Raw genomic sequence first — 135,472 nt, 5'->3', positions numbered from 1 at the left:
TGTTATCACAGGCAGTAATCCGGACACCTACACGGATGGAGTTAGTCACGTGATCAGGTCAACGGCAGCCTAGGCGATCCCGGGCCTGCCTCGTGGTCGTGGTACAGGATAGTCTGGTCTCAGTAGGTAGTCCCGGAATGTCCGCTGTGATTGGCAGATATCAAATAAGTCACAGTTGCCCACGAGTGGCCATTTCGAGGCCAGCTCATAGGAACCCCCGCTTCTTGCAGAGACTGGGCCGTGGGGATGCAAAGGCTCGATGCACATTCTTTACTTCTTACCAGTCTCTGGTAAGTATGGGTTGGGTAGTAAGACGAGAAAAGGCTACTCTCTACTCTACAGGCAGCAGAGCAGTATTTGAACTTAACATAAACTTCAGGTCTATGCACGCACTTAACGTTCCTCAGATCCCTTCACAGACAGACAGACAGACACGCACACAGAGTGAACGCACAAAGGCACCCGTCATCCCTACCCCCGCAGTGCGTGGGGCCGCAAGATAGGGCGAGCAACAACCCCGGTACAAAAGTACAAAATGACGACCTCCTAGCCGGAGCAGAAAAGGGCCAAGAGTTTCCTTCTCCCTGTGGCTGAAGCCAGGGAGCGAGAGGCCAGCAGTCTTCCTTTATGACCATGTTGTTTCCCCGAGGGGGGTGCACCGTTCCTGGAGGCACTGCAATACCAGGTCGATGCGCGGAGTGGACGGAGCAAGCTCCTATTCCATCTCCCAGTTCCAAAAATCCATTTAATATATTGTCCTCGGATAGAGGACGTATCAGATATTAAACTGATAAGAACAGATACTACACTTGATCTTAGCCAAAAGGCCGAGAAGCGATAACCTTGCCGCCAGCGGGCCCCGGACACCCTCGCACGCACACGGCTTTTAACTCACGGTGAGGGACGCGCGCCCGCAACCCGGCGCCCGCGCGCCCGCGGCCACGTGCGCGCCCGCGGCGCTCACCACCCGCACGCTCTGGACCGCCGCGCCCCCTCCCCTGGGGCTCTCACGCCTTTCCCGTTTGGGCTCCCATATCCGCCGGGCGAACCGGCCGCTGCAAATTTGCATGCCCCGCCCAGGCGCCCGCCCCCTCGCGCTCGCCTGCACCGCCCCCGCGCGTTGCCGCGGAAACGCGCGGGCCGCCCGGGCGCGCCTCTCCGGCCCCGCTTTCCCCCGAAAGCCCGAAGGACAGAGACGCGAGCCGCCCCTGTGCGGCTCCACTTCCCAACGTTTCTGTCTGTCCGTCCGCCTCCCCCGGCCCTCCTCTTTCTTTCCTGCCCTGGCCTGCGCTGTCCCTTCCGTCTCTCCGCGTTCGCCCCGAGCGAGGCGCGGCCGCGCCGGGAGGATTCGCGCGGGCCGCGCCCGCCCCGGACGCCCCCGCGCCCCGCCGCGCCCCGCCGCCGTGCACGGGATGAGACCAGCCGCCCAGTCTCGCTCTCTCTTTTTGGACCTTTCACGCAAAACTGCTTTGCTTAGCGCTGTGAAGAGAACACACGCCTGTGGGGGCAGGAAGGGCGCGGGGCAGGTTACCCGGGAGCCGGCAGCCGGGTGAAGGAGCCTTGGCGCCCGCGGTGGCGTCCTCAGGCTTTCACGGAGCTTGACGTGCTTCGCAGCAACCAGGTGCACGGCAGGCAGGCAGGCAGGCAGGCAGGCGGGCGGGCGGGCGGGCGGGCGGGCGGGGGGGGGGGCCGGGGGCCAGGAGGCGGGCAGGCCTCCGAGCCCCCGGCAAGTCTTCACTCTGGGCTTCTCGCGCCCCTTCTCTCTCCCGCTCCTCTGCTGTTCCTGCTTCTCCGCAGTGACGGTCTCAGTGCGCCGCCCGTGGCCCACAGACGTGAACACCGCCACGGTGTAACAGCTGCGGGTGCCCCATCAGGCGGGGCCATCCGAACGGGGGGAGGGCAGAGAAGCCTGAAACCCATTTACCCTACAAGCCACGCCCTCGGGGGTTTCTGCCACACACTCTATATACTCTATACACCGGTCAGTCGCCACAGGCCACACACCACATCCACCCCCAGGATGCACTCCCGCTTGGACGGGATGCCGTACTCTTCGGGGGTAATCGCCCAGTCCTCAGGGTTTTCTGTCTGCGGTCGCTCCAACACTCCGTTTTCGTAGCCACCAATGCCACACGCAGACCCCTGCACTCGGGCCAACCCGCTGCACAAGCACGTGGGCCGGGGATCCGTGGATACAAGCTCCACATGCGGCCTCTCCTGGGTCCCCACTTCGGCTGTGGGCTCCACCACAAGCCACAAGCCACATTCCCCACCCCTCCCCCAAGGGTGGGTTCCTCAACTCCTCACCCTTACTCAGCAGTGAGCAGGGCATCACCCACAGGTGATTTTAAGAGACTCCCTGGCCTTCTTTAGCATCATACTCGGCGGGCTTCTTAGCCGCTCAGGGCTCCCCAATCTCAGCACCAGCTTTTGCCTTTCTGTGTTGGCTTTTTCCCCCTCTGCCTAGCCGCTGGGCAGTACACAGGCTGCTTTTGGCCATCAAGGCCCACTGGCCACCCCCAGATTCCCATCTCCTGGGGTGTACAAGCCATACCATCCCCAACCCCCAGGGCCCCCAAAACCTAACATTACCCTGCCAAAGTTCCTCCACCTTCTGGCGGGATTGTCAGTCCAAGTCCATCAGTCTTTTTTCCCTTCTTCCCGAACGATTCTGCTGCCTCGGGGGTCATGGGCTGGTCCTTGCGGGCCATCTCCTCCTCCACTTGAGGTCTTGCCTCGCAGCTCCCGGACCCGGTCCACCTCCTGTGCTGCAGCATCTCTAGCTCTTCCAGCAGCTCCCGGACTCTGGTCACCACCTGCGCTGCCGGGACACGTCCAGCGCAGTCACAGGCAAACACAGTCTGCTCCTCAGTCTCTCCTGAGGTCTTCCGAGGGCTCCACACCCGTCTGCATAGGATCATCCTGTCGACTTATGCCAACTGTGGGGGCAGGAAGGGCGCGGAGCAGGTTACCTGGGAGCCGGCAGACGGGTAAAGGAGAGCCTTGGCGCCCTCGGTGGCTTCCTCAGGCTTTCATGGAGCTTGACGCGCATTGCAGCAACCAGGGGCACGGCAGGCAGGAGGCGCGCAGGCCTCCAAGCCCCCCTCCCCTCACCCCTCCACCCCCCAAGTCTTCAACTCTGTCTGGGCTTCTCCGGCTTCTTTCGCCCCTCCTTCTCTCCTGTTTCTGCTGCTCTCCACGCCCGTCTCAACGCTCCTCCCGCGGCCCACAGACGTAAACAACACAACAATGTAACAGCTGCAGGTGCCCCAGCAGGCGGGGAATCCGAGTGGTGGGAGGGCAGAAAAGTCTGAAAACCTTTTCCCCTGCAACGCCCCGCCTCTGCCGGGTGGGGTGACTCGCGGGTCCTTGGGGCGCACCCTCCTAGGAACCTGGCGGCACCGTCTGGCCAAAGGCCGCTCCGTCCCAGCCAGCGCCTCGCGTGCGTTCCAGATTCGGCTCCCGCCGAAAGCCACCCCCGGCCCGCATCGCCGCCGAGGGTGATCAGCCGCGAACACGGCTTCGTGAGGCCGCCCGCCCGGCGCGGCGAGGCGGCGAGGCTGCCCCAGCCGGGGACGAGCGCCCAGCCCGGCTCCGCGCGCGCGCCCCACCGCGCCGGGCCGGCGGCTGTCGGGTGGGCGGAGGCCCTTGGTGCCGAGCACCCGGCCGGCTGACTGGAGCCTGTGGTGACCGATAAGAACTAGGCGAATGGGGCGGCCGCCGCGCACCGACAGGGAGGGGCACCCCGTGAGGCGGCCGGTGGCGGCCGCGTGGCAGTGAAGGAGCGCGGCGGAGCGTCGCAGGCCGCGGCTGCCGTCGAGGAGCACCGCAAGCGCGCGAGAGGAGCAAGTGAAAACATTCGGCTCATCCAGACAAAAGACGACGACGACGAGGACGACGAGGAGAGGCTGCTCACCGTGGGCGTCTCGGTAACAGGTGTCAGGATTGGGGTGCGGGGGGCTTGGGAGGGGTTGTGGAGGCGAAGGCCGCAGAACCCGCCATCCCGGAAATAGGCCGCTTTGGCGCGAGGCGATCTGGAGGCCGTCGAGGGGCGCGGGGAAGGAGGGGGGCGCTCTGGCCACCCCCGGGCACACCGCGCCGGAAAGGGCGCAGCGGCCCACGACCCGCCACCCTCGTCAACCCGGAGGCTGGCGCCAGAGGACTGTCCCCATCAGACTCTGCCCACCAGCCCTTCTCTCCCGGTGTCCGCGTATATTTACTTCCCCGCAGTCCGGCTGCCCTAGAAACTCAAGGTTGAGAGTTTCCTGGTCACGTCTCTAAAAATGTCACAGGCCGGGTATGACAGCGAGCAGTGCATTGCAGCTTGGCGGGTGTTGTCCACGGACGCCTGGGAGACAGGACAGAGAACGTGGGTTTTCTGTGTTTAAATGCGTTGGTCAGTTTTAATGAATCCATTTCCCACTGTCTTTCATGTTTACTTATATAAATGATTCACAAAAAGCTTCTCCCCCCACTCCAACACTCACAGGGGTTAAGTCTCTGCCTTATCAAGCTATGGCCAGCCACTGTGACAGAAGTTCGATCCCCAGACAGGGAGCTGACCCACATGACGCAGCAGACCTCTCCTGACTCTCCCACTGACTGCTCCCCTCAGCTGTGTATTTCAGTAGATCTGCCTGTTCTGCTCACCGCCATGTCTGCTGAATCCTCTCACCCCACCCCACCCCTGCACCTCTGGCCTAAACCAGTTCTATGCAAAATAAATGTTTTTTTAAAAAAGGGTTCAGAGAGCCCAACAGGGTGAGAGTCTGGAAGCGGCGTGTGTGTGTGTGTGTGTGTGTGTGTGTGTGTGTGAGTGTGAGTGTGAGAGTGAGTGAGTGAGAGAGAGAGAGAGAGAGAGAGAGAGAGAGAGAGAGAGAGAGAAACCCTGGGCATAGGGGTGGTCGGAGGGGCAGGACTTCAGTGACTGGGTGCACAACTTGAGACAAGCAGGCTTGAGTGGCGAGGAGCCCGGAACCTGGCGGTCGGCCGCACTCACTTACCTGAGCCTGTTACCAGGAGAGGCCACCTCCATCAAAGCAGGAGCTAATGCAGTAAAAGCACCAGGCGCAGAGCGGTAACATGGGCGCTTTAGCAAAGTCCCTCAGTCTGATTTGAAAAGCGCTCCAAGGTCAAAGGCCAGGGGAGACCCGCACATGGGCTCCCACGGCAAGAGAGAGCGAGCTCTCCAGGAAGAGCTCTCCAGCCCTCCGGGCTGTGCGGGGGGCGGGGGGCTGGGCCGGGGTCCGCACACAGGACGCCCGGCAGAAAGAGTAGAGGCCGTATGAGAACTCAGGCAGCGTCTACTCCCCATCAGAGGAGAGCGCGGCAGTGAGAAGGGGCCCCCGCACCGTCCCTGCAGGGGCTGCAGTGCCAGGTCCGTGCGTGCCGTGGACGCAACAGGCTCCTCTTCCAAACTCCCTGCTCCAAAACCCCACCTGCTGTCCCGTCCTCTGCGAGGAGACACATCCGACATTAAACTGGTAAGAACAGATACACCAGGCTCGGGCGCCGGCGGCCCACCCTCCCCGCGCCGTGCTTTTCTTTTAAAGATTTAATTATTTATTTATACAAGCACTGGGTACAGTCAGAAGCGCGGGAGGGTGAGAGAATTCACCAGAGCCAGAGCGGGGAGCAGAGCAGGCAGAAGGACCAAAGTACACTGCTGAGGGGAGCAGCGGGCGGCAGGAGGGGTCTGCGCGCCATGCGGGACCCTCCCCCGGTGGCCGGGGAGCAGCCGGGGATCCAGCCGGGGCTCGAACCGGCGCTGCAGAGGCTGCGGGCAGCTTCGCAACCCAGCGCTCAACCGCTGCGCCACAGAGGAGGCCCCCGCGTCGTGCTTTTCCATCTTGAGACAGGAAGGGTCCCGGGCCGAGGCCTGGGCAGGACTCCCCAGACAAAACCCTGCTGCTCTCAAGAGGCCCCAAACCCGGAAGACTCCAGGCGGCCACACCGGCTGCCTGGGGTCGGCCCCTCGTTTTCTCATTGTCAGTCGTGCCGCACCGCACGTTTTCCTCCTCGTGCCGGGGATGCTTCGTGCGTGCGCTTGAGTAACTCAAGTTCTTGGAAGCTAAGCTGGCCCTGTAGTTCAGGTTAGGGAAGGGCTCCCGCCGGACCGGACCTTTCTCTTCTCTCCACCTGCGAGAGAGGCCGCCTGGCAGCCTCAGCGACACGCACGGTCTTTTGGCGCGAGCGCCCGGAACGGCGAAGCCCCGAGCCCGCAGGAGCAGCAGCACAGCAGGCAGCAAAGCCCGGCGGCCCGTTGAAAGAACCCGGCGGACCCTAGAGCAAGACAGAACTGAACAAGGCGGGCCACACGCCAGCAGCCGCCGAAAAGAAAAGTGCTTCTATCCTTTTGTACCCGCTTGTTCCCCGAGGGGGTGCACCGTTCCTGGAGGCACTGCAATACCAGGTCGATGCGTGGAGTGGACGGAGCAAGCTCCTATTCCATCTCCCAGTTCCAAAAATCCGTTTAATATATTGTCCTCGGATAGAGGACGTATCAGATATTAAACTGATAAGAACAGATACTACACTTGATCTTAGCCAAAAGGCCGAGAAGCGATGCCTGCCAGCCGGCCCGCCTCCTCGCCCTCCTCGTCTCGCCCACCTTCAACTCACGGTGACCCGTCGCGCCGCCCTCCGGCGCCCACCGCCCCGGCTTCCCGGGCGCGCCCGGGAGCCCCTGGACTCCAGGCCTCGCGCCCCCGCCCCACCGCCCGCCCTCGAGAGGGAACCGGCTCCGCGGCGGCGGGGCTCGGGCGCTCCCGGGCGGAACCGCGCTTTGAAATTTACATGCCCCGCCCACCCGAGGGGGCGTGGCCACGGCGCGGCGGCCCCGCCTCGCGCCCGCCCCCGAGCTCGCGGTAGGAGGGGTGCTGCAGGGGTGCTTGCAGGGGTGGCGGGGGACTGCGGCGGCTGGAGAGGGAGTTGGGAGAGGAGAGAGGCCGCGGGTCGAGGACGGGGGGCGGGGGTGGGTGGGGCGTCGAGCGCCCCTTTGCACGCCGAGAGAACATACCGGACCGGAGCTGTTTTCCTCTCCCTTCCCAACCCTCCCCCCACCCCCTACTGTGTGGTTGCTCTTCACTTCCAGGACCTTGGTTTTTGAGGCCCGGACAATCAGACCCTTCTTTCTTTCTAATGGGAATTACTTATTTCATTGCGGTAATGTTGGTTTCCAACACTGCAGGTTTAGTAGGGATGTGTGTTGATACGGCGATACGGCTTCAGGTGTTTCCACCGCACCGCACCGATAACCCTCCACCATAGATAGCCTCCCCGTCCAAGGTAAGCTGGGACAGTTGTTACCCCACTGGGATGAGACTTGCAAGTAGGGGCTTCCTGGAATGTGGGGCTTGGAGTGTTCAAACCGGCAAAGTCTTGGGCAGATGGGGAGGTGGTTACCCTGGCATCCTGCGCCCTCAGGTCTCCGGACTCCCCGCCATCACCCCCACTCTGAACACATGAGTTGCCTGTGACGTGATGTGCAGCCCTGGGCAGGTAAGAAGGGACCACGCAGCCTTCTCTTCTTGCCTGCGAGGAGAGTCCAGCCCAGGGCCAGAGCTGAGATGCCCAGCCAAATGGCCACCGGGCGGGACGGGGGAGGCCGGTGAGAGGCACCAAACGCCTGGGGCTCCACTCGCCTGTGACTCAGAAGTTCCGGGAGGGGAGCCCGGCAGCCTGTGTCCTACCTAGCAGATCCTCTTGATGATTCTGATGTCCTGTCCACTTTTGAGAACCACGGTTTGAAGGTGGTCGTCTTGCCTGCTCCTCCGGGGTCGCGAGCCAACATGGGGAGCTGGGCAGAGAACTGTCAAATGAAAACGCCCACGTCAAGCAAGGTTGCTGGGAATGCGCCCACCAGCCAGGAGCCTGGGCACAGGCCTTTATGTTTCCTTAGGAGCGAGGGCCTCCCCGCCCCCCGCCCGGTGTGTCTGTGCGCCTGACTCAGCACTTTAAAAGCAAGGTGCCAGTCTCATCACCCCCGCCCCCGAAAAGCCGGTTCCCTGGTCGTAGCTTTTGAGCAGCGCCCTCCAGTTCCTCGATTCCCTCGAGTGTTTAGGCTGCACCCCCATGTGCATGAGCAGACTTGGGTGTGCAAGGGGGAAGGTTGGGTGCTGTGAACCACTTTAAGGGCTGTGAGAACAAGGGCAACGTAGAAAATAAACGCGCCCTACAGGAGAGAGCTTCGCCCTTCGTCCCGCTGAATAAAATCAAAGCGCTTTTTCGGCTAAGAAGAGCGAGAGGACTCGCAGTAGCCACAGCAACTCGCCCCTCGGGAAACCAACCCCCCAAGCACAGCCGGAAAACAGCTTGTGTTGAGACCGAGTTCTGATTTTTCACCTGCTTGTTCCCCGAGGGGGTGCACCGTTCCTGGAGGTACTGCAATACCAGGTCGATGCGTGGAGTGGACGGAGCAAGCTCCTATTCCATCTCCCCGTTCCAAAAATCCGTTTAATATATTGTCCTCGGATAGAGGACGTATCAGATATTAAACTGATAAGAACAGATACTACACTTGATCTTAGCCAAAAGGCCGAGAAGCGATGCCTGCCAGCCGGCCCGCCTCCTTGCCCTCCTCGTCTCGCCCACCTTCAACTCACGGTGACCCGTCGCGCCGCCCTCCGGCGCCCACCGCCCCGGCTTTCCGGGAGCCCCTGGACTCCAGGCCTCGCGCCCCCGCCCCACCGCCCGCCCTCGAGAGGGAACCGGCTCCGCGGCGGCGGGGCTCGGGCGCTCCCGGGCGGAACCGCGCTTGAAATTTACATGCCCCGCCCACCCGCGGGGGCGTGGTCACGGCGCGGCGGACCCGCCTCGCGCCCGCCCCCGAGTAGCCGGGGTAGCGGGCCCCGCAGTGGCTGGGCGCGAGAAAAGGAGGCGCCCTTCCTGCTGGAGCTGAAAAGTGTTTTTCTTCTGACGTGGTTGCACCCCGCACGCGCCCAGAGACCGTGGGCGGAGGGAGCGGTGGCTGGTGGATAAACGGGCCCCGAAGCGGCGTCCCTGAGGTGGTCCCCGGGACACGAGAGGCAGCCGGATCCCTGTCCGCCGAGGTCGGGGCTGCTGCGCGGTGTTTCTGACGGTGGCGCGTCAGGCCTGGAATCCCAAGATGGGTTAGGACCTCCTGAGAAGGACGCACGGAGGTGCAGTTGGGCACGGGCGGGCGAGTGCCCCCCCGCAGGCGCCGGGCATCCCGGGCTGAGACAGCGTGTGTGCTGGAGAGCAGGTTTCTTTTCTTTTTTTAAAGACTGATTTATTTATGCATACAAGAGCTGGGGTGCAGGCCAGAGGTGGGGGTGGTGAGAGGATTCACCAGAGACAGAGTGGGGAGCAGAACAGGCGGACTGACTGAAATATACTGCTGGGGGGAGCAGCGGGCGAGGCAGGAGAGGTCTGCTGCGCCACGGGGGTAGCTCCCTGGCTGCCCGGGAATTGCACTCGTGCTGCTGTGGCTGCGGACCGTTCCATAGGTTGTATCTTAACCCCTTGCGCCACCACGGAGGCCCCTGGACCGCAGGCAGATGGCCACCGATACCCTAGACTGGAGAGCTCCCCAACTTACTGAGCGCCCGCTGGGAGCAGCCCCTGCCTGCCTTCCCTTTGTGGTCTTTCAGCAACACCAGACAGAGGGTGTTGCTCGTATCCTGTTTGACAGCTGAGGCCGCTGAGGCTGAGCTCCCCACTTCCTGAGCGCTCTTGCTCTTGCTCTTCTTCCTCCCGCAGCATTAAGGGGACTCTGAGGCCCTGGCTGATTCACAGCTTTCCTACCTGCGGATCCTTATTCCCGTCCACCCTGTGGGGAAAGTGGGTCAGGGATTTTGATGCCCGTTGAGCAGAGAAGAAAACTGAGCTTCAGACAGGACATTCCAATTAACCCTAAACTTTCGGGGGGCCGGAATTCAAGAACCTTAAGCGGGTTGCTGAGAACAGGCGTGGGGAGTTGGCCCCGCTGGCCGCACGTGAGGCGCGTGGGGACCGGTCTGCTCCCTTCTTGCACCTCAACACCCCTAGGGGCGCTGTGCCCTCATCGCAGACAAGTCTGATTCCATATTTGCAGCGGCGGAGCCCGCAGTGGGCTGCGGGGAGCGGCAAGGCTCCAGTGTCCTGGCCTCCCAGCGGCCAGGGAGTCATCCGTGCTGTGCTTACCTGACACAGTAGGAAACTTTTCCTAGAGAAGGAAAACTCAAGGTCATCCAGATATCCGGCAGCCCGAGACTTAGAGCCCAGACTTCCAGTTTGGAGCCTCTCAGACCATGATGGAGACCGGCTCCATCCATTCCCAGATGGATATTTTGCTCATATTTTAATATCCCCGATGCCAGGTGCAATTTCCCTTCCGTTCCACTTGGCTTGCTTTCTTGGGAATTCATAAAATAAAGATGCTCCTCGTAACTGAGGACATCTTAAGTTCGTGATACTATTGCTGTTTGGATGAGGTTTTGGCCTCCGTGAGCGGGTCCTTGGGTTGCCTCTCAGAAAAGTTTCGGTGGCATGAGTTTGATCCCTGGCCAGGGATCGAACCCACACGGCGCAGCAGACCTCTCCTGTCTCACCGGCTGCTCATCAGCAGTGTATTTCAGTGGATCCACCTGGTCTGTCCCCCCCACTCTGTCCACAGCGAATCCTCTCATCCCACCCCCCCACCTCTGGCCTACACCCCAACTCTTTTATGCATAAATAAAAATAAATCTTTTTTTTTAAAGAAAAGTTTCTGCAGAGTTTCCCTTTCAGCAGCACACGGCAAGTTTACCAGGAAGCAAAGACATTTGCACGGACACAGGCAGGCAAAGGTTACCTTTTATTTTATATTTTTTTAAGATTTCTTTTTTACTTATTCATACAAGAACTGGGGTACAGGCCAGAGGTGTGGGGGGGTGAGAGGATTCACCAGAGACAGAGTGGGGAGCAGATCAGGAGAATCTACTGAAATACCCTGCTGAGGAGAGCAGTAGGTGAGACAGGAGAGGTCTGCTGTGCCATGTGGGTCAGCTCCCTGACCAGGGATTGAACTGGTGCTGTAGTAGCTGCAGACAGCTTCATAGTGCTGAGACTTAACCCCTTGCACCACCAGGGAGGCCCAAATGTTACATTTTCAATGGATAGGTTTATTAGGAAATGGAGAAAGAGAGGCACCTACATAGTTACAGGCGGGCCGGAGAGGTGCAGTTTTGCCAGTGCAGAAATTGTACGGATTTGCCAGTGTTCTTTTGGGGAGGGATTCATTCTTTTGTGGAATTGTTACCTATTGTTAGATTAATCGCTTTTAGTGTGTAACTAGGTTGATTTGCAAGGATCAGTGATTCTCTACAATGGCCCTCAATCTTCATATCACCACCTCCAGCCTGCACCTCTGATACTTTCTATACAGTCTACTTGCAATAGCAATTGGCGCCCAAGAATTTTTCATTTCTATAGCTGGTTTAATGACTATGTTAATCATTTCTACTCCCACCTCCCATATCTGCTCTTCTGACACCTCCATCCTAAATTTTCTCCTCTTAGCCTCCATCACTATTGCATAAAAATGTGTTGATTGAACCCTGCACAGGACTTGCATTATTTCCCTTAATCACCACACCTTCTCTAGGATGGAGTTATTATTACCCCTAATTTGAGGGTGAGGAAATTGATCAGAGAGCTAGAGGAACTAGACTACATGTGCACACCTAATGACAAATAAAGCTATTTCATAGGACTGCTACTCACCGTATGTTGTTCCTTCTCCTGGGTCTTGAATAACAAGAAGCTTCATTTTTTTTTTAAAAAAAAAAGATTTATTTATTTATTTATTTATACAAGCACTGGGTACAGTCAGAAGCACGGGAGGGTGAGAGAATTCACCAGAGACAGAGCGGGGAACAGAACAGGCAGACTGACGAAATACACTGCTGAGGGGAGCAGCAGGCGGCAGGAGAGGTCTGTTGCGCCATGTGGGACCCTCACCAGCGGCTGGGGATTGAACCGGCACTGCAGAGGCTGCAGGCAGCTTCGCAGCCCTGTGCTCAACCACTGCGCCACCAGGGGAGGCCCAAGAAGCTTCATTTTTTAAAAAAAGGATACAAGCAGATGACAGCACAGGATGTTGTTCCCTGAGGTAAAACCCAGACTGCAGGGCTGGAGGTAGGTATAGAGTTGAACTGTATAGAGTTGGAGGGAAGTTGGCCATCAGAGGTGGGTTGGGAGAGGCAGTGTACACAGGGGAGGCTCAGAAAAGATGAGACAGGGGGAGTAGGGGAGGGCTCATTATCATCAGATTTACCCTGAAAAGTCCTTTTCTGGCAGGAGGACTGGCTCAGAGGGTTGGAGACATTTTCCCAAATTCAGCCTAGCTGACCTCCATCCCATGCATCTTCCCACCTGAACCCTGAGTTTTTTTGTTTTGCTTATTTTTTTTTGCATAGAAGAACTGGGGTGTAGGCCAAAGGTGTGGGGTTGAGAGGATTCACAAGAGACAGAGTAGGGAGCAGAACAGGTGGATTGACTGAAATACACTGCTGAGGGACCCTGGGGCGAGACAGAAGAGGTCTGCTGCGCCAGGTGGGTCAGCTCCCTGGCTGGGGATGGAACACAGGCCCTGCTAGCGCTGAGACTTAATCCCTCAGCCACAGGGAGGCCCTGTTTTGTTTTTTTTTTTTTAATGAAGGAAGAACTGCTTCCTTTCCCTCTTACTCTCTCAAAGGAAGAGGAGGATCATCATTGGCACCAGGCAGATGCAAAAGCAAGTCATAGCTCTGGCTCAGGCCCAAGAGACTGCTCTGTAGCTTCTTCGTGGTTTCCAGTGTGCTACACATTCAGAGAAACTTCTCCAGTGAGAAACTAGAAATGATCCCTGAAAGCACCTTCTTTTATGTCAGGGTATCATTTAATAAGGTTAAAAATCCCCGACTCCTTGCCCAGCAGGAGGTTTGGGCAGCTTGAATAGATCAAGTGAATTGGTTAAGTTGCTATGGGAACGGGGCCATAAGACTGGTCACCTGTGACCAGGAATGAGGAAGCAGGGCCAGGACACATTCTTGTTAAAGGACAACATCCAAGACCCAACATCCCAGCAAATAACTGGCCCAAACCAACTCTCCCAGTCATGAAAATCCTGCAAAAACAGTTTATAAAAGGGAGCCCCAAGTCCTTTATGCAGGCCTCTCCCTTTTGGCACCCTTCTGGCACCCCCCCTGCCACCCTCCGCCCCTCATCCTCCTTTGCGGGGTATTTCAAAAAATCTGCCTTTTCTGTTCTCCACTGTCTCTGGTCTCCTGTGCCTCCGGCCTAACTATGATATTTCTCCCCACTGCATTTTACTGTTCTTCCTAGGGTGGGAGAGTAAAGGGGAAAAGAGAGGAGGTGCAAATAAGAACACTTCCTCCTCTGTCCATTTCATCATAGAGAGAGTAGAATGTCTTTCTCTTCCTCTTACCGAAAGATTTTCAGAATTCATTTATAACAACATAAATGTGCTGTGGAGATAAATGTCCAATGATAAACCTCAATTTTATCTTTTTTGTTTTACCATTACAAAAGTTTATTTAACAAAAAAGTTTAGTAAGAAAATATGCATGCTGTTGGTGGGAGTGCAAACTGGCTCAACCACTGTGGAGAGCTGTGTGGAGATTTCTTGACCTACTAAAGGTAGAGTTTCCATATGATCCAGCAATTCCATTCCTAGGTATTTACCTAAAGGACACAGAAACATTAATTCCAAAGAGCACCTGCACCCCTATGTTTATAGCAGCACTGTTTACAATAGCTAAGCTTTGGAAACAGCCCAAATGCCTAAAAATAGATGACTGGATCAAGAAGATGTGGTCCATATACACCATGGAATATTACTCAGCATTCAAAAAGGATAAACACATGCAATTTGCAGCAACATGGATGGCGCTGGAAGGGATCATGCTCAGTGAAATAAGCCAGAAAGAAAAAGAAAAATACCGGATGGTCTCACTCATAGCAGGAATCTAGAAAACTTAAATAAGGGACCAGGAAAAAGAATAACTATAAGAAAGACAATATCAAAATCAACAAACAACTATGAACCAGAGATACTCTGTAGGGGGTGAGGGGCAGGGAAAGGAGGGCTTGGGGTTAAAATAAGGGGGTTGTAATTGTATGGGGAATATAAAAATAAAATTTAAATTAAAAAAAATCTAAAAAAAATTAAATAAAAAATAAGCAGGAAACACTACTCTCCCAGCTGATAGTAATTTTTAAATATACCTATTTACTCCTGATTTTAGCAGTGAGTTGCATGCTTGTCAAAATCTGCTGGATTTGAGCCTCCCTGGTGGCGCAGCAGTTGAACGCTGGGTTGCAAAGCTGCCCGCGGCCTCTGCGGCGCCGGTTCAATCCCCGGCTGCTCCCCGGCCACCGGAGGAGGGTCCCACATGGTGTGCAGACCTCTCCTGCCGCCCGCTGCTCCCCTCAGCAGTGTACTTCGGTCCTTCTGCCTGCTCTGCTCCCCGCTCTGGCTCTGGTGAATTCTCTCACCCTCCAGTACCTCTGACTGTACCCAGTGCTTGTGTCAATAAATAAATAAACAAAAAAACAAAAGAGTTCTCCTTTAAAAAAAAAAAAATCTGCTGGATTTCTTTTCAAAACATTCATTTGCCAATTGTATTTAATATTGTAATATATAATTTAATTTTCACAAATACTAATAAAAGATGAGTACAAAGAAAAAAAGAAAATGTGCATGACCCAATTTTTTTTTAAAGATTTATTTATTTATGCATACAAGAACTGGGGTGTAGGCCAGAGGTGTGGGGGGAGGTGAGAGGATCCACCAGAGGCAGAGCGGGGATCAGAACAGGCAGACTGACTGAAATACACTGCTGAGGGGAGCAGCGGGCGAGACAGGAGAGGTCTGCTGCACCATGTGGGTAGCTCCCTGGCCAGCTGGGGATCCAATTCGTGTTGCAGAGGCTGCAGCTAGCTTCACAATGCTGTGCTTAACCCCTTGCACCACCTGGGAGGCACAATGGTGTGCTTTCTTTAAATTAAAACTGTTGCTTTAAAACTGAGAATCCTGCCCTGATGATGCTCACGCAGTGCCTGACATTGACATCATCAGATGCACCAGCATCAAGATAACGGAGAAGGGCCTCCCCTGGTGGCGCAGCGTTTGAGCGCTGGGTTGCGAAGCTGCCCGCAGACTCTGCAGAGCTAGTTCGATCCCCGGCTGCCAGCAAGTGTCCCACATGGTGCGCAGACCTCTCCTGCAGTGCCTGCTGCTCCCCTCAGCAGTGTATTTCGTCACTCTGCCTGTTCTGTTCCCCATTCTGGCTCTGGTGAATTCTCTCACCCTCCCATGCTTCTGACTGTACCCAGTGCTTGTATAAATAAATAAATAAATCTTTTCAAAAAAAAAAAAAAAAAAGATAACAGAGAAGCTGATAACAAGCTCTGGGAGCTGAGTGTGACATATACCAAGAATAACAGCTATATCAGGCTGTTCTAATAAACTGATTCAACTATGACGGGCTATTCTGATGGGCTGTTTGTTTATGAGTTTTTGTCTAACTCATAAAAAGGGCAGCTGAGATGAGACAGCAGAATGGTCTTCCTATTCTCTCAGACCAGTGGCCACAGGAGAACAGTCTCTTCAGGGTGCTCTGCCCCCTCTTCTCTCAGATCAATGGCCAGAGATATGAAAAATAAAATGTGTTATAGATTCAATTCCTGTCTCTGATATTGGCTTTTTTGGTAGGGAAAGGTAGCAGAACCCAGTCCTATTCCCAGTAAGAGAATGAGGGACACCCCAGGACCCCTAAACCTGCTTACACTAAATGGGTTCTGCCATCTGCCACATAAAGACAGAGCATACTCTTAGTGCATAAGATCTTCAATAGAAAAGAACTTAATACAGTTAGTGTGAAATACAGAGAAGAGAAAAAATATAGTTAAAACAGTTTCCCCACGAAACACCCAAAGTTACCCACCCCTTTGTGGGCAAATGCCCAGCCAAACAGGGTTGACCCAAAGCAGGGCCACTAAGACCTGAAAGCTTGCCACAATTCTAAGGCAGAAGGGGCCAGGCAAGTCTGGAAGGAAAAGAGAAAAGTCAAAATACAATTCAAGAGAAAGGCTGCCATTGTCAGCCTCCCCACAGGTCTCTTACTCACATCTCTTTCAAGAGCCTCCTTCGATGTGCCCCAAGTTCCTGGTACAAATCTAAGGCCCAGACGCAAGAGTGGCTGTTGTGCAACCATCCCAGGCCTGGTAGATTCATTGTCAATTCTCCCAGATGAAAGAGAATTTTGGAGCCCTCAGTATGGTTTTACAGGCCTTTAGAGCTGAATCAGGGGGCAGACCAACCAGCAGGGAGGCAGCAACTGAGCCCACTAGCCTCAGAGTCAGGCCTCCCTGACACCAGCACTGAGGAACCCCTTTTATTCCTCAACTTCTGGCACAGGTGTCTGCATTTACATATGCACATGCCCCACTCTTTGGCTTCCCAGCCCAAATGTCCACAATTCACAAGCTCAGCACCCACGCCTCTCTGCCCCAGGCGTCCTCACCATAAGGCAACCTAGGAGGAATGCAAGACCGCAGGAGCCAGCCAAAGAGGTTAGCGACAGAAGCATGGAAAAAAGCCCAATTTTCCCTACAGCGGCTTTTTCACGTGTCTCTGCCTCCTTCAGGTCTTCTCTGTGGTCTGTCCCCAGCCCTCCCTCCCAAATCCTTTCCAGCTTCCCCTAAGCTCCACCCTTCTTCCTTAGGCAGGGCAGGGGCCCTAGAGTCTCCCCTTTTGGTAGGAATCACACTGTCACAGAAGGAACTCACATGACAGAGAGGTTCCATGAAGAGCAGGTGCTCTGTACGTAGATGTTTTCCCTGCCATATAGATATTCAGACAGAAAACTGACTTCTGATAATAACCCTAATTTTGGGTAAAGCAGTTAAGGGAGTAACAATCAAGAGTTTGCACTGGTTGTCCTCTCCCCAGCTGAAAATAATCCACATCAGGTCTTAGGGTGACCTATCCTTCACACCCCTGGCTGTTAGTGTTATAGAGCAGCCCTGAAGCTGTTACAGAGCAGCCCCGATATTGAACGGGTTCCTGGCTGTGAGTCCTCACCCACGCACTTAAAAGGGACTTATTAATACTCCACTATAGGCACACACAAAAGGTTAATAAAAGGTTTATTTACAAGGGAAAAGGAAATAAGGAAAATGTACAACTCAGGGAGAAAATAGAGAAATAAAGTCTTTAATGCGTCCTACCCGATCCGACGACCTGGAAACCCAAAGGCACTCTCAGGGCTGGCCAGACGCTGCTAGCTGGTGGAGAGCCAAAATGGGGGACCCCCCCAAAGCCCACGTGTCTGCCTTTTATATCAACCTGGCTAACCCCACCCTCAGTTCCCAGCTACCTTCCCTTTGGTGGGGATGGGATTTGGAGTTCCCAGTGTCTTTGGCTTTGGCCTGGGGTGGGGGTGGGGTCCACAAAGCCTGAATGGAATTAGCTGTAGGACAGCCTTTTCCCCCTAACAATTGGAGGAAGAAGGAGCACACCTTTTAACCAAGGAGGAAAGAGCCAGCAAGGCCCACTGCCTCACTGGGCCCTCAGCAGAGCTGGGGCCTCTCTAGTGGCCAGCCATGGCTGCGTGCCCATAGGGAGGACAGCCCTTTCCCAGCACTCCATGGGGGCATTCCAGCAACCTTCCCAGGAGAGGCTACAGATTCCTCAAATTCCTTACTACTGAGTGATCTGTCCAAGTTGCCCCAGATGGTAGGTGACACAGACCACATGGAACCTGAGGATGCTCAACTCCACAGCCCAAGCTGACTCACTATACCCGCTGCTGAAATGACAGGGGCTCAGGAAACTGTTCTCTGTTTCAGGGCCTGCTCCCTGAACACCCCGGCCTCGCCCACCGCCACCCCAGTGTTTGAGGCGGGGGCTGGGCTTGAGCCTTCTTTTTCACCTATACCCTCCCTCTGCTTCCAGGCCTGCAGCTGAATTCAGGCTCTGTTGTTTTCAGAAAGGTTGATAATCTGGGGAAAGGTGTGTAGGTGTAGAAGTTAGGTCCACAGCCTGCCCTGTTTCCGCCCCTAAAAGTTTTTCTGGGCTGCAGGAAATGGCCCCCTCCCAGCCACTCTACTAACAGGGCCGCAAGCCAGGACGGATAACTCAAGCAATCTATAGCTGAACAGTTTCACACTTAATTTTTTTTTTGAAGATTTATTTATTTATGCATAAAGAGCTGGGGTACAGGCCACAGGTATGGGGGGTGAGAGGATTCACTAGAGACAGAGTGGGGAACAGAACAGGCAGACTGACTGAAACACACTGCCGAGGGGAGCAGTGGGCAAGACAGGAGAGCTCTGCTGTGGTCAGCTCCCTGGCCACAGTGGCTGGCGATAGCTTGATAGTGCTGAGACTTTAACCCCTGCCCCACCGGGGAGGCCCTCCACTTCATCTTGTACAGTTTCTTTTCATTGATCCATCTGGTCCTGGTGTAGCCCAGTGAAGAGGGTAACAAGTAATACCCTTCTCTTTCTACAGGCAGGAAAACTGTTCTGCTCCCCACTCTGTCTCTGGTGAATCCTCTCACCTCCCACACCTCTGGCCTACACCCCAGCCCTTGTATGCACAAAGTAAATCTTTAAAAAAAAAATAAAATTTAAAACAAAAAACCCAATTGACATATTGGAAAACTTTTAAGTCTGGAATAACCTGGGCATGTGAATTACTTTTTCACTGTACAAAAACATAGAAAGTAAACTATCTCATTAATATTTTCATGTTGACTACTTTTTTTCTTTCTTTTTTTTTTTTTTTAAATAGAGGCATGTTTTATTTATTTATTTATTTATTTATTTATTTATTTATTTGTTTGTTTGTTTGTTTGTTTATACATGCACTGGGTACAGTCAGAAGCGCGGGAGGGTGAGAGAATTCACCAGAGGCAGAGCGGGGAGCAGAGCAGGCAGAAGGACCGAAGTGCACCATGTGGGACCCTCCTCTGGTGGCCGGGGAGCAGCCGGGGATCAAACCTGTGTCGCAGAGGCCGCGGGCAGCTTCGCAACCCAGCGCTCAACCGCTGCGCCACCGGGGAGGCCCATCATGTTGACTACTTTTTAGGGTCTGAAATACACTGGGGCTAAACAGGATATTTTTATTCACTGTGCTTTTACTGGTGTGGCCGGTAGCAATTTAAATATCCATGTGTCAAATTATATCCCAGACAAATTAGGTAGGATCTCCAGGGGCAGAAGGTAGACATTAGGCTTGAGCTCAGGATTTGAAATCCCCAGGATCAGGCCACATTCTAATAAGCCACTTAGCTCGGACCCCTGTCAAAGTTAGCTGATTTTGAATTTTCTTTCTTCTTGATTCAGTACAGGGAGGAGCCAGAGGACTGAGGGAAAGATAACTCCAGAGACCTTTGGGGTGAGGGCCAGAGGCAGATGTTGTAATCCCGGGAAGGTAGGAGAAAGAAACCAGAGAGAAAAGCTAGCCAACCTGTGTTGTCCCTGAAGCCCATTGGGACTCAACCCTTAAGTGGTGCCCTCTCCCTGCTCAACTGCCCCTCTCCCTGGGGAGAAAGGTGCTATTACAGATGCTCCCTCAGAGGCTTGGCAAGAACACCTCCCTCTCCCCAAGGTGGGGGGACCTGCCCAGTTGCCCTGGTAGTGGCTACATTGTGAGGTGGTTCTGATTTTAGGCAGTAGAGTTGGGGGTGAGAAGAGACAGAGGTGGTGCCGTCAGTGGTGGCCTGCTGGGCTGTGCCTGCCCCTCTGGGAGCCTCCTGCTGTCCCCATCATGGCCAGCGCTTACCACTGGGAGGCCCGGCGCAGGCAGATGGCTTTGGACCGGAGGAAGTGGTTGATGACCCAGCAGAAGCAGCAACAAGAGCAGGTGAGAGGGGCCTGCTTCATCAGGGTCCTTTCAAGGGCAGGAAGGGGAGGGGAGGAGACGCCCAGGCTGCTGTCTGTCATCTATCTGGTGACCATGGCCTTACTGAGGGTAGCAGAACACAGGGCTCTTGGATGATTTCTTGGAGAGACTGTGTATTGGGGGATGACTCAGCTTTGGTTGTTCTAGACTGAGGCCTGGTAAGGAGTGGGGGCCCAGCCTGGGAGGGTTTTTTTTTTTTAAAGATTTGTTTATTTATGCATACAAGAACTGGGGCACAGGCCAGAGGTGGGGGCAGGGTGAGAGGATTCACCAGAGACAGAGTGGGGAACAGAGCAGGCAGATTAACTGAAATACACTGCTGAGGGGAGCAGCAGGTGAGATAAGAGAGGTCTACTGTGCCATGTGGGTCAGCTCCCTGGCTGGGGATCGAACTGGTGCTCCAGTAGCTGCGAGATTACTTCATAGTGCTGAGACTTAACCCCTTGTGCCACCAGGGAGGCCCAGCCTGGGAGGTTTTAAGGCTGCACTGTCCAATAGGGTGACCACCAGCCCGTGTGGTGGTTTCAAGGACTAGTTCTTACTAGTGAGATCGAGGAACTGGATTTAAAATTTTATATACTTGGTTCTTTTAAATAAAAATTTAAAACAAGGCCCTTCCTGGTGGCACAGGGGTTAAAGTATTAGCACTGTGAAACTATCCGCAGTCACTGTGGCATGAGTTTGATTCCCGGCCAGGGAGCTGACCCACATGACCCAGCAGACCTCTCCTGTCTCCCCCGCTGCTCCCCTCAGTAGATCCACCTGTTCTGCTCCCCGCTCTGTCTCTGGTGAATCCTCTTACCTCCCACACCTCTGGCCTACACCCCAGCCCTTGTATGCACAAAGTAAATCTTTAAAAACAAATAAAATTTAAAACAACCCAATTGACATATTGGAAAACTTTTAAGTCTGGAATAACCTGGGCATGTGAATTACTTTTTCACTGTACAAAAACATAGAAAGTAAACTATCTCATTAATATTTTCATGTTGACTACTTTTTAGGTTCTGAAATACACTGGGGCTAAACAGGATATTTTTATTCACTGTACTTTTACTGGTGTGGCCAGTAGCAATTTAAATATCCATGTGTCATGCCTCATAGGTCTACCGGACAGTGAAGTTTCAAAGTGTTGGCAAGAAATGATTCTTTGTCCTCTGGCACTGTAAACTGTCTTCAGTGTGCCACTCCCGAGCTAGGAGGGAAGACTCTGTTACCTGGGCAGGGGCTGTGCCAGACTGTCAGTGAATAGTCCCCAGGTGTGTAGTGGTTGCGGGAGACACAGCCCAGGCTGCATCCAGCCCCAGCCTCTAACCAGGAACAGATCCTCGGACCACCTCTATCTCCTAAGTCAGTGCCTTGTTCCCCAAGGTGTCTCTGGCAGGTGGGCGGCTGGGTGGGGAAGGAGCAGGATGCCACTTGCCCAGGGCTTTTTGCCAGGAACAGAAGAAACTCCAAGAGGAGGATGCCAATATGAGAAAAAAGCCCATATGTTTCAGGAGTCACGGCCTCCGTCTGCACAACAGCAACCAACTTCACAGCTACCGGCACGGTCACAGCCCCCAGCACAGTCACAGCCCCCAGCACAGCCCACCCAACAAAATGCCCAAGGCCCACTGCCTCAGTATACCTTCAAGCATGTTCTGCAGGATTCCCAAAGACCAGGTACCCCACTTGGCTCAGAAGAGACCCAACCAACTGAAGGGCAAGCCAACTACCTTAATGACAGAGTGCAAGAAGCAAGGAGAATCCCTCCAGGACTGGGTAAGCCAGATTTCTGGGGGTGGGAAGCAGTCGAGGAGACAGCAGCTTGCTCCCCCTAAGCCCAGGTCCAGAATCCACAGCTGTCACCCACCCTCTCTGACTCTTGCCAGTACCTCAGCCTTTGCTTGGGGGTCTCTCCCTCTGGGTGGGTTTGTGCTAACCCAGGGCTGCAAAAAAGTCAGTCAGCTCTGCAGAGGGTGACTGAGATGGTGTCACCTCCCTCCAGGGTGAGGGTGAAAGGGTGGGCTCGGAGTTGTAGGCTTATCAATAGATACTTTGCCCCATAGGTCTGGAACAGGGAGTCACAGGGAAGCTTCTTAGTGGAGAATTTTCCAGGTAGGCTCAGTCTGTGCCATTGGCCCAGGAGGGGGCTGCTGCTCGTCCCACAGTCGCAGCACAGAGACCAGCCCAGCGGTGTTTCATCCTAGAAATTGTTGGAGGAGTAACACGTGTTGTTTCCTCAGCAGGTTTCAGGAACACGCACCAGTCTAGCCCAGACAGACATACCAGGTACCCGCGACTCACGGTGAGATGGTGTGGATGGCAGAGACTGCGGCTGTGTGAGAGCACGTGCTAGTGGGGGTGTCGGAGACGCTTCCCGGGCTGGGGTGGGCCGCAGTTCTTTCAGTCACTTCTGGATGGCCCATTCCTTCCTTCCTTGTTCCCCATAACAATGTCTAGGTCAGGCCTGCTCACTAAGCATTAGTGGAGGGGTGCACAATCTTGGAAAGAGGGGTCAAGAGCCAAAGCAGCAAAATAAAGGGGTGTTTGAAGTGCCAGTTGGGGTTAAGGCAAATGGACAGGAGGAGAGCAAGACCCGAAGCCAGAGGCTGAAGGTCTCTCAGGCTCGCTGCTCCCCGGTTTATTTTCATCTCTGAGCCTCATCAGCGCCATCAATGAGTGAGACTCCTATCTCCTCAACAGCAGTGTCATGAGGACTGAAGGTGGCTGGTGAAAGTCCTGGAAATCACCAAAGCTCAGGCAGCGAGCGCCTGGCTCATGGCAGGCCAGGAAAGCAGGAGGGAGAGTCTGAAAGACACGACACACAACGGTAGGAACTTTGGAGAGGTTTCTGACAGGTGCAAAGGATGAGAGGCCCTAAGTTGGCCCTTAGAGGAGCCCCAGGCCGCTTTCACTTTAATTCCTCTGACCTTGGAGGGTTTAAGACAGTGTTCCCACAGACCGGAAACTGCTGACTAATCTGTTTCTGCCTTTGGTCTCTTCCTTCTCTCAGTCCACGAATTACATACAGCAGTGGTGACGCAGAGAGCCCAAGACCACTGGCAGTCAGCAGAATCCAACACGCCACCACGCCTTCTCCCCACCCAGGAACATCTCCACCCCCAGGCCACTGCTCTGAGCCATTCTAGAAGAGGGTAGTAGGGAATAAACTGTGATTCCTTCGTGGAGAGAATGAGAAACTGGTGGGCTTCATGAACCTGGGATGAGGGGAAGGGGGCAGCAGCACCAGTAAAGGGGATGGAGAGGGTGGGAGAAGAAAGCAGGTGAGTTCATGCTTCCCCAGGCAAAGTCAATGGGAGAAGTTGGCCTTGGGACCCCCCACTCCTGGCACCCCCAGGTCTGCTGCTCCACTGCTGACCCTTGTTTAATAATGCTAGGCCCTAGAACTGTTGCTGGACTCAGTCCCTCTCCCCTCCCCAGTGCTTACTGACACAGGTGGGAAGGGGCATCATGCCAGAGGAGGCCTGGGACCTCCCCACATCCATGGCAACAATATTGGCCTGGACCAGAACAGGCACCAGAAAGGGGGGCAGGGTGGAAATAGCTGAGAGGAAAAGGGGGTTATAGCCTCAGGCACAGGGCACCTGACTCCCTGGGAAGGTGCAGACAAGATCAACAGGCCTCTCCTTTCTTGGGTCTCAGCCTCTTCATTGAGCAGAGACCGCCAAGAGGCTCCAAATCTTCCTTACCATTTCCTGACACTGGGGTCCCCCAGGCCAGCCCCTCTTTCACTCTGGACTGCCAAGGGTCTGGTCCTTTCACTATAGCACACAAGATTTGGCCTTGCTGAGGGAGACCCTCACAGCAGGGGCTTCCTGAGTTGAGCAACTGGTGGAGGTTACTTTTGGGGGGGGGGGGGGAGGTCATAATATTGGAAGGGGTCTTAAGAGATACACAAAGAAGCCAGAAAAGCAGGACAAGAGAGGCCTCCCTGGTGGCACAAGGGGTTAAGACACAACCTATGAAGCTAACCGCAGCCTCTGCAGCACGAGTTTGATCCCCGGCCAGGGAGCTACCCACATGGCTCAGCAGACCTCTCCTGATTCGCCCAGTGCTCCCCTCAGCAGTGTATTTCGGTCAATCTGCCTGTTCTGTTCCCCACACTGTCTCTAGTGAATCCTCATACCGCCCCCGCACCTCTGGCCTGCACCCCCATTCTTGTATGCATAAATAAATCTTTAAAAAAAAAAGCAGGACAAGGGCCTGGGAAAAATCTTGATGCCCACTTAGACACTAAGAAATAGGCTGTGAGGGTCTCCCTGGTGGTGCAGGGGTTAAAGACTCAGCTATCAATCCCTGGCCAGGGAGCTAACCCACATGGTGCAGCAGACCTCTCCTGTCTCACCCACTGCTTGCCCCAGCAGTGAATTTCAGTAGATCTGCCTATTCAGCTCCCCACTCTGTCTCTGGTGAATCCTCTTACAAACCCCGCCCCCCACCTTTGGCCTACATCCCAGTTCTTGTAGGCATAAATAAATCTTTAGGAAAAAATAGACTGTGATCTAGGAAGTGCTGGCCAGCTCCCTCCCCACTCAAAGGAGGCACTTTTTTTTTTTTTTGTTACACATAGTTTATTGTATACAGGACTTGGGGCCTACACTCAGCAGAAACTCCAGCCTGGCCTCTGTGCTCTTGCCAGTACCTCTTAGTTCCTGTTATCTAGGCATGAATGCCTTCCTGCCTCTCTTTCCCTAGCCAGCTAATCACTGGCTTGTCACCATTTCCACACTCCATCCATCCTCTTCAAATTCAGCTTTCCCTGCCACCTAAGCTCATCTTTGTACCTGACTGATTCAAACCACAGTCACCTTTAGTAGGCAAATGTTGTTTCCTGCTTGGCTAAGCAAAATCTCCTCTGCCTGGAGCCCAAAAGGGAAGCTGGGTGTATGTGGGGCTTAGCTTCATCTGGGTGGCAGCAAAGAAGAAAATGTCTAGACCATCACTACTTACACGCTCCTCCCCACTGCCAATGTCCAGAGGCCTCTGATGCAGAGGTGGCCCTGGGGCTAAGTTAGGGATGCAGGAGAGTCCAGTGTTTTGGCTGGATACTGAAGCTTCCTCTTGGCAGGTTTCCATGGCAGACTTGACAATGCCCATCACATTCCTAGGGCTGTGGGCTTACCCCAGCCAGATGCCCTTCAAAATGCTGACTGTCTCTCTTTGAGATGCAGGCCCCCGGTGCCTCCCTCCACTCCCCCACTACTTTGGCTCTTGCTGGGAAGAGAATAATAAAACTATTTTATGGAGAAGACAGGTTCTAGCTGGAGGACATGTCTGTTTTCCTAGGAACTGGGGCAGTCTAATTAGAAAGGATGCAGAGCCCAAATGTCTTGGCCAATCCTGCTGATGGGGTCAGGCGGGTGACAAGTTCCCAGGAGAGGAGCAGGTACTCACCATCACTTGGTCATACAACTAAGCAGGGAGGCACTGGAGAGCATCTCTGGGACCCCTAAGAGTCCCTAAAGACGGCCCAGCATAGCCCCCATCATTGGGAAAGTGAGCCATGTTTTAAAAGCCCGTGGTGGCGCAAGGGGTTAAGTCTTAGCACTATCAGGCTATTACCAGCCACTGAGGCATGAGTTCAATCCCTGCCCAAGGAGGTGACCCACATGGCACAGCAGACCTCTCCTGTCTCGCCCGTTGCTCCCTTCAGCAGTGTATTTTAGTAGATCTGCCTGTTCTGCTCCCTACTCTGTCTCTGGTGAATCTTCTCACCCCCAGCCCCACACCTCTGGCCTATACCCCAGCTCTTGTATGCATAAAAAAATAAAATAAATCTTAAAAAAAAAAAGTCAAAAGTAAGGCTTTTGACTCCAGATTCAGGTAGGAGGAAGGGAGCCCTGGAAGAGCTGGGTGACCAAGGAGCTCAGCAGAGAAAGTTCCAGGTGCTACCTGGGACTCGAGGCAGCTCCCAGTAAATAACAGGCCAGACTTTCTTCACGGCAGACCCAGGGGGAGACAGGACGCAGGCTCCAACAAGAATCAGACCTTTGGGGAACCAGAGGATGTTGAGTGTGTGGGTGCGAGGATGCGTGTGAAGTGAGCTTCTACAGAACAAGCTTCCTGCGCTTAGGAAGTGCGGTGAGGGCGAGATAAAGAAGGTCTTTTCCTTTGGCAAAGTCACTATTATCCTTTCTTGGTCACAAAACGTGGGAGACATGGACCAGGCTGGCAGGTGCCTGGAGTGCGGGGACAGCAGACAGGTCAAAGGTGAGAAGCCAGTGAGTGGGGCAGTGACTTGTTTTCCCTGCAGTCCAAATATTCACTACTCTGGAAGGTCTTCTGCTCTGACTCGTGCAGGTAGGAGTAGGTCAGGGTGCCCCTGGAGAGGAAGCAGTCTTGGTTGCTGTGTCCGGAAGAGGAAGCTCTGCTATCTGAGAAGAGCTGACCCCCTCCCACCTCCCTTTATTCTGCCTCCCACTGTGTCAAGGCACCGGGGACAGCCACCCACCTGTGTCCCAGACGCTATGACTGTCATACCAATAGCTTATAAGCAAGGTGGGACCTAGAGAAGGGGCTGCACCTGCTATTCCTAAGAGCCCACAGAGATTCCTGGGCTCAGCCTAGATGACTCTCATCCCATGAGGTACAGCCAACATGAGACTAGGGAGGGGATTTAAGGGCTATGAACCCCTACTTACTGGATTTGTAAAAGCACATGGTGGACTTTGATCTTCAGTGACTTACAGATTTTACTGAGAGAGAGAGAAAACACATTTCACACCAGATAGCCCATTAGAAGTCTTTGGGGAGAGAGTAGATCCCAGCCCCCTTGCCTCTGGGCTCCTTTACATCCAGGGCCCCCACATGCCACTCCCACCCTTTCCCTCTCCCTCTAAGGTAAGCATGCCACCCTTGTGCAATATCACTCCTCTACCCTTACCCCTCTCTGGCCTGGCACAGACACAGTGGAGCACAGGTGAAAACAAGACATTGTTCCTCAGAGATTCTGGCTAAAGAGTCGAAGGTCACATATTGTTAGGATTGACCGAATACCAGCCTGTTTTTCATTCTAATCTAGGTCCAGACAGGCGGAGTCTGGGGACCCTGAACCCTTGCACAATGCAGTCTTGGTGCTGGTAGTGCTGGCCAAATACTGACTGCAGGGTTCACTAAGCAATCAGGCAATCTGCTGGAGATTAAAACCAGTCTTCCAACCCAGGAAAGAGGCTCAGGGAGAAGAGATCAAGGGGTACTCACTACATGCTTTCATCCTGGATCGTGTTGGGTACTGCATAAAGCATCTGTCAACCAAACAGGCAGGGGGTAAGCCCTGACCCCAGCTGCCCTCTAACCCCACCAAACATATCGCACACCTGTGGGCAGGGCAGGCCAGGGAGAGTCACCTGTTCACTGGTCAAAGGGCTGATGTGTAGGAGGCTGCTCTTGGAGAGCTGCCCCACCACGTGGGACAGGTGCAGGGCCTCAAGGGTCAGGTTGGTCACGGTGATGGGGTAGTAGTTGTTATTGGAGATGTTCAAGATACTCTAGAGATGAGGACAAGAGAAGGAAGGGATGAGGGTGGCCATTCTTAGAAAGGACTCTAACAGGGCCTCCCTGGTGATACAGGGATTAAAGTCTCAGCGCTATCAAGCTATCACCAGCCACTGTGGCCTGAGTTCAATCCCCAGCCAGAGAGCTGACCCACATGGCACAGCAGACCTCTCCTGTCTTGGCTGCTGCTCCCCTCAGCAGTGTATTTCAGTGGATCCACCTGCTCTGCTCCCCTCTGTCTCTAGTGAATCCTCTCAACTCTGCACCTCTGGCCTACCCCCCAGTTCTTGTATGCATAAATAAATCTAAAAAAAAAAAAAAAAGAAAAAAGGAGTCCAACAGTGACAACCCCCTCCCCCAGCCCCCCAGTCTAACAGCTCTAAGTCCAATACGGGCCAGTGTCAGGAGCCCTTCAGAGGCTTAGCAGTGAGGGTCACCCTTATTAAGACATCAAGCTGGCTCAGAGCTAGTCTGAGTGCATGGTTTCTCTCTGTTGAATCCTGCTCCCCACATCCTCTGATTTTCCTCTATGGTTCTAATTCTGACCCCTGTCTTACACAATCTGTCATGGGCCTCAGGGTTGCCCTTCTCCCCCAACCCACCAGGTTTCTGACACCCTCTGGGTGTCATAAGATCCCTGGCTACCCATCCCATGGTTGCAACACTGGATAAAGGCTATCAAGGAGTGTGGTTGAAGATGGGACTCAGGCCTAGTAGCACCCACCCACCGTTACATTGAGGTAGATATTAGCCTCGTCAAAGGCCACTGTGGAGGAGTTGACGCCTGCAGGGTGCACAGTGATGGACCGAGGAAACAGGAAAAAGCCGAGGAGGGAGGTGGTCACCAGGCAGATAAGCACTGCTAGGAACACGGAGAGCTTCCTGTAGAAAAGGACCCAGGCAACAGGAGTAAGTCTGAAGATGAAGGAAACTTGAAGGGGTGTGTGTGTGTTCACACACTCCTCTCCAAACATAAGGCTCTTCTGCATCCACCTTGCAACTGAGTGTCTGGCTCCCCACATGTGGAGGGCCAGCCCGGGCTCAGATGTGGCCCAGAGCTGATAGGAGCGCAGAACTGGGAGGCAGTTAGACTTGCTTCCATTCCCAATTCTCTGTTCCCGCTGACCCAGGATCTCTGAGCAACCCCACTTCACTTCTCTAAACTTCAGTTTCCTTGTCTGTGAAATGGAGATAAACTATATCCATCTCACAGCATTTGTTATAGGCTAACACACTAATCTTAGGTCTTGGCACATAGCAAAAGTTCAATAAATGCTGGCTGTTATCACTGGAAGAGAAGAAATCCACAAGAATTGAGAGCTATGAACTTTGATATTCAGAACAGGACATCACCCGTTCATCTAATTCAAAACTGAAATACGCATTAATGAGACAGCACCTTGTTAGCATCTTATGAGGAGCACTGCCAGATTCAGGTTCTTGTATAGTGGTAGTTGTGGGGGGACTGGTGGTGGCCTCCAGAACAAAGCTGAGGGCGTTGGAAAGGGTGAGCAATTCATGTCAAGTGGACCCAAATGACAAATAGGGTCACCTCTTCCACAACCCCTTAGCCCCAGTGAAACTCAGGACTGCCTCTAGTTTGGAAGTGTCTCAGAACAGGGAGTGGCTTTTTTCCCTTCTCTCCCCAGAAGAGAACAAGCAGGTCTGAACTGCCACAGCAAGGGAAGCTCTCTTAGGAAAAATAACTTCCCTGAATCAATTGCATCCAGGGCTATCCTCCCAGAAGGCCTTATAGAGTCAAGAGGTCCTCTGTTTTTATTTTTATTTATCTATCTATTTATTTATTTATTTATTTTAAAGAGGCATGTTTTATTTATTTATTTGTTTGTTTGTTTAGACATGCACTGGGTACAGTCAGAAGCGCGGGAGGGTGAGAGAATTCACCAGAGCCAGAGCGGGGAGCAGAGCAGGCAGAAAGACCAAAGTACACTGCTGAGGGGAGCAGCGGGCGGCAGGAGAGGTCTGCGCGCCATGTGGGACCCTCCTCCTGTGGCCGGGGAGCTGCCGGGGATTGAACTGGTGCCACGGAGGCTGCGGGCAGCTTCGCAACCCAGCGCTCAACCGCTGCACCACTGAGGAGGCCCTCCTCTGTTTTTAAAAGGGAGTCATGGGCCTCCCTTCATGGTGCAGGTAGTTGAGCACAGTGCTGTGAAGCCATCTGCAGTCTCTGCAGTGCCGGTTCAATCCTGGGCTGCCAGCGAGAATCCCACATGGAGCGGCAGACCTCTCCTGTCTTGCCCGCTGCTCCCCTCAGCAGTGTGTTTCGGTCAGTCTGCCTGTTCTGTTCCCTGCTCTGTCTCTGGTGAATCCTCTCACCTTCCTGCGCATCTGGCCTGTACCCTGGTTTGTTTTTTTTTTTTAAAGATTTATTTATTTATACAAGCACCGGATACAGTCAGAAGCACAGGAGGGTGAGAGAATTCACCAGAGCCAGAGCAGGGAACAGAACAGGCAGACTGACGAAATACACTGCTGAGGGGAGCAGCAGGCACAGCAGGAGAGGTTTGTCGTGCCATGTGGGACCCTCGCCAGGGCCGGGGATGGAACCGGCGCTGCAGAGGCTGTGGGCAGCTTTGCAGCCCAGCGCTCAACTGTTGCGCCACCAGGGGAGGCACTGTACCCTGGTTCTTGTATGCGTGAATAAATAAATCTTTAAAAAAAAAAAGGGAGTCATGCTTCTTAGAAGCAGTGATGTGTGGGGAAGGGTGCCAGGGGCCTCAGGTGTTATTTGCTGTGCCCCAGGCTGCTTAAACCAGGAGAGTCTTTGGAAACAGGAAGCTAGCACATTTGAGCACACTGAGGCTCAGGCTGCTGAGGGGAGACCAGTAGAGAAAAATGGGGGTAGGTGGGTTGCGGAATGGGGAAGACAAAGAGGAACAGCTCTCAAGGGTGACAGCCTGCACAGCTGGAGCAGGAAGAGGAGCTTACGTGTGCCTGGGCTTCAGCCTCTGGTCCCCATAGGGAATGAGGAACACCAGCTGCTTCTCTAGCTCTGTAGAGAGAAAGTGGGTAAGAGCGAGGGCCAAGACATATCCATGACACACATTTCCCACCACCCAGAATCACCCCTCCCCTCCACAGAGAGGGGACACAGCAGGACTGGAGCACAGGGCTGTGCTACTGAAGTTGGCAGTTCAGCTTTGCCATTTCTAGAGTGGAAATGAGATTTTCATTGATAGTTGTGAAAATCAGGCCTCCCTGGTGGCACAAGGGGTAAAGATGCAACCTATGAAGATGTCCACAGCCTCTGCAGCGCGAGTTCAATTCCCCAGCTGGCCAGGGAACAACTTACATGGCGCCGCAGACCTCTCCTAACTCACCCGCTGCTCCCCTCAGCAGTGTATTTCAGTCAATCTGCCGGTTCTGTTCCCCACTCTGTCTCTGATGAATCCTCTCACCCCTCACACTTCTGGTCTGTACCCCAGCTCTTGTATGCATAAATAAACAAATCTTTATAAAAAAATAGTTGTGAAAATCTCCGCAAGTCATCTCTGCAAGATGCCCAGTTTTTTTTGAGAGGTCATTTGTAACTTCCCAAATTTTTTTTTATATCTGAAAGGGCAGGTTTGGGCCTCCCTGGTGGCGCAGCTGGTTGAGCGCCGCACTGTGAAGCTGTCCGTAGTCTCTGCAGCATGGGTTCGATTCCCGACTGGCCAGGGAGAAACCCACATGGCGTGGCAGACCTCTCCGGTCTCGCCCACTGCTCCCCTCAGCAGTGTATTTCGGTCACTCTGCCTGTTCTGTTCCCCGCTCTGTCTCTGGTGGATCCTCTCACCCTCCCGCACTTCTGACCTATACTCCAGTTCTTGCATAAATAAATAAATCTTTTGAAAAAAAAAGGGCAGGTTTATTATAAAAAAGGGAGAGAAGAATAAAGGACACTTGCATAGTCACAAGCTGGCAGAAAGAGCTGCCCCCAAAGGGATGTTTGCTAAAAGAGAGGCCTGCATGGTCACAGGTGGGCAGCCTTGGGAGGAATCTGCCTCTGCCCCTTTGCAAAGGGAGGTCAGTGAAGCACTTGCATAGTCACAGGGGCAGGAGAGCTGCTGCAAGGGAAGATGGGGAAGAGAAACACCTACATAGGCACAGGCAGGCAGAAGGACTGGGCCAACTTCCTGAATCTTTTTTTTAAAAAAAGATTTATTTATTTATGCATGCAAGAGCTGGGGTATAGGCCAGAGGTGCGAGGGTGTTTGTGTATGTGTGATTCACCAGAGTGGGGAGCGGACCAGGCAGTTCTACTGAAATACACTGCTGAGGGGAGCAGCAGGGGAGACAGGAGAGGTCTGCCACACCATGTGGGTCAGCTCCCTGGCCAGGGACTGAATTCCTGCTGCAGTGGCTATGGATTGCTTCCTAGTGCTGAGATTTAACCCCTTGCACCACCAGGGAGGCCCAACTTCCTCAATCTTGAGGTGGTGTTGCCAAGGGAACAGAGTAGCTGGAAAGCCCCTGGGGTAGTAGGGGTTCTCCTAAGCAAGCCTGGGAGACTTAGCATGGCCTTGGCCTGCCTGAAACTGGAAGACCCAGCTCCATTCAAGGAGACGCAGAGGGGCCTGGTCAGCAGATTATCAAGAGCTTTTCCTGGATTCCAGGCTATTTCCAGAATCTTTGATCACTCACCTTGAGGGATCTTCCCAGTTCCCTGGCAGGTGGGACAAGTCACAAAGCTGGCACTAGTAGCCCCTTCACAAGGCACACAGGAACAAGAGGACTTCCTACTACTGATGCTGTGGTAGTTGGCAACCTTGCGGTGAATGGCTGGACCAGGGGGCAGGATCAACTTGTTCTCAACTTCCCCAGAGCCCATTGTTCAGAGGGGTTTTTCACTAATGAGAAAAGAACAAAAAGTTCCATGGTTTTATGTTTTTAAGATTGGCAAGGAGCTCCATCACAACTGCCACAAGCTCAAACCTCAGGAAGCTGGGGTAGGGAAGAGCGAAGTGTCAGGACTCTTAAGAGCAGAAAGTTCCTTGCACTTTAATGCCTTTCATTATCTTGGGACAGCCCAACCTGCCTACAAGAGGGGAAACAGCAAAACAATTCATTCCACTTCGAGGAACTTCCAGAAGCGAATGGCAGAGCACATATTTTTTTTCCGGGAAAGTTGCTGAATTGTCATTCAGGAACTTGAGGAAATTCAATGGTGGTGGTGGGGAGGGGAAGAGTCCCAAGTCCTTTATCCTCAGTCACGAGATGACCTTGGAGGTCTCCAGAGCTCCTGCGTGTAAATGACTGAGGTCTCCCAGCCTGGCTGTGAAAGGAAAGCTTCCATCCCCCAGCTGGGGAAGGTGCTGGTTTAAGAGGATGGTGGTGATTCTTTGAAACAAGAGAAAGAGGCTAGCCCGGTACAGGTGTGGCCAAGTACCCTAAACTAGTCCTGAAAGGGAAGTGTGGTGAACCTCTTCCTTACTGCTTTGAGGGGTGGAGGGTAGTAAAGGAATGTTTGGGGAGGTGTGGCAATGTTATGGTCTGTTCTTCATTAGGAAAGATGGAGGCTAAAAATCCAGATTCTCTCCAAAAGAGTGAACGCAGAATGAGGTGGGCAAGGTGAGCGGTACTCTCACCTCCCTGGGAGCCTCACCTGTTTAAAGTCTGGGATCCGAGGCTCCTCTCAGCTGCAAAAGGCGGCGGTTTCCTGCAGCAGTAGGGGCTGCTCTGGCAACCCGCCCCTTCAGCAGAGCCCTGTAGGAGCTAATGCACCGCATAGCAGGGAGCGGAGAGCAGGGAACCCTGGGTGCCAAGTAGTTTCGCATCCCAATCCCCCGCTCCACTAAGGGTCAGGAGGTAGGCGCGGACTGAGAGGCTGGATTGAAGATTTCAAGTCCCACCAGACACCCCCAGAGGCCGTTAGTCGAATTTAGTACCCGCGAGTGCCTGTGAGCCGCGCTAGAAGGAACAAGTGCTTTCCAAAGGGAAAGAGGGAGATGAGAGTCCGGGGAATGTCTTACCTGGGCGATCGCAGCGACAAAAACGGTTGCAGGAGAGATAGGAAGCGCGGGAGCCGGGGGCCGGCCCCAAGCTTTGACGCCGGGCCCCTCGAAGCCCCGGCCCCGCCCCTTCCCGGGGCCCGCCCCGGCCCCGCCCCTTCCCGGGGCCCGCCCCCTCCCGACACAGGCCGGAGACGACGCTGCTTCCGCAAGGACCAAGCTGTCCAGGTAGCAGTTTCAAAGAACCTTTATTTCACCATTCTTTAAGTGGTTATGTACAAGGGCACGGGACCAACGACCGGACCCAAAGGATCTTCCTTGGACCCCTACAATACAACTCAGACAGGTCCATTGGAAATCAACCCAATTAATTACACACACCCTGCTGCTCAGCCTCTACCCAGAAGCCCAGACAAAAACCTTTTAAATAATGAACAGCCTGGTTGGCTTGCAGTCTGAATCCTGGCTTACTTAATAGTATTCAAGCGTTATACTGTAAATAAACATCATTATGGCTAATGATTAATTAAAATCACCATTTATTATAAATACCAACCAGGTTAAATAGTACTATTTTACTATTCTTTCCCCTTTGGGCTGGGGGTCAAATTCTTGTTTTTCTGGAAGTCATTCTCATGAATAAAATCTTGAGCGTATTTTATTACCTCTTCCTTATAAGTTGTACCCAAGACTCCCTTCAAGAAACCCAATGCAGCCCTGACCCTCTGGAAGCAAGCTTTTTCCCACTCATTCACTTCTTGTAACCTATTCAGGTTTGGCTAAACACTAGCCTCTTCTTCCTGTTCTGAGCTCTGTGGTGCTCCAGACCTTTGAACAAATTTCAAACATTCAAGAAGTCATCAGAATTTCTTATGCCTCACACACACTCATTTACCCACCCTCAAACTACTGAGATTAAGGTAAGAGCCTGCCTTTCACTTTCACTTGTTTCTGTTCCTCCCACTCTACTGTAAATAAGACCTGCCCTTAACATTAACAAAAAAAAAGTAACTGTTAAATATCCTTTTCTCTTAAATAAAGGATTTTCTCTCCTTTTCTATAGGATTAACAAAATATTTCATACTACCTACTTAGATTTCTCCCCCTTAAATAAAAGAAAAATATGCAAAATGACACTGGACACTGCTCAGTAAGTGCCGGTGGGCACATTTCCCAGCCTCCCTTCATTGAAGTGCACAGACCCAGAAAGTGGATGTTCTTAAATACATCAGTGGGGTTCTCAGAAAACTATGGTGGGGATTACTAAATCTTGCAGGACTTTCTCCTTGGAAAGGAAGAGTAGACCAATCCTCTCACGCTCTGGGTGTCACTTCAATACCAGCCAGTATGAGGCTTAGGGGATAGGTTACAGAAATGAGAATTACTTTTAAAAATGACACCTAAGGTTAATTTCTTTTAAAAACTGACAATTAACAGATATCCCCATAAAAACATCCACATTAATCAAAGAAAAATACTCAATTTCAATACAAGCAGAAAGAAAAACGGTTCTACAGTTCAAGTTATACTCTTCAATGCACTAAAACGGAGAAAAATTTTATCCAAATCAATGGAAAAACTTCCTACTATTCATCCAATGTCTAAAGTGAAAATTTAAGTTCTGGTCTTTGATTTGCTCCAAAAACACTGATGCAGGCATTGTCTTGATAATTCAATGATGGGTTCTATATAGATTCATCAGGTTAAAAAATAATCAAGGGCTTCTACCCCACACCCCACCGACAGAATAAAGATCATCTGTGAGCAGCAGGCAAAGTTATTTAATACAAGGTCACTCCTCAGTAGCGGTGGCTGTACCAGTCGTTGTTGCTGATGTGGAGGAGCTCTGTCACCACGTGAATGATGTTGTAATTGTGCTTCTTCAGCAGTCTCAGGTTCAGCTGCCTATCACAAAACCCCATTTCAAAGAGATGGGCCATCAAGGCTGCTGTCTTTTCTTCAGAAACTATTGGCTGTTGAGAGTCAAGAAGCACAGAACATTTTCTGTACATATATATATACACACACACACACACACACACACATATATATATATTTTTTTAACATTTATTTATGAGTAGAACTGGGGTGTAGGCCACAGGTACCTGCAGGGGGTGAGAGGATTCACCAGAGACAGAGTGGGGAGCCAAACAGGCAGATCTACTGAAATACTCTGGTGAGGGGAGCAGCGGGCGAGACAGGTCTGCTGCCCCATATGTGGGTTAGCTCCCTGGCTGGGGATCCACTCAAGCCATAGAGGTGATAATGCTGAGACATAACCCCTAGGCCACCAGGGAGGCTCTGTATAATTTTTAATTATAGTTAAACTATACTCACAACACTAGACAATTAGATGCATGGGTGTGGCACCCCTGCCCCCTGGTTCTGAGGGGGTAAGAAAGACTGCCTTTTTTTAAAAAAAAAAAAAGATTTAGTTATACAAGAATTGGGGTACAGGCCAGAGGCATGGGAGGGTGAGAGAATTCACCAGAGACAGAGAGGGGAGCAGAACAGGCAGACGGACCGAAAACACTGCTGAGGGGAACTGCAGGCAAGACAGGAGAGGTCTGCCGCACCATGTGGGTATCTCCCTGGCTGGCCGAGAATCAAATCCATGCTGCACAGGCTGCGGACAGCTTCACAGCGCTGTGCTCAACCCGCTGCACCACCGGGGAGGCCTGTAAAGCCCTGCTTTGAATTAGGCTGTTTGTACCAGAAAGAGAAGAGAAATTAAATTCTGAGCAGTCTTCTGGGCTTTTTTTTTTTTTTTTTTTAAGATACGATCCAGGTAAGAGCTAAATTCATTTACTTCCCCTTTAGGGCCAAGTCCTGTGGTGGATGCCTACCTTCTTAAATCCTCCTCACACTTAGAATACCCCAACTCTTACAATATACTTACCAACTATGTTGACGTCAATACCCTTATTTATGAAAACAGAGATACAGAATGCCAATTTGGCAGAGTGGTTGATTATGATGAGAAAGTACATAAATGTACTGAGCAGTCTCTGGCACTTCCCTCCATGCTCAACTCTATTGTTCTTTTCTTTCTTTTTCATATAAATTATCCTCCTTTCCGGGCTAATCCTTCCAAATGTACTTTCCTTTGTATCTTGCCACCTCTCACCATCCTAGAAATCGTCCTCTTGATTATCCCGCCATCTAGATCACTAACCTGTACTGGCTTGCCCACCTTGTCTCGCCCATCTATAAAGTCTACCATTGTCTTACGTATCCGAGTTTGCACTTTTTTCACCAGCTACTGAAGTAGGGCATACACGCTCTTAAATTCCTCACCATTCACACACACTTCTCTGTAGCATCTGACACTGTCATCATAGGCAACCCCCTCATGAAAACTCCCTTCCCCAAACTCCAGCACAGAATTCTCCTAGTTTTATTCCTAGTTTCCTAGTTGCTAGGTGGGCCCCTCCTTTCTGTGACCCTTAAAGGCCGCTTCTTTCCTTATTCATCTTCTAGAATTATCGGGTTAGGCTCTTGCTCTAACCTGTTCACTCACTGTCATATTTTATCTCCAGCTCAAATCTCCCCTATGTTCCAGATGTACATACACAGCTACACTCTGGATAACTACCTGGATGTAGCTCAAACTCCACACTCCCTCAAATGGACCGCATTTTCTCCTCTTAACCCAAGTTACCCTTCTTCCTGCATATCATCTCGTAAAGAGTGGTATTATTAACTGCGTAAGCCAGAAACTTGAGGTTTATCCTTGACTTCGTTCTAGCTATTTTATTATGGTTTCCAAGTTCTGCCACTTCTATCTCTTTATTATCTCTCCTTTCTTTCTCACTTACACATGGATTCTACAATGGATTCCTTTACTGCCTCTACGAGCTTCTATCCAGTAACAGAATGATCTCATAAAGCACAAGCCTGATCATATTATTTACCTCAAACCTTTTTTTCTATTTTTGCACAGAAGAACTGGGGTGTAAGCCAGAGGTGCGGGGGGTGAGAGGATTCACCAGAGACAGAGTGGGGAACAAAATAACCTGAGAATATCAGAGCAGTATCTGTCCCTCTGCTGTAAATTTCTTTCTAACTCATTTGTTCCCAGAATCTTTGGATAGGAACCAGTATCTTATTTATCTTATACATAGTAGATCCTCTAAAAACTTCAGGTCCCTTTTCTTTTCTCCCCTATGTAATGTGGCCGAAGTCATACAGCCAGAAGGTGGCAGAGTTGTGTATACCCAAAGACTACATCCAAAGTCTATGCTCTTTCTACAATGTTACACTACTCTCTAATGTGGACAGAAACCATCATTTTCATTGGTGGCTTGGTTTTGGTTCAGAAAAATAAAATACACACTGACCTGTGCAGTGATTGGTGGCCCAGCAAACAGGGCCTTGTATGCAGAGGTGGCGACAGACAAAGCCCCCTTCACCAGTCCTCCAGCAATGCTGTTCCCATGATGGTGCTGCCTGTAGAGGAAAACCAAATTATCTCCCCAAACACACACACACCATCATCTTACAAGACAATTTGGGCTCTAACCCTTGAAAGAAAATAAGATTCCCTTAAGGAAAAAAAAATTAGATGTAAAAAGAGAATGTGACTGTTTTCTTTTCAGTTTCATAATTACAGACCTTGGTTTCATGTAGGGCCCAGCTCTACTGCTACAAGATATGGGCACTGCAGAAAACACGCTATCTGATGAGCAAGCCACAGCTTTCAGTCTAGCTGAAAATGAATATTGGCAATCTGCTTGCTGATCATCTCAGAGTAAACACCTCCCAAAAGAAATTTGATTGTCTGAATGCTGCAGAGAAGGGCCCACCTTGACACTGCTCTGGGGTGATCAGGAGCAGAGAGGCAGGCATGTCTAAGAGGCACACCAGGTGTGACCTTTCTGCCTTCTCCTCTACACTGAGGTGAGTCGAATTTGAGGGCACTTATTTCTGGTCTGGAATGTGAACACTCAAACATTAACTTTAGCTCTTGGTGCAGTGTTGCTCACAGTCTTGGGAGATGTAAGGGCAAGGAGGAATGATGGCTCCCCTCTTCTGCTCTCAGATGGCACGTGCTCTGAGAGGTTCTTTTAAGCAGAAGCAATATTAGGATATCCACCTGCTTCTGAAGAAGAGGCTGCACAACGTCCAGTTACCTTGAGTGGTCATAGCTCTTCTGTCTGCTGTTTACAAGTCCTGATGAGCCTCTGGGCTCTAAAAACAAAAGAGCTATTGGTTAGAAGCAGCATCCATACACACCTAGTGTTTCCTAAGCCACAGCAAGGCCACTTTAAGGCAGTTGGCAATCTGACCACAGTCTTTATGTATTTAAAGGTGTTTGGGAAATTTTGCAGGTGGTTTTATTGATAAGGAACAACTGTCCAAAATATAATGCAAGATATCAGAAAAATTAGTTCTATATCCTATTACACTGGTTCATTAGTTCTTAAGCACTTTTTAGGTTTTTTTTAGAGAAGGGTGGGAAATAACTTTGAGGGTCTTACAACTTCAAGATAAGAGTCTCACTTTGTAGATAAGGAAACAGACCTATTTGCTGACCTGTTGTAAGGTCACACAGTAAGGAAAGGTGGAGCTGGGGCTAGAATCTAGACAGGTTTGGCTACCGGTTCTTTCCACTATAGCACAATGCCTATCTCTTTGAGATCTCATTTAATAAATGCCAAGCTAGAGAACAGAAAAAAAGGAGTGTAAGGGAGGAATACAGGAAGAGGTAAAAGGGTAAGCTTCTAAAAACTGCCAAGAAGGGCCTCCCTAGTGGCACAGTGGGTTGAGTGCAGCGCTGTGAAGCTGTCCACGGTCTTTGCAGCACGGGTTCGATTCCCAGCCAGCAGGGAGAATCCCACATAGAGTGGCAGACCTCTCCTGTCATGCCCGCTGCTCCCTTCATCAGTGTATTTCAGTCATCTTCTTGTTCTGCTCCCCGCTCTGTCTCTGGTGAATCCTCTGACCCTCCCGCGCCTTTGGTCTGTACCCCAGCTCTTGTATAATAATAAAATCTTCAAACCCCCCCCCCCCCCAAAAAAAAAAAACCCTGCCAAGGATCTTGAACACGGAGTGCCTAGGTATACCTAATTTCCACTAGAAAGGGACACAGAAAAAGAGATGAAGCTCAGGCTGGTTATTACCTCCTCTGATCTGATCAGGGACGGAAGAAACTTCTGGTATGGTAACTGGTAAGTCCACTCCTGGGGAACCATGATGCTGTGCACAAGGAGGACTCCTTTCAGAAAGACACAATATTGACAATTAGTTGAAAAAGCCCCTCTGGGTGATGTGGAGAAACAGTGAACACTGCACAGCTGTGCCACGTTCTCCACAGAAGCGTTGTTCCAGACCACATGTCTCAATTTAGGGATCAGGTGAGAAGTGCTGGTGTTATGATGTTCCTCTTCAGACCCAAGTCAGGTTGGAAAGACCGCCTTCAGTCTAGTCTCTTCCCCCCAACAATAAGAGGTCTATAAAGGGCTATGTCTACATCCCTGGAGAATGATTTATACTCAAGACGCCATAATTTTCTATACAATGAGAAAGCGAAGACAGAGATTCAATAGAAAATTAAAAGTAATTTCTAAGTACTTTTCAGTACAGGCAGACCTTGAAGATACTGCAGGTTCCATTTCTGAGCACTGCAATCAAGTTACTATTGCAATAAGCAAGAGATGTGAACTTTGTTTTCTCAGTGCCTGTTAACTTACGTTTATACTATACCAAGTCTATTAAATGTGCAATAGCGTTGTCTAAAAAGTACTTATCTTGAGGCCTCCCTGGTGGCACAGTGGGTTGAGCGCCGCGCTGTGAAGCTGTCCGCAGACTCTGCAGCACGGGCTCGATTCCCGGCCGGCCAGGGAGAAACCCACATGGCGTGGCTGACCTCTCCTGTCTCGCCCGCTGCTCCCCTCAGCAGTGGACTTCAGTCCATCTGCCTGTTCTGCTCCCTGCTCTGTCTCTGGTGAATTCTCTTATCTTCCCGTGCCTCTGACCTGTATCCCAGTTCTTGTATAAATAAATAAATTTTTTTTTAAAAAAAGTACATATCTTAATAAAAAATACTTTATTGCTAAAAAACTGCTAACTATCACCTGTTGGAAAAATGTACTGACTTGCTTGGTGTAGGGTTGCTACAAATCTATAATTTATGAAAGGCATAGTATCTGCAAAGCACAATAAACGTGGTATACCTGTGTATCTGTTTCCATTATACCCCCTAGCTATACTGTGTTTAGGTTAATATGAGCTGCCTTTGCCCATGACTCAATAAGACAGGCAAGGAAGATCTGGGGATGTTTATGCTTAAAAACAACAATCAGAACATAAGTAAACAGACTATACTTAGATAATTAAGGCTATCTAAAATAAGTATTTCCTTAAATCCAGAATCCATGAATACTGGGAAGTACAATTTTATTCATTCATCTAAATTCAGACTTTACTATGGGGAAACAGTAAAAAACCAAGTTTTTTGCTGACAAAAAACCAAGTTTTGAGATCAAGATGTTCCTCTCACTCTTTAGTCCACTTCTGAAGAATAGCCCAGCTGAGGGGGGTATAGATGGTACCTGAGCAGCCGTGGTGGAGGCCCTACCACCTCTGGGGTTAGGGGCACTATGTCCAGAGTCTGTGAAGTCATGAGGATGTCATTGATGCTGTGCCTCTCTGCTTGGTTTTCCCTTCCAGGGGTTCTCGCCTCAGATTCGACCGGTTCTTGCCCAGCCTCAACCCTGGGCTCGCCCTCAGCTCCTCGCTCCAGGCCTGGCTGGGAGAGTGCAGAGCTATACATGGAGTCCCCCAGGGGGCGGCTGGTGTCAAAACACTCTGGCAAGATGATGATGTAATCCTCAGAAGAAGCAGAGGACTGACTCTGGACTTCATCTCTGAGCTCATCTTCCTCCTCCGTGATGGCTTCTTCTTCAGCAATGTGGACAATCTCCTCCCTCTCATCTTCAAGTGGTCCCTCTTCAGGCAAGGAAAATTTCACTACAGGATGAAAGAAACCAGTTTTAAGGTATAAGCCAAAAGTGGCCCCTGGTGCCACCCTTAGTTTGGAGGACTTCTGGGTCATGAACTAGAACTATGAAAGCCAGAGAGGAGGGAAGAACCAGAGAAAAGGAATGCTCCTGGAACCACAGTCATGCCATATGCTAAGGTGGAAGTCCATGCAAAAAGGATGGAACTAAGTGCACAAATAAAAACAAGGCACATAGAAACATCCAGATTTTGAGAATCTTAAAACAAGGAGGCCCCATCCCTTCTCCTCTTCAGGCAATGGGAATATACTCAGATAGGGTTCAAATCAAAACTGATATGCTAGCTACCTGTGCTGTAAAAAGGGAAAATGTTAGGTGTGAGAACTTGTACGACTGTAGCCTACTTTTCTCTTTACAAAGAAATGCGTAGTCACGGTAGGAAACTGGCAAAATGTCGATGAAGAGAAGAAAAGGAAATTTAAATTGTACTCAAATCCTATCAGAGATAACTAATGTGAACATTTTGGTGTAAATCCTTCGACTCTTTTGTTATGCATTTACACGTAAGTATAAAAAGTATATGTATATTTCTAACAAGAGAAACAAACCTTATTTAAAGGTACAGGTCAAATTTCATTATAATAAATATAGATTTTTCTATATTTTAAAACATTAAAATTTGAATTCTTTTGACAGTTCTTGAAATACATAGGACTGGTTATACTTTTTTGATATCCAGAAATTTATAACAGAATTTAACCCTGAGAAACTTCATTTGGTACTCCTGCTTGTGCCCACTATTTCCTTGATTAGTCCATGGAGAAAGCAGACAATGCAGCTACCAATGAGGGTCTCTGCTGAGGGCCTCTGTCAACTTACAGGAAGAGTCCTTACTGCCGACTCCAGAGAGGACAACTGGCTGCTGTTCCTCTGTGGCGTGCAGCTGTAATTCTGCCCCTGAGAAAAGTGCAGAATGAGTTACGGTGGTTGCTTTGCTCCTGAAGCTATAATTAAAACGGTCAGGTAGTATATATAGAATCTAAAGAAACTACATGACCAGAATTCTAATAAAGATCGCCCCACTTCTACTCTCAGTGAGAAGAGCACTTCTACCTACTTAGGTCTGACAATCACAATGCAGGGATCACGCCATAAGGAGGGGGCGATGAGGGACACTCACTGTGCAAGGACTTCTGTCTGCAAGGTGGGTTGTGATCAGGGGCAGCATCCAAGGTAAGGGATCGGATTACAGTCTCACACACAAACTGGGTCCCACTCAGGTCATCTTCTTCCTCTGCTGAAGCACTGTTCTCAGCTCTCCTCTTTACTGGCCCTGTGGAATCTGAGAGAGAGAGAGACAAACCATGTCTGCACGTGGTAGTTAAGGGTCAAGGAACTATCTCCAATCATGTATCCATATTGATAGAATGCCAAGGAATAACTGCTCTCTGTGTCATGTGAAGGTGAAGGAACTTCAAAAAAATAAGATGCTACAGAAAATTCATTCATAGGCTAAGGTCCGGTGAGTGTGGGTACATATGGAAAACAGGGTGTGGAATGGAAGAGGAAGATGCAAATACTTTACAAATATTTAATCTCTTACCAGGAAGTGCTTTAAATCCTGCCCCTTCACTCTCTTCCTGTATCTGCCCCAAGCCTGGCTTCTCTATTAAAGGACTGTCATGTGGCAGAGGAGACATGCAGGGAGTCATATCTGGAGAAAGAAGATAGGAGAACCATCAACCAAGAAAAAGCATCACATCATCAAATGTCTGAAGCAGCAGTGCACAGACTTCTTGCCTCCCATAGGGCTAACATTACTACAGGTATGCTTCACAGCCTGTTGTAATAAAGGAGTTCTCTAGACCACCAGGTATGCAAGTGTCTTAATTCATGCAGGAGGGAGGGATCATAGAAACTGTTTGGCCTGAGAGACCATGGCCAAGACACAGAACCACAAATGCAAAGGAAAAAAGGGAGACAATCATCTACAGAGAGTGGAGAGCGTTCCTTTATGGCGGGGAAGTATCATACAAACTTCTACCATTGCCTATGAAAGACAAGAGAGAAAAGAAGGAAAATGGACCCCTGGATGCAATTTTAATATACCATGTGGGAGAGATCCTTACCATTTACTTCCTCAGAATAAAATACTAGCAGAGTTTAGGCTGCAGCATTTTTTTTTTTTAAGATTTATTTATTTATGCATACAAGAGCTGGGGCACAGGCCAGACATGGGGGTGGGGTTGACTAGAGACAGAGTGGGGAACAGAACAGGTAGACTGACTGAAATACACTAATAAGGGGAGCAGCAGGCGTGACAGGAGAGGTCTGCCTTGCCATGTGGGATTCTCCCTGGCCAGCCGGGGATCAAACTCGTGCTGCAGATTGATTCACAGTGAGGTGCCCAATCTCTTGCACCACCAGGGAGGCCCTAGGTTGCAGCATTTTTGTGCTTGTTAATGAACAAGGTAGACTGAGTGACATTCTTACCCACAGGGGTGTTGTGGGGCACTCTCTCCAACTCCTGGACAATGTTTATATCTAATAGCTCAAAGGACAGCAGGTCCTGGAAAAAAGATGGTTGTGTTAGGTTGCTTGCCATGCACAAGGACTCTTAGCTATATTTTGTCTTGAGGAAACTTGCAAGTCACTGAACTCTATATCATCCTGGATTTAACTGTTCAAATTCATACCTCACCTCAGTCAAGTAAAAACAGGAGAGTTAAATGGGTACTAGATGTTCAAATAACAAAATAGCAGGAAAAAGAGAAGATATGAAGTGTAAAGATATACCAAACAGGCTGAAATGCAGAGGTATTTAGAAGGAAGTTGTGGGTAAGCATGAGACTGGGCTCCTAATTCAAAGAGGAAACATTTAGTTAGGGAAGTGGCTTCTTTAGGTGACCCTGCATTCAATGCATCTAGCTGGATCAAATGGCATGTTTCTTACTTCCTTCGCACCCACCTGTGGCTAGCTATACCACCTTCTCTACAACAAGGTAAAAATATCTCGCTCCAATGTTCCCTGGCCCTTGCCCCTCAAGCCCTGAATCTTCCACCTGGGCAGTCAGAAGGTCCACGGATGGAATGTAGAGCTCCCTCTCACTGGCAGTATTTTTTGTCTTGGGTGGGATGCAGGTTCCTGTCCCTTCTGTCTGCTCAGTTGCTTCACCAAGTTGAATTTCTTCTTTAGCCAGAAGAAATGTTTCCTATAGAGACAAAACTCAAGATAAATTTGAGGCCCTCAACAGAATTCAAAAGGCAAGGTGACAACTGCCTCTCTAAAAACAAAACCAAAATATTGTTGGGCACTGCTATTGTTTGAAAACTCTCTGTAATGACAACTTAGATTAACCATGGTAATAATAATCAAACCAAGAACATTAATAATAGGTAACTAAATTTTAAGCAGTCAACACTAAAAATGTACCCCATTAAAATAGGGACATTGGGCCTCCCCGGTGGCGCAGCGGTTGAGCGCTGGGTTGCGAAGCTGCCCGCGGCCTCCGCAGCGCCGGTTCGATCCCCGGCTGCCCCCCGGCCACCACAGGAGGGTCCCACATGGTGCGCGGACCTCTCCTGCCGCCCGCTGCTCCCCTCATCAGTGTACTTCGGTCCTTCTGCCTGCTCTGCTCCCCGCTCTGGCTCTGGTGAATTCTCGCACCCTCCTGCCCTTCTGACTATACCCAGTGCATGCATAAACAAACAAACAAATAAACAAATAAATAAATAATAAACATGCCTCTATTTAAAAAAAAAATAAAAAAATAAAATAGGGACATTGCCTTACACACACACAAACAAACACCCACCCACCCCCTCAGGGCAAGGCTTCATTCCAATTTCAGGAATGTACACAAGGGATATTCAGGAGATATGAATGTTAAGGAGCTTAGTCACAGTTCAGCAGTTCCACAGGCTAGACCAGGGAGCCTGCTCTCCCGCATGCAGCAAACGCTGGCTAGGAACCATTACTAAGAGACACAAAAGCACTGAGGGATGCCTGCACCAAGATCCTGAACACAGGCAAAGTCCCCCGAGAACTAGGCACAGTATCAGCAGGCCATGTATGTGCTAGGGGAGGGGCTGAAGTTAGTCTTTCAATGTTTTTCGAAGAATGACCAGCCATGAGTGGGCTCTTTGTTTTAGTCATCCTTTCCCATGCTCACCTCTTGCTGGCAGGTGAGGTCATCTTTACTTGAGCTGATCACACCTTTTTCTATTTCATCAGGACTCTCAGTGGAGGAGAAAGGATCCACGATGATACTGCACCAGACCCGAGGCCCAAACTGCTGGCCCTTGTGAGAAAGACGCCAATGGGAAGTGTACGTTCCCTCCAAGGTTGGGGCGATGAACTCCACAGACACAACTCCCACATGGCCAGCCTTCACGCAGGGAACTAAAACATCCTTTTCTGTAGATGCCAAAGTCAAGTTTCCCCACATGAACTTGAGCTGAAAAGCAGTTACAAGAGAAAAGACTGTCAGCTGAGAACTTTACCATTTCAAATCACTTTATTTTCCCATTCTGGGGAAAAAATACCTTTGTGTCTGCACTCCACTTTACATTTCCTGTATTTTTCATTCTCCAGTGTTTGATAAACTTGGTTCCTGGCTGAAGGTGAGTCCCATCAGGCAAATTCTCATCCACAAATGCTGCACTGAGGGTTGGCATAACTGGGGTACAGGGCTGCAAAGGGAGTCTGAACAGAAATTCAGATATTTAGTCACTTCCTGTTGGGTGTGATGGCTTCTGAGTACCCATCACTATGTTCTAACAGGTTGACTATGACTATTGAGGATGTATTGATGTATCTGCCTTAAAAATAAAACAAAAAACTATCAGAAAACAGTTCTAACTCTTGAACTAAAAAGCTATGGAGAGGATAACTAAGAGGATCCATAAATTAAAATACATAGTCAGGCCCTTAAAACATTAGCTCCTTATGCTTTAAATCTAGATGACCTCTGGTGAATAGAGGGTATGCCAACCTACTTTTGAATTTTATTACTTCTATCTTTCTGAAGAAAGCAATAGAGCAAGTGACAAAAACAACCACCAAATCCTTTAAGAAAGCAAAGATCAGAGAATGGGGAGTGTTAAGGGCTTGGGTGTTAGGGGCTGCCAGTAAAAAAGAAAGAACCTGGTTGAAGTTCTAGTCATAAGAGAGCTGCACCTAAAGTCTTGGCTCCCACCCTGGCCTGGGCTTACATCAATGTGTTAGACTGCAGTAGGCTCTCTGGTCGGCCCAAAGGAGACTTGGGGCTCTGAAGTCCATGAATTGAATTCCACAGATGAATCTTCCTGTGGAGTTTCAGCTGCTTCTTAAGTTCCTTGACCTCTGCTTTACGCTGTTTCTTCTCAGCTCGAAGTCTTTGCTTTTCTGCTTTAAGGAAGTTCTTATCAACCTGTTTCTGGAGCCTGTGGAATGGTAAACGAAAGCCTTAAAAAACAAATATCACAAGTAAATCTTTTTTTTTAAAAAAGATTTATTTATTTATTACAAGAACTGGGGTACAGGCCAGAGGCACAGGAGGTTGAGAGAATTCACCAGAGACAGAGTGGGTAGCAGAATAGGTGGATCTACTGAAATACACTGCTGAGGGGAGCAGCAGGCGATATAGGAGAGGTCAGGTGGGTATCTCCCTGGCCAGCTGGGAATCGGACCCGCGCTACAACTTGCGCTACAACTTGAAGTTGCGGGACAACTTCACGGTGCTGTGCTCAACCCGCTGTGCCACCGGGGAGGCCCACAAATAAATCTTAAGGCTATTCTGAGACATAGGTAGCCTCCTTCAATGTCAGCTTCTAGTACAGTTTATTCTTTCTGTAGTTTTCATTTCCATTTCATTAGCTTTGGATAATTGCCCACATCATTGCCTATCAACTAGAAATGAGCAGGAATTAAAGAGACTATTTGTAGTTCTCTGATTCACAGAACTTGGCAATAACCAAGCAACTAATCAGAGAACTAGTATCCCATGTATAAATGGTTTTTTACCTGGCTTGTTCCAGAGCAGCAGGAAGACGAGGAGAAGAGAACTTTGAGTTAGAGAATGGTTCAGAGGAACCCACAACAGGTCTCCGCAACTTCAGCAGGACATGGTTGGAGTCATGGGCATATGGGCCTGATTCACAATCTTCACAGATATTGTAGGACGGGCACAGGCTGTGGGGAAAAGAATGGCATAATGGGAAGTACGTGAAGCAGAGGAATATGGGACCAGACTTCCATATTTGTTCTATTACCAGCTAGGTGGTAACCTGCACATGTCACTCAACCACACCATATCTTGACTGTCCTCATTAGTAACATGAAGAGAACACGCAATCTCTTGGGTTGTCAGAAAAAGTCATGACACATTTTTGCTTGAAAAACAAAAAATACATCATGACTTTTCTGACAACACAACATTTCAAAGGACAACCTACAGGAGTAAGCAAGATATGAAAGTATTTGGAACAACAGAGATAGCCCTTGGTGATCTAATTTTGTTTTAATGAAAAGAATTTTGCATGGCTCTGTTAATCCAAATGTGATCTGAGCACTTACCTTCTTCACATGGGCAAAGAGTAGCCAATACTTTCAATCCAGAACAGCTATGACCAATACAGAGTATAGACAATTTTCCTTTACAAACTCAGAATACCAGGAAGGCCACTGCTCTAAGGTCCATCAGGAGATCTTCGCTCCCAAATTACCACTCACCTGCACTGGTAGCGCACACCAATGATCCTCCTTTGGCAGTTGCTGCAAGCAATATGCCAGTTGAACTGGTTTTCTGGCAAGAACAGTGTTTCCTCTGAAATAGGCATTGAGACGTCTGAGGGACAGGAACCCAAGGATGGGTTCTGGAGGACAAGCTTCTCATGTAATTTCTGTTCAAGCTTTTCAACCGTTTCTTTAACCACTTGCTCTCGGAACTAGAATACAGAGGAGAAGGTGGGGAAAAACCTTCAGTTCCAATATTGGAAAAAGGCATAAAGATATCAAATAGACCTGAAACTTCATCATATCTGGCATTACGTAACAACAGCTAATAGCTAACCAAAAGGACAAAAACTTAACAAAAGAAGGTCTATTTCTTTCACAGCTGAAGTTCAAAGTAAATACTAAGAAATCCTTTTGATGAGTACATTTCTAACAATCCTTCTCAAGCATATAGATTTGTCCCTCTCCCTTACATTTTTAGAATTAAACTCCTCCTTCCTCTGGCCCCTCATTGCAAATGTTAGGGCTTTCTTAACAGGAACCACTGTGGTTTGGAAATTATTAGTTACCATTCTTCATTCACCTGCACTAGAAGCAGGAGTCATCTGGGTTCAGCTTTCTAGTTCTTCCACATTCCACCTGCATCAACATGGCTGCAAAACCCAAGCCAGAAAGAATACTTACTGTCTCCAAGTAGCTTGTGAACCAGTCTGGAGGCTTGTCCTGCGGCTGGTCTGCATCATATGGGGCATGTGGAAACGGCTGCAAGAAAACACACTCTGAGATCTTGGAAGCTACTCTTTATTTTCATTTAAAATCATTTTAGGGCCTCCCTGGTGGTACAAGGGGTTAAGACACAACCTATGAAGCTGTCTGCAGCCTCTGCAGCATGAGTTCCATCCCCCCGCCGGCCAGGGAGCAACGCACACGGCGCAGAAGACCTCTCCTGACTCGCCCGCTGCTCCCCTGCTGTTCCCCTCAGTGGTGTACATCTGTCAACCTGCCTGTTCTGTTCCCCACTCTGTCTCTGGTGAATCCTCTCACCCCCACACCTTTGGCCTGTACCCCAGCTTTTGTATGCATAAATAAATAAATCTTTAAAAAAATAAATAAAATTATTTTACCGAACTATAAGATTTGGGGGTTGCTTTTGTCAAATAATAAAAACATGGTTCTTTTTTAAAAGCCAGAGTACGAAAGGGTATATAAGACAATGAATTATCTGTCCCCTTACTTACTCCCTTCTCCAGAAGTAACCACTGTACCAGTTTCAAAGGTCAGAGGTAAAAAGAGGGTCATGATAACTCCCAAATCTTTGATGAATAAGTCAAATCTTGAAAGAAAGACAGTGAGGAACAAGGTTGGAAAAAACTGTGGAGAGCAGCCCATTCCTTTCATACCTGTGCTGCAGGCTCCTCTGGGGTCTTCATATCTGATCCTAAGACTCTCACCAATGAAGAATAATGGGCAAGTGTCTTCTTCCCTGCCCTCAAAACTGGTCGTTTTTCTGCTACAACTGGGGGTGGGGCTTCATCAACAACATGGTAACCTTCATGGACTTGCATCTGCAGTTGGTTTCCTTGTTTAACCGCCATCTGAGAGCATATGTTATTAAATAAAAACATATTATATGATTCTCCTTTCCCAAATGGAATTTCAAAACACCTATACGTGACTGTGTGAATTACATTGGAAAGTATCAGGATTTGTGTTTGTTTTGTTAAATCAAATGACGCACACCATTTTAATACTCAGCCTGCTAGGAATGGTTGTGTTATTAAAAACACAAAAGTAGGGTCTCCCCTGGTGGTGCAGTGGTTGAGCGCTGGGCTGCGAAACTGCCCGCAGCCTCTACAGCGCTGTTTCCAGCCCCAGCCACTGGCAAGGGTCCCACAAGGCGCGCAGACCTCTCCTACCGCGGCCGCTGCTCCCCTCAGCAGTGTATTTCGTCGGTCTGCCTGTGCTGTTCCCTGCTCTGGTGAATTCTCTCACCCTCCCGCGCTTCTGATTGTACCCAGTGCTTGTATAAATAAATAAATATTAAAAAAAAAACCCAAAACAGTAAAAACACAAAAGTAGGTGTCATTTATTTGCCCCTCTAAATTTTTTCTTAATCACTGTAACATTGTATCATAACATTATATAAAGTTTTAGGTATGCATCATTATCAACAATAAGCTTACCACAAAAGTAGATTTTTGGTGTAGCAAATTATTAGTGAGATGTTTTCACTAACTGGGTTTACCACTTTTCTGTTAAACCATTTTTCATATACAATGCTATTCATGGATTCTAATCTCACATTCAAAAAAAGTTAACCCCAGACAAACAGAACTCAAGAAACTCAAAGTATGTCATCTAATTAATAATTCTTTTTCCACTAAGAATAGTATTTTGGTAAATGGCCCCATATGTTTGACGAGTGTCTTCTAAATAATCCTAGTTTGAAAACTGTACTTCAAGAAGCATTTGGGGTTCCAGGAAAGTAATCCAGTGTCCAAGAAGAGATTGGAGGATAAGATTATGGTCTAGCCTGCCCACTACCACCCAGAACTGTACTTTAATCTACTCTGATACATTAGGCTTCTTATGATTCCATTTAAAAATGGCACTCTGTGGCAAAACTTTTTATTTATTTATTTATTTATTTATTTATTTATTTATTTATTTATTTATTTATGCATACAACAGCGGTGGTACAGCCAGAGGTGTGGGGGTGAGAGGATTCACCAGAGATAGAGTGGGGAACAGAACAGGCAGACTGAAATACACTGCTGAGGGGAGCAGCAGGTGAGTCAGGAGAGGTCTGCTGCGCCATGTGGGTATCTCCCTGGCTGGGGATCAAACTCATGCTGCAGTGGCTACAGATAGCTTCATAGTGCTGCGTCTTAACCCCTTGTGCCACCAGGGAGGCCCTTGTGGCAAAAAGTTTTAAGAACTATTATCCGGGCCTCCCTGGTGGCACAAGGGGTTAAGACACAGCACTATGAAGCTATCCGCAACCACTGCAGCATGAGTTTGATCCCCAGCCAGGGAGGTGACCTACATGATCAGCAGATCTCTCCTGTCTTACCTACTGCTCCCCTCAGCAGTGTATTTTAGTCAATCCACCTGTTCTGCTCCTCACTCTGTCTCTGGTGAATCCTTTCACCCACCACACCTCTGGCCTATACCCCAGTTCTTGTATGCATAAATAATCTTTAAAGAAATAAATAAAAACTATTATCCTCTATCAGTGATCTATTTTTTAATTGGTTTACATCCTTGTTAATATTCTGTCAGCACAGGATGTCTTTCCTCAGTGTGGTATAGCAAAATTTTTCTTAAAGGGCCATGTGATAAATATTTCAGGCTTCCAGGACATCATTTCTGTCATAACTATTCAACACTGCCACTGAGGCATAACGCAGTCACAAACAATACATAAAATGATGGGTACGACTGTATTCCAATAAACATTTACAGAAATATATGATCAGTCCACTGGCTATCATTTGTTGACTTCTATCCCAGACTATAAGCCACCAAGAAGCTTTTTATAAAATGTCTGGTAGAGTCTGTGGGAAAAACTGCTCAAGAAATAATTATAGGGGGCCTTCCTGGTGGTGCAGGGGTTAAAGACACAGCACTATCAAGCTATTGGCAGCCACTGAGGCCTGAGTTTCATCCCCAGCCAAGGAGCTGATTCACATGGCACAGTAGACCTCTCCTGTCTCGCCCACTGCTCAGTAGATCCTCCTGTTCTGCTCTCCATTCTGTCTCTGGTGAATCCTCTCACCCCCTGCAACTCTGGCCTACACCCCAATTCTTGCATGCATGCATAAATAAAAAAAGAAATAATTATAATGAAATGTGCCAAAATATAAATATGGGATCTTAGGTACACATAACATTATATATAGTACTATATAATACAGTGTGGTATAGTTCTATATATATATATATATATTTTTTAAAGATTTATTTATTTATTTATTTATACTAGCACTGGGTACAGTCAGAAGCGCGGGAGGGTGAGAGAATTCACCAGAGCGGGGAGCAGAGCAGGCAGAAGGACCGAAGTACACTGCTGAGGGGAGCAGCGGGCGGCAGGAGAGGTCTGCGCACCATGTGGGACCCTCCTCCGGTGGCTGGGGAGCAGCCAGGGATCGAACCAGCGCTGCAGAGGCTGCGGGCAGCTTCGCAACCCAGCGCTCAACCGCTGCGCCACCAGGGAGGCCCAGTTCTACATATTTTTTAAAAAAGTATAAAATGTCTTGCTTCCTAAGGCAAGATAGGCTATTTATACAGTCTCCTGAATATCAAGCTTTCCTACTGAGTAGGTAAACATAGTGGCTATGGGAAAGACCTTACAGGACTTTTCTAATAAAATCATTATAGCTTCTGAGAAAAGGGAAAGAAAGGCCAGGACGAACTGGGCAATGGTAAAGGGATGTGAGTATACAGCATGTTAGAAAAGCTTAGAGGTGGGGATGGGCAGGTAAAATGGATCTATTGTGGAGTGATGGATGGAAATCAGACTTTTGATGGTGATATGGTATACAGAGATGTGGATACAATGCTGCTTTCACCTTAAACTTAAATTATTAAACAATGTTACTCATTAAAAAAAAAAAAGGTGAAGGAAACAGGTATACCATACGAAAACAGGGAGAGAGGGAAATTATGGAAAATAAATTACTTTTTAACCAAGAAAAACCAACGGAAGGCCTAAATGTTCAAATCCAAGATACTAGCTAGAAATTAAGGATTTCTGACTAAAAACTAGGGAGACATTGGCTAAATTTTTCAAATAAGTTGGCACTCAGAAAAGCGACTTTAACCAGAAATAGAAAAGGATAGATCAGGCTCCCAATTAAAAAGAAAAACCTTGTCTTTCCTTCCCTACATCCAACATGATTGTGGAAAAATAGCTCAATCTTGGAATAGAAGTTCATAAGGGATAGTCAAACTTTAAAGAAAAACTTAATCACAAAGGTGGTCATGAAGGGACAGTGTGGCCTCAAGGAATGCTCCACTGTATCATGACAAAAGATTGCTTGTAAAGGGGTGGTAAGGATTACCACCTGGTGGTACAAGGGGTTATGTCTCAGCACTATGAAGTTCTCGGCAGCCACTGCAGCATGAGTTCAATCCCTGGCCAGGGAGCTAACCCACATGGTGCAGCAGACCTCTCCTGTCTTACCAGCTGCGCCCCTCAGCAGTGTATTTCAGTAGATCTACCTGTTCTGCTCCCCACTCTGTTTCTGGTGAATCCTTTCACCTCCCACCTCTGGCCTATACCCCAGCTCTTGTATGCATAAATAAGTAAAATAAATCTTAAAAAAAAAAAAAAGATTGTAACAGGATGGATTATACTTTATGTTCCCTTCCCCCCACTATACTGTACATCCTATATGGAACTAGGTGAAGGTAGGAGATGAAAATTGTGAAACAGGGGCCTCCCCTGGTGGTGCAGGTGGTTGAGTGCAGCGCTGTGAAGCTGTCCACAGCCTCTGCACGATGGGTTCGATCCCAGCCGACCGGCAAGAATCCCACATGGCGCAGCAGACCTCTCCTGTCGCGCCCACTGCTCCCCTCAGCAGTGTAGTTCAGTAGATCTGCCTGTTCTGCTCCCCACTCTGTCTCTGGTGAATCCTCTCACCCTCCCGTGCCTCTGGCCTATACCCCAGTTCTTGTATGCATGAATAAATAAATCTTCAAAGAAAAGAAAATTGTGAAACAGAATTGTGAAACAGAGCCTGGAAGTCTAGAGCCAGAAGGTGTGGACTGAACCCCTGTGCCACTACTTTCAAGCTTTTGTATCTTTAGGAAAGTTAATTAACCTCTCTTTGTCTCAGTTTCCTCATGAGTAATAGAGAGATGATGATAATATAACTAGTAAATAGTAGTTAGTTTGACATTGTAACTGCGTGACAAAAACTTTAAAGTTTCACTCCAGAAAATTCTTTGGATTTCAAATGCTAGGACACTGGCACCAAGACTAGCAACTAGACGGAATGATAGCTGGAAAGAACATTATATTTGAAATTGGCTTCTGGTTTCTAAAAAATACATTTTGCTGTATTCCATGGCTAATGGATTTCTGGCTCAAGTTTTAGTCAATAAATAGCTTTAACAATTCTTCAAAAATAAGGTGAAATAACCATTACCTTAAGCGCTTCTTCATACTCTCCTAAAAGGAAAAAAAAAACAAAACATATACTATGATATTTCTTCACCAAAGCACAAATTATTTTTTTTTAAGATTACTTTTTAGAATTTTTAGTTCACAATCCTTAGACACAAAGCTACTTACTACCTTTTTACTGGCAAACTCCCTTCTCATCTCATTCCCACCTTCTCTGCGATTCCAGCCTTCTAGTTACAAAATGTCAACCCAGCTCCCTCACATTTGGCTGAGTGAAGCTCAGGACACTAGGGAATTCAGGGACAGTGTTAATACTATCATTTCAGTTGGTTAAAATAAGCTCTTGGGGGCTAGTTTGGGATACTAATCTTCAAATATAACATTGCTCCTGTGGGAAAAGGTCCTCTAAGCTCTGAATAATCAATCATCTTATAAATAGCAACTGGAATACCACTTGTTTGGACTAGTACGTGCAGTGTAACTTTATTGTATACCAAATTCTATTACTCTAAAATGAATATTGTTGCAAGGCTTGAGTGGAATGGAAATGGAAATATCAATGCCCATAAGCTAATAGGATTTCCTCAGGGACTCACCTTGGCTATTGATGGAAACCTGTAAAAGGAAAAAAGGAACAGTGAATTGTAAATCTCTTATCAATTGAGACTAACCATACTAAACCTAAAAATGTCTCATGAGTTAGGTTACTTTAACAGTGACATCATTGGAACAATGTCACCTAGGTAATGGAATAATTACCATAGCAACAGAGACTATCTTTCAGTAGCTATAAAATTTTGACAGATGGGAGATAATGATTTGTAGATTTAAAGCAGGACATAAATGTAACATACCTTAGTGGCCAAAGTCATAGTATTGCCTTAAAAACTGCTATGTTTTCGTAACAATTAAACTGAATGTAAGATGTACATAATGCTATTTACTTCCACAGTTAATTTTACTTTGGACCTAAAAGGTATTCCATGCTTTTGAACAACTAGGATTAGCTTGTTAAAAAGAACATGAATATTAGTGTGTTTAAAAATAAAATTTTAATAGAGGAATAAAAAGACTATAACTGAAAAATGATTTTTCTTATTAGACTGACCAATTATGCGTCTGCAGTTTTCACAGTCATACCTGTATTTGATGAAAAATTCTGTTAAAATATATGACCCTTCACTTTTGACCTTATAATTACAAGCTTTAATTGATTTAAATCTTGGGTGTGTTTGTGTCTGTAGATATCTATGTTTTCCTCTCCTTTACAGTTAAACAAAGTGAACTCAGTGTACTTTTTGAGGAGAGTTACACTGTTTTCATGTTCAGTTTTAGTTTGTCACCTAATTAAAGGGGAGGCAGATCAAAAGGCCATTAGGTATTTGATTCTTCTACCCAAAAAAAAAAAAAAAAAAAAAAAAAAAAAAAAAAAACCTCAAAATGTCAACAATCAACTTAGTTTCTCGGTCTTAATTCACTTATCTCTTGATTTATGATGTTGTTTTCAATCTGACAAATTATTCTGGGTTTTAGACTTTAGATTCCAGCCTTTGGTATAACCATTCTATCCATCCCTTGAGCAAAAAAGTGAAAGCTGCTAAAAATTTGAAACCAACAGGCATTGTAAAATAATAATATTCATACATCATGTTTTTTTGTAAAAACTATCTCCTAGGTGTAATGGCAAGTTGTGTAATATATACCAAGAACAAAATACATGAAGTGGTTAACTGCATTAAGACTATTAATCAGGGAATGACTTCCATGTTAGCTTTGGCCATTGCCTAAAACACCACAATTAATGGGTCCATTACCAGTTTTCACAAAACGAGGTGATGCCCCAGAAGCTGTCATTTCCCTGGCCAAGTTTGTAGCTCATTATCAGAGGGGTTCAGCTTTTCCAGTATGATGAACTAGTTGTGAATAATAAAGAACCGTATTGCTTAATCATATGCCCGCCTTCACTTCAGGTACATTAATAGGAAGCATAATATAGTAGTTAGGAGTCTGGGGTCTAGAAACAGAGGGTGTGGACTGAACCCCTGTGCCACGATTTTCAAGCTTTGTGCCTTTAGGAAAGTTACTTAACTTCTTTTTGTCTCAGTTTCCTCATGGGTCATAGAGCGATGATGATAATATATCTGGTACATAGTACTGTTAGTCTGACATTGTAACCACTTGATAAAGGTTTGTCATTATTACTTTTATTATTCTACATTAAATGGCAGCTTGTGCTACAGAACTTAACATAACTCAACATTTCCTCTTAAATGTTGCTATTCTATTTCTCAATTCTATCTCGTTGCCACAAATCGGCTTAGAATATGCAATTATCAAATACATTTAAACCACCAAAAAAAGAGACAAACACTATTCTGATTTTTTGAGCTCCACCATTACTCTTTGAGAAGTAAGATCCTTATTTTGGATACCTAATGATGGATACCAAAATATACTTTACCTCTTCATTTTCCTCATCCAGGTATTTTATCTGAATAGTGTTCAGATCAAATGAAACTTTTACCTGCAAATGAAATGTATATATTCTATGATCAAGATATCACATGGGAGATTGTAAGAGACACCCACATGTCATAAAAGAAAGGATGGATACATTTCACAATATAAAAATTAAACTTTTCACATAGGGAAAAAAACATGAACAAAATCAAAAGACAAAACGAATACACTGGGAATATTATTTGCAACTCAAAACAGACAAAGGGTCAATTGTTCTTTGCAACACACAAAGAACAACCGTAAAACTAATAAACATCCATGGAAAAATGGACAAAATGTACAGTAAACTCACAGAAGCAGAAGTCAGCATGACCAGCAAATACACGAAATGATGTTCAAGTATAATGCAGTCAAATTATGCAAACTGAAGCAATGAGCTGGCATCTCCAAGGAATGACTAAAAAATCTTAAAGCTGTACCACCCTATGTCATCAAAAATTCAGGATACTGTCACAGATTTCTGTGAAGTGTTACAATTATTCTGCAAAGCACCTGGTACTATCTATTAAAATTTTAAATCACATGCCATATGACTTCTTAATTTCACTTTTTTTTTCTTCCCCCCCCTCCCTTAATTTCACTTTTGGAAACTATCCTATAGAAAAGTTCAACAGTAATATACACAAAGATATCTCCTGTAGTTTATTTTATAGTTGCAGAAAGAAGGGAAAAAAACTATAAACAATCTTTCCATTATGGATGATTAAATTATGGCATAATAATGCCAATAATAATGGGGACTACCTACAGTTTTAAAAAGAATAAGTCTTGATCCTTACCTATTCATTGAGAACTGTCTGTAACATAAATACTTAAATACCTATAACGTAATACCACAACACAACATAACACGCTGTTTTGCTGTTGGGTTGAAAAAAAAGAAAGCTGCAGAATGTTTACAGTATGATCTTAAAGTGGTATCTGTATGAATATGGGAAATGTGGTTGAATACACATGTGGATATTAACATTCATTACCCCGAGGAGGAGGGAATAATCGACAAAAGGGGGGAGTGAAAGGATAATTTTTTTAAACATATGTTTGGGTAGTTTTACTTCTTTTAATGGGCATGTGAATTTAGAATTTAAAATTCACTATATAGAAAAAAGGCATGCAGCCAGCTCATTTAACTACTAGGAAATGAGATAACTGTGTTTGATTTTTCAGCTCACTTGAAAAACAAGATTCAACTTTCAGATAACCACCTGTCTATGTCAGTAAAAAGATGAATTTGCTAGAAGAAAGAGGACTAGATCAGAGCATCTTTTTCTTTTTTTTATATTTAAAGAGCAGGTTTATTAGAAAAGGGACAGAAGAGTAAAAGACACTTGCATAGACACAAGTGGGCAGAAAGAGCTGCCCCGAAAGGGACAGGTTTGCTGAGAGAGGCCTGTATGGTTGCAGGCAGGCGGCATAGAGGACAGCGGCCTTCACTGAGGGAGGTCAGTGAAGAGAAGTCCCAGAATGGTGCAGGTCACAGGCAGGCAGGAAGCTGCTGCCCTGCAGGAGAGAGTAGGTGAAAGGAAGCACCTGCATAGTCACAGATGGGCAGACGGAGTGCTGCGGATCAGATCATCTTTTGAGGTCTTTCCACTATTTCTTTTCCCTTTTAGTTACAATCACACATACCAGGTAAAAGAAGGTTTTTACCAAAGGGTTTGTTAAATAAACAGTTATACTGGAAGTGTAAACATTCACCACAGCAAACCAAACAAAAACAGAAGAGTACAAAGGGCAAACCAAGAGGAGAAAGAATTAACAACAAAAAGGACAAGGCAGCTGCTGTCTAAACACCTATGTGAGTTTTTTCTGCTCAACTCACATATTCAATGTCTGACCTAGCAATAAAAGAAAGGCATTGCCTCTTGCAAAACACAACTCACATCCGTGGTGGTTTACAAACCACAGTAACAGATCTGCTCTCAGCTAAAAGAACATTTCTCTGGGGCCTGGCTGGGGTGAGGCCCATACCACTTCATTGTAACAGGCTTTCTAAGTTCTACTTCACTTAAAAAAAATTATTTACCTTTCCTTTCCAAATGCTTTAAAAGGAATTTGTTCCCTTTATTGGGGTATATCTTCTATGAACCCCTGTCAAAAACAATTTTCCAAATGGCCCAATATGGTAAATATGACAGGCTTCACAATTATGAAACCACACTGCTAAAAATAACTACCTTTGGAAAAACTATCTATACTTAAAGAATGAAGAAACAACAAAGTAACACTCACCATAGCTTCAACATCAGCCCAAGTTGTAATTTCTGGATCGGAAACCAGAAAGCTTTGAGTTTTATTTTTACAGTAACCTGTGGTTCCATGCTGTGGGACTAGAATTGATTGGGTGGGTGAGATACAGTAACCTTTGGTCACATTTAGAGTAACCTGTGGTTCCATACTGTGGGGCTAGAGTTGAGAGGGTGGATAAGAGAGAAAATATGTTAGAAAGCGTTCCATAAATTGCACAAACATTCATTCAACAAACACTTGTGAAGACTTAATATAGGCTAGGCTTGGGGGAACACAGCAGAGAAGACAATGCCCTTGTCTTATGCTATTTATAAATTAGTGGGTGGTTTAAAACAAGTCTCACCTTTAAACAGAATTGTTTTTAAGAAAGACATTAGTGGTAAAACAATGCAATAAAGAATTATACTTTAAGACATAAAAATTATTCTCAGATTGTTAGGAACTTCCACACGGAAATAATTATTTGCTGACAGTATGTCAATTTTGGCTGCACCCACACAATCACCTAACATTTGCAAAATCCTTAAGGATTTTATGGAATTTTCTAATGACTGCCAAATTAAACAGATACCCACTGAATACCTGCTAGAAGCAGGATACCAAGCTGAAAGTGACATTCTATGTTTTTCTTGGAAAAGCAGCCTTTTCCTAAATTGAGCAATCCAGATTCTCTATTAGATCAATGTAAAAAAGCCAGGGGCCAGAACACTAGCCAAGAAACTACACTGAGTATTTTTTCCTTTTATGGAGAATTTCACATACAGAAAAGTGGAGCAATGAACACCTAACTTCCAAAGATCAAGTCAAGGCTACTTTCATTTCACCTATACCCTTGCTCCCCCACGAACCTCCTCCACACCACAGAATGTAGTCAACTAATGTTTTAACCAAACTACAGTAATGTAATTTAAAAACTACTTACTTTGGGAAAATTTAAAAGTCTATAAAAGAGCGATTAATCAGCCCTTATGGACTCACTGCTGGCTCCCACATTTATTATCAATCCAGGACTAATTCTGTTATGGCAATACCCTTTCCCTAATGGGTTTTCTTTAGAGACAGAGACTATATCATGCACTAAATGACTGAGTACCTCTAAATGATAAAATTTTAAAATATTAAAGATTCTGTTTACTTATGAGTTCTTAAGTTGAACTGGCTTTTACGATTTTATGAAAAGATGTTTAAATTAAACATAAGTCATAATGAAAAACAACTTTTAAACATATTCATCAACAAATCTTTACTAAGCATCTACAAAAAGCCAGATTCTCCAAGCATAGGAAATAGGAAATGAACAACATAGTTCTACGAGGCACTAAGGGCTGAGAAGAGTTGGGTTCCAGATACAGTCTGGCACATTAACAGCCCTGAGGGGTTAAGTCACTTAACCCCTTCACTTCAGAGACTTAATCTGTAAAATAGGTCTAATATCTCTGCTTTGTTTACCTTAATGTTACCAAAAGAATCAAACAAAAATGTGTGTGCAAGTTCTTTAAAAACATTACTCAAATATAAAACTTATAAACCAGTCTTTAGAACCTAAGGTGTTTTCCACATTACAATGCACTTCCCAGTGAAACAACACAACTAAGACTGTCTTAAAATTATTCCCCATTTTTTTTCCACCTGGAGCTAAGCTCATCACCAAGATAATACCAGTCTCTATCATCAATCCTACTCACATTGAGTATCCATTCATAAGGAATGTAATTCTTGGGGTCCTTGCAAGTAGTTAAGAATTCCCCCTCAACTTGCCAAAATCTTGGCTAAAAAATGAGGTAAATGATAGTGATTGTATCAGTCTGCCAGAAGCGGATATTCTGAAGCATACTCTCCTTTTCAACTTCTGAGAAACATACTTCCACACTTCCTAGAGTCCAGAAGGAAATTTTATCTTCCTCCCTTTTTCTCAAATTACACAATTGAAAATTAGTTTAGATACTCTGGGGCTCATCCAGCTCAGCCGCCCTTGAGGAGAAAACAGGAAGTGGAATTCTAGTTAAGCTGGACCATATCCAGGTCTTCATAAAGAACTGCCTATCTCTGGCTTACATGTGAAAACTCTTTCAGCAAGGGCGTTAAGTCTTGAACTTGTGGAAATAACAATGCTATGATTAGCCCCATCTGTCCCTGGAGATTTAAAGCCAGGAATATCAGGTAGATGGGTCCCAGGCTTTCAACCATCATAACTAGCATTATTCTAAATTCATGCCACTGACCTTTACTTGGCACAAGTCAGCTTTTCCTGTGCCTATTTTTTTTAGGATATCACAACTACCATTAATGAAGCCGACCTGAGAAGCTGAGATTTGATCATTTTCTCTACAAGAGGCCTGTACAGGCTATGTAGGCTTTAGAACTTGTGACTCGAAAGCTGCTTGACAAAAAGGGAAAACGATGCCTTTCCAACATCAGACGTCCCTCACCAAGGAGACTTCTTTAAGAGGGTCCCCAAAAGCGAGGGAGAAGTGGTGAGGGTGACTTGTAGGAAGTAATTTGTTTTTCTTTAAGACTTCATCCTAATTTTCCAATTATCATTTCTCAGCAGTCCACGTCCGCAAGACAGTGTTACCATCCCCTGAGGAGGATTCTCGTTTTCTTTGCCTAGCCTCTTTTGTGCCGGGGAGTCTCGGCCTTCCACCAGCAGAAGCCGGGCATTCTGAACCACTGACCCTCAATCCCTCCGGAGGTATCCACTCCCTTGGCCCCTCAGATCATGAACAGTCTCTCATCAAGTCACAGAGATCGGCTGCCCCCAGACTCGGAAAAAGTCGCCCCTCTTCTTTGCAGGGCTCCTCCCGTGAACTTCCCTAAGCCCTCTTAGTGCGACGTGACCTCAACCCAAGGTAAACGCAACTGTTCCTTACCAGTTTCCCGCCCCCGGGGGGCGCCTGCCGGAGGCCAGTGCAAGGACTGTCCGCTGCCAGATCTGCTGCTATCCCTGCGGGGTGAATCTAACATGGCGGATAGAGACAGGGCCTAGTCCCGTTTCTCTAAGTTTCTGACAAGGTGATTGGCCTTCAGCACTTGTCCCTCAAAACTACTACCCTACTGATTGGCCGAAGATGAGTTGGCGGGGGCGGGGCAGGAGCAGCCGGAACGGCACAACAATAACAAACACAGGGGGAGAGGGGCGGCGCTGCCTGTGCGCAGCCGTGGGCCGGAGCCGAGTTCTCCCTCCCAGGTAAACCTGGCGAGGCCTGCGTTCCCTTAGGTCATTGACTCGAGAAGACTACTTGCCTGAGACTGGCGAGGCTGGATGGGAATTGTAGTCTTCCTGGGACTTGTAAATTCCTTAATCTATTTTTCGCTCTCAAGATACGAAAACGCAGCACTCCAATCCATATCTGTTGACGTGTATAAACGCACGTAGCTCTTCCATTTATCAACGGGGTTGCGTGAGAATCGTGCCTGCTTCCGGCGTCGGAAGCTCCACTCCATAAGACTACAGTTTCCAGGGATCACTGTGGCGAAGGCCTTTCGATCCGCAATGCATGCTGGAAATGGTAGTTCCCCCCCCCCACTACCTTTTTATTTACCTAAACTGCAGACTTCCATTACGGCGGAAAGGGTGAGGAGACGGGGCCTCTACTTGCGACAGTTATAGGCACTGTCTTGCGCTCATATTCGGGCCTCAGTGGCATTCTGACCCTAGTTCAGCAATCACTATGACGTAATAGGCCGCAACGGAAGCGTAGAGGTGAAGGGGCGGACAGCTCATGGAAGGCGCGTGAGAATTCTTTCTCTTCCGTCTCTTTTGATTACGTAAGAGAGGACAGAATGGCTGACCAATCGGAAGCTCCGAGAGTCTCTCGGCTCCTTAGGCCCCGCCCCTAGGAAACGTGTTTTGATCTCATTTTCTGAGAGGCTCTAGCTCAGCGGCGGAATGGTTTCCGTGGAGACAGAAAAGCGCGGGAATTACAGAAAAATTGAAATTGCGATTGCGCGCCCTGAACTCTCAGAGGCTTTCTGGATCGAGGATCTTCTAGAGGATCTTTTCAGAAAACTGGGCCCCTGGCTCTTGGAAGCCTAGGCGATCTGCTCTGGGTAAAAGTGAGAGCGCTCTGGGGCAGGAAAAGGGGCCCAAGAGGTAGGTGCTCCGAGGGGCAGGCGGGAAGCAGGTGTGGAGAAAATGGGGGAGAGCACGATGGGCGTTTATCTGAAAGGGTGGGCAGAGGGTTGGAACCTGAGAAGCTTAAGACGTTGAGTCGAGAAAATCGTAGGGAATGGGGGTGTCCTCTAGTGGGTCGCGGGGAGGGGCACCGTGTGTCTGAAGGGCGTCCTGATGATAGGAACTGGAATGTGTTTTGAGGGAGACACTCTAGTACAAAAACACGGTTTGGTATATGTAAGAGGGGACTCTAAGGACGATAATGGGGCCTGAATTTTTCAGGCAAGACAGGATTTTGTGGGAGGGATAATCCTTAAGTAATTAATTCAAAGGCCTTACTGAGAAAGGACTAGAGGGAAAGGGAGAGGGACATCTTTTAGCCCCAGATGCTGCTGAGAGGGATGTGTCTAGGATCAGTGCAGGTCAGTGGGAAACGCTGGGGAAAGATAGGCATGGGGCACAATTGTTTGATGTTGGTTTTGTTTTGGTTGTTGATTTTAAGAACAAAAAACAGCCAGGATGGTTGGAGAAATCTGAGATTCCTGCCACACACTCATCCAATCAACCCACTGTGGCTTTAAGAAAAAGACCAAAAGGAAGGGGTTGGAGGCTATTTGTGGAAAGTAGAGAAACCAAATGGTCTTAATTACAAAAAAAAGACAACTTTTGTAATTTTTAAAATTAAGGCTTTGGCATTAGTTCTATGGTTGGTATAATTTTTAAAGTACTGTGATCTTAAATTTCTCTTATTTAAAAAGGACACTTAAAATCTGTGTGTAAAGTTCATTGGAACAGGAAGAAATGGATTTATCTACAGATCGAATTGAAGAAGTACAAAATGTTCTTAATGCTATGCAGAAAATTTTAGAGTGTCCAATCTGGTAAGTCAACTGAAGAGTTCATTAGCAGTTCTTCCTTATATAATTATTTTCTAGGCAAATGAATGGAATTGACCTTACATAGTAAGGAAAAAGTTATAATGTCTATTAAGATTAACATTGGCGGGCCTCCCCGGTGGCACAGCGGTTGAGCGCGGGGTTGCTAAGCTGCCAGCAACCTCTGCAGTGCCAGTTCAATCCCCGGCTGCTCCCCGGCCACCGGAGGAGGGTCCCACATGGTGCGCAGGCCTCTCCTGCCGCCCGCTGCTCCCCTCAGCAGTATACTTCGGTCCTTCCTGCTCTGCTCCCGGCTCTGGCTCTCTCACCCTCCCGACTTCTGACTTACCCAGTGCTTGTATAAATAAGTAAATAATAAATAAATCTTTAAAAAAAAAAGATTAACATTGGCTATTAAAAATAATGTTTAGCCATAAAAAAAGAATGAAATGTTGCCGTTTAAAGCATCATGGATGGAACTTAAGGGCATTATGCTAAGGGAATTAAATCAGAATCTTTAAAAATAAAAAAGGCAAAAAGCACACTCAGATACAGACAGATTTGTGCCTGGAGGAAGGGTGAAATGGGTCAAAAAAGTACAAACTTCTAGTTACAAAATAAATCAATCATGGGGATAGAATGTATAGCAAAGTGACTAGTTAATATACTGTATTACTCTAAAACTAGCTTGATTACTTAAAATGGACATAGTTAATAATGGTAAAATAAGATCCTGAATGATTGGTGTTTGTGAGTGGGTATATCTTCAAACCTTTGGCTGAAACTAGCCCTATATGTTTAAATAAGAGTGTGGCAAGTCTTCAAAACCTTTAGCAAATCTTTGGCTTTTTGAGTGAGCCTTTGTTTTTCTTCACCTACAAAATAAAAGGGGATGAGAATATTCAAGATGCAAAAAAATTGAGGTGTAATAGACATAGAGTGAAATGCAGTGTACAAGTGTACACTATAGTGTACGAGTGAGTGAGTTTTGACAGGCATATATTAATATATCTGCATAAGGCAGTTTTAAAGATACAGCATATTTCCATCACCCTAGAAAGTTCTCTTGTATCCAGGAATTCTTTTTTTTTTTTTTAACAAATATTTATTTATTTATTAAAGATTTATTTTTATTTATTTACACAAGCACAGTCAGAAGCGTGGGAGGGTGAGAGAATTCACCAGAGCCAGAGCAGGGAACAGAACAGGCAGACTGATGAAACACATTGCTGAGGGGAGCAGCGGGTGCGGCCGGGGATCCGACTGGCACTGCAGAGGCTGCGGGCAGCTCCGCAGCCCAGTGCTCAACCGCTGTGCCACCAGGGGAGGCCCTAGAACTGTATTTCAATGTAAGTTTCTTGTATAATTATATTTTTTGTGTACTTTATTTTTTTTAATTGATTTATTTATGCATACAAGAGCTGGGGTACAGGCCAGAGATACTGGGGGGTGAGAGGACCCACCAGAGACAGAGTGGGGAACAGAACAGGCAGACTGACTGAAATACACTGCTGAGGGGAACAGTGGGTGAGACAGGAGAGGTCTGCTGCGCCATGTGGGTTGCTCCCTGGTGGGCCAGGGATCAAACTTTGTGTGCAGAGGCTGCGGATTGCTTCATAGTGCGGTGCTTAACCCCTTGCGCCACCAGGGAAGCCCTTTTGTGCACTTTAAACACTTTACACTAAGATGAATTTGACTAGTTCCTCAAGGGGGTCCATAACACAACAAAGGCTATAAACCCTATACAGTCACTAGATGATCTTTGTGGTAACTAAATACAAAATAAATTAAAAACTCTACTTCATAATCTATTGATGAAAAACCAGCAAGGAAATTCAGAAGAATTACTGCTTACCTTCTCCTAGCTTACTCTCTTTACTCTGGTCATTCGAGCCTCTTGAATGTTCTTAAGTCATGTGACTTATTCTGTCTCTGAGTTTTTATGCTTATTGTTCCCTCTGGCCGGGAATGTTCTTCCCCTGATAATTGCATGGCTCACAAACCGTTCTTGAAATTTCCCCTTTCAAAGAAGTATTTCCAGATAACTTTATTTAAGATGGTAACATCCTGGGCCTCCCCGGTGGCACAGCGGTTGAGTGCTGGGTTGTGAAGCTGCCCGCAGCCTCTGCAGCGACGGTTCGATCCCTGGCCATTGGGGAGGGTCCCACATGGTGTGCAGACCTCTCCTGCCACCCGCTGCTCCCCTCAGCAGTGTACTTTGATCCTTCTGCCTGTTCTGCTCTCCGCTCTGGCTCTGGTGAAGTCTTTCACCCTCCCTGCGCTTCTGACTGTACCCAGTGCTTGTATAAATAAATAAATAAATAAATCTTTAAAAAAAAAAAAAAAAAAAAAAAGATGGTAACATCCCCAACAGTCTTAAGTATCCCTGTTCTCTGTGTCCTCTTTCTCCATAACTCATTACTGACACTCTTTATCCTTTTTTTTTTAAGCCCACGCAGAATATGAACACAAGAGCACAAGTATTTATTTTGTTTCTTTCATTTCCTCAGTGATTAGAACAGTACCTGGGACATAGTAGCTACTCAATTATAGGCAATCATTTATTGAAGGTACTAAATAATAAATTTGGTTTTTAATGGGTTAGTGGCTTTTAATATGGTGATGGTTAGTTGTGGGCAATACTCAATAAATGGAAAAGCTGGGCCTCCCTGGTGGCTCAAGGGGTTAAGCACCGCACTATGAAGCAATCCGCAGCCTCTACAGCATAAGTTCTATTCCCAGCCCGCCAGGGAGCAACCCACATGGTATAACAGACCTCTCCTGTCTTGCCTGCTGCTCCCCTCAGCAGTGTATTTCAGTCAGTCTGCCTGTTCTGTTCCCCACTCTGTCTCTGGTGAATCCTGTCACCCCCCCATCTCTGGCCTGTACCCCAGCTCTTGTATGCATGGTTAAATAAATCTTTAAAAAAAATAAATGGAAAAGCTGCACCTATTGCCCCTTACCTTTACAGGAGAGTAAATTCAAATAAATTTTTCTTTATGCTTCATGAAAGTTGTTTTTCATATTTGGAGTGAATTAAATAAGATTAAAGAAAATGCAAGTGTGTTTTCAGAGAGTTATAAGATTTATAAGTAACCCTCTTCTCCCTTGCCCCTCAACATTTCAGCTAAACAAAAACAAGAGCTAAATAAGATTTACAGCTTAATTTATAGAACAGAGCCAGAGAAGCAGGAAATGACAGTGTGGAAAAATAATTGTTTTTGAAAAAAGCACAAAACTTACTCATAATAATTACTAAGAGAGATCAAAAAGTCCTCAACAATATGGCATTTGGGCCCATTTATTTTACATTTCCATGGGACTCAGTCATAAAAATGTAATGTTCTTTCTCAATCTGGCAAATTAAACAATCCATTAAAACACTCAGATACATAAAAATTAAAGATGCAGGAATGAAGTTAATTTTCGTTTTCAGTCAACTGTTGTGTATTTTCAAGCTCCTTATTTTTTTAGTGTCTTCTGTTAGATGGACTTTGGTTTTTAAACTATAATTGCTCATGCTAGGCCTTGTTAAACCTTAAACTCATATCAGCCATTGGAGAATAGGAATCATACCTACTTCACTTCTTTTTTTAAGCAGTGTAATTTGCAGTTTTTTTTTTTTTTTTTAAAGATTTATTTATCCATGCATACAAGAGCTGGGGTACAGGCCAGAGGTGTGTGTGGGGGGTGGTAAGAGGATTCACCAGAGACAGAGTGGGGAACAGAACAGGCAGATTGAAGTACGCTGCTGAGGGGAGCAGTGGGCAAGTCAGGAGAGGTCTGCTGCACCATGTGGATTGCTTCCTGGCTGGCTGGAAATCGAACTTGTGCTGTAGTGGTTGCAGATTGCTTTATAGGTTGCATCTTAACCCTTGCGCCACCAGGGAGGCCCCTGAAGTTATGTTTTATTTTAATTTTATTTTTTAAAGATTTATTTATTTATTTATTTATTTATTTATACAAGCACTGGGTACAGTCAGAAGCATGGGAGGGTGAGAGAATTCACAGAGCAAGAGCAGGGAACAGAACAGGCAGACTGATGAAATACACAGCTGAGGGGAGCAGTAGGCGTGGCAGGAGAGATCTGTCTCGCCATGTGGGACCCTCGCTGGCAGCTGGGGATCGAACCAGCGCTGCAGAGGCCACGGGCAGCTTCGCACCCCAGCGCTCAACTGCTGCGCCACCGGGGAGGCCCTGAAGTTATGCTTTAATAAATGATCCCTGATGATGACCGCAAACAGTGTTGCTTATGGTAGCTTTTAGATTGCTCCAGGTAAATTCTTTCTGCTGCCCTCTGAGTCACCATTGGCATTTCCCCCTGGTATTTGGTAGTTCTTTCTAATTTTTTACTTGTCACTATGTAAAATTTTGACTTTCAGAAGAATTTGCTAAAATATTTGTCCCTGGGGCCTCCTTTGTGGCACAAGGGGTTAAGCACAGCGCTATGAAGCTATCCAGGCCTCTGCAGTATGAGTTCGATGCCCAGCCAGTCAGGGAGATACCCACATGGTGCAGCAGACCTCTCCTGTCTTTCCCGCTGCTCCCCTCAGCAGTGTATTTCAGTAGATCTGCCTGTTCTAATACCCACTCTATTTCTGGTGAATCCTTTCACCCCCTGCACTGCTGACCTACACCCCAGTTCTTCTATGCAAAAATAAATAAATAAATAAAATAACGTGTCCTAGTAGATGGACAAATCCAGCTTTTTTCCCCAATCACTTATCCATATTGGAAACTCAAAATACAAATATGCAGTAAGTCTCAAATCTTGCCTAGTTTGTAAAGTGTGTAAAATATTTGAAACTATTTCTTAGTAAACATTTACTCTCATCAGCATCCAGAAAAGAAACATTTAAATTTCTTTTCATTTCCAACTCCTTTTCAAGCTCTTCCTTGGATAGTTGTTACCTTTTTACATATTAAGAGTTTTTATCTGTTCAAAGTTTGTGTTTGCAGTATGTTTGTAAAACTTGGCTTATAATTACCACACTGAAATATAATTATTTCAGAATTGAGTCATTGGTGAGAACGAAAGCCATCTGGTATCATCGCTAAATCCAATTTCTCTTTTATTGAGAATCTCTTTGATATATAGCTTATCTCAGGAATAGTGATTTAGTAACAAATCAGAGTTCTCTTTGTCAGGTTGTTTTTCTTTTTTAAATCACATTTGGTGCTGATAATACTACTAAGATAGGTACAAGTCACCTAAGGTGAGCATTTTCCCAAGGAGCATTTAATTTTATTCTCACAAAGAACTGAAGAACTGGTAGGGGGGATAGATGACAGAGAGGAAAACTGAGGTTCAGGTGGAGTACTTGGCCTGAGATTGCTCTGCTAATAAAGAGAGAGAGACACAGAGAGAGAACAGGTATTAGAAATGCAGCCTTCAGGCTCATTCTAGTGCTTTTCTTTTCATTGCCCCATGATGCGTCAGAAACCCCATGATTACAAGAGTTGTGTTACCAATCCCTTCACAAGAAGTCTATTGTCCCCCAGATTTTCTTGTGATCCTATTCTAAAATGTTAAACATTTAATGAAAAGAACCACATTCCAGGTTACCTGTTCTTTGATGTCCTGCCTGAACTTTACCTAAAACCAGTTTCTAAAGCTCTTGTCCAGAATAAAAGCTATAGGTTCTCACCTGCTCAGGTTCTCAGCTACTTCTCTGACCTCTTTTACTACTATTGCTCCCCTTGGTCATTCCATTCCAGCACCTTGGCCTTCTTGATATTCTCCAAAAAGCAAAATTGTTCCCTCTGCTAGAATGTTCACCCAATTGTCAAAAATCTTGTTTCCTCACATTATTCAGCTGTTCTCCTATGTTATCTTCTCAGAGGTCTTCTCAGAGACCTTCCCTGACCACCCTGTGGTCAATTATGTATCACAACTAGAATATAAATTCTATAAGGGCAGGCTTTATTTTGCTTACACCTGTATTTTCATCTCTCAAGACAGTGCTTACATGTAGCAGGTGCTCAGCAAGTCCTTGTTATATTAGTATGTGAGTTAATCTCAGAGGACCTTGAGATTTTTATAGTTAGGTAAGGATGAGAATTTGGTGATGTATTTTCTTATCTTAAAATTTTAATACTTATCTAGATTTATTTATTTTCCAAATTTTCTTTAGTGAATATTTATTACATTATTTTTATAAAGTAATCAAACCAAACATGGTGCACCTCCTGAAGTGATATAAAAGTATATAGTGTTGGGCCTCCCTGGTGGCGCAAGGAGTTAAGCACCGCACTATGAAGCAATCTGCAGCCTCTGCAGCATGAGTTCGATCCCCAGCCAGCCAGGGAGCAACCCACATGGCGCAGCAGACCTCGCCTATCTCGCCAGCTGCTCCCCTCAGCAGTGCTTTCAGTCCTTCTACCTGTTCTGCTTCCCATTCTGTCTCTGGTGAATCCTCTCACCCTCCCACATCTCTGGTCTGTACTCTTTTTTAAATAATAAATAGTAAATCTAAATAATAAATAATAAATCTTTTATAAATAATAAATCTAGATAAATATTTTTTAAAAAGCAACAACAAAAAAAATGTTCTCAAATAGGGCCTCCCTGGTGGCACAAGGAGGGTTAAGCGCAGTACTGTGAAGCTATCTGCAGCCTCTGCAGCCCTCCCCTGCAAGCCAGGAAGCTACCCACAAGGCGCAGCAGACCTCTCCTGACTCTCCCGCTGCTCCCCTCAGCAGTGTATTTCAGTCTGCCTGCCTTTTCTGTTCCCCGCTATCTCTGGCGAATCCTCTCACCCCACACCCCCGCCCCGTATCTCTGGCCTGTAACCAGCTCTTGTATGCATAAATAAATAAATCTTTAAAAAAAATAAAGATGTTCTCAAATAAAGAATAACTAATATGACAGCTGGGATTAGCTATAAAATAATCTGGGCTTTGGGTGGGTGAAACAAGATTGGCTAATGAGTTAAAAATTCTTGAAACTGGGTGATAGTTCATGGAGTTCATTTTATTATTATGTGTATAAATGCTTAAAATTTTTCATATTAAGAAAATTAAAATAAAAAGGCCATCATACACAAAAGAAGTGGTGTGGGGAATCCACAAGAAATTTCTGTTTTTGTGAAATTTATTTTTATTTATTTTTTTATAAAGCTGATTTTTTTTTTTAATAGAAGCATGTTTTATTTATTTTTTGTTTTTTGTTTATACATGCACTGGGTACAGTCAGAAGCACGGGAGGGTGAGAGAATTCACAGAGCCAGAGCGGGAGCAGAGCGGGAGCAGAGCAGGCAGAAGGAACAAAGTACACTGCTGAGGGCAGCAGCGGACAGCAGGAGAGGTCTGTGCGCCATGTGGGGCCACCGCCATGTGGGACCCTCCTCTGGTGGCCGGGGAGCAGCCGGGGATCAAACCGGCGCCGCAGAGGTGCGGGCAGCTTCGCAACCCAGCGCTCAACCGCTGCGCCACCGGGGAGGCCCTGTTTTTGTGAAATTTAAACTCTAGTTAAGGGCCTTCCCCGATGGCACAGTGGTTGAGCGCTGTGTTGCAAAGCTGCCCACAGCCTCTGCAGCGCCAGTTCGATCCCCGGCTGCTCCCAGGCCACCGGAGGAGGGTCCCACATGGCGCACAGACCTCTCCTGCTGTCCGCTGCTGCCCTCAGCAGTGTACTTCGGTCCTTCTGCCTGCTCTGCTCCCGCTCTGGCTCTGTGAATTCTCTCACCCTCCCGTGCTTCTGACTGTACCCAGTGCTATATAAATAAATAAACAAATAAATCTTTAAAATAAATAAATAAATAAACTCTAGTTAAAACATAGGATATACATCTGCAGTGACAGTTCAAAAACCTATCAGTGAATACTAATTAATGTGAAGTAGTTATCGGCTTATCTTTTAAATGCTAATGATAGTATGCAGTGTTGGAAAGATTAATATATTCAGCTTCTCTGTCTGGAAATTCAGTGAAGGTAAGGGTCATATTCTCTGTTGTATTTTTAGTTCCAAGCACAGCAGATTTTTAATAAATGTTGATTGAATGAATTTACAGCCTTACCTTGACTCAGATATAGAAACTTAAATTTGAACCTCTTTGCTAAGGTGTATTTATTTTTAAATAAATTATTGAGCCTCATTTATGTTCTTTTTTTTTCTCTCTCTTTCTAGTCTGGAGTTAATCAAAGAGCCTGTTTCCACAAAATGTGATCACATATTTTGCAAGTAAGTGTGAATGTTTTCGTTATTATTTTTATTTCATTTTTTTTAAAGACCTGGGATAGCAAGGCAATTTTTTTTTTAAAGATTTATTTATTTATTTATACAAGCACTGGGTACAATCAGAAGTGCGGGAGGGTGAGAGAATTCACCAGAGCCAGAGCGGGAGCAGAGCAGGCAGAAGGACCGAAGTACACTGCTGAGGGGAGCAGCGGGCTGCAGGAGAGGTCTGCGCGCCATGCGGGACCCTCCTCCGGTGGCCGGGGAGCAGCCGGGGATTGAACCGGCACTGCAGAGGCTGTGGGCAGCTTCGCAACCCAGCGCTCAACCGCTGCGCCACCAGGGAGGCCTTATTTTTTTTAAAAGATATTATTTTTATTCATTCATGCATATAAGAGCTGTGGTGTAGGCCACAGGTGTGGGGAGGTGAAAGGATTCACTGGAGAGCAGAACAGGCAGTTCTACCAAAATACATTGCTGAGGGCAGCAGTGGGTGAAACAGGAGAGGTCTGCTGTACCGTGTGGGTTAGCTCCCTGGCTGAGGATCAAACCCATGCCCCATACCCCATGTTGCAGTGGCTGGCAATAGCTTGATAGTGCTAAGACTTTAACCCTGCACCACCAGGGAGACCCAAGTTTGAGTGTTTTATGTGATTCAGTTAGCTTTTATGCTTGTCCATCATAACACAGTAGACACTTAGCTTTATAGAAATTTTAGCTTTCTCAATTAAGTAAAAAAGAAAATTCCAACTCTTTCATTCTACCTCGAAGAGTACATAGAAAGTCATTGTATTTTGAATATAGCCATAGTTACTGGTAAAATATTGGCATGTTTGTCTAGTGGAATGTGAAGTCACTTTAAACAGCTGTTTGTTTTTTGTATCCATTGGTAAAGGCAGATTGCAAGCAATTGTGAAATAAGTAAATTGTTTATAAATTTCCCAGTTTCTTTTTGTTCATTTCTGCATATCCTTCTGAAGTCCAGTATTTATCTGCGTCATACTCCTTGTGAAGATAGAAAAGGATCTGATCAGTTTCTACTTAGACTGACAATAAATTCTACTGATGATTCAAGTTATATTTACATATTTAAGGATATTACCCTTTGAAACACAAATTGTGTTTCTTTTTTTAAATTAATTAATTAATTTATTTATTATACAAGCACTGGGTACAGTCAGAAGCGCAGGAGGGTGAGAGAATTCACCAGAGCCAGAGCGGGGAGCAGAGCAGGCAGAAGGACCGAAGTACACTGCTGAGGGGAGCAGCGGGTAGCAGGAGAGGTCTGCGCGCCATGTGGGACCCTCCTCCGGTGGCCGGGGAGCAGCCAGGGATCGAACCGGTGCAGCAGAGGCTGCGGGCAGCTTTGCAACCCAGTGCTCAACCGCTGCGCCACCGGGGAGGCCCCAAAATTGTTTCTTGATAAAAGAACTTCAGAAAAAGTAGGGTTAGATAATCTAGTGGAGCAAGGGGATTTTCTCTTTTCCCTCATGTTAAGCTGTGATTGAGACATGCCCTGAACGATAACTAATTTATTCTTATATCTTTTCTTTTTATTTTTTTTATTTATTTATTTATTTATTTTTTTATAGAGGCATGCTTTATTTATTTGTTTGCTGGTTTGTTTGTTTGTTTTTGTTTTTATACATGCACTGGGTACAGTCAGAAGTGCGGGAGGGTGAGAGAATTCACCAGAGCCAGAGCGGGGAGCAGAGCAGGCAGAAGGACCGAAGTACACTGCTGAGGGGAGCAGCGGGCGGCAGGAGAGGTCTGCACGCCATGTGGGACCCTCCTCCGGTGGCCGGGGAGCAGCCGGGGATCGAACCGGCGCTGCAGAGGCCGCGGGCAGCTTCGCAACCCAGCGCTCAACCGTTGCGTCACCGGGGAGGCCCTATCTTTTCTTTTTAATTTAAAAAATAAGCATGTCTCTAGTGATGCTATTATTAGCACATAAGGGGCATATAATGCATAGTACATTGCCTTCTCACCCTAAATCCTTGCCCCCACTTTCTACCCTGGAAACCAAAATAATGATCAATTTCTTACGTATTCTTTCAGGAATAATTATATTCAAGACTTCCTAACTTGGTATTCATGAATGGTTTTTGTTTGAATTTCCAAAATTATGTTCAGTTATAAGCCATGGGTGTGTTACTTTCCTGGGAAGATATTCCAACATTTCTTCAGATCTTAAGATGTTTTCATAAGTTACAAAATGTGAAGCAGGGCCTCCCCAGTGGCGCAGCGGTTGAGGGCTGGGTTGCGAAGCTGCCTGCAGCCTCTGCAGCGCCTGTTCGATTCCCGGCTGCTCCCCGGCCTCCGGAGGAGGGTCCCACATGGCGCGCAGACCTCTCCTGCCGCCTGCTGCTCCCCTCAGCAGTGTACTTCGGTCCTTCTGCCTGCTCTGCTCCCCGCGCTGGCTCTCGTGAGTTCTCTCACCCTCCCGCGCTTCTGACTGTACCCAGTGCATGTATAAATAAATAAATAAATCTTTAAAAAAAAAATGTGAAGCACTCTGCTGCATTAAGGATAGTGAAGGCTGGAGAAAGCTGACGGAAACTTGTTCCCTTGAGTGATGTCCTGTATCATAACTTGGCCAGCTGGCTGGCCCCTTCCTCTGAAGTCTACCTTAGTCTTCCCATTCTTCTATCCTTGTAAGAATACAGAAGCCCATTCCCACTGTCTTTCCCGTGTTGCTCCATTGACCTAGATCTGTTTCCATACTCAGCCCTTGCAATACAGCTTTATCTCTGCTTTGAGAATTTTTAGTTTTGTTGCCTCTAGAGAAAAGCTCAAACTCTGTCGTGTAGGATCAGTTTTTTTCACAGATAGACACTTCATTACAGGTAGCTGAAGATTAACCTTTTTAAAAAAAAAATATATATATATTTATTTATTTATTTATACAAGCACTGGGTTTAGTCAGAGGAGCGGGAGGGTGAGAGAATTCACCAGAGCCAGAGCGGGGAGCAGAGCAGGCAGAAGGACCGAAGTACACTGCTGAGGGGAGCAGCGGGCGGCAGGAGAGGTCTGCGCGCCATGTGGGACCCTCCTTCTGTGGCCGGGGAACAGCCGGGGATCGAACCGGTGCTGCAGAGGCTGTGGGCAGCTTCGCAACCCAGCGCTCAACCGCTGGGCTACCGGGGAGGCCCGAAGATTAACCTTTTAATGCTGGGACTTTCACTGTTTTCATGGTGAGAATCTTTCTGAAATGTACTTTCTGCTTTCCTACCTTTTTAAGTAATAAGGACATACTGTTATAGTGTGTAAAGAAGAGATTAAATTATGACCATTCATCACTTTGAGGGTTTGTGAAAGAAAAAAAATCACATGCAGAGGAAATAATATGAACAAAAGTGGGATGAAAAGAAAGTAGGCAATGTCCATGAAAAAGAAATTAACGTTGCCTATCTATATAGAAATGATATTAGAAGGGGAAGGAGCTCTCAGAGGGGAGATGACATTTGTAAAAGAGAGAAGATCCAGGGGGAGGCAGAAGGGATTGAAAATAGAAAACGGGGCCTCCCCGGTGGCGCAGTGGTTGAGCGCTGGGTTGCCAAGCTGTCCGCAGCCTCTGCAGAGCCTGTTCGATCCCCGGCTGCTCCCCGGCCACCGGGGGAAGGTCCCACATGGCGCACAGACCTCTCTTGTCTCGCCCGCTGCTCCCCTCAGCAGTGTACTTTGGTCCTTCTGCCTGTTCTGTTCCCCACTCGGGCTCTGGTGAGTTCTCTCACCCTCCTGCGCTTCTGACTGTACCCAGTGCTTGTATAAATAAATAAATAAATAAATCTTAAAAAAAAATAAAAAGAACAATGTTATAAAAAAAAAAAAGAAAATAGAAAACGGCTGCAAGAAAACAGAGAGCTCTTACTCATGAATAGTAAAGTAGGGAAAAGAGTAATTCTACAGAAAGCTTTTGAGGTGGGGGGAGGGGGCCTCCCTTGTAGCCTAGTGATTAAATCTCAGTGCTATCACCATTATGGTCTGAGTTCGATCCCGGGGCAGGGAGGTAATCCTGTTTCAGCTGCTGCTCCCCTTAGTGTATTTCAGTAAATCCTCCTGTTTTGCTCCTCACTCTGTCTCTGGTGAGTTTTCTCACCGCCATCCCCACTCTGGCCTATACCCCAGTTCTTCTATGCAAAAAAAAAAAAAGAGAAAGGTTTTGAGGTGGGATGGGGAAAGTGGAATCATTTGAACTCAGTGGAGATAGAGGTGAAAATATCTTCGCTTAGTCCATTTCTACTGAATTGAGAGGATTAGAGTTGAATTAGAGGAATAGAGGGAGAAAGACTTTTAACTCCTAATGTGGAGATTATAAGCAGGAACTAGCCATATTTTAAATTATGTTTTGAATGATATAGTAGAATTAAAAGTTAGTATAACACCCAGGTGATTGGTGAACTTTTTCCATGAGATCTCTTCTGTAATACTTTTATAATTGCTAAGGATAAATCAGCTTTATTGAGTGGGATAACTTACAGTTCTAAAATCTTTTATGAAATATGCAAAAAAGATAATAGCACTAGTCTGGGAAAAAATTACTTAGGCCACCTATACTTTAGTTTACATTTTCTAGACAACAAATGAAATGTGTAATACTTTTTGTGAGCTCTAAAGCCACAATGTCCAAAGAGATATAACATGAGCCATAAATTTAACTTGAATTTTCTTGACCTTTTGTTTGGTTTCTCTCTATTCCACATATAAGTGAGACCATCTGGTATTTATCTTTTTTCTTCTTACTAATTTCAGCTCGCATAATCCCTTCTAGCTTCATCCATGTTGCTGCAAATGACATGAGTTTGTCTTTTTTGATTGTTGAGTAATATTCCATTGTATAAATATACCATAACTTTTTGATCCATTCATCATTAGCTTTGAAATAACATATGTCTGTTTGTGTACAAGTTATGTATGGACTTATATTTTCATTTCTCTTGGGGAAACCTAGTAGTAGAATTGCTTGTTTAACATTTTGAGGATCTGCGTAATACTGTTTTCCAAAGTTGCTGCATCATTTTATTATTTTCACCAACAATGAATGAGAATTTGAATTTCTACACTTCTCCACCACTTCTTATCTGTCATTTGGATTATGGTCATCCTAATCCGTGTAAAGTGGCATCTCTATGTGACTTTAACTTGCATTCCTTATTGACTTATAATATCAAGCATCTTTTCATATCCTTGCCCACTTTTAAATTGTGTTATAGCTCTGTTTATAAAGAGTTATTCATATATTCTGGATACAAGTCTCATCAGGTACATGATTTGCAAATGTTTTCTCTTATTCTGTACATTGTTCTTTCCTTTCTTCGTGGTATTATTTGTTTTTTTTTTTTTTTTTAAAGATTTACTTATTTATTTATACAAGCACTGGGTACAGTCAGAGGCGCGGGAGGGTGAGAGAATTCACCAGAGGCAGAGCAGGGACCAGAGCAGGCAGAAGGACCGAAATACACTGCTGAAGGGAGCAGCGGGCGGCAGGAGAGGTCTGCGCGCCATGTGGGACCCTCCTCCGGTAGCTGGGGAGCAGCCGGGGATCGAACCGGCACTGCAGAGGCTGCGGGCAGCTTCGCAACCCAACGCTCAACCACTGCGCCACCGGGGAGGCCCTCTTCGTGGTATTATTTGTAACACAAACTTTTTTTTTTTTAAGATTTATTTATTTATTTATTTATTTATTTATTTATTTATTTATTTATTTATACAAGCACTGGATACAGTCAGAAGTGCGGGAGGGTGAGAGAATTCACCAGAGTCAGAGTGGGGAACCGAACAGGCAGATTGATGAAATACACTGCTGAGGGGAGCAGCAAGAGAGGTCTGCGCGCCATGTGGGACCCTCGCCCTGCGACCAGGGATTGAACTGGCGCTGCAGAGGCTGCAGGCAGCTTCGCAAACCAGCGCTCAACCACTGCGCCACCGGGGAGGCTGTGTAGCACAAAGTTTTTACGTTTTTGTAGTCCATTGTATCTACTTTTTTCCTTTGGTTGCTTATGTAAAAATTTTAGTTTTTATATAAAAAAAACACTGCTTAACCCAAGGTCACAAAGATTTATCATTTTAGTTTTTATATTTAGTTCAGTGATCCATTTTAAGTTAATTTTTCTCTGTTGTATGAATTAGGAGTCAGCTTCACTTTTTGGCATGTAGATATCTAGTTGTCCAGGACCATTTATTGATGGGACTACTGTTTTTTCCATTTGATTGTCTTAGTGCTATTGTTGAAAAACAATCATATATGTTATATGGTTTTATTTTCTGTACACTTGAATCTGTTTTGTCAATGCATATGTCTGTCCTTATGGTGGTACCACATTGTCCTGATTATCGTAACTTTGTTGTGAAAATATGGTTTTTAAACTAATTATAATCATTTTACTTGAATTACTTAACATTTTTATCTGATTGTGCAGCATGGAATAATTATAAATCTATCATTAAATATGTGATATTAACTTTTTAGTAAGTTTTATTTGACCATAACAGTAAGCCATATGTATGTAGGTCGCATTTTTGTAGCTCATTGCTTATGTAGTTTGGATTTCTGCTTATGCAGCATCTAAAAACAATTAAAGAGGGCCGTTGGTTTAAATGGCATTTAGATTAAAGAGCCATCTCGTAAATGGCTCCTAAGGGCAGTTGTGTTATTATCGTTTCATGCCTATTTGCGTTTTGAATAGTCTCACTTAAAAAAATTTTTTTTGAAATTTTCTTTTCATTCTTTATAATTTATAGATTTTGTATGCTGAAACTTCTCAACCAGAAGAAAGGGCCTTCACAGTGTCCCCTGTGTAAGAATGATATAACCAAAAGGTATATAATTTAGATAGTGATGGGAGGGTAGAAGCAACAACAACAGGAAAAAGTAGAAATTACTTAACAACATAGCTGGTGTCCTCTTCAAGCTATTCATCAGCAGAAACTAACTGACAGTAAATTATTTCTAAAGTAATTTTCCTGAAAGTTATATGGTATGTCTACCTTATATAGGCATTTGCAATTAATTGCCTTTCTGTAATGCTTCTGAATGATGCAAGAACTTAGTATTATCTAAAGTAGACCTGTACCACCCAACTGTCATGGTCTCTTGGCCTTGCTTTTATTTATTTTCTTTCTTTTTTTTTTTTAAAAGATTTATTTATTTATGCATACAAGAGCTGGGGTACAGGCCAGAGATGCGGGTGTGAGAAGATTCACCAGAGACAGAGTGGGGAACAGAACAGGCAGACTGACCTAAGTACACTGCTGAGGGTAGCAATGGGCGTGTCAGGAGGGGTCTGCTGCATAATATGGATTGCTCCCTGGCCAGCCAGGAATAGAACTTGTGCTGCAGAGGTTGTGGATTGCTTCATAGTGCTTTGCTTAACCCCTTGCGCCACCAGAGAAGTCCCCTTGCTTTTATTTCTTGCCTGCATTTATTTCTAAATTATTTATACACATACACACACACACTCTTTTTTTTTTTTTTAATAGAGGCATGTTTTTATTTATTTGTTTGTTTGTTTGTTTGTTTATACATGCACTGGGTACAGTCAGAAGCGCGGGAGGGTGAGAGAATTCACCAGAGCCAGAGCGGGGAGCAGAGCAGGCAGAAGGACCAAAGTACACTGCTGAGGGGAGCAGTGGGCGGCAGGAGAGGTCTGCGCGCCATGTGGGACCCTCCTCCGGTGGCCGGGGAGCAGCCGGGGATCGAACCGGCACCGCAGAGGCCGTGGACAGCTTCGCAACCCAGCGCTCAACCGCTGCGCCGCCGGGGGAGGCCCACACACACACACACACACACACACACTCTTACATATTGTGCATCCCTCCTGTCAGTATATATAAGTTCTGACTTTGTGTCAGACACTATTTTTCCAATATTTGGTACTTAATAGACCCTCAAGTATTTAAAGGAATAAATGAATAATACTCTCCTGTAGAGTAAAGATAATGAATTTTCTTTCTTTCTTTCTTTTTTAAGATTTATTTATTTATGCATACAAGAGCTGGGGTACAGGCCAGAGGTGGCGGTGTGTGGGTGAGAGGATTCACCAGAGACAGAGTGGGGAACAGAACAGGCAGATCAACCGAAGTACACTGCTGAGGGGAGCAGCGTGCTAGTCAGGAGAACACTGCTGCGCCATGTGGGTAGCTCCTTGGCCGGGGATTGTACTCATGCTGCAGAGGCTGCAGATAGCTTCATAGGTTGCATCTTTTTTTTTTTTTTTTCCCTTAAGAACAATTATTTCTGCAAAGATATACAATTAAATAATAGTGGTTTCTTTGCAAAAAATCACTTGAATAAAATGGATGGTAGTAGTTTGGTTTTAGTATATGTTGCATCTTAACCCCTTGCACTACCAGGGAGGCCCAAGATAGTGAATTTTCTATGCAGTGGATTTATAGCTATTATAGATTCAGAGTACTCATATTTTAGAGAGTTGTAGACTTTTGGTTGGCTGAATAGCAAAAAGAAAAATTGTAAAAACAATCAATACTGCCACATAGTTTATTCTGGGGTCAGTATGTTTTAATTATATGTGTAATATTTCTCCATAGCCCTGTTCTTTGAATATAGTTTTTCTACTGTTGCTACATCTTATTTTTAATCTGTTTACATGTGTCTTTAATTTAGTGTCCTTAAAAAGTTGATAATCACTTGCTGTGTCTGTCTCAATTTAATTTCAGAAGCCTACAAGAAAGTACAAGATTTAGTCAACTTGTTGAAGAGCTATTAAAAATCATTCATGCTTTTGAACTTGACACAGGATTGCAGTGTAAGTACTACATAGCCCCAGAGACCAATGCTAAGTGGCTGTTCATTAAAATTCAGGAAGGTTACGTGATTATTTCCTATATTAATAGATGATAAGACCTTTTGGTCTATGTTAATTTTAGCTCTTTTGTCTGTATTCTGTTTTTCTTTTCTTTCTTTATTTTTTTTTTTATAGAGGCATGTTATTTATTTATTTGTTTGTTTGTTTGTTTGTTTTGTTTATACATGCACTGGGTACAGTCAGAAGCGCGGGAGGGTGAGAGAATTCACCAGAGCCAGAGCGGGGTGCAGAGCAGGCAGAAGGACCGAAGCACACTGCTGAGGGGAGCAGCGGGCGGCAGGAGAGGTCTGCGCGCCATGTGGGACCCTCCTCCGGTGCCCGGGGAGCAGCCGGGGATCGAACCGGCGTCGCAGAGGCCGCGGGCAGCTTCGCAACCCAGCGCTCAACCGCTGCGCCACCGGGGAGGCCCTTTTTCTTTATTTTTTTTTAAGATTTATTTATTTATGCATACAAGAACTGGGGTACAGGCCAGAGGTGTGGGGGTGAGAGGATTCACCAGAGACAGAGTGAGAAACAAAACAGGCAGATCTACTGAAATACACTGCTGAGGGGAGCAGCAGGAAAGACAGGAGAGGTCTGCTGTGCCATGTGGGTAGGATTGAACTTTTGCTGCAGAGGCTGTGGACAGCTTCGCAGGCTGAGTCTTAACCCCTTAAGGAAGGCCCATGTATTCTGTTTTTAAAATCACTCCCACTGTGCATCCTAAGATGCACATTATCTACATTTTAACATCTCCAAAATTGGGAGCAATTTACCGTTGATACTTTGTCATTTAATTTAGTGTGCTTGCTTTCCTGATGTACAGAAAGTAATAAGGCACCTTACATTGTTAGTATCTTAGATTCGGTGAAATATGGCTTTAATGAGCACATTTGTTAGTACTGAGGTAGAAAAAATGTAGAATAAATTTGAAGATCTGTGTATTTGTTTTCTAGGATAGAATTTCCAAAGTTGATTGTTAAAAATTATAGGCAGCTTTAATACATTTTCTTTTTTTCAAAGATTTATTTATTTAATTAATTAATTTATTTATACAAGCACTGGGTACAGTCAGAAGTGCAGGAGGGTGAGAGAATTCACCAGAGCCAGCGCGGGGAGCAGAGCAGGCAGAAGGATTGAAGTACACTGTTGAGGGGAGCAGCCGGCGGCAGGAGAGGTCTGCGCGCCATGTGTGACCCTCCTCCTGTGGCCGAGTAGCAGCAGGGGATCGACCGGGTGCTACAGAGGCTGTGGGCAGCTTCGCAACCCAGCGCTCAACCGCTGCGCCACCGGGGAGGCCTAATACATTTTCTTAATACAATAAAGAGCATACATGGGATTTCTCTTGGCTGTTTGATTATGATTAATACATTTTTTCCCTAACTGCAAAGATAAAGTTTTCTTTTATAATTCACAGTTGCAAACAGTTATAACTTTTCAAAAAAAGAAAATAATTCTCCCGAACATCTGAAGGAGGAAGTTTCTATCATCCAAAGTTTGGGCTACCGAAATCGTGCCAAAAGACTTAGACAGAATGAACCTGAAAATTCTACCTTGGTAAAGCCATTTTTGTTTATTCTACTAATACCTTTTTATTAAGCATTGTGAATTAGTGAATGTGCTAGATGCTCATGGATTAAAAGTCATTAAACAAGTTAAGATGGTAAATTAAGTGATGGGACAAGTGTTCTAATGCATAAGAGTTAGAGATATTGAGAGACAGTCCTAGTGTGGGCAAGGGGTGCGTCACAGCCCTCTCCCTCCCTGGCCATTTTAGTGCTATATCCATTCATTGCTTATGTAAAATAGCCACAGGGTCACTGGTGGTTTTAAACTTGCTGATTTTTAAAATAATTGGTAATTATCCAGGCAGAAGGAAGTATCTTCTATTTTATTTCCTCTGAAAAGTTGCCAGAGGAAAAAAACAACAGTTTTTAACATTTCAGAATCACTTCAACTTAAAAGCTGAAGAAAGGCAATGATTTGCTTTGTTGTTACTTCTATGTATATGAATAATGGAGAGCTTAAAAAATAATAACTCATATGGTACCAGTATTCATTTCTCAGGAGATTTTGAAGGACTCAAAATGAAGGAAGCCTTCCTCAGAGTGATGTTGGGTTTTTAAATATTTTCTGTACTGTATTTCTTGGGAATGCTGGGTTTTTATTATTTTCATTTATCCTTTTTTAAAATTTATTTTATCTTAGTTGCCAACCTTATCAGATGTGATTGGAAATGTGCACTAATTGAATCTCATTCCCTTTATATACTATAATGTGTTATCTTCAAAATAGATTTTTTTTAATACTTTCAGAAAAATTGCACACAAAGTTTTGTAAACAGGAATTCTACAAAAATTTAAAACCCAGAGAGGGAAACCACGCATAACTCATACATTCAAACCACACATTACTCATACATTTTGATGTATAGATGACACTTTTCCTGGTGTCGTAAGTTTTAACTAATTGACTGTGGTCTATTTGTTTTATCCTCGTTCTTGAGTTTCTCTTCAAGGAAAAAAAAAGCACAGAACTAGTCAGCAATTAGTTGATCATTCTTTACTGTACTGCTTAGCAGGAATCCAGTCTTAGTGTACAACTCTCTGACCTTGGAATTGTGAGATCTCTGAGGACAAAGCAGCAGATACAGCCTCAGAAAAAGTCTGTCTACATTGAATTGGGTAAGAGTGTCCACTTTTCTTTACAATAGCCAAGATAAGGAAACAACACAAAATCCCCAAAATAGATGAATGGATCCAAAAGTTGTGGTATATTTATACAATGGAATATTAACGATCAAAAAAGACAAATTCATGCCATTTGCGGCAACATGGATGGAGCTGGAAGAATTGTGCTAGCTGAAATTAGTCAGAAGGAAAAAGATAAATACTGATGGTCTCACTTATATATGGGGTATAGAGAAACCAAACAAAAAGTCAAGAAAAAGTCAAAATTGGCAAGCTGACCATAGAACTGAGGCATACAGCAAAATACGGTATAGTAGGGGTAGGAAAACAGAGGAGAGATGAACACAAGGGAATACAGTGATGGTTCTCAGATGATGTAGTGGCAGGAAAACTAGGGGAACTACAATGATGTAAGAAAAAAAATTAATTAATAAAAAAGATGTATGATTTTCTAAGTTTAGATTAATAGCTGCCAAATTCTTTGTCTTGCAGTTTTATCCAAAACCAGTCATAATTTATAAATAAGGTAGGGAATATTGGGAAGTGAAAACAAAATAATTTTACTAGCCTTGTGGGGTGTTGTAAATAATGTGATAGATGTAGCTCTCACCCTGAAGAAGCATGCTTTTTAAAGAGCAAAATAAAAGCTATTTGGTTTTAAGTATGTGTAAATATACTTTGAAAAATGGAGAGTTGTAATAAGAAAAAACATGATGGGTTGTTTACAGCATTTAGAGGGATCTAAAGTAAACTCTACGAGACTAGAAAGACTTCCAAGAAATGCTGAGCTCAGTTAAACAGGTCTCCAATTTAATTGTCTTGCCTTTTAGAATATATTTATAGTTAGAGTGACTCTTAATGATGATGTATTTTACCATCATACTTAGCAGATTTTCTTGAAATTCCTTGTGTTTCTTTCCCTCAATTAAGATCAGAAGTTTCCAGACAATGTTGTGTCATAAAAGTAATCAAAACACTGTAATAGTTAATATTTTGAAGTGTTTTATTGGTATAACTCATTTATTTTTTTTTTTTTTTTTTTTTTTTTTTTATAGAGGCATGCTTTATTTATTTGTTTGCTGGTTTGTTTGTTTGTTTTGTTTATACATGCACTGGGTACAGTCAGAAGCACGGGAGGGTGAGAGAATTCACCAGAGCCAGAGCGGGGAGCAGAGCAGGCAGAAGGACCGAAGTACACTGCTGAGGGGAGCAGCGGGCGGCAGGAGAGGTCTGCACGCCATGTGGGACCCTCCTCTGGTGGCCGGGGAGCAGCCGGGGATCGAACCGGCGCCGCAGAGGCCGCGCGCAGTTTCGCAACCCAGCGCTCAACCGCTGCGCCACCGGGGAGGCCCTGGTATAACTCATTTAAGATGCATAAAAACTTCTGAGGTTGTTACTATTATTATACTTTTTACAGATGAGGAAATTAAGGCATAGAGAAATTAAGAAATTTTGCCAAGGTTGTAAAGCTTGTAAGTTCAGAGCAATGAGTCAAACCTAAGAAGTCTGGTGTCAGAGCCTGTACTGAAACCTGCATTTCTCTGTCGCGCTCATATTTGTCAGTATGTCTGCCATATATATGGGTACTCAATAAATATTTCTTGAATGAATATCTGTTTAGCAGCAAGTACAACTCTTGCAATAAAAGTCCTGTTTACTAATTTGTTATTGGGGGAATTTTTTAGGATCTGATTCTTCTGAAGATACAGTTAATAAAGCAAGTTACTGCAGGTGAGTTAAAAAGAGACTTTATCTATGAAGCTGGCCTTGTTGTGTTTAGATATTATTAAGAATTGGTATTGCTTTAGGTTAGAGTCATGCCATTGGAATCGTCCTTGAAGATCATCTACTTTAACCTCACTTATGGCGAAGAAAATAACCTTTTGGTTGTTTGATTTCTTAGTATTGTCTGAAAGTTTAATATAACAACTCTACACAGACTTGCTTGCAGTAGGTTCTCTGGCTTAGTTCCTCGTGTTCAGTAGTATTGACATAGTGATAAATTGTGATTGGTGAAAATATCAGAGGACTCCATGTTCAACTCTCCTTTGTTCCTTAATTCCATATAGCCCTCAGACTTTGCCTGTGTATATTAAACAGTAACCATTAGGAGTTATTTTTTTAAAGGTTTATTTATTTATACATATAATAGCTGGGGTACAGGCCAGAGATGCAGGGGTGAGAGGATTCACCAGAGACAGAGTAGGGAATAGAACAGGCAGATTGACCAAAGTACACTGCTAAGGGGAACAGCGGGCGAGTCAGGAGAGGTCTGCTGTGCCATGTGGGTTGCTCCCTGGCCGGCTGGGGGATCAAACTCCTGCTGCAGAGGCTGCGGATTGCTTCATAGTGCAGTGTTTAACCTCTTGTGCCACCAGAGAGGCCCAGGAGTTATTTCTTGACCCTAGAAAAGATCTCTGATGACTTGTCTGAACTATGATGGTTTCATTCCCAATCACATTTTGTTTTCAAGCAACTTTTCCCTAAACTCTCTTTTGGGAGGAAATGGGTATTAGCCTGAAAAGAATCACAGAAGGCAGTGTGACCTCTAGGTATATTCTTTGCCTTCTATTGGAATGTCTGCTCCATCCCAATATACCCTTTGTTTAGATAGCTTTTGCTCCTACCTTCTCATTAAACTATGCTTTTAAATTTTGTTGTTTATTTCTTACTATCTTTTGACTAATATTTGGCTGTCATTTAAATATTGACTCATTTGCATGGCCATGAAACAATGTTCTACACTACTTCTCTAATTTCCATGACCGTCAGTCTTTGATCATTCCATTTTGACTAGACACTAGTGAAAGAAAGAACAGATTTCAAAAAGTGAATCAGATGAGTCAACCTGCTGAAACTCCACCTAGAGGAACTAACATACTTGATGTTACTCATTTGATAGTTCTGTAAGCATGATTGGTGCGACTCACTAAGGCTTCTGTCTTTTCCCTATAGTATGGGAGACCACGAATTGTCACAAATTACCCCTCAAGGAGCCAGGGTGGAAGCCAGTGTGAATTCTGCAAAAAAGGGTAATGGCAAGTCTTCCCAAATTAACGGACACTGAAGAGAGCATGGGTACATGCAGCACTGTAATCACTTTATTGTGAAGGCCATTTGGGACATTTATAATTTACGTCTCTTGGCAGAATTAGCATATTGTTCAATCTGATATTTAAATGATACTAGATGGGTGTGATTATAATAGTTTCCTATGTAATTTGTTGTTGCCTTTTAATTGTGAATGTGTTTGCATACTGATTTGTAAGTATAGGGACTATGAATCTGAAGATAGAACAGAGCACTGTATATCTTATGCCCAATCTGCTTTTTTTTTTTTTTTAAAGATTTATTTATTTATGCATACATGAACTGGGGTACAAGCCAGAGATGTGGAGGGTGAGAGGATTCACCAGAGACAGAGTGGGAAACAGAACAGGCAGACTGACTGAAATACACTGCTGAGGGGAGCAGCGGGCGAGGCAGGAGAGGTCTGCTGCTCCATGTGGGTTGCTCCCTGGCCGGCCAGGGATCTAACTCGTGCTGCAGAGGCTCCAGATTGCTTCATAGTGCGGTGCTTAACCCCTTGCGCCACCAGGGAGGCCCCCAATCTGCTTTTAATTCACTGTTTAGGGGCCAGGGAAATTGGAGGTGTGGTTTATAAAAAGGGAGAATTCCAAAATTATGATTTCAGTGTGAAGATAGACTAGAGAAATTGTAATTAAGTGAAAGAGTATGTGCTACATCATTAGTATATTTGTACTTTATGAGGTTAGTTTCACTAAAAGTTTCACTAAAAGTTGATTCATTTCCACCCCCAAGTTGTATTCATATCTTTTCATGGTAATTCAGTTTTCAAACACCTTATTTTTGTTTACTTTCAGGTGCTTGTGAGTTTTCTGAGAAGGATTTAACCAATATCGAACATCATCAATCCAGTAATAAAGATTTCACCACCACTGAGAGGCATGCAACTGAGAAGCATCCAGAAAAGTATCAGGGTATTTCTGTTTCAAACTTGCATGCAAAACCATGTGGCACAAATACTCATGCCAGCTTATTACAACATGAGAACAGCAGTTTATTACTCACTGAAGACAGAATGAATGTAGAAAAGGCTGAATTCTGTAACAAAAGCAAACAGCCTGACTTAGCAAGGAGCCAACAGAACAGATGGGCTGAAAGTAAAGAAACATGTAATGATAGGCAGACTCCCAGCACAGAGAAAAGGGTAGGCCTGACTGCTGATCCCACGTGTGGGAGAAAAGAACCGAATAAGCAGAATCCTCCATGCTCTGACAGCCCCAGAAATTCCCAAGGTGTTGCCTGGATAACACTGAACAGTAGCATTCAGAAAGTTAATGAGTGGTTTTCCAGAGGTGATGAAATGTTAACTTCTGATGACTCATGTGATGGGGGGTCCGAATCCAATGTTGAAATGACTGGTGCAGTAGAAGTTCCAAATGCAGTGGATGGATTTTCTGGTTCTTCAGAGAAAATAGACTTAATGGCCAGTGATCCTCCTGCTTTAATGTGCAAAAGTGAAAGAGTATACACTAAACCAGTAGAAAGTAATATTGAAGATAAGATATTTGGGAAAACCTATCGGAGGAAAACAAGCCTCCCCAATTTGAGCCATGTGACTGAAGGTTTAATTAGAGCGACGTCTGCCACAGAACCTCAGATAGCTCAAGAGCGTCCCTTCACAAATAAATTAAAACGTAAAAGGAGAACTACACCAGGCTTTTGTCCTGAGGATTTTATCAAGAAAGTAGATTTGGTAGTTGTTCAGAACACTCCTGAAAAGATAAGTGAGAGACCTGACCAAATGGATCAGAATGGCCAAGTGGTGGGTATTACTTATAATGCTCATGGGAATGAAACAAAACGTGATTATGCTCAAAAAGAGAAAAGTGCTAAGCTGACCAACTCACCAGAAAAAGAATCTTTCAGCATTAAAGCTGAACCCATAAGTAGCAGTATAAGCAATATGGAACTAGAATTAAATAGCCATACTTCAAAAGCACCTAAGAAGAACCGGCTGAGAAGGAAATCCTCTACAAAGCATATTCATGCACTCGAACTAGTGGTCAAAAGAAATCCAAGCCCTCCTAATCATACAGAACTACAAATTGATAGCTGTTCTAGCAATGAAGAGATGAAGGGAAAAAATTCCAGCCAAATGCCAGTAAGACACATCAAAAGGCTTCAACTTATGGAAGAGAAAGACCCTGCAACTGGAGCCAAGAGTAACAAGCCAAAAGAACAAATTAAAAGATTTGCCAGTGACACTTTGCCAGAACTAAATTCAACAAACATACCTGGTTTTCTTAGCAATAGTTCAAGTTCTAATAAACCTGAAGAGTTTTCCACTCCTAGCCTTCAAAGAGAAGAACTAGAAGAGAACCTCAGAACAAATCAAGTGTCTGATAGTACCAAAGATCTGCTATTTAGTGGACAAAGAAGTTTGCAAACTGAAAGATCTGAAGAGAGTACCAATATTTCATTGGTACCTGAGACTGATTTTGGCAGTCAGGATAGTATCTCACTACTGGAAACTGATATCCTAGGGAAGGCAAAAAAAGCACCAAATCAGTGCTCAAGTCTGTGTACAACAATTGAAAATGCCAAGGAATTTATTCATAGTTGTTCTAAAGATACTAGAAATGATGCACAGGGTTATAAGGATCCACTGAGATACGAAGTTAGCCATACTCAGGAGACAAGCATAGAAATAGAAGAGAATGAACTTGATACGCAGTATTTACAGACCACCTTCAAAGTTTCAAAGCGTCAATCATTTGCTCTGTCTTCAAATCCAGGGAATTCAGAAAAGAAATATCCCCCAGACTCTACCCCTTCCAGGCCCTTAAGGAGACAAAATCCAAAATTCGCTCTGGAATGTGAACTGAAAGAAGAAAATCAGGGAAAGAAAGAGTCTGAAACCGAGCATGTGCAGGCAGTACATACATTTGCAGACTTTACTTTGGCTTATCAGAAAGATAAGCCATGTGATTCTGCCAAATGTAGCGTAAAAGGAGTCTCTAGGCTTTGTCAGTCATCTCAGTTCAAAGGCAATGAAACAGAAATCATTATTGCAAATAAACATTTAATTTTACAAAACCCATATCTTATACCACCACTTTCTCCCGTTAGGTCATCTGTTAAAGCTACATATAAGAAAAACCTGACAGAGGAAAAGTTTGAGGAACATTCATGGTCACCCAAAAGAGCAACAGGAAATGGGAGTGTCATTCAAAGTACAGTGAGCATGGTTAGCCAAAATAACAATAGAGAAAACACTTTTAAAGAAGTAAGCTCAAGTAGTATTAATGAAGTAGGTTCCAGTACTAATGAAGCTGGCTCTAGTGTTAATGAAGTAGGTTCCAGTGGTGAAAATATTCAAGCTGAACTAGGTAGAAGCAGAGGACCTAAGTTAAATGCCATGCTAAGATCAGGTCTTATGCAACCTGAAGTCTATAAGCAAAGTCTTCCTATAAGTACTTGTAAACATCCTGAAACTGAAAGACAAGAAGATGAAGGCATAGTTCAGGTTGTTAATACAGATTTCTCTCCATGTCTGATTTCAGATGACCTAGAACAACCTATAGAAAATAGTCATGCTTCTCAGGTTTGTTCTGAGACGCCTGAGGACCTGTTAAATGACAAAATAAAGGAAAATGATAACAGCTTTGCTGACAGTGGCATTAAGGAAAGATCTGCTGTTTTTAGCAAAAGTTTCCAGAAAGAATTCAGAAGCCCTAGCCTTTTAGACCATACATGTTTGGCTCAGGACCATGGAAGAGGGAAATTGGAGTCCCCAGAAGAGGATATGTCTAGTGAGGATGAAGAGCTTCCCTGCTTCCAACACTTAGTATTTGGTAATGTAGCCAATATACCTTCTCAGTCTCCCAGAGATCCTGCCACAGGGGGTTTATCTACAAAAACAGAAGAGAGCCTAATGTCATTGAAGAATACTCATGGCAGTAACCAAGTTACATTGGCAAAGGCATCCCAGAAACATCACCTTAATGAAGAAGGAAAATTTTCCAGTAGCTTATTTTCTTCACAGTGCAGTGTATTAGAAGACTTGAATGCTAATACAAGCTCTCTGGATCCTTTCTCAATGTTTGATCCTCCCTCCAAACAATCGAGGCATCAGTCTGAAAATGAAGAAGTTCTGAGTGATAGGGAGTTGGCTTCAGATGATGATGAAAGGGAAACTGACCTGGAAGAAGATAATTACCAAGAAGAGCAGAGTATGGATTCAAACTTAGGTATTGCCATCAGGTTTTTGTGTTTGTCCCAGTCTAGTCTATAGAAATTTGCTAAATGTTTAATGCCTTTTGGGGAGCATATTCTATGAGTTTCCAATATGATTAAAGTAACTGCTTCCTTTGCTTCTAGATGGAGTAAAAGTACTGAATTGTAAACCTTGGAAGTAGGATACAGATTACATAGATGGAAGCTAAAAGGTTACAGTATTTTGGGCCTCCCTGGTGATTCAGGGGTTAAAGTCTCAGCGCTGTCAAGCTATCCCAGCCACTGTGGCATGAATTCCATCGCCACCAGGGAGCTAACCCACATGGTGCAGCAGACTTCTCATCTCTCCTGTCTTGCCTGCTGCTCCCCTCAGCAGTGTATTTCACTGTTCACCTGTAATGCTCCCCACTATATGTCTCTGGTGAATCTTTTCACCCACTCCTGCACTTCTGGCGTAGACCCCAGTTCTTGTATGCATAAATAATAAAATAAATATTTTTTTTAAAAGTTACAGTATTTCAAGATCTTTCTGTATTGAGACTAGTAAGTCCTGTTCCACTGGTGTCTACCAATTCTGACTGAATGACTAGTTCTCTTCAGTCTCATATATACATTAATTCATCAAAGTGTAACCACTGGGGCCAAACACAAAATTAACTAAAGCTTTAAACATGTTTCTCCTAAGGTGCTTATCCTTGAAAGTCCTTTGCCAGCAGGAATATCTTCTCTGTTAGAATGAGATTTAATGTGCTGATTGGTAGTGGACTTGCTTCTGATTTTTGTTAGGATTTCTCAGAGGAAGTCTGAGTGTCCCAATACAAGGAATGTAATCATATTTGCTCTGTTTTTACATCTGAATCTCTTATCATTTAAGGTGAAGCAGCATCTGTGTATGTGAATGAAACAAGTCTCTCTGAAGATGGTTCAAGACTGTCCTCTCAGAGCGATATTTTAACCACTCAGGTAAAAATCTTGCATAACTGTGTGCACGGTGCTCTCTGCATTCAGTAGTGTGCACTGAAATTCTTTTTTTGTTTTTTAAGATTTATTTTTATTTATGCATACAAGAGCTGGGGTACAGGCCAGAGGTGCAGACAGAGCGGGGAACAGAACAGGCAGATTGACCGAAGTACACTGCTGAGGGAGCTGCGGGCAAGTCAGGAGAGGTCTACTTCGCCATCTGGGTTGCTCCCTGGCCACCCAGGGATCGAACTTGTGCTGCAGTGGCTGCAGATTGCTTCATAGATTGTGTCTTAACCCCTTGCACCACCAGGGAGGCCCTGCACTAACATTCTTACATTCACTTAGATCATCTCTAGAGTTGGTGTAACTGTTGTCTGTGGTACTTTGTCTCCTCAAATTATTGGATTGTAAGCTTCCTGATGGAACTCATGCTACTTTTTATTTCATATACACAAGCTAACTCACTGCAGAACACTGAATACTAAATTTAATAAATAAGTTAAACCTTCAGAAGTCTCTTGCCCTAAAGCAAAAACATGTATGAAAACACTTCTGTATCAAAGAGCGGGGTCTGTTTATTCTCAGTACCAAATTAGAGTCTGCAAGTTTCTTTTCTTATCTGAGATTTTCTAGCCTTTCACTCTTTTGTGGATTTTTTTTCCTTTTTTAATCCAGTAGTTGTTTGTTCTTTAGTGTTTATGTCATCTTTTCTCTGAGTGAGAAAAAAGAAAGTACACAGTTTTACTTCTTGTATCTGGTGGTCAAGGCCAATATTTTGTTACTTACGAAGGAAGTAATAGCTTTGTCACTTGTACAATGTTTGGTAAAGTGAATATTTTGAATGGTTTCCTAGAAAAATTATCACAGCATTTCAAAATTTGCATCTTCTTCACAAAACCTGGCTCTGTCTGCTAATTTTTATTTTGTAATGTGGCACCAAAATTTTCCAAGTCTCATAGAATTCAGGCTCATCTCAGCTTATTTTTTCAGACTAGCACACAATAATTGCTAGTGGTAAAACTGGTAGACGTTCTTTAGCTGGCTGGTGACTCTAGGCAATTTGATTACCTTCTCTGAACTTAAGTATGCATTCTTAAAATGAAGGTATTTGAACTGTATTTTAAATCTTTATTTTTAATGTCTAATACTTTACATTATTATAAATTACAAAATTGTATTAAGTTGCATATTTTTTTTTTAAAGATTTATTTTTATTTATTTATACAAGCACTGGGTACAGTCAGAAGCACGGGAGGGTGAGAGAATTCACCAGAGCCAGAGCGGGGAGCAGAGCAGGCAGAAGGACCGAAGTACACTGCTGAGGGGAGCAGCGGGCGGCAGGAGAAGTCTGTGCGCCATGTGGGACCCTCCTCCGGTGGCCGGGGAGCAGCCAGGGATCGAACCTGCGCTTCAGAGGCTGCGGGCAGCTTTGCAACCCAGCGCTCAACCGCTGCGCCACCGGGGAGGCCCTTAAGTTGCATATTTTATAAAATATATTTATTTCACCTGCCATGCTCTAATAAGTTAGTCTTGTTACGAAGACAATCATTTTGTCATTGCTTCTTTTTCTCATTTAAACTTTAAATATGCCTTTAGCTGCCAGCAAGTGAGTGACAATTTTTTTTTTAATTTCCTGGAGTTCCAGAATAGTTAAATCTGAGAAAAGTCAAATAGTGTTGTTACATTACATGCATACATCATTGAAGACTTAGAAAATACAAATGAACAGAAGCCATTTGTGTATCAAGTTTGAAAACATTACGTGAATCAGACACCAAAAGACAGATACTGTGTGAACTAGTGAAGGGGTCATCTTTTTGATAGTAGGAGAGTATTTTTGGTGGAGACTTATAAAGTAGGCATTCAAACTGGCCTTGAAAGATGAGAAGAATTAGGCCTCCCCTGGTGGCGCAGCAGTTGAGCGCTGGGCTGCGAAGGTGCCTGCAGCCACCGTGAGGGTCCCACATGGCGCGCAGACCTCTCCTGCCGCGTCCACTACTCCCCTCAGCAGTGTATCTCATCTGTCTGCCTGCTCTGCTCCCCGCTCTGGCTCTGGTGAATTCTCTCACCCTCCCGCACTTCTGACTGTACCCAGTGCTTGTATAAATAAATAAATAAATATTTTTAAAAAAAAAAGAAAGAAAGATGAGAAGAATTTTTCCAGGTAGAGGAGAAAGGAGACAGCAATTGAGGCAGACACAGAGGCATGAAATGCCCAGAAAGTACAAAGTTGTCCTGGGTGGTGTGTGAAAGGTCTTTTTAATGTTCTGTTTAGGAATTTGGACTTTATCTTGAGGGACATAGTAATAATTATATAGTGTTCAGATAGCACTGACTTATTTTTCAAGTAGTCTTGTACCTTATAGAGGAAAGATGATAAATGTGGCTTTTAGGGAATTTCCACAATAATATTAAAATATTAAAAGTAGAGATCAGAGTTAGCATAGTGGGAATAGAAGAGTAGGGCAAATTTGAGAATCACTTAAGAATTAGAATGAGGGCCTCCCTGGTGGCGCAGCAGTTGAGCACTGGGTTGCGAAGCTGCCCGCAGCCTCTGCAGAGCGGGTTCAGTCCTCAGCTGCCGGGCGAGGATCCCACACGGCGCGCAGACCTCTCCTGCCGCCCACTGCTCCACTCAGCGGTGTACTTCAGTCCTTCTGCCTGTTCTGCTCCCTGCTTTAGCTCTGGTGAATTCTCTCACCCTCCCGCGCTTCTGACTGTACCCAGTTCTTGTATAAGTAAATAAATAAAAAAACAAACAAAAACCCACAAAAACTATTAAAAAAAAAAAGAATTAGAACGAAGGGGCCTCCCCAGTGGATCAGTGTGTTGAGTACAGCACTGTAAAGCTATCTGCAGCCTCTGCAGCGCGGGTTCAATTTCCGGCCAGCCAGGGAGATTCCCAGATGGTGCGGCAGACCTCTCCTGTTGCGCCCGCTGCTCCCCTCAGCAGTGCTTTCGGCCTGTCTGCCTGTCCTGCTCCCTGCTCTGTCTCTGGTGAATCCTCTCACCCTCCTGCGCTTCTGGCCTGTACCCCAGCTATTGTATAAATAAAAAATAAATCTAAAAAAAAAAAAAAAAAGAATTAGAATGAAGACTTAGAAACTAATTTGGTTTTGATCTCCCAAATGTATTTGACCACTTGCCTATAGGAGAATTTGTCTACATTATAAGGTAACTCCTTTGAGAAAACCCAAAGGAAATTTACCTAACTACAATCCCCGTTACTATTTTTTTTCTCACTACTAACCTACTTAAGGTAGTAACAGCTTCTGAAGTTTATCTGTTATCTGTGTGTGGTTCATTCCGGATTTACTGAGGCCAGCCCTTGACTCAAGCTTGATCAGTGATGAAACTACTCACAAGCACCACGTGGTGGCAATGGCGCTGCTGCAGACATTGTCAGTGAAACAGTCTCAGGGTAGCAGTGAAAGCCTTTGTGAAGCTGGGAATACATTTTCTGATCATAAAACCTCCTGAAAACTATGAACTCAGTGTAGCAGGAGAAAGTAGATGGCTTGTTTTCAGTAGAGGGCAAAATCATTTTCAAGGCTTAAGAAGAAACAGAGGGTGAAACAATCTGTTTGTCCCTGGGGTTTGCTCATGGCCATTGATGTATATTTAGAAATGTATATTTAGGGGCCTCCCTGGTGGTGCAGCGGTTGAGCGCTGGGTTGCGAAGCCGCCCGCAGCTTCTGCAGCGCCGGTTCGATCCCCGGCTGCTCCCCGGCCACCGGAGGAGGGTCCCGGCATGGCGCGCAGACCTCTCCTGCCGCCCGCTGCTCCCCTCAGCAGTGTACTTCGGTCCTTCTGCCTGCTCTGCTCCCGGCTCTGGCTCTGGCGAATTCTCTCACCCTCCCGTGCTTCTGACTGTACACAGTGCTTGTATAAATAAATAAATAAAAACAAATCTTTAAAAAAAAAAAAAGAAATGTATATTTAGAAATCTCCTTACTTACCAAATTCTTTGCTTACCAAAAATCTTAGACTTAGCAGATATCTTCATGAAATGGAGTAATAAACATCAGGTGACCCATAAACAAGAAGAGCTCATTATCTTGAATCGAAAACAGTAACTGCCCTTACAGGGTTTTCTCCAGGAATTTTCTATTGGATTCTTCCCTCTGGCAGGTCCTCCTCTATAATGAGCTCCAGGTACCCTGTCCCATTCTAGAATACAGCATTATGAGGACTCTACTCCCAGCAGTAGGACACCATGGCAAGTAATAGATGGTCAACAAATGTTTGTTGAATGAACCAATATATACGTTAATGAATTAGCTCTGTGCTCTACCTGCTAGAAACTAAAAGTTCGGAGGATCCCAAGCCAGTAATCAAAGCAGGATTACTGACTGTGTTGTTCTATAACACCATAGGAAGGAGACATTCTTAACATTACCTCATTCTAAAAATCACACATTTTTGTATGACTAATCCAAATCTCTTAAAAGAGTACCACTATACCAAATCTTTGGAGACACAGCCTGTGTAAAATGTTACCAAAATCGTGCTAATTTTAAATACCAAAAGTACTTAAGTACCTTGATTCTTTTTTCACTTCCTAGCTTTATTAAAACCAAAATCAAAGGGCTGTCACAATACAGCAAGTCTATTTGGGAGAGTTTAAGGATTTTTCCTCCTCCTAACTTCATTCTAAAATAATTTCATGGGCATTTATTGCATGAATATGGTTGGATTAAAAGGTGATCAACCAGAACTCATAATTCCATAGTAGGTGATTTCAGTTCCCATGCAAAAATTAATTGGTGTGACATATTCTTCCTCTGTAACTTTCTTGGTATCACTTCTTGTTTTTGTAGCAGAGGGATACCATGCAGGATAACCTGATAAAGCTCCAGCAGGAAATGGCTGAACTGGAAGCTGTGTTGGAGCAGCATGGGAGTCAGCCTTCTACCAGCTCCCCATCCCTCACAGCCGACTCTTGTGCCCCTGAGGACCTGCTAAATCTGGAACAAAACACAGCAGAGAAAGGTTTGTAATATTGGCCAAACTTAAGCAAAATTCTTCCCTTTGCCAAGCCTCTATTTCCTTCTGAAAAGTGTGGACCAAGCTTCAACACTTTATGATCTTTGCTTAGCATGTATTTACTGAGTCACTTGTGGATAATTTTAGAGCCTTGGTTTGAGTCCCAGCTCACAAATAATATACCATTCAGAAAGACCCAAGATAGTCATTCAGTGTCATTGTCTGACTGAGTCATCCGCAATGAGGAGATGTTACGGGGAGCCCATAAGAAGCTGAAAAAGCCAAATGGGGTGGGGGATTGGGAATAGTTTACTCCATAATTTTAGAAAGCTTATAAAAAACCACTCAGACATATTCCTTATAACACTGGTATCACAAAGCTTCTTCGATGTAATTACTGATTTATAGGGAGAGGTGTTCTACAATTCAGGAACTGTGCTTCGATACACAGAAAAATCAATTTTGAAGGTGCTTTAACATAATATAATAGTTATCAACAAGGCCATATGGAGAGAAGGGGAACTTGTCAGAGGGAACTTGCTATAAGAAGTGAGCTTTGATTTGAGGAATAACATGGCTTAAATAAAGGAAAGTGAGGTGAGATTTTGAGTTTTTAATTGGAAAGGGCCTTATGATATACAACACAATAGGCAGGTTTTTAAATAGTGGCAAATACTTAGACACCGAAACAAGAGGCTAGACACAGGCATGGGTTCCAGAATGGCAGGTGATGCTTAGGAATAAGCAGGTGTGGTAAGTCCTGCCAATGTCCTTCACTATGATCAGTGATACCCAAATAACTTAGTGTTAAAACCCCTTCCATGTCACTCTCTGCCCGAGTCCTCCAGAGGGCCTGAGGGCCTTCCTTTGAGTTTTCCTAAGAACCCATGTCTTAATTATTCAGTGTGGTGACCTTGGCCCCAGAACATGCCTTCCAGTATTTTTATCTTCAGGAGAAACAGTAGTTCCTTCATTGGGGAATGGAGATATTAAACACAAAGATGAGACAGCAAATTTACACGGCTGTTCACAGCCTCTAAAGTGCGGGTTCGATCCCAGCCAGCCACGCCGGGGAGATACCCACATGGTGTGGCAGATCTCTCCTATCTCACCCGCTGCTTCCCTCAGCAGTGTATTTCAGTCAGTCTGCTTGTTCTGCTACCCACTCTGTCTCTGGTGAATCCTCTCACCCTCCCGCATATCTGGCCTGTACCCTGGTTCTTGTATGTATAAAAAAATAAATATTTTTTTAAAAAAGAATATAACATTAATTTTTAAAAAAATTTTTTTTGAAAATAAAATTTCAATGGAATATAATATATTAAAAACCCCTGATAAGGGAATGTTTTAAAGGGTCCTGCCTTACTTACTGTTCTAGTATTTGGCCTCTGGGTCTCTGGAGTTATGAAATATAGATTAAGAAAAAAAAAAGACTGGTAATGTTTTGCACTGAGGTTTTTAGGCTGTTATTGACTTCTAATTTAGATTAATTTATTTTCTTCATAGCTTGAGCCCCATTATAATGGAAAAGCAACTCATAGGCTGAATGTTGGGTGTGGAGATAGAATAACTGGTTTTGGTGCTTGTGTCTTCCTCCCTTTTTTCCCCTTTAAATCCTTTCCAATTGTTTATCTCCAGGATGACTCCTTACTGACTGCGTATTACTTCTCATCAATGATCACCCTATATTTGGGGGGAGTTGATACCTCTATTAAAAAGTTGTATATGCCCAGCTGAAAGAAAAACCTGATTCATGGTTAAATTCTCTTTACTTTCAGCAGCTTATAGCTCCAGGCAGAATACTTGTGTTCCTAGAAACTTACAGATCCAGAAAAGATGAGCATAAAGGAAATTATAAATAATGCATTTGAGGATTAACTCAGGAAATCAATGATTATTTTCCCCAGGCTTCCCAGTGTGTCCCCCCCCCCCCCAAGAAGAAAGGCAGTTTAATTAATATAGTCTGTTGCTTACAATTTTCTGCTTCCCTTTATGAATTTTCACTTTTGTAATAAAAGCTCAAAAATCGTAATCATCAATGACTTTCTAATGGGTACAAGGCATTTATAATATTTCAAATATTTGTCCTTGCTTTTTAAATATTTCTGCCTTTAAGCCACTTTGTAGAAAACAGTGGCACGATAATGCTTTTGGAGGAATTAATAAATAAAAAGGATGTACTAACATGCCAGAACTTTGCCCTGGGTCTGTTTTGTGTCTTTTCCCTTCTCATGCCATTTTTTTTTTTTTAATTTTTTTTTATAGAGGCATGTTTTATTTATTTATTTATTTTATTTGTTTGTTTATACATGCACTGGGTACAGTCAGAAGCTTGGGAGGGTGAGAGAATTCACCAGAGCCAGAGCGGGGAGCAGAAGTACACTGCTAAGGGGAGCAGCGGGCGGCAGGAGAGGTCTGCGTGCCATGTGGGACCCTCCTCTGGAGGCCGGGGAGCAGCCGGGGATTGAACCGGCGCCGCAGAGGCCGCGGGCAGCTTCGCAACCCAGTGCTCAACTGCTGCGCCACCGGGGAGGCCCTTCTCATGCCATTTTTATCATTAGTTCAGTGTGTTACTCCAAGGCCCCTTATCAGTCAACACCTTGGTTTTTTGGTGTTTTTTTTAAATAATTGAAAATATAAAGCAAAATGTCACCTGTTTTTTCCTTTCTCATCTGATGCATCCTTGTTTCCCTACACATGCAAAAGCTCAAACCCCCATCCTTTATAGTCTTTATTGTGGAAGTGATGGGATGGAAAATGATATATGCTTTATGGTTTCCACTACTTTCTCTTTCCTATTATCTAAGGGTATTTAAGTATAATTTAGTTTGCTGTAGAGATAAAAATTCATTTTCTATCCTTGTTTCCTTATCATTCAGGGCCAAAAAATATAAATATATGTTTTTTTCAACCTTGTCTCAGCTGGGTACCTCTTTATCCAGACTTAAAGTGTTCACTACTAATTTATTGTCACTACTAATTTTTTAGTTACTAGTTCCATTTGGTGCTGCATCACCTGTTTATAAAATTCTTTCTGATATACTTATTTAAAAACCAATTTGGGGCCTCCCCGGTGGCGCAGCTGTTGAGCGCTGGGTTGCGAAGCTGCCCGCGGCCTCGGCGGCGCCGGTTCGATCCCCGGCTGCTCCCCGGCCACCGGAGGAGGGTCCCACATGGCGCGCAGACCTCTCCTGCCGCCCGCTGCTCCCCTCAGCAGTGTGCTTCGGTCCTTCTGCCTGCTCTGCTCCCCGCTCTGGCTCTGGTGAATTCTCTCGCCCTTCTGACTGTACCCAGTGCTTGTATAAATAAATAAATAAATAAATAAATAAATAAATAAATAAATCTTTAAAAAAAAAAAAAAACCAATTTGATTGTCGCAGATTGCTGCTTTTGAAAAAAATCGATATCCTCTCTTGAACTATCACCATCAGGACAAAGCAATAAAGTAGATATCTTTGTTTTCTCTTTCCATTTAAAGCAGTATTAACCTTAGAGAAAAGTAGTGAATATCCTATGAGCCAGAATCCAGAGAGCCTTTCTGCCAACAAGTTTCAAGTATCCTTGGATAAAGAACCAGAAATAGAAAGGTAAGAAGTAATAAATATCAAGTTGTGGCATCTAAGTTATACCTTCACTTACATTGAAATCTTATGTTAAATTTTTCCCACCATACTTTCTCTAGTTTTTTGTTACAACCATTTGTAACCTCTCTTTGCCCAAAGACCATCTATAAGCTTTTAGGACTTATACTACAACATGAAAAATGTACAGTAGATCTGTCCCTTCTAAACGTGGGGGTAAAATATAGAACTAAAACCTAAACAATCCTGAAGGCTTATGGTCCACTTCTCCGATACAGCACTTGCTCTAATTGAAGTTTTTGCCTTTCTAGAAAAAATTTAGCTGTTGATTTGCCTCAGGAAATATTCAAAATGTCTTTCAGGGATATTTGTTCAGATCACTATTGAGTAATATAGCGTAGCACTTCATATTTTCAAAAATATTTTACCTACTTTCTCATTTGACCTTTACATTCTGTGAAGGTTAAAGAACAACTCCTGGCCTATTATATTTGATAGTTCAGGAAAGAGCCACAGAGCCATTGGAGTCACACATCTCACTACTCTAGGAAGGAAAAGGAAGTCATGGAGTTCCTGTGCCTTCCTGGGAATAGTGACCTGTTATCAATAATCTAATTACACTGTCTTTTCCAAACCTATTGGGCTGTCTGAAGAAGCTGGGGTACTGCACTATGTCTATGACAGAATGAAAAGATCCGGCCTCCACAGGCACTAAACCCAGGTTTAGAGGGTTTCATCGCCATGCTTTAATCAACTGAACTAACCACCCGCTTAATATTCAGACTAAATATTCCTGCTCCTACTCCCCCTGCCCAGTGTAACCTATAGAGACTTCTGTTAAAGAGCCTGCACATTGATTGGACTTCCTCTATTAGACTATTTGAGAGCAGCAATTCAGGTTTTGCTCATCTTTAATCCACAGGACCTAGCTCTTTAGTGCCTGACTCATACTAAACACCCAATAATTGTTTTAATTAATTAGCTCATCTCTGAGGTCCTTTAAATCTGTCGATGAGTATCTCATTCAGCAAAGTCCTGTACACCTGGACAAACAGAGGAATTACTTGCTGTATATTACGTTTTTCTAACTATATTTTATAGCTGGCTTTTTTAAAATAAAATGACATTAAACATTGAAAAAGCAGGAGGTAGAGGGCCTCCCCTGGTGGCACAGCAGTTGAGCGCTGGACTGCGAAGCTGCCCGCAGCCTCTGCAGCGCCGGTTCGATCCCCGGCCACCAGCAAGGGTCCCACATGGCGCGACAGACCTCTCCTGCTGCACCCGCTGCTCCCCTCAGCGGTGTGTTTCATCGGTCTGCCTGTTCTGTTCCCCGCTCTGGCTCTGGTGAATTCTCTCGCCCTCCTGTGCTTCTGACTGTATCCAGTACAAATAAATAAATAAATCTTTTAAAAAAAGGAAAAAAAGAAAAAAAAAAGAAAAAGCAGGAGGTAGAAATGATTCTATAAATTTTGCTAAAAGTGGAAAGAAAGAATGAATATAAAGATGTCAAAATTAATCAATTTTCTTTTTCCATGAGAGATCTGGTTCTAATGCCTCCATTTGGATGCAGATGCAGTAGTGAATAGAATTTGAATGAGTGGCAGGAGATAATTTGGTGAAAATTGCTGACATGCTTTTAAACATCTAGGAGATATACTGCCTCGGACCAGACCCTAAGGGGAGATGTCGTACGTTAGCCCTGACAAGTTGGCAGACAGTATAAAGCCAGACTTCTAAGGCGTCACTTGGGTTCCTTTTTGCTAATCATTCCTGACCTCCTATAGTGAGCTGTTTTAGCCAGGCTTTGGCTGACCAGGAAGTATGATGAGCCAAGCTGTGATGATGGTTTTCTCCTCTCACCCTTCTTTCTAGGTCTTCCCCTTCTCAGTATGTGCGCAGCCCCTCAAGAATTCTTCAGAGCAGGCATTGCCCATCTCAAAAGGAAGTCACTAACATTGATGTGGAGGAGCAACCACTGACAAAGTCTGAGGGCCAAGATTTAAGGGAGCAGTCTAATTTGCCAAGACAAGATCTAGGTAATATTTCATCTGCTGTGGTGGAGGAAGCACTTTTATACTACTCCGAATTCTATCTAAAGAGATCCTAGTTAATCACCTTTCTGATGTACAAGTTTTATGAATGCATCTGATATGCTTAAGCCTATTTTAGAAAAATCGCTTGAATGTTAATCTAAGTTTACTTGAAAATTATTGCAGCTGTTAATCTATATTGGTTTAGCTCTAACAGTTTTGAAGATGAAAAAAAATCTCTGTGCTCTGAATATTTTAATTCAACTGTTAGGGGTCCTAGAATTCAGTTTTAGAACGTGCCCGTTATTGAGAAATGAGGTCAATCTCTGAAGCATTTTATGAATTAATGAGTATAAAATGCCTTATAAGTCACTTTAAACAACTGGTGTGTTTTATGGCTTGTAAACCAAAGTTTTAATCAGTAAAAGTTTTAATGTTCTTTTTTTTTTTTTTAATAGAGGCATGTTTATTTATTTATTTATGTTTGTTTGTTTTTGTTTATACATGCACTGGGTACAGTCAGAAGCGCGGGAGGGCGAGAGAATTCACCAGAGCCAGAGCGGGGAGCAGAGCAGGCAGAAGGACCGAAGTACACTGCTGAGGGGAGCAGCAGGCGGCAGGAGAGGTCTGCGCGCCATGCGGGACCCGCCTCCGGTGGCCGGGGAGCAGCCGGGGATCGAACTGGCGCCGCAGAGGCCGCGGGCAGGTTCGCAACCCAGCGCTCAACCGCTGCGCCACTGGGGAGGCCCTATCAGTAAAAGTTTTAAATTAATCCTCAAAAACACATTATCATAAGAGGTGCTCTGACATCTCAGTATGGTATTTGGCCATGTTTAATAGGATCATTTTTGGAATCTCATACATTCTCTTTAGCTATGCTTACTTCCTGAAAGAGTGACATTTTTTGAAACTGTTCAGGGATGGTCTCCTATTTTTGATTTGGTAAATGAAAAAACAATAATGTTATCACATATGAAGAAAGAAAAATCAAATATTTTGTCTTATTTTTCTTTTTCTTTATTTATTTATGCATAAATAAATAAATTTGAGGTTTGAGGAGTGAGAGGATTCACCAGAGACAGAGTTGGGAGCAGAACAGTTGGATCTACTGAAATACACTGCTGAGGGGAGCAGTGGGTGAGACAGAAGAGAGAGGTCTGCTGAGCCTTGTGGGTTAGCTACCTGGCCACAGTGGCTGGTGCTGAGACTTTAACCCCTGAGCCACCAGGGAGGCCTCTTGTCTCTTTTCAACTTTTGTTTCCTTCCTTCCAAGAGTACCTTATGTTCATTGCCAAACAGTTGGAGAAATTAGGTCACATTAAACTACCTGCAGACTTGTCTTGAGAAATAAAATATTGCTATATTTCTTTGGTCAGTTAACTTATTTTGGTCAGTTAACTTTTTCTTTGGTCAGTGAACTTTTATTTTTATTTTTTTATTTTTTAAGATTGATTGATTGATTTATACAAGCATTGGGTACAGTCAGAGGCATAGGAGGGTGAGAGAATTCACCAGAGCCCTAGCAGAGAGTAGAACAGGCAGAGTGACGAAGTACACTGCTGAGGGGAGCAGTAGGCGGCAGGAGAGGTCTGCGCACTATGTGGGACCCTCGCCCGCGGGCTGGGGATCAAATCGGCGCTGCAGAGGCTGTGGGTCGCTTCACAACCCAGCGCTCAACCACTGCGCCACCGGGGAGGCCCTAAACTTTTATTTTTAAAATTAAGATTCATGACAAGTACTATTCCTTAGGTAACTTTATTAGGAGTATTTATCACTTTTTTTTTTTAAGATTTATTTATTTATACATACTAGAGCTGGGGTACAGGCCAGAGATGGGGGTGGTGAGTGGATCCACCAGAGAGAGTGGGGAACAGAATCGGCAGACTGACTGAAAAACACTGCTGAGGGGAGCAGCAGGCAAGACAAGAGAGATCTGTTGTACCTGTGGGTTTCTCCCTGGCCGGCTGGGGATTGAATTCATGCTTCAGAGGGTGCGGATTGCTAGGTAGTGCAGTGCTTAACTCCTTTGCGGCACCAGGGAGGTCTTTATCACTTATTTTAAATTTAAAAAATTTCTAATTCTTAAAAAGCATAGCATAAAGTTTACCATATTAACCATTTTTAAGTGTACACTTGAGTGACGTTAAGTATATTCTCTTTGTTGTGCAACAGACTTCTAGAACTTTTTCATCCTGCAAAACTGAAACTCTCTACCCATTGAACAACTCCCCATTTTCTCCTTCCAGCCATCCTCTGGCAAGCACCATTCTCCTTTCTGTTTCTAAGAGTTTGAGTGGAATCATACAGTATTTGTCTTGTTTGTGACTGACTTCTTTTACTTCGCACAGTGTCCCCAAGATTCATCAATGTTTGTAGCATGCAATGAGATTCTCTGCCTTTTTTTTTTTTAAAGGTTTTCAGCTTTTTAAAACCATTGTAATGTATATGCCAGTTTCCTTATCCATTCATCTATTGATAGACATCTGGGTTTCTTCCAATTCTTGGTTATCAAGAAGAATGTTGAATGAACACGGTGTATACACTTCTCCATTTTATTGTTAAGTAAATGTTTATGTCCAGTGTCTAGTGAATGAGGAGTACCCCATTCAAATGGAGATGCCTTGATTTTTTAAATTTCTGACACTTAGCCTGTTACTACTTTTATAAACAGTGTTTCTTTTTTCTTTCTTTTTTTTTTTTTTTTTTTTTTTGTGGGACCCTCCGCTGGCAGCCGGGGAATGAACCAGTGTTGCAGAGGCTGCCTCTGCAGCCCAGTGCTCAACCGCTGAGCCACCAGGGAAGGCCCTTATAAACAGTGTTTAAATGAACATTTCTATGACTAAACTTTTACATACATTTTTTACTTCCTTGGGATACATTTCTAAAACTAGAATCACTGACAGAAAGTGTGAACACATGTTAAGACTTTTGCAACATAATTCCAAGATGTCCTTTACAAAAGTTAAGCCACATTGCATTTCACCAGTGTGTTAATGTACCCATTTTTCTCTTAACCTAATTTGATCTGTCTTTCTAATTCTTAGCAGGGACTGGAAGTTGTAATTCAAGATTCATTGTCATGCAGATTAAACTTCTTCTCCCATTCCTTTCAGAGGGAACCCCTCACCTAGAATCTGGAACCAGCCTCTTCTCCAATGACCCTGAATCTGAGCTCTCTGAAGACAGAGCCTCAGCGCCAGCTCATGTTTGTAGCCTGCCAGCTTCAACTTTTACCTTAAAATTGCCCCCATTTCAAGGTGCAGAATTTGCCAAGAGTCAAGCTGTTGCTCATATTCCTAACACTGCTGGGTATAATGCAAGGGAAGAAAGAATAAGCCTGGAGAAACACAGAGTCAACGAAAGAATATCTATGGTGGCATCAGGCTTGACCCCAAAAGAATTTGTGAGTGTATCCACATATATCTCCCTGATAACCGAGACTTCATGTAGAGTTGTTTTTTTTTTTTTAAGATTTATTTATTTATGCATACAAGAGCTGGGGTACAAGCCAGAGATGTGGAAGGTGAGAGGATTCAACAGAAACAGAGTGGGGAACAGAACAGGCAGATTTACCGAAGTACACTGCTGAGGGGAGCAGTAGGCGAGACAGGAGAGGTCTGCTGTGCCATGTGGGTTTCTCCTTGGCTGGCCAGGGATTGAATTCATGCTGCAGAGGCTGCGGAGACTTCATAGTGCAGTGCTTAACCCCTTGTGCCACCAGGGAGGCCCCTCTATTACTAATTTCTGAAAAATTGAACCTATATGAAGCTATATCATGGGTTATTTTGTGTATGTTTGTAATTATTAAATATGAGCAGAAAGGTCATAGTTTGGGGTATATAGAGAGAGCTTTTTAAATTTCAGTTTTTAATTTTTTTTAATCTAAAACAAGTAGGTGTGGCTCTGCTTACCACAGGGTATCTTTTCCCCACAAATGAATAAATTTATCAACTTGATGAACTAATTCAAACTGAGTACAAGCACACTGCCAAATAGTGACCTTTCTCTAGTGTGTGCCTTTCTTCTAGCTTGTAATGGTTATTCAGTAGCCTGCCCTGTCATTTCTGCCCTATAACACTCCCCTCGCTGTTAGCATTTCACATCTCTTTGGACCCCTTGTGCCAAAAACAGTAATATTTCACATTGTGGAAAAATGCCCATGAAAATATTAAGAGCACTAAAACCTTGTTTCTTCTTCAGCTGAGTGTAGATTTCAGACATTCTAGGAAATTTATTTCCCCTATAATTAATCAAATTGGTACTACTTCAAATAAAAGTTAAGTGAATATTTCTTTAAAACCTTAATTAGATCACAGACCAGAGTATAAAATGGAGTCAATATGGGTACATTTATTATACAATGAAAATTGACCCAGGCATTCATAAGTATCTTTCTTAATAGGTCCTTCTTGGGATCAGAACCATTTTTTATCTTAACTTCTATTAGAATAGAAGGTAGCAGCTTAGCATAACATTCTCTGTGGCCAGATGTGTCCCACTACTAAAAAGACAAAGTAAAATGTGTCTACACTAGTAAATACAGTGAATAAGTTTTCATCAGTATGCTGGAATTCTCATCTCATAACCACCTGCCCGGACCAGCTATTCTGAAAATTATGCCTGTCACAGTTTATATTTGCTTGATCGTTTGCCTACATACCTGAGATTCCCTTTTACTCATTGAAAATTAGCCTTTCTACTCCTTTGTTTTGTGAATTCAGCTTTTCAGGAAGGCTGAAATGATCTAATCTTTCTTGGCCATGGGCAATTCTGAGCTACAGATTAGACTGTAAGTGGCTTGGGTACATGTTGTCTTTAAACAAACAAAGAGGAAAACTTTTCAGCTCTATTCAGACTTGCTGAAGTGTGGTAAATTTATTATGAAAGCTGCTGACTGTATTACACATGATTAATTCTGAAGCCCATATTAAGATGATCTTTTCAGCAGTTGCTCTTCTAACTGAATACTGTTTCAGGGCTGGGATTTCAGCAATTAATCAGTTCAGAATTGCTAATGATCCTGGCAGAGGGCAGCAAGCAGCAAAAGGGGGAAGATGTCATTAGCTTCTCTAGCCTGGCTTTTTCAGTGCCCTGTGGCAGTATGGAGTGAGGCAAAATGAAAGATGGCCTGATCTCAGTTGCAATACTGTGCAGCACAGACATTTTGGCATGGGTAGCAATAGCTGGTAAATAGTACCCTTAGTAAACAAAGTTATTTACCAAACAATAACTGCTAATTATGTCAACTGTGTCCGTAATACATTTGATTCATTTACTGCCTATTGATTTTTATTTGGCTGATAATTTTTAAGATTTATATATTTATGCATACAAGAGCTGGGGTACAGGCCAGAGGCATGGGGGGTGGGAGGATCAACCAGAGGTAGAGTAGGGAACAGAAAAGACAGACAGACCAAAATACACTGCTGAGGGGAGCAGCAGGCGAGAAAGGAGAGGTCTGCTGCGCCCTGTGGGTTGCTCTCTGGCCGGGGATGGAACTCATGCTGCAGTGGCTGTGGATTGCCTCATAGGTTGCATTTTAACACCTTGTGCCACCAGGGAGGCCCTTGGCTGATAATTTCTAGAAGGCTCTAGATTTATTTTAGGAAGAATAAGTTCTTCCAGTCTTTCTTCTTAAGAGAAATTGATAGTTTCTGCACTGACTTTTTTTTTTAAAGATTTATTTTTATTTATTTTATTTATTTATTTATTTATACAAGCACTGGGTAGTCAGAAGCGCGGGAGGGCGAGAGAATTCACCAGAGCCAGAGCAGGGAGCAGAGCAGGCAGAAGGACCGAAGTACACTGCTGAGGGGAGCAGCAGGCGGCAGGAGAGGTCTGTGCGCCATGCGGGACCCTCCTCCGGTGGCCGGGGAGCAGCCGGGGATCAAACTGGCTCTGCAGAGGTTGTGGGCAGCTTCGCAACCCAGCGCTCAACCGCTGCGCCACCGGGGAGGCCCTGCACTGACCTTTTAAAAGCATCTTGACTTGAAGGTTTTGTAATGGTCAGAAGATTGAATTTTGGCTTTAAGCTATGTATCTATAGCCTAACTTTCTGTACAGGCTAGTTATCTCTCAATTAGGGAATCAAATGATACCTGCTAGCAAAGGGAAAATTGGTATTATTTTGAATCCTTGTTTGTAATTCCACGTCTGCTAGTATGGACTATTTTAGAATCTCTGATTGGTTCATAATTTTTATTAAACTATTTATATCAAGGTTTTGGGTATATTAGAATAAAAAGGATGTACATTTCCTGAGAAAAATTGGGACTCAAAGCTAGGATAACTGATGCTCTAAGCTTTCTACTATAGGTCACTTATTATAATGATAATATTTTATTTGATTTCAGATGCTTGTGCACAAGTTTGCCAGAAAACACCACATCACTTTAACTAATACAGTTACTGAAGAGACTACTCATGTCATTATGAAAACAGGTATTCCAAGAATCTTTATAAAATGTTACACCTCTTGTACTGGCCATATAAAGGAATGGGAGTATTTGTTAAGCATATTATGGATAATAATATTCTAATAGTCAATCAATTACTACTTTTTGAAAGAAAAATAATAGTTTAACTTCCTGACCACCTTTTGTTTGGGTTAAGATTTGGAAAGTGGGTAAACCAGAACAATGAACCTCTTCTACTGCACCCTGCTGGACTACACTGTAAAGGACTTTCTGGTGAGGCAGAGCCAAGTCTTGAAGTAGCAAGTGAGGCCAAAGTGGGCGTAGGGCAGAAGCAAGTCTTCGCTCAGAATTTGGATGGTTGGAAACCTCAGCTCCATGTCTACTCTGTGCCCTAGTGCCACTCAAACTTCAAGACAGAGCTAAAGTATGGTTGAGTTTTTCAGGAAACAAGTACAGTATCAGCACTCAGCATAGTATGTGGGAAAGGAAAATTCATTTGTTTAACACCTTCCCCTTCTTAAATTTTACTTACGACTTGCATAATTATGGTGGCCTTGGGAGTTTTAGTTGACTATAAGCAAAATCTGAGTAAACATTTCTAGACTGCTAAAAAAAAACAACTTTGTCTGAAATAGGCTTATAGGCTTATTAATACAAGCAAAATGTTTGGAGCAAGCAAAATAAAGATCCTGATACCCACCACCTCCCCACTCTATTCTTTGTGGAGTGACTGCCTGAAAGATATGTGATCTCTTTTGAGGACCATGTGCCCTTTTTTTAATTTTAATTCATTTATTCATTTTAAAGTCTTCTGGGTTTTTTTATTTTATTTTATATATTTTTTGCATCATTTTTCATTTTTGCACAATGTATGCATTTTCATCTTGGTTATATTCCCCATATAATTCCCTCCCCCCTTATTTTGACCCTAATCCCACCTCCCCTTCTCCCCCCGCCCCGTAGCATGTCTCTGGTTTATAGTTGCTTGTTGATTTTGATTTTTACTTTATTATAATTAGTCTTTTTCCTGGTCCCTTATTTAGGTTTTCTAAATTCTTGTTATGAGTGAGACCATCCGGTATTTTTCTTTTTCTTTCTGGCTTATTTCGCTGAGCATGATCCCTTCCGGCTCCATCCATGTTGCTGCAAATTGCATGAGTTTATCTTCTTTGCTTGCTGAGTAATGTTCCATTGTGTATATGTACCACATCTTCTTGATCTAGTCGTCTATTTTTGGGCATTTGGGTTGTTTCCATAGCTTAGCTATTGTAAATAGTACTGCTATAAGCATAGGGGTGCAGGTGCCCTTTTGACTTAATGATTCTGTATCCTTTGGGTAAATACCTAGGAGTGGAATTGCTGGATCATATGGAAGCTCCATCTTTAGCAGGTTGAGGAATCTCCACACACCTTTCCATAATGGTTGGACCAGTTTGCACTCCCACCAGCAGTGTAGGAGAGTTCCTTTTTCTCCATATCCTCGCCAACATTTGTTGTAGCTAGTTTTTTTAATGTGTCATTCTCACTGGTGTAAGATGGTATCTCATTATAGTTTTGATTTGCATTTCCCTGATTACAAGTGATGCTGAACATTTTTTCATATACCTGTTGGCCATTTACATTTACTCTTTGGAGAAGTTCCTTTTTAAGGTGGTCACTGACATACTAGGATGTGTATCTAGAGGTAGATGAGGATGGAGAAAAGGAATTCAATATAATGTCATTTGATGAACAGACTTAAGAGAACAAGATCAACCTCTTCAACTATCTGAAGATAGTTGTTACCTGGAAGAGGAGTTAGACTCACTGGTGGGCTCCAGAAAGCAAAGACCAATGAGTACACAGAGATGCCCATTGAAGCTCAACCATTCTACCCCACATTCCCCTCCTTCCCCAACAAGTTGCCCAGCCCTCTGTGCTCTGCTCAGTAGCAAGCTTCCCAGCTAGTCCAGTGCTTCTGGGTGAAGACTTTTTTTTTCAATTCTTAGTTTTGTTTTTAAAGATTTATTTCCTTTTATACAAGAACTGGGGTACAGGTCAGAGGTGTGGGAGGGTGAGAGGACTCACCAGAACAGGCAGACAGACCAAAATACACTGCTGAGGGGAGCAGCGGGTGAGAAAGGAGAGCGTTGTCGTGCCATGTGGGTATCTCCCTGGCCAGCCAGGAATTGAACCTGCGCTGCAGAGGCTGGGGACAGCTTCACAGCATTGCGCTCAACCCACTGCGCCACCAGGGAGGCCCTGGATGAAGGTTTTAACAGACTTCACCAACATGCTCAAATGGAACACACCATGGAAACAATGATATTCATGTTTCACAAATTTGCTGGGGTAAAAGCTACTTAAAGGAGGACCCGAGAGGACTCATGGAAAGAGTTCCCTGGATATTTTGAAAGTCAAAAAGGCCTTCTGGCCATGGACAAAATAATGAAGGCCCTGAACTAGTGCTAAGATGGCAAAGTGAGCTTCCAGAACTTCTTTTCACTAATTTCTGGGCTCACTATCACCTGCAATTCGTATTTTGTGATACATAAGAAGCAGAGGGAAGAAGTAGGCAGCAATGAACAATAACTCCTGCCCCAGTAAGAGTTCTCCCTTAAGGAATCCGCCTTCTGTCTACCCCTGTATAAGGATTTCATGAGCAGATTGGATCCTTAGATTGCAAATCAAATCTAACCCCCATTTGACCAGAAGAGAAAGAAGTATCAATTCAAGCCAGTTAAGCGTGATTTTTTTAAAAGATTTATTTATTTATGCATATGAGAGCTGGGGGTGCAGGCCAGAGGTGCGGGGTGGTGAGAGGATTCACCAGAGACAGAGCGGGGAGCAGAACAGGCAGACTGACTGAAAAACACTGCTGAGGGAAGCAGCGGGCGAGACAGGAGATGTCCGCTTTGCCACGTGGGCTGCTCGCTGGCCGGCCGGGGATCGAACTGCAGAGGCTGCGGATTGCTTCATAGTGCTGTGCTTAACCCCTTGAGCCACCAGGGAGGCCTGATTTTTTTTTTTATATTGCTTACTGCCTCTTGCCCTCAAACAAATTTCCTTTAAAAAAAAAAAAAAAAACTTTAAAAAAAAAAAAACCTTTTTCAACAAAATGAACTTGGGAAATAAAGCAGTCCACTCCAGGATGTTTGTTCATGTAGCTGTAGCTGCTTAAACTGAAGGTGTCGACTCCTTGGCCAGCACATTGTGTTAAAGCCTCCAAGGTCTCAGGTCTCTAATCTTTAAAGTACGAAAGACTCAGAGTAATGTGCACAGGTACCAGCTGCCAGAAGAAGTACCTTGAGGGCCTCCCGGGTGGCGCAGCGGTTGAGCGCTGGGTTGCGAAGCTGCCCGCAGCCTCTGAAGCGCAGGTTCGTTCCCCAGCTGCTCCCCGGCCACCGAAGGAGGGTCCCACATGGCGCGCAGACCTCTCCTGCCGCCCGCTGTTCCCCTCAGCAGTGTACTTCGGTCCTTCTGCCTGCTCTGCTCCCCGCTCTGGCTCTGTTGAATTCTCTCACCCTCCCGCACCTCTGACTGTACCCAGTGCTTGCATAAATAAATAAATAAATAAATCTTTAAAAAAAAAGAAGTACCTTGAACTCAGTGCTAGTTTGGAGATGAATGTCATTAAAGCTTAAACTATCTTAATGGATCAAAGTTGTTGAAAGGTGAAAAGAAAACTTTAAAAATGAAAATTAAATCTAAAGTGGTTCAGTCACTAAACTCAAAGACAATACATTTGCAACTTCTTTTTTAAAAAGATTTATTTATTTATGCATACAAAAACTGGGGTACAGGCCAGAGGTGTGGGGGTGAGAGGATTCACCAGCGACAGAATGGGGAACAGAACAGGCAGACTGAAATACACTGCTGAGGGGAGCAGTGAGCGAGTCAGGAGAGGTCTGCTGTGCCATGTGGGTGGCTCCCTGGCCGGGGATCGAACTCGTGCTGCAGTGGCTGCGAATAGCTTCATAGGTTGCATCTTAACCCCTTGTGCCACCAGGGAGGCCCTATATATGCTACTTTTGAAATAAAAATGAGGTAAGTTTTCTGAGTTTAAAGCATATTATTAAATCGACTATTGAAACAGTTAAAGAGCCTTAAGAATTGTGAAGACAGAGGATTTTTAATATTTTGTGAAAATTCTGTGAGGGAGAATGACTTGCTACTACTGGCAGGTAACCTACTGTGTTTAGGATTCAGTTAAATACATCTGTCCTATTCAAAACTAAGTGTTCTTTCCTAGTTCTTCAAGGGGGCCCTTGAAACACTAGGAAATAAGTGATTCTTCTGCTGCAGCTTTGTGCAATTCTTGTATAGAAAAGAGAAAAGTTATAAAAATACTCTAGGTTCCTGTCCCTTTCAGGGGAATTAGGAGGTTTGGATTCCCCAGCTAGAAGAACTAGGGGTGAAAATTTGTCACTCAATTGACATTTCAGATTTAGGATTTTTAGCAATACTGTTTTCTTTCTTTTTTAAAAAAAAAAAATTATTTATTTATTTATTTATTTAAACAAGAACCGGGGTATAGGCCAGATGTGCGGGAGGGTGAGAGGATTCACCAGAGACAGAGTGGGGAGCAGAACAGGTGGATCCACTGAAATCCACTGTGAGGGGAGCAGCGGGCGAGTCAGGAGAGGTCTGCTGTGCCATGTGGGTTGCTCCCTGGCCAGGGGATCAAACTCATGCTGCAGTGGCTGTGAATAGCTTTATAGGTTGCATCTTAACCCCTGCGCCACCAGGGAGGCCCCACAATATTGTTTTCTTTTAGTTTCACATTCTGCCATCCATTTTAGTAGCTCTTCCTTGTCCACCTGTGTCAGTACTTCTGCCAGTGTGTCAGTACTTCTGCCAATGGGTAGTTCCTTGAACATGATGTTGGGGATCTTCAGCTAGCCTTGGCATCTAGAAGATGGGGCAGGCATTTCCTCTGGTCTTAACTTCACATCAGCCTTTCCTAGGCTCCAGACCTGCTGGTTATAATTGGGGTGCTTCCAGACTCTGATTTTATTATGAGGGGTGGTGGAATCATCAGTCCAGGTTGATCTCAAGTCCCATATGAGCTGAGGCTCCTTGGCTTCTTATGGCAGCACCTCATTTTGTTTTCTGCTTCTACTAATCCTTCAAATGTCTTTTTGCTTGGTTTTTTTCCTGCAGATGCTGAGTTTGTATGTGAACGGACACTGAAATACTTTCTGGGAATTGCAGGAGGAAAATGGGTAGTTAGCTATTTCTGTAAGTATAATATTATTTCTCCCCTCCTCCCTTTAACACCTCAGAATTGCATTTTTACACCTAACATTTTAACACCTAAGGTTTTTGCTAATGCTGAATCTGAATTACCAAAAGGTTTTTAATGGTAACACTAAACTAGCTTTATCTTTAATGCATATCTCTTTGTTCAGATAAGCTAGCTATGTTGGGGAAATGGATTTCTTTTTATAACTAATAGGACCTAATCTGTTCCTGGCAATGTTATCATATGAACTAAGGATTTATTTGATAGTATGCAGAAATCCGTGTGCAGCAGGAACTTTTATAATGCTTAAATTAAGCATCAACTGTGCTCTAGAAGGAAGTCTCTGCTACAAACCTTAATAAGGAGCTGTGACTTTATGGAGACGACCTCTCCTCAGTGTTCTTCCTCCCCTGCTCTTCTGAATCACTGAACCATCAGAAGAGCATGCTAGTGAGCTCCGTGTGACCTGACTCTCTTTTCTGTGATCTCTTTAGGGGTGGTCCAGTCTATTAAGGAAAGAAAGATCCTCGATGAGGTAGGTATTTGCTGTTACAAACTAATGAGAAAGACCTGGTGCCATTGATTCACATTGTCACTGAAATATTTTTCTGTTGCCTTTTTTGCATCACTTTCCACAGATTTTCTTTGATGATGGGGATGATCAAATGTTATGCTGGGGGGTAGGGAGAGGGTGAAAAAAAAAAGTTATGCAGAGCAAACCAGAAATTATGTTCTCACTCATTCGTTCTAAGTTTCAGTAGAAACAGTCCTCTCCTCAGAGAAAAGAAAGGGCATTTATAAAGCCAAAAGAAAAGATCCATAAGCATTAGAAACAGGCCCACCTAACTCTTCCATGCATGTACATTTGTTGAAAACTGCTTGTTTGCTGTTGTTAAAGAAAAATCCTGTACACTAATATGCAAATATCTGTTTAGAAATCAGATTCCTTCGAAGGGATATTCCTCTTTATGATACTGAGAACAGTGAGAGGTAAATAAGCTAGAGTGTGGGAGGAGGTTAATTTTAGAACAGAGCCATCTAAAAGCTACTGGTGACAACAGATCAGGCAAAATAAAATTAGCAAAAGCAGTTTTAAACTATTATGCACTACTGAGTATATTCATAACTAATTAAATGGCATTTTTCTTGGTTTGGAGAGCCCTACTATGTGCTGGGCACCAGGAATATAGTAATAAACAAAACAGGTTCCTGCACTGGTGGGGATCATGTTCTATCAAGGGAAGAGACACAATAAATGAAAATGCATTTAAGATAGCAATAAAGGGCATCCTTGGTGGTGCAAGGGATTAAGCACCACACTATGGAGCAATCCACAGCCTCTGCGGCACGAGTTCGATCCCCGGCCAGCCAGAGAGAAACCCACATGGCGAAGCAGACCTCTTCTGTCTCACCCACTACTTCCCTCGGCAGTGTATTTCAGTCAGTCTGCCTATTCTGCTTTCCACTTTGTCTCTGGTGAATCCTCTCACTGCCTCCCCCCCACTACCCCACGTCTCTGGACTGTACCCCAGCTCTTGTATGCATAAATAAATAAATCTTAAAAAAAAAAAAAGAAGATAGCAATAAAGGGCCTCCCTGATGGCACAGGGGTGAAAGTCTCAGCACTATCAAGCTATCACCAGCCACTGCAGCGTGAGTTCAGTCCCCACCCACATATGGTGCAGCAGACCTCTCCTGTCTCACCTGCTGCTCCCCTCAACAGTGTATTTCTGTAGATCTGCCCTTTCTGCTCCGCACCTCTGGCCCACACACCCCAGTTCTTATATGCATAAATAAATAAATAAAAATAAATAAATAAAATAAAAATAAATCTTAAAAAAAAGATAACAATAAATACTTTGAGGAAACACATAGAACAGATTAGCAATTAACTGAGGACAGGGTTCACTCTTTTTTTTTTTTTTTTTTTTTGAATATTTTTATTTATTTATTTATTTGTTTGTTTTGTTTATACATGCACTGGGTACAGTCAGAAGCGCGGGAGGGTGAGAGAATTCACCAGAGCCAGAGCGGGGAGCAGAGCAGGCAGAAGGACCGAAGTACACTGCTGAGGGGAGCAGCGGGCGGCAGGAGAGGTCTGCGCGCCATGTGGGACCCTCCTCTGGTGGCCAGGGAGCAGCCGGGGATCGAACCAGCGCCGCAGAGGCTGCGGGCAGCTTCGCAACCCAGCGCTCAACCGCTGCGCCACCGGGGAGGCCCCAGGGTTCACTCTTTAGACCGTATGGCTAAGACCAAGGAAAGCTTTCTCAATAAAGCTTGAGCTGAGACCTAAAAGACAAGAGAGAATATAATCTTAAAAAATGTAGGGTAAAGTGTTTTAGACAGTGGAACGGCAAGCATAAAGGTCTTGAGGCAGGAATAAGTTTGATTTATTAAAGAAAGACCAGCGTAGCTGAAGAATAGTAATGAGTAAATTACATATAGGGAAACGTTAGACAAAGGGTAGAAGGTCACAGACAAGGACCAAAAAATAGGTAAAATCCCCCAAATATGGATTTTATTTGAAGGCTAATTGGAGGCATGGTGATAGTAAGAAAAAGTTGGTTTGAGGGCTGTTCGGAGGGCCTCCCTTGTGGCTCAGGGGTTAAGTCACATCATTATCAAGCTATTGCTGCACTGCAGCACAAGTTCAATCCCCAGCCGGCCAGGGAGCAACCCACATGGCGCAGCAGACCTCTCCTGTCTCCCCTGCTGCTCCCTTCAGCAGTGTATTTCAGTAGATATGCCTGTTCTGCTCCCCACTCTCTAGTGAATCCTTTCACCCTCTACACCTCTGGCCTAGACCCCTGTTCTTATATGTATAAATAAATAAATAAAATAAATCTTTAAAAAGGGCTGTTTGGAGATAGGATTTACTAATGAGTTAAATTTGGAGGATGAGGTAAAGAGAAGAATTGAGGGTTTTGCCCCGAACAATGGGTGGATATTAGTAATATTAAATTAGGTGAGAAAGGTGTAGAATAACAAAGGGAAGGGTAGGAAGCAGGAGTAAAATCAAGAGCTTTTTCAATTTGTGAATTTGGGATCTGGGAAACAGTCGAGGATAACAAGCAGGGATACAATCAGGACTATAAATTTGAGGGTCATCTTCAAATACATGACATTTATCACCGCTCTCACCAAAGAGATTAGGAAATGTTAAGTGTTCTTTCCCCTAATAACAGCCTGTTGTTATACTCATGCCTTTATTTTTCTTCGTAATACTCTTGGCACCAGCTGTAGTCTTCCCTACAATTTGAGTTTCAATCAAAATTATTTCTAAGCGTTCCTACCCAGATTTCTCAAAAGTCTTTAACCTCCTGAAACCCATTATTCTTTATTCTCTTGTCCTTGACCAACCAAAATAGTGATAATGAAAAACCTCTAACTTACTTCAGTGTATTAAATGTATATTTTATCATTTTCATTTCATTAGCTATAAACCTTTCAGTGGAAATCTGAGAAACCCATATTTCTTTAAATGGTAATACACAATTGATTTAAGAGATCGGGAATTCTCCAGTTATCTTTATAACAGCACAGTATTAGCAGTTTAATCTAAATGCTAAGTGAATGTTTTGAGAAGAGATACATGTTGAAAATTAAAATACATTAAGTCCCAGTGAGGTGAAAAGCCAATTGTTAATTTCTGCCCACAAAGATTTGCTTCAGTGAATTGATTTCAACAGCTAAGATGCTGGTCATTTCAGCTGGTGGGAGAGTCAGAACTCAGCCTGGCAATCCTGAAGTCCTTCAGTACTACATAACTGCTGTGCCTCTGTTGAAGGAAGTGGCTCTTTCTCTGAGTCTCTGGTTTGGTTTTGGTTCTTCCAGCATAATTTTGAAGTCAGAGGAGATGTTGTCAATGGCAGAAACCACCAAGGTCCAAAGAGAAGCAGAGAATCCCAAGATGAAAAGGTACAGCCTCCCTCGGCTTTGTTGACCCCTCTGTGTTGCATCCCCCTTTGCGAACATGGTCCTGTTCATCTTGTAAGGGGCATCACACATCGTTGCTAGAGCACACATGAGGTGCTTTCATGTGTCTTCTTTTTTAGTTCTCCCAGCCCAGCAAGGTGTGACATTATCTCCATTTTAGGAATGAGGGAACTTCAAGGTATAGAGAATCTATGTAATACTGATCCCAGCCTGGCATCCAAATCTCAGCTGATCATTGGCAGAGCTGGGATTTGAAACAGATGTGAAACAATCTTTGCTCTTTATACCTCACTATGACGATTTTTTCTAAAGCAGTGTAAGTGTATGAAGGGGGTGTCCTATGGATACATGGAAGAGAAAAGGATTAATAGTAACAATTAGCAATTTTATAGCAGCCCTATGAGGCATGTACTATAATTATGTCTATTTTATAGATGAGAAAATTAAGGCTCAGAGAAGTTGAGCCTACGCTCACATAGCTGGTTGTGAATGCAAAACTGGAAGTTGAACCCAGGCAGTCTAGTTTCAGTATCTGAGCTCTGAACAAAAATGTCATAGTTTTTTTGGAAGTTAGAGAAAATTTCACAGAGGAGAAGAATTACTCTAGCAGCTTTGCAAATGAAGGATTAGAGGCCAGGAAGATTCAGTGACTTTCCCCTGATCACACTATAGCAGATGATAGAACCAAAAACTGTGTTTTCTGAGGGAGAAGTTGAAGCAAGACTTCATACCTGCATGTCAGGCCTGAGCCGGCTGCTTTCTGACGTCACTGATTGAGTACTTGTTTTCCTTGTCTGCATTTCTTTTTCAAGTGTGTACCCCTGGGCATTTCAGAACATCCCCATGCAGAGCTCCTTCTGCCTCTTTACAGAACTTCAGAACCAAAAAGGTGATTTTCTAAGGAAAACTACTTTTGGGACTTGATCACAAATCAAGTCCAGGAACGCAGAAACCTCGGGGTCAGCCTGCCCTCTCCCACTGAGCATGGCAAGTGTAACTTCCAGAAGCTAAGAAAGCTGCTGGATCTATGTCTACTTCTGCTTTCACCCCAGGGGAGCTCCTTGTGCACCAGCCATTTGCTTTTATTCCACTGTCTACAAGACAGAATTAGTGCCGGATTCTTCACTTCTTCAGAGGAAATTCCAGTACTATAGGGTTCTTTCCCTGCATTTGGGGTGGCAGTGATGGCAAGGGACTGGTCAAAGTAATGACATTCTGAAAGTCATTAATGTCTCCATAGTATTCCTGTGAAAGAGAAATGTCTTTGTAGAGGTGAAAGCTCAAATTTCTTATCTTGTGACATGACATCCTCATCGATGTGTGTCAGTCTGGATACAAAAATTTCTAATTTTTGTTCTTCTCACAACAACATTTGATTCCAATTGACTGCCTGGAGGGAACTTGTAGCATTATGAGGATCTAGGTGCTGTCAGCAGGTTGGGGACGCAGTTACTCATACAGGTAGTTAGAATAGCACAGATGGGGGCTGTCACTTAAAACAGAAACAGACTTGACTTGTCCTGCTTTCCTTTTGTGTTCCTCTGCTATAGTTGAAATGGAAGGGGAACGGAGTCATTTCCTTAAGGGCCATCATATGTTCTTAGCTTCCTGATTTTTTTCTCACTCTCTTACTTGAACAAAATGAGTTCTAAGGCCTGGAAATTTTGTTTTCAGTGGAATTAATAGGGTAAAAAGAAGGAGGGTCAAAAGAATATGAGTTCTCAAGTGTATATCCCAATGAGAAATATCCAGCCACTGGCACACATTTAGATTTCTTCTTTTAAGTGATACCCAAGTCCTTTCCTAACAACCCATGCCAATGCTGGTGGAAGAATTTGCCTAACACAGTAGCTACCAGCCATGTGGGGCTGTTTAAATTTTAGATAACTAAAATTAAATAAAATAGGAAGTTTAGTACTTCACCCACCCTAACCAACTCTCAAGTGTCCAGTAGCTACATGTGACTATCTTATTAATGCAAATATAGAAAATGCCATCATCATACAAAGTTCTTTTGGACAGAGCTGTCAAGCACTGTAAGGGGAAGAGGCCCCTACAGGCACAGTGTGATTTGTGTCTCCCAGAAACCAGGCAGTCAGTCAGCAGAACCAGGCTACACTTCTAGATTAAAATCTATTTAGGGCCTCCCTGGTGGTGCAAGGGGTTAAGCACCACATTATGAAGCAATCCACAGCCACTGCAGCACGAGTTCATTCCCTGGCCAGGGAGCTACCCACATGGCGCAGCAGACCTCTCCTGACTCGCCCACTGCTTCCCACAGCAGTGTATTTCAGTCAGTCTGCCTGTTCTGTTCCCCACTCTGTCTCTGGTGGATCCTCTCACCCCTCACATCTCCTGCCTGTACTCCAGCTCTTGTATGCATAAATAAATAAATAAATATTTTTCAAAAAATCTATTTAGGTTGCCTGAAGGAACAGTGGCCATTCTCAGAGTAGTGGGGAGCCAGGAACAGATATTTGGGGACCAGAGGAAAGAGGAAAAAAGGAGCATGTAAACACAGACCTCCCTGCCAATTAGGGTCATGGTTCATATTGATTAACCTAGTCTGGATAAACATCAAATGTCAACTAATACTTGTAACTGGAATTTCTTGCCATCCAAGCCTTTTATCAAACATAAAGAGGGACCAGTTTCTTCTTACCTCTTAACAAGTGAAGTCACCTGTAAAAGTCATCAGGGAGGAGACCAGTCTCATTGGTGCCAAAGTGTGATGCTCAGCACTTGCATGACAAAAACAACAATAAAGTAGATCAACTCTGTGTACATATCCCCAAAAAGTCTTCTAAACTTCATCAAAGTTCTCTGGAAAGTAGCAGCAGAAATCATCAGATGGGGGCCTCCCTAGTGCTCTAGGGGTGAAGTCTCAACGCTATCACTGCTGTGGCATGTGTTCGATCCCCAGCCAGGGAGCTGACCCACATGGTGTAGCAGACCTCTCCTGTCTCCTTGCTGTTCCTCTCAACAGCATATTTCAGTCATTCTGACTGTTCTGCTCCCCATTCTGTCTCTGGTGAGTCTTCTCATACCCTGCACCTCTAGCCTACACCCCAGTTCTTCTACGCAAAAAGAAAAAGAAAGAAATCATCAGTTGGTTAAGAAAAAGGATAGTTCGGGCCTCCCTGGTGGTGCAAGGGGTTAAGCACCACATTATAAAGCCATCCACAACCTCTGCAACATAAGTTCCATACCTGGCCGGCCAGGGAGAAACCCATATGGCACAGCAGACCTCTCCTGTCTTGCCCACTGCTCCCCTCAGTAGTATATTTCAGTCAGTCTGCCTGTTCTATTCCCCGCTCTGTCTCTGGTGAGTTCTCTCACCCCCCGCATTTCTGGCCTGTACCCCAGCTCTTGTATGCATAAATAAATAAATCTTAAAAAAAAAAAAAGGGCCTCCTCTGGTGGCGCAGTGGTTGAGCGCTGGCTTGCGAAGCTGCCCGCAGCCTCTGCAGCGCCGGTTCGATCCCCGGCCGCCGGGCGAGGGTCCCGAATGGCGCGCAGACCTCTCCTGCTGCCCGCTGCTCCCCTCAGCAGTGTACTTCGTCAGTCTGCCTGTTCTGTTCCCTGCTCTGTCTTCAGTGAATTCTCTTACCCCCCCGTGCTTCTGACTGTACCCAGTGCTTGTATAAATAAATCTTTAAAAAAAAAAGAAAAGGAAAGTTCATTTCTGAGAGTCTCTTTATGTTGTCTTTCGTGACCCCCCTTACTATCTTATAACTAATGCTCCTTCCCCCACCCCACCCCTGTCATCCTCCAGATCTTCAGGGGCCTCGAACTCTGTTGCTATGGACCCTTCACCAACATGCCCACAGGTAAGAAACGGGGAGAACTGTGCTCACTAGCACTCGCCTGTGCCTTATATAGTGGGGTGTGAGAGGTCTCTTTATGGGGTTCCCTAGGTTGGTGAGATGTTTTAAAGATATTTTAGTTCCCTACACCCATCAGACAGAATTGCTCGTAGATATTACCTTACGGCCCAGAGAAGCCTGCACCTGTTCTGAAGAGCAAGAGAAGAGTGGTTAGGATCTAGCACACAGGCTGTTCGGTACTCAGCCTGGGTTGGGCTGCTTTTCCACTTCTTTGATCAAAGGGGGAAATAATAAATTGGGAGAGATCTTTTGGGTTTATAAAAGTCAAGAAAGTTCTGCTCTTCCTAAGCCATCTTCACTGGATACAAAGGAGAAGAAAGCACAGCCCCTGCGTACACCCTGTGGGTCTGGGGGCCCACACAGGCCCAGAGCAGGGGAAGACTCCTGATGAATATTTTCTAATTAAATTTGACACTGAATGTGATAATATGTTTAGGAGTGCTATGGGACTCAGCTCTGGAATTGTGCAACTCTGGGGGCCTCGTGTGTGTATAGCCTCTAAAACAAAGGCTACCAACATTTGCCTTATATGCCCACTTCTGCCCCAGGGACTCAGGTCTTACTCCTCAGAAAGAGTAAGACCCAGCTAGGCATTTGTTCAGGGATAGATGGGTGGCAGCAAGAGAACCTGGAAAAATAATTTTGCTTCTGTCTTCTTTATTGGTTATTGATTGGGTTTTTATGAAATTTCCACATGGCACTCAAGAATTTGTCAGTGTTTTTTTACTTTGATAAAAGTACTTTTTTTTTAACTTTGATATATGACCTCAGTTCACTCAAACAGGGAACAGCTCAGCAACTCCCAGAAATGGACTGGGCATAGAAACTACCCTGTTGGTAGTTCTGTTGATTTTTCAGGGGCAAGTGGGACATCTCTGTGATTTCTTCTGCTGTTTCTTCCCCTGAGTGTGTGGACTCCAGCTAAGGAGGTAGCCTTTGCCCACCAGTGTGCTGACTCCCCTGTCCAGAATAACATGGTTTTGGGGGTTTTTTTGAGTGAATAAATTATCTTCTCTTGACATTTACAATAATTTCCACCAAGGATGGCTGTGATTATCAATTACCAACACAGAGTTAGGTAGGGAGTGGGGGAGACAGGCATTTTTCACAATATCTTAGCCAAAGACTTGGCAAATTAATTGAAACTAGGTCTTGCCTTTTTTTTTTTCTTTTTTTAAAGATTCATTTTTATTTATGCATGCATGCAAGAACTACGGTGTAAGCCAGAGGTGCAGGTGGAGAGAGGACTCACCAGCGAAAGAATGGGGAGCAGAACAGGCAGATATACTGAAATACACTGCTGAGGGTAGCAGTGAGCAAGACAGGAGAGGTCTGCTGCACCATATGGGCTAGCTCCCTGGCCGGGGATTGAATTCATGCCGAGGTGGCTGGTGATAGCTTAATAGTGCTGAGACTTTAACCACTGTGCCACCAGGGAGGCCCTATTTTTTTTTTCTTTCAAAAGTATTTTATTTGCAAGACTATCAAACTTTATCAACCAAGTGGCCTTATAGAGACTATAACCAGAGTAGGTAACATATCAAAAGAAAATTGACTTGAATCCATACTCCTAGTATAGATCTTCATTTAAGACCCTTCTGTTCCTTTTGTAGCAGAGAGACTTCTCCCACTGATAAATCTTGCTGTTAGCTTTCATCCATATGAGTCTGGGGTAGAGGGCGCAGGTTAAGGGTGCAGATTACTGTGGTGATTTTAAGTCTACATTCCCTATTTAGATCAACTGGAATGGATGGTACGTCTCTGTGGGGCTTCTGTGGTGAAGGAGCCTTCGTCATTCACCCTTGGTGAGGTAAGCCCTTGCTGCCTGTCAGAGGGGGAGTACACATTATCTGTCCTGTGATTAAGCGAGGGTGACACCTATCAGTCTCTCCGAACCACCCCCACCCCTAGTGTAGGCTTAGAAACCTGTCTTTACCCCCAACCTTCTCTGACCACTTACCTGTGCCAGAAGACTCCATCTGTACTGGATAAGCAAGGAGTTCGGTGTTTCACTACTGAGGGCTTTTTGCCATGTACCTTTCCCCTTTCCTTTCTGTGACTAAGTCCAGAATAGTTTGCTTCAGCAAGCCATCAAGAAATGATGAAGCGTTTGAAAAGAAATGTTTGAAAAGTCCTGTCCTTTTTTTTTTTTAAAGATTTATTTATTTATGCATACAAGAGCTGGATATAGGCCAGAAGTGTAGGGTGGTGAGAGGATTCACCAGAGACAAAAGTGGGGAGCAGAATAGGCAAATCTACTGAAATACACTACTGAGGGAGCAGCATGTGAGATAGGAGAGGTCTGCTGCACCATATGTGATCAGCTACCTGGCTGGGGATCAAACTCAGGCCATAGTGGTGATAGCACTGAGACAATCCTAGGCCACGGGGGAGGCCCCCATATTGTGCTTTTAAATTCTGTTTTCTTCCGGGGATGTAGGGCACTCACCCAATTGTGGTCGTGCAGCCAGATGCCTGGACAGAGGACAATGGCTTCCATGGTAAGATACCTGTGTGCCTGTGCCTGGGGTTCTGCTAGATGTGTTTACCACAGGTTACCCAGTGTTTGATTAACACAGTTTTCAGTACAGTCTGGGTGATCAATAAATATCTGATGAGTGAATGAGTGAACGGATTGCTAAAGTGTTCTTTTGAAACTATTGTTTGCTTTGTGTTGTGAAAGCAATGCATAAACCATTTCAGTGGTGGGGCAGGGGGAGTAAATATGAATGTTTATCAAATAAAATACAAATGAGTACAAAAACTATACAATAATTCCAGTAATCCCACCACTTGGAGATGATAAAATTTTCTAGTTGTCTCTGTGTTTATATGCACACATCTATTTTATACAAATGTGATCATGTTCATTATACTGTTTTGCTTTTTTGTTTAAGGTATTGTAAACATTTTCCATCTCATTACATTGCAGTGCTGTTTTGCTCTCTCTGGTGACTTTCCCTTTAACATTGGAGCTCAGGTTTAATAAAGTTACCGGAGACTGTAGGCTGTCACCAGCAGTCAGTCCTCAAGACTAAGTCTGGCCCTATGTCCTGAAGCAGTGCTTAAGATCAACAGTTTGCTCCTATCTGAACCTTAAGAATTCATCCAGCAGGTCCTCGGGGTAGATTGATTAGAGTCTGGTCTGGGAATTATGTGAACTGACACTAATCTCCGCTTGTATTCTCTGTCCCCAGCAATTGGTCAGATGTGTGAAGCACCTGTGGTGACCCGAGAGTGGGTATTAGACAGCGTAGCCCTCTACCAGTGCCAGGAGCTGGACACCTACCTGATACCCCAGATCCCCCCAAGCTGCTGATTCTAGCCAACCATACACATAGGGCCAGTCTCCACAGGATTCCAAGAAATGAATTTAAGTAATGGCCTTTTTCCAGGCCTTGGGCATTCCTCTTCAATCTTTTCACAGTCCCAGTTACTAAATATTTTATGCACATCAGCCTGAAAAGAACTTCTGGCTATGCAAGGGTCCCTTAAAGATTTTCTGCTTCAAGTCACCCTTTGAAAATCTGTCATGAGTACAAAATTGTGGTAATTTTTCACCTGAAAAGAATTTAAAACTATTTAAACCCCACCAATTGAGCAAGGTGCTGATTCATTATTTATCAGTGCTATCTCTTGTGCTGGGGCTGTTGGCTTAGAGCAAGAGGCACAGAGTAGCTAGCCTTAGGAGAATAGCTAGTTTCTCTGAATTTGTTTCTCTAAAAACCCTGTGTTCAAAGGCCAAGAGTTTGACCCTTTGATGGAAGGCAAGCACTTGGGCATCTGTTATTATGTGACTTAGAACAGTCCTTGGGCAGCTCTCAATGTTGAACTGAAGCATTGGGGAGGGAATTCAGAGGCAGGGAATGGATATAAATATGAAACTTCAGGGTAAGTCAGAGGAGAAGAGGAGTCATGCTGATTCTGATCTCCAAAAGTCAGGGCTGTATTGCTAAAGAATTTCTTAGCACTGATGTATTATAAAACAGCAGAGTCTTTTCAAGAGCTGGTGTCCAAAGAGAATCTTCTAATTCCCCAGTAGTAATAAATAAAATGTTTATTGTTGTAGCTCTGATATATGTAACCCATTCCTCTTGAAATATAAGTTATCTGATATGAATATTTCATGTCTGTAAAGTGACGGATCCCACCAGGAAAGGAGCTGTTACTTTCCTTGAGGTAATTTTTTTCCCTTTACTCCCTATTGCTGAACTGTACAGCTTCATAAATAATTTTGTTTGCTGAAGGAAGAAAAAGTGTTTTTCATAAACTCATTATCCAGAACTGTTTATAACTGTTGGAAGGACTAGGTGGCCTCCCTTGGCCCCCCAGTTTGTGAGGGCAATGCAGACTTGATTGTATTAAATATGTTTTCTAAATGTTATACTGTTATACTGTTTACCTGCAAATAAACTTGGTAGTATACACCTCTGCAGCTGACTGTTCTTAAGGTTTACTCCTGCAGACTTTCTCAGAGCCTTTCCATTGTACTTCATTCTTTTCATCTATAAAATGGGGGTAATAATAGTACCTACTAGTTTATTGAGGGAACTTAATACTGACTGCTTTGGGTTTCTTTTTTTTTTTAAGATTTATTTATTTATGCATACAAGAACTGGGGTACAGGCCAGAGGTGTGGGGAGTGAAAGGACTCACCAGAGACAGAGTGGGGAGCAGAACAGGCGGACTGACAGAAATACACTGCTGAGGAGAGCAGCGGGCGAGTCAGAGGAGGTCTGCTACGCCATGTGGGTAACCTCCCTTGCTGAGGTTCGAACTTGTGCTGCAGTGGCTGTGGATAGCTTCATAGTGCTGCTTCCTAACCCCTTGCACCACCAGGGAGACCCTGCACTGGTTTTCTATTGCTGCCTTAAGAAATGGTCACAACTCTAGTGGCTTAAAATAACACCCATTTATCATCATATAGTTCTGTAACTCAGAAGCCCAAGTTGGCCCAACTGGTTTCTTTGTTTCCAGTTTCACAAAGCCCAAATCAAGGTGTTGGCCTAGCTGTATTGCTTTTTTTTTTCCTTTTTTTTTTAAGATTTTATTTTTTATACAAACACTGGGGTACAGGCCAGAGGCACGGGAGGGTGAGAGAATTCACCAGAGACAGAGCAGGGGGCAGAACAGGTAGAAGGACCGAAGTACACTGCTGAGGGGAGCAGCGGGTGAGGCAGGAGAGGTCTGCCCCCCATGTGGGAATCTCCCTGGCTGGCCGGGAATCAAACCGGCACTGCAGAGGCTTCGGGCAGCTTCACAGCGCTGTGCTCAACCAGCTGCGCCACCAAGGAGGCCCTGTATTCCTTTTTAGAAGATGGATAGAGGGCCTCCCTGGTGGCGCAGTGGTTGAGCGCTGGGTTGAGAAGCTGCACGCAGCCTCTGCGGTGCCGGTTCGATCCCCGGCTGCTCCCCGGCCACCGGAGGAGGGTCCCACATGGCGCGCAGACCTCTCCTGCCGCCCACTGCTCCCCTCAGCAGTGTACTTCGGTCCTTCTGCCTGCTCTGCTCCCCGTTCTGGCTCTGGTGAATTCTCTCACCCTCCCGCACTTCTGACTGTACCCAGTGCATGTATAAACAAAAACAAACAAACAAACAAATAAATAAAACATGCCTCTATAAAAAAAAAAAAATTTAAAAAAAAAAAAAAGAAGAAGAAGATGGATAGGCTCATGATGCCCAAGCTCCCTCTTCAAAGCCAGCAATGGCTGGTCAAGTCTCACATTTGGAATCTGACTTCTGTCTCATATCTCCTACTTGCATCTCTAACTCCAGCCAGAGGAGTTTTTCTTTTTTTTTTTTTTTTAGATTTACTTATTTATGCATACAAGAAATGGGGTACAGGCCAGAGGTGTGGTGGGTGAGAGGATTCACCAGAGACAGAGCAGGGAACAGAACAGGCAGATCTACTGAAATACACTGCTGAGAGGAGCAGCCAGTGTGTCAGGAGAGGTCTGCTGCGCCATGTGGGCAGCTCCCTGGCCGGGGATCGAACGCATGCTGCAGTGGCTGCGGACAGCTTCATAGGTTGCGTCTTAACCCCTTGTGCCACGAGGGAGGCCCTAGAGGAGTTTCTGTTTTCACGACTCAGGTGATTCACCAGGTCATCCTGGGTGATAGTCTTATCTTAAGGTCCCTAACCTTTTTTTTTTTTTTTTTTTATAAGGCTTGGAATTTTTTTTTTTTTTAAGATTTATTTATTCATTTACACAAGAACTGGGGTACAGGCCAGATGTGCAAGAGAGTGAGAGGATTCAACAGAGACAGAGTGGGGAACAGAACAGGCAGACTGACGAAATAACACTGCTGAGGGGAGCAGCGGGTGAGACAGGAGAGGTCTGCTGCACCATGTGGGACCCTCACCGGCCAGCCGGGATCAAACTCACGCTGCAGAGGCTGTGGACAGCTTCACAGATCGGCGCTCAACCACCTGAGCCACCAGGGAGGCCCAAGGTCCCTAACCTTTATTACAGCTGCAGAATACCTTCACGGCAGTACCAAGATAAGTGTTTGCTTGAATAACCAGGGGACAGAAACCTAGGGAGGGCTTGTTTAGAATTCTAACAACCGTTCCTATTTAACATGCCTGATCCACAGGTTATAGTTGGTATCACCACTTCTGCACATTCTTCAGAAATTGGAATCCTCTTTGAGGTGAAGAGAATGAGATTCTCACATAATTCAATACTGCCATATTTGTGAGAAGGGTGAGTGGGTGAAGGAAAGGTAGAGAAAATGGAACTGACTGCTATTATTCCACTTTTATCTCATAGTCATCATCATAACCCTGTGGATATTTGTCATTTGAAAAACGAGTACTGAAAAATATAAGATTTTACTCAGTTTGCACAACTAGTCATTGACAACCGGAGATCTGAACCAGCTCTTTTCCGTCCCATTGTTTTTGTATCTGCATTCACTCAGGACATAAGTAGCGGTTTAATCCTCAAGTAAAATTTTTAAGGGGAGTGTGTTATGAGGGGAAACTAACCCTCAACTTTTATGGGCCACGGTAGAAGGCAATAGAAGGTTCCTATCTCCACGTGGCAGCTCTGCCTGAGAAAGCAGCCCTTGCACAGGGACTTACAGCATTAGGTCAAGGCCACTTCTGTTTCCACTCCCAGTCAGCCCCCTCTAGTTTACCTTTTAGTTGTCAGATGCTTCTAGTTCAGCCTCACCAACAGCATGACCCCCCCCCAGGGCCCATGCCAGCTTAAACGGTCAGGTGGACAGAGGGTCTGAGACTGCTACTTCTGAGTGCAGTAGTGTTAGTAAAGGTAGTCAGGAAGCAGGCAGAAGTGCTACTTAAGTGATACTCAGTCCCAAAGTATCTCGATTTTAATGATAAACCACGACTTCCAGAACCCTGGAGGAAAGCCAGGATTCACTCTGCTGCCTGCATCACTAATGGGTTCATAGAAAAGCAACATCCATTTAATATAGCCTGCCTTCCCAGGAATCCTGGGTGAAAGCAATGATGACAAACACTAAGAAGTTCTCTGTAATTGTCTCTCAGGGTCTCCCAACTTATGTCTACCCAGGTCTGTTCTATAAGCGCTCCATACCCTTCCTGGAGGTCGGCTTCCTTAGTGCTTGACTGTAAGAACCTTAGCTGCCTTTGGAGTAAACCTTGTTCCTTTAACCTCCCTCTGGCTTTAAGATGTGCTCCCACTTTTCCTTCCCTTGATCTTTAGCTCTCTCTGGGTAAGACACCATTTGGGGAACTAGTTCCTGAAATGCCTTTATCTCATTTCATGAAATGAACTTGCAAAGGAAGGAGAAGAGGAGGGATTATGTGGGCACAGGGAGGGAGCCTGGGTGGAGAGGAGCTGGGTAGATTATCTTCCTCCTAAAAAATGCAACCAGAATCATCAACAAAGTATCGGCTCAAAAACACGCTGGAGGAAAAGAAAGGAATCAGTGTTGGGATGGCTGGAGCGGGAGGAGCCCGCTGCCCAGAATGTATCCTGTGAAGTCTGTGAGGAGCAGATAAGGGCAGCGCCAGAGGCAGCCTGCGCAGAGAGAAGGGCAGGGTGAGGGGAACTGCAGATCTGCCCGCAGACACTTGAGAGGAAACTGGGGCCTGCTCTCCAGGGACCCTGGGAACTGGCTTATCAAAGGTTGTAAAATGGCTGAGCCACAGGCCCTTTTACTAGACTTCAGTGATGCTTAGCTCCCTCAAACAGCCTGTAAATCTGCCCATAACAAGGAGAAAATTAAAGAAATGAATCTGGGCAAATAGAAAATTAAGGAGAACTGGAGAAAGCTAGCTCCTGTGGAGAGCAGAGATTGGGGAAGTGCCGAGGAAGGTGGTCCTGAAATGAATCTGAATGATCAGGAAAATCCAAGTAATGGTGTCAGAGCCTGGAAGGACTGGAGAACTGAGAGGCTGCTGCCACATTATGAGGACCTAGTTTTAGGGACCCAGATTAAGGCATTTAACATGCAGCTTAGTATAGTTAGTCTCAACTGTGGTCCCCTGATGGGAATGAAGGGAGGTAGGGGCTTGTTAGGCAAATTCTGGGATCTCATTTCAGACCTACTGGATCAGAAACTGGGGCAGTGGGGGGAGGAGGGTGTTTGAGGACAGCAGTCTGCAGTTCTGAAGTAAGCTCAAGTTAGAGAATCTCTGCTTAGTTTAAGGAACAGCTAATTGGTGTAACGTGTTACTTCTGGTCTATTTTGTCTCCAGGAACAGAGGAATCTTGAACCTGTTAAGGAAAACTAGGTTTCGTGGGCTGCTAAGTGGTTCTTATCCACAAGGTTACAGCAGCTGGCTTTAGTTGACTCTAAAATGGCCCTTTAAAAAAATACAGAGCAAAGGACAAAGATTGAATTATATTAGCAACTTAGGAGCAAAAGGGCCAGACTGCTTAAAAAAGATAGCTGGAGGGCTGCCCTGGCGGCACAAGGGGTTAAGCAACGCACTATGAAGCAATCCGCAGCCTCTGTAGCATTAGTTCGATACCCAGCTGGCCGGCTGGCCAGGGAGCAACCCACATGGCACAGCAGACCTCTCCTGTCTCGCCTGCTGCTCCCCTCAGCAGTGTATTTCAGTCAGTCTGCCTGTTCTGTTCCCCACTCTGTCTCTAGTAAATCCTCTCATCCCCTGCATCTCTGGCCTGTGCCCCAGCTCTTATATGCATAAATAAATCTTTAAAAAAATAGCTGGAGGTTTAGGAGGTTTTATTAATATTTATTTTTTTTTATTTATTTATTTTTTTTTATTTTATTTTTTTTTTTATAGAGGCATGCTTTTATTTATTTATTTATTATATTTGTTTGTTTTGTTTATACATGCACTGGGTACAGTCAGAAGCGCGGGAGGGTGAGAGAATTCACCAGAGCCAGAGTGGGGAGCAGAGCAGGCAGAAGGACTGAAGTACACTGCTGAGGGGAGCAGCGGGTGGCAGGAGAGGTCTGTGCACCATGTGGGATCCTCCGCCGGTGGCCGGGGAGCAGCCGGGGATCGAACTGGCGCCGCAGAGGCCGCGGGCAGCTTCGCAACCCAGCGCTCAACCGCTGCGCCACCGGGGAGGCCCATGTTTTATTAATATTTAAATTGCAGTGAAACCACAGCTGCAGCCTTTGACTCCAGCATAGAGATATGCAAATATGGCTTTCTAAAGAAGGCAATTTTAGGCAGCCCTCAAGGTAACAAGAACAAATAAAACAAATGATTTTGTAATTTATCTTTATTGACTGATGGAGAGCAAAGCATAGACAATTTATACCCAGTGAGAGCCACCAGCAGGTTCTCTGAGGGGAGAAAACTGGCCTAGAGGGAGAAAAGGCAGCCGACTCTCACTCAGAGACTGGTGACTGGAAAGACCCCAGGAGAACAAAATGGAAGGAGGCAGTTGGGAGAAGACATCTAAATTAAAAGGAAAGGAAAATGAAGGCCCAGCCCTGGGTTCTTTAGACCACATGATCTTGTCAGCTCTCAGGAGCAACAATAATAATCATTAATTACTATCATTTGCCACATTCCTATTAAATACTATGCATTCTTCCCCACCATATCCGAACTGGGAAATGACACTTTGAGAAGTCAGGCAACTTGTCCAAGGTCATACAACAAAAGGAGGTAGGAAAGCCTTGATTTAAACAAAGACGTGCATGAATCTAAATTGTGCTGGGAACCAGTCCTCCTTGGAGGCAATGAGTGATAATAACAAGGTTAATGTTGAGGGGAGATTAGTGCCCCGTTCTGTGGTATCTCTGTGTGTGCGTCTGTGTGCCAGGGTTGTAAAAGGGTGAGAGAAAAGGTCCATTCCTGGCCTTCAAATTGCTTACTAATAATGGGTGAAGCAAGGAAACCATAGACGCTCGCAGAACTGTGTGTCCAGATGGAGCCCTTTGAGGGTTGTGTGATGGGGTAGAGCACTGTCTGCTGTGGGGGTCTCTAGGCAAGGCATCTCCAGCTGACTCTGGGAGCTTGAATAGAATTTGGCCAGGTGATAAAGAACCCAGGAGATTCCAGAAGGCCCAGGTGAGAATTCTCAGCTGCCAGAACTGGGGAGAGGGGTACCCGACCTGGAAAGAGGAGAAGAGATGGATGTCTTCTAAGGATACATCTCTGACCCACCCCCACCACCCAACCTCTCTGGTGCCTCACCTGCTGCCTTCTACACAACCCTGTTCATCAAGTGTGAGAACCGACAGATTTTTGCCACACTGTTTTCTACTGCATGAGACCTGCTGTGCCATCTCCAGATACCTAAATCCTATATACTCCACCTCCACAGGCCTCCCCCAGATCTTCCCAAGCAGAACCTCTCCTCACTCAGACCACCCTGGATTTAGCCATTTACTTAGGTTTTCTTTTTGGATTTAGCTATTTAAATGGTACCTGAAGACACGTGAACAAGTCACTCAGTCTTGCTGGGTATCCCATGTGTAGCAGAGGTCGACATGTTATTAAATTATTTAACTTTTTCTCTTATCAAAAAAAAATTACCCTCAGAAGAGTTGCTATATTGATACACCTTTTTTTAAAGGAGGTTCTTAGATTTTTTAAGATTTATTTTTTATTTATGCAATAGCTGGGGTACAGGCCAGAAGCACAGGAGGGTGAGAGGATTCACCGGAGACAGAGCAGGGAGCAGAACAGGCAGACGGACCGAAAGCACTGCTGAGGGGAGCAGCGGGTGCAAAAGGAGAGGTCTGTGGGAATCTCCCTGGCTGGCCAGGAATCGAACCCACACTGCAGAGGCTGCAGACAGCGTCACAGCGCTATGCTCAACCTGCTGCAACACTGGGGAGGCCCTTGATGACACTTTCTTCAGCAACTTACATGTGTGCCTTCTGGTTTCTCTGTTTGACTAAAAGGTCCTGATAGCAGGTTTGTATCATTTTATCTTTGTTATAACTCAGCTCTGTACCTGGCAGATACCTAGGTACCCAGTAAGTACCTGATAAATGAATGAGTTAATGGTGCCCAAGTGGAATATTACTGAGTAAAAGGCTTTTCCAGCTGCAGGCCCCACCCTCAGGAACTTTGGTCCCTGGGAAGCCAGTCACATTCTGTCACTGGGAATGCTAATAATTCCCTTCAGGCCTTCCCACCCATTTTTTCTAGGACTCCAAAAACTATAAGAGCTCTAAATGTTCAGGAACCACTCTCTTCTAAGCCCACATCTACAGGATTTCTTTTAGGTTCTCTTTTGCCTGTCCTGAAGCCAGCCCTTTGTGATTAATCAGACCCACAACCACCCAGACAGAACATCCATTTCCCTTATCCTGTGTCCTCCAGCAACACCTCCTCCAGGCTGGATACCTAAGACAGATAAACTACTGCCGCCATCACTGGACAAATAATTATGATGTTCATGATAATCTCTGCAAGTTCAAAGCACTGGCACAACCATTACTTCCCCTCTCTCATTCCCTAGGAGGCGGCTAGGGTCGATTGTTATCCCCACTTTGTAGGTGGTAAAACATGTCCAGGGCCTTGTCAAAAGTCACCCAATGAGTTGATGGCAGACCTGGAACTAACTAGCCCAGAAGACCCTATTCATTAGGCCACAGATGGAAATGCCCTCATTATATTGTCTAGGCTGTATTTTGTCTGGGAGAGAGGGCATGAGGACTCTAATTGAGTGGGGGTCAGGGTCAGCAAAGATAGTTTGTGACTCTATATAAAAGATTTTTCTCTGTAATGCTGCAGCAGTTGGCACTGGTTAATTCCAGAAGAGTTGGATTTTTGTTTGTTTGTTTTAGCATTACCACATGTCCTAAATTAGGGAAGAGGGGGGAAAAGCAAATCTGTAAAGATAACAGACAGGTGAGCAGATGTTTGCCATCTTCTCTTGAAAATGACATAAAACCAAATGGTAGTATATATTTGCACGAGAATCTCAAATTACAACTTGCATAGGTCTTCCCAGCTGTTAGGTTATAGGGCTCTGGAATAAACTAGTGCCGGGGAGGTTCCCTGGTGCTGCAGGGGTTAAAGTCTCAGCATAATCACTGCTGCAAGGGCCTGAGTTCCCATCCCTGGCCAGGCAGCTGACCCACATGGCACAGCAGACCCCTCCTGTGGGCGCCCGCTGCTCCCCTCAGCACTATATTTCAGTCAGTCTGCCTGTTCTGTTCCCCACTCTGTCTCTGGTGAATCCTCTCACCACCCCGCACCTCTGGCCTACACCCCAGTTCTTGTATGCATAAATAAAGTCTTTTTTAAAAAATAAATTAGTGCCAAGTAGGTAGAAAATCTTCCCTGTCCCTGGATCTGGTAAATCGAGGTTTCTCTTGGAGGCAGAGGGTTTATGGGAGCTGTCTTAGGGCACCCCAAAGCTGCCAAGATGAGAAGCCTGCCGGTGGGGTCATCCCCAGTCCACAGAGGCTCTGAAAGCCATGGAAACAAGAACTGTGCTGGAGTGGCCTCTGGTTTCTAGTCAGATGCCCAAGAAGTCAAGGCGGGGGCAGAGGATATCCCCACAGGAAATCGAGGTCCTCTCCTAAAGATCCACCCAGGGTTGGGCTGAGGAAGGCAGTGAGGTCCTGGGAATGCTAATAATTCCCTTCAGTCCTTCCCACCCATTTTTTCTAGGACTCCAAAAACTAGAAGAGCTCTAAATGGGAATGCTAAAGTCCAGTCTCCTCTGGCTCCGCCCTCAAGTGCTGGGCCATCATCCCCTTTGCTCCTGGTCAGTCTGAGCTTCTCCCAGCCTTCAGCCCAACACTGTCCTCCATCACACTCAACTCTGCTGAAGGCTCAGCAGCTTCCGCTTGCTACTGAAGGCCTTGGGATGTGGAAACAGGCAGAGAGGCATAGCACCTGAGCCCAGAGGGGAGGCAAAAGGACAGCATGATGGACACACAGGAAACCATGGAATTCTACACCTTGAAATAGTTTCTTGTACATTATGTGGATTTCACCTCCATGGAAAACAAAAACTGTTGCCCTGGGAGTTCTTTAGGGTGGGGAGAGAATCTGGGCCTCTCCGAGGTTTGAGGCTCCTTCCATGGAGCGGCAATGAGCAACAATGGGAAGGCCCATCTGGGGCTCCTCCCCTCCTCCAGGACCAGATGGAAACTGGAGCTAAGGAGAAAGGCCCAACTGGGGCAGAGCAGGCCTGGGCAGAAAAGAGGCCCTCAGTGA

The 135,472-nt window shown here is 45.0% G+C and overlaps 3 protein-coding genes across 3 annotated transcripts; 1 reads left to right on the top strand and 2 right to left on the bottom strand.

Annotated features, from left to right (window-relative positions):
• Positions 1 to 26,104: 26,104 nt before the first annotated feature.
• On the bottom strand, positions 26,105 to 32,225 carry TMEM106A (transmembrane protein 106A; the record flags this gene model as incomplete). Its single annotated transcript, XM_084238012.1, has 7 exons — positions 26,105 to 26,222; positions 26,542 to 26,595; positions 27,101 to 27,144; positions 27,247 to 27,387; positions 28,123 to 28,276; positions 30,344 to 30,407; positions 32,039 to 32,225. The coding sequence occupies 7 exons, from the start codon at positions 32,223 to 32,225 to the stop codon at positions 26,105 to 26,107; spliced, it is 762 nt and encodes a 253-aa protein (XP_084094138.1).
• A 2,919-nt stretch (positions 32,226 to 35,144) lies between these two features.
• NBR1 (NBR1 autophagy cargo receptor) lies at positions 35,145 to 61,885 on the bottom strand (the record flags this gene model as incomplete). Its single annotated transcript, XM_084238405.1, is given in 23 exon segments — positions 35,145 to 35,318; positions 37,686 to 37,794; positions 38,478 to 38,535; positions 39,468 to 39,562; positions 40,899 to 41,316; positions 42,186 to 42,263; positions 42,487 to 42,648; positions 42,910 to 43,020; positions 43,800 to 43,875; positions 44,369 to 44,518; positions 45,479 to 45,763; positions 45,852 to 46,011; positions 46,521 to 46,730; positions 47,311 to 47,478; positions 48,019 to 48,233; positions 48,706 to 48,783; positions 49,422 to 49,616; positions 54,174 to 54,196; positions 54,748 to 54,766; positions 56,613 to 56,675; positions 58,904 to 59,077; positions 61,792 to 61,818; positions 61,820 to 61,885. Coding segments are annotated over 23 exon segments (3,114 nt in total).
• A 1,951-nt stretch (positions 61,886 to 63,836) lies between these two features.
• BRCA1 (BRCA1 DNA repair associated) lies at positions 63,837 to 125,395 on the top strand (the record flags this gene model as incomplete). Its single annotated transcript, XM_084238308.1, has 18 exons — positions 63,837 to 63,916; positions 72,039 to 72,092; positions 78,828 to 78,905; positions 80,763 to 80,851; positions 82,308 to 82,447; positions 83,469 to 83,574; positions 85,266 to 85,311; positions 86,536 to 86,612; positions 87,465 to 87,581; positions 91,718 to 91,806; positions 96,627 to 96,798; positions 113,962 to 114,039; positions 114,538 to 114,578; positions 117,878 to 117,961; positions 121,755 to 121,809; positions 123,603 to 123,676; positions 124,307 to 124,367; positions 125,064 to 125,395. 18 exons carry the CDS (start codon positions 63,837 to 63,839, stop codon positions 125,183 to 125,185), a joined length of 1,563 nt encoding a protein of 520 aa, XP_084094434.1. The 3' UTR covers positions 125,186 to 125,395.
• Positions 125,396 to 135,472: the final 10,077 nt, after the last annotated feature.

The sequence above is a fragment of the Talpa europaea genome, assembly GCF_964194135.1.
Source record: "Talpa europaea genome assembly, chromosome: 7".
Classification (NCBI taxonomy): domain Eukaryota; kingdom Metazoa; phylum Chordata; class Mammalia; order Eulipotyphla; family Talpidae; genus Talpa; species Talpa europaea.
Note: the sequence above shows the minus strand (reverse complement) of the source record. Positions and strands in the feature narration are given on the sequence as shown.